General features: G+C 40.6%; 7 protein-coding genes across 11 annotated transcripts; 4 read left to right on the top strand and 3 right to left on the bottom strand.

Annotated features, from left to right (window-relative positions):
- Positions 1-7,977: 7,977 nt before the first annotated feature.
- Positions 7,978-8,457, bottom strand: LOC137278905 (spore coat protein SP65-like). The gene has a single exon (XM_067811405.1). The coding sequence runs from the start codon at positions 8,455-8,457 to the stop codon at positions 7,978-7,980; it is 480 nt and encodes a 159-aa protein (XP_067667506.1).
- An 11,111-nt stretch (positions 8,458-19,568) lies between these two features.
- On the bottom strand, positions 19,569-33,254 carry LOC137278115 (MAM and LDL-receptor class A domain-containing protein 1-like). The gene is made up of 13 exons (XM_067810239.1): positions 33,115-33,254; positions 32,470-32,616; positions 31,112-31,368; positions 29,307-29,388; positions 28,845-28,934; positions 28,597-28,737; positions 28,030-28,286; positions 26,073-26,151; positions 25,615-25,674; positions 23,147-23,287; positions 22,038-22,294; positions 21,653-21,721; positions 19,569-19,704 (listed from the first exon to the last, which is right to left on the bottom strand). Exons 1-13 carry the CDS (start codon positions 33,167-33,169, stop codon positions 19,672-19,674), a joined length of 1,668 nt encoding a protein of 555 aa, XP_067666340.1. The 5' UTR covers positions 33,170-33,254; the 3' UTR covers positions 19,569-19,671.
- Positions 33,255-34,654: 1,400 nt separating this feature from the next.
- LOC137276882 (uncharacterized) lies at positions 34,655-40,758 on the top strand. Its single transcript, XM_067808530.1, has 8 exons — positions 34,655-34,770; positions 35,915-36,061; positions 36,141-36,403; positions 36,832-36,913; positions 37,072-37,323; positions 38,212-38,471; positions 38,713-38,803; positions 39,418-40,758. Exons 1-8 carry the CDS (start codon positions 34,722-34,724, stop codon positions 40,257-40,259), a joined length of 1,986 nt encoding a protein of 661 aa, XP_067664631.1. The 5' UTR covers positions 34,655-34,721; the 3' UTR covers positions 40,260-40,758.
- Positions 40,759-41,266: 508 nt separating this feature from the next.
- Positions 41,267-47,320, top strand: LOC137278118 (ankyrin repeat family A protein 2-like). Of its 5 annotated transcripts, none has more exons than XM_067810253.1 (9): positions 41,268-41,761; positions 42,273-42,469; positions 43,309-43,514; positions 44,303-44,394; positions 44,849-44,915; positions 45,222-45,287; positions 45,581-45,804; positions 46,091-46,238; positions 46,670-46,977. In XM_067810253.1, the coding sequence occupies exons 2-9, from the start codon at positions 42,333-42,335 to the stop codon at positions 46,720-46,722; spliced, it is 993 nt and encodes a 330-aa protein (XP_067666354.1). In that variant the 5' UTR covers positions 41,268-41,761; positions 42,273-42,332; the 3' UTR covers positions 46,723-46,977. The 5 variants fall into 5 exon arrangements, with proteins under 5 accessions (XP_067666358.1, XP_067666354.1, XP_067666353.1 ...); XM_067810254.1 differs by having other exon boundaries at positions 41,279-41,373; XM_067810257.1 differs by lacking the exon at positions 42,273-42,469 and having other exon boundaries at positions 41,267-41,373.
- Positions 47,321-50,193: 2,873 nt separating this feature from the next.
- Positions 50,194-71,634, bottom strand: LOC137278114 (katanin p60 ATPase-containing subunit A-like 2). Its single transcript, XM_067810238.1, has 15 exons — positions 71,517-71,634; positions 69,709-69,779; positions 68,625-68,791; positions 64,901-64,937; positions 64,288-64,582; positions 63,243-63,320; positions 62,766-62,843; positions 61,957-62,055; positions 60,983-61,046; positions 60,430-60,548; positions 59,955-60,052; positions 59,599-59,706; positions 58,766-58,937; positions 58,193-58,295; positions 50,194-51,434 (listed from the first exon to the last, which is right to left on the bottom strand). The coding sequence occupies exons 1-15, from the start codon at positions 71,568-71,570 to the stop codon at positions 51,301-51,303; spliced, it is 1,677 nt and encodes a 558-aa protein (XP_067666339.1). The 5' UTR covers positions 71,571-71,634; the 3' UTR covers positions 50,194-51,300.
- A 182-nt stretch (positions 71,635-71,816) lies between these two features.
- LOC137278113 (uncharacterized) lies at positions 71,817-85,090 on the top strand. Its single transcript, XM_067810237.1, has 2 exons — positions 71,817-71,920; positions 82,842-85,090. Exon 2 carries the CDS (start codon positions 82,893-82,895, stop codon positions 84,651-84,653), a length of 1,761 nt encoding a protein of 586 aa, XP_067666338.1. The 5' UTR covers positions 71,817-71,920; positions 82,842-82,892; the 3' UTR covers positions 84,654-85,090.
- Positions 85,091-114,239: 29,149 nt separating this feature from the next.
- LOC137276881 (orexin/Hypocretin receptor type 1-like) lies at positions 114,240-117,353 on the top strand. Its single transcript, XM_067808529.1, has 2 exons — positions 114,240-114,326; positions 115,012-117,353. Exon 2 carries the CDS (start codon positions 115,034-115,036, stop codon positions 116,027-116,029), a length of 996 nt encoding a protein of 331 aa, XP_067664630.1. The 5' UTR covers positions 114,240-114,326; positions 115,012-115,033; the 3' UTR covers positions 116,030-117,353.
- The last annotated feature ends 1,337 nt before the right edge of the window (positions 117,354-118,690 follow it).

Here is a 118,690-nt window from a genome sequence, read left to right as displayed (position 1 = left end):
AAAATTGCAGGTACATCGCTCTCTGATTCATCAAGCAGTGTGTGAACATGGACACCATCGTCATTATTTCATTATACAAGCATGACCTGCATCAAGACCAGAAACGTAATGCTTGGTATCGGTACTAGTGAAGTCGTTCCTGGTAATTGAACTGTGGGTACGGTCCAATCACCTAACTAACGCGCTTTATATTCATCACCCACAATGGGACTCTTCCTAGGTAGACATTTCGGATATTGTCATGAAGGGGGTTGTAGCTTTTCATTTATTTACTTCACTCATCTACAAAATATCAAGTCACGATCTGGATTTCTTAGAATGTGATCTTAAAGGGAATATGGCTGCTGTCATATTTCTTGTTCCATTTCCATAGTAAGTACATGCTTACTGATTCTCGTGGATATATTCTTGTCATTCGAGGTTATTCAAATACAAATGCACCTCAGAACTACCTCCATTACATATCCATCGGCGGTTGGTTGAGTGTCGGATTCTAGTGTTCTAGTGTTTCTTTGTGTCATAGCATCAATTCAACTATAATGATATTGCATGACGAGGACTAGTATTAGTCAGATAATACTGATTGTAATGCACTTTACCGAACATCAGTAAGTGAGTATCTAAATGGAACACGGTTCATTTAAACAGTGTAGCACTAACCCATGTATGGTTACACCTACTTTATAGAAGTGTTTACCTATCCGGTCATCAGGGCAAATGGATCGAATGGATAATGCCAGGAGAAGGACAGTTCGGTAATTCGATCCCTTGACTTATACAAAATAAGGTTAAAGATGATATATTTACCATTCTCTACCTAAAACACAACTGGTCTGATCGTCATTAGTATAATGTGCCTTAAAGGCATATTCATTCCCTATGCTATCTCACTGAGTTCGAAATATGAAACTAGCTGATAACAGAATTAGACACCAACAATACAAAAAGGGCAATGCTGCAATACAATGGCTGCTATTGTGAGACACAAGAAACAAGACATTATGGTTATAACATGGCTGCGATTGTGAGACACCAATAAATCAAACAAGACACTACAGTGATAACATGGCTGATATTGTAAGACACCAAGACACAAAAGAAGACACTGGAGTTATACCATGGCTGTTACTGTCAGGCACCAAGATACCAAACAAGACACTATGGTTATACCATGGTTGTTACTGTCAGGCACCAAGATACCAAACAAGACACTATGGTTATGCCATAGTTGTTGTGAGGCACCAAGAGACTAAAACATACGCTAAAGGTATAAAACATGTGTCTACGTAAAGCGAGTGTGATGCTCAACAAACATTACAGTATAGAGTTATAGAACACGAGTTTTTGTGATGTATTAAGCAACACATTACACTTACAGAACGATTTTAATGAGAAGGTGCAATGCATTAAACACGGACTGTAGCTACAGAGTTATAGCACGATTGTTTTTTCTCTTTTGACAAAACCAAGATAAGTCTTGTTACATAACAGTTACTGTTATTAGTTAATCTATGTTTCCAATGATGGCAATGCTCCAGTTCCACGGTTCCCTCCCTACGTGTACCTGATATGTGACAGTATCCGCGGTCTGGCACACACGTCGCTGTAGGATATGTCCGTTACAGGAAGCACGTCAGCCCTTCTACAACACTGATGACCATTTAACATTTCCAGAAGACAAATCAATATGTTGTGACCGCATGTCCGTGTGTATGATTGTGCTGTACGTATGTGTGTGTGCGTGTTATATGTTGTGTCTAAAGGCTGTATGGGCAGACATTAACATCACAGTGGTATACAGGCCCTATACTACTCATTACAACCTATGCTCTACCTGATCGCACCGTATAGTACATCATAAACGTAACAAAAAGCAAACAGTAATACCGCCCAGAATCCAGGTTTTGCATCTCGGAATGTAGTCTCTACCCTCTGTGCGTAGTTAACATCTTCGGTTTGTGATTTGATTGTAACGTAAGGTGAATCGTACTGTGCTTGTTTGCTGGTTCCTAAGCTGTTGTGGCGGAGACTGATAAACCCACACTGTCCAGTGCACCGAAGGCTTTCTCTGACGGGGTACTATCTTTCCATCCCTTGATCTGTTTGATGCATATTTCGGCAGATGCTGAGTAACAATGAAGAGATACATTTTTGGGGCGATGTTTAAGTATAGATGCTTATGCCGTGGTCAAGCTAGAGATTGCACCTCGCTAGACAATCTCATCCAGTGGCACGAACCTACTGCTGATTGCAGTGTCATGGTCAATAAGGGGCTATTACGATCATCATCCTGCATGATAATTGGAGATGACAGGGAACAGCACAACAACGGACAGACAGAAAGGAATGACAGCTGTACAATGAACATGAAGGGCAGTGTCTCTCTAGAACAGTACTACCGTCGGTTACGTGAGATGACCATGAACAGCAGTACTACGGCTGGTTAAACAGGATGACTATGCAGCAGCACTATGGTTGATTAAACAGGATGACCATGAACAGCAGTACTATGGTTGATGAAACAGGATGACCATGAACAGCAGTACTATGGTTGATGAAACAGGATGACCATGAACAGCAGCACTATGGTTGATGAAACAGGATGACCATGAACAGCAGTACTATGGTTGATGAAACAGGATGACCATGAACAGCAGTACTATGGTTGATGAAACAGGATGACCATGAACAGCAGTACTATGGTTGATGAAACAGGATGACCATGAACAGCAGCACTATGGTTGATGAAACAGGATGACCATGAACAGCAGTACTATGGTTGATGAAACAGGATGACCATGAACAGCAGTACTATGGTTGATGAAACAGGATGACCATGAACAGCAGTACTATGGTTGATGAAACAGGATGACCATGAACAGCAGCACTATGGTTGATGAAACAGGATGACCATGAACAGCAGTACTATGGTTGATGAAACAGGATGACCATGAACAGCAATACTATGGTTGATGAAACAGGATGACCATGAACAACAGTACTATGGTTGATGAAACAGGATGACCATGAACAGCAGTACTATGGTTGATGAAACAGGATGACCATGAACAACAGCACTATGGTTGATGAAACAGGATGACCATGAACAGCAGTACTATGGTTGATGAAACAGGATGACCATGAACAGCAGTACTATGGTTGATGAAACAGGATGACCATGAACAGCAGTACTATGGTTGATGAAACAGGATGACCATGAACAGCAGTACTACCGTCGGTTACGTGAGATGACCATGAACAGCAGTACTACGGCTGGTTAAACAGGATGACTATGCAGCAGCACTATGGTTGATTAAACAGGATGACCATGAACAGCAGTACTGTGGTTGATGAAACAGGATGACCATGAACAGCAGTACTATGGTTGATGAAACAGGATGACCATGAACAGCAGCACTATGGTTGATGAAACAGGATGACCATGAACAGCAGTACTATGGTTGATGAAACAGGATGACCATGAACAGCAGCACTATGGTTGATGAAACAGGATGACCATGAACAGCAGTACTATGGTTGATGAAACAGGATGACCATGAACAGCAGCACTATGGTTGATGAAACAGGATGACCATGAACAGCAATACTATGGTTGATGAAACAGGATGACCATGAACAGCAGCACTATGGTTGATGAAACAGGATGACCATGAACAGCAGCACTATGGTTGATGAAACAGGATGACCATGAACAGCAGCACTATGGTTGATGAAACAGGATGACCATGAACAGCAGTACTATGGTTGATGAAACAGGATGACCATGAACAGCAGTACTATGGTTGATGAAACAGGATGACCATGAACAGCAGTACTGTGGTTGATGAAACAGGATGACCATGAACAGCAGTACTATGGTTGATGAAACAGGATGACCATGAACAGCAGCACTATGGTTGATGAAACAGGATGACCATGAACAGCAGTACTATGGTTGATGAAACAGGATGACCATGAACAGCAGTACTATGGTTGATGAAACAGGATGACCATGAACAGCAGTACTATGGTTGATTAAACAGGATGACCATGAACAGCAGTACTATGGTTGATGAAACAGGATGACCATGAACAGCAGTACTGTGGTTGATGAAACAGGATGACCATGAACAGCAGTACTATGGTTGATGAAACAGGATGACCATGAACAGCAGCACTATGGTTGATGAAACAGGATGACCATGAACAGCAGTACTATGGTTGATGAAACAGGATTACCATGAACAGCAGTACTATGGTTGATGAAACAGGATGACCATGAACAGCAGTACTATGGTTGATGAAACAGGATGACCATGAACAGCAGTACTATGGTTGATGAAACAGGATGACCATGAACAGCAATACTATGGTTGATGAAACAGGATGACCATGAACAGCAGTACTATGGTTGATGAAACAGGATGACCATGAACAGCAGCACTATGGTTGATGAAACAGGATGACCATGAACAGCAGTACTATGGTTGATGAAACAGGATGACCATGAACAACAGTACTATGGTTGATGAAACAGGATGACCATGAACAGCAGTACTATGGTTGATGAAACAGGATGACCATGAACAGCAATACTATGGTTGATGAAACAGGATGACCATGAACAGCAGTACTATGGTTGATGAAACAGGATGACCATGAACAACAGTACTACCGTTGCTTAAGCAGAATGATCATGAAGAGCAGTACTGCGGTTGGTTAAGTGAGATGACCATGAACAACAGCACTACGGCTGGTTAAACAGGATGACCATGAACAGCAGTACTATGGTTGGTTAAACACGATGACCATGAACAGCAGTACTATGGTTGGTTAAGCAGGATGACCATGAACAGCAGTACTATGGTTGATTAAACAGGATGACCATGAACAGCAGTACTATGGTTGGTTCAACACGATGACCATGAACAGCAGTACTATGGTTGATGAAACAGGATGACCATGAACAGCAGTACTATGGTTGATGAAACAGGATGACCATGAACAGCAGCACTATGGTTGATGAAACAGGATGACCATGAACAGCAGTACTATGGTTGATTAAACAGGATGACCATGAACAGCAGTACTATGGTTGATTAAACAGGATGACCATGAACAGCAGTACTATGGTTGGTTAAACAGGATGACCATGAACAGCAGTACTATGGTTGGTTAAGCAGGATGACCATGAACAGCAGTACTATGGTTGATTAAACAGGATGACCATGAACAGCAGTACTATGGTTGGTTAAACACGATGACATGAACAGCAGTACTATGGTTGATTAAACAGGATGACCATGAACAGCAGCACTACTGTCAATTAAATTAGATGACTTCGAACACGTATTATTATGACTCTTTGACAGAGATTCATTTAAAACATGCTTATACTGTTGCAGAAATTCCGTATAATTTTGGAAAAGGTTTTGTTGCATTTCCTATCCCACGCCGAATAATAAACTGCACTCTCTTTAAGTCATGTGTCATTTGCATCGAGTTGACGGGCACTGGAATCCACACAACACCCACTATAACAGTCCATTAATTTGCTGAAATGCACTTCAGCAGTTTCAGTTCGGTTTCATTTCATTTGTCAGCATTGAGAGAGTTACAACTCAGATGTTTAATGTCAATGGTGTAATGTTGCGCTGAGATTGGCAGATATGCATTACATCGGACTATGTATTGAACAAGATCGGCGTTACCCTGGCTGTGTTTTCATGTCGATTTCTCCTGGCAAATGACACGTTACAGGACAGGTTTCTCAGATTGTTATGTGCACTGTGAAATTGACTCGACATTATGTCAGCACGGTGAATGCTTTGTTTCACTTACAAATTGACATGTATCGACAAGACTGATTACAGGGAATTTCAACCGTCAGCATTTGTATGATACGACGAAAACAGCGTTCTACATGAGGAGTGTCCAACATGCTGAATTCATGAATCGAAAAAGAGACGTGCATACCGTGATGCATACGATGTACAAATATCACAATTACTATGAGACAATATGTATCTGTTCAGCTTGTTCCTATCGTATGAATTATCGTACCCGTATGATATATCGTATCGTTGTATAGCATGTTCTAATGTTTGAATTATTATTCTGAACACATTCTATAAATTGCGTAGTACCAGTAATATGTTACTTCTTGTTCGTGCATGTAATTTACACTCTGCATGGCGTGTTGTAATATTTATTTACCTTTGAGTATGACACTAAACTCTAAGTTCACTATATGCTAAACACGTTATTCTACCTTTGCTCAGTCTTCAGAGGTTTCATTAGTTCCCTCGAGTCGGAAGTCCTGCGCACTTATCACGAAACAGCAGCCCTACCAACCTTCACCCTATGATATTATTATCGGATAGATTCATTGCCGGTAAGTGAGTGTGGCGTAACGCTCTTGCATGATGGCCTGTTTAGCAAGGTAAACCAGCAATTGCCAACAACGTGACTGGGCACTGCAGTTACAGTTATATATGGTCATAATGAGTGACACTATGAAGGCTTTAATTCCAGTATTAACTTGCAGAACATATTTGTCTGCAGTAACCAACATTATGAGATGTTAGCAACATGTCAACTTTGGAGTTGATGAGTAATGATTCAGTAGGTCGGAAAACATGTACTTTACTTACCTTGACGTGAACGCACTGTGCCTGATAATCCGTGTCTAACCTGGCTGGTCCACCAGATGTCCCTAACTCACTGATTCACCTGCACTGATTTACCGACAAAACGCTCCGTCATAGGCGGGTGCAATCTCCTCAGACCACGTCTTTGGGTTGCCTAATCACACTGGAATGGTCCACCGCTGTGTTACCATGTGACAACTTGAAGACGTCTTGCCCCGTGTAACGAAGTGGGTAGTTTATCTTAAGGTGCGTTGAACCGGTCGAAAGTCTATGATAATTTTTCTGAATCGCAGATTTGCGACTAACCATTGCTGATGATAAAGCATGACATGTATTGTCGAAGACCTTCTCGGTACGCGCAATACGGGAACCGAGCGCGCGGTTCAATGGTTGAAAGTAACAATGGAACAGATTGACCTTTCTCCACGAAACTGGCTTCTAACCTCGTGTATTTAGTCATGAGCAGAAGGAGTGTCAAATCATCCACGTCATGTGTTAACAAAGCAGAAGGCACTTGATATATCTGTCCGTCTGCCTGGTTACAAAAACAAAACCTGTACGAGATTGTATTGTTTCTGATATAGTTCGTCATATAGTTCAATGTACATGTATCAATGTACAACTTTTTTCATAAACTGAAAACTATTTGTCACAATACTGCCTGGTATTTCAGGTATCTCATCTTCGAAAATTAGTAAATTTGCTAAGTCAGTAAAATTTACCATAGATGGGGCCACGCGATTGCAAATATATTTATTTCTCAGTGTTCGAGGAAACACATATTTTTTAAAAACTGTTGTAGGGTTGCGTAACGGTTTAAGATCATATGTTTCAACCATTTTCGATTACACAATCAATACATTCAAAATACCTTTTCGTATGCTCATAAAGGCCGAGAAGAGTGTATTCATAATAATGTGTATTACAAATCTGGGACCTAACATGGATTGGCGCACATTGGCGGCCAGACGGCCGAACATGCCTGCCAGCCAGCAGACTACTGGTTCTGTATGCGTCATCATCAACTGCAGTTTCAGCAGTAGGAACTTCCTCTGTCCTAGTTGATTACTGGGGAGTGCAACAGTCCCTGATATGTCAAAAGTAATTCTAACACACTGAGCATAATCACCATGCTGCGTTACTCTGGTGTTGTATTTAGTGCTGGCTATCGTCTAGTCTCTGAAATGAACACATTTTGCAGAAGAAAGTGTTCCAAAATTATAATCATAAAAAGTAATGAAAAGGAGTTCACAGACCTTCTTCAGACCCCAAACTATGGTAATTCAGATTTGCCACATAATGTGTTTCACAGACTATGAGGCTATAGTCATGCCATCTTAGTGAGATGGGCTTGTAGCGTGACATCGATGTGAGATGTGGTTACTCCATGGCATCTGTTGAGGTGGAGTGTAACCATACCATCTGTGTGAGATGGGGTTGTAGCCAGGCCATCTGTGTAAGATGGGGTTGTAGCCAGGCCATCTGTGTGAGATGGGGTTGTAGTCATGCCATCTGTGTGAGATGGGGTTGTAGCCAGGCCATCTGTGTGAGATGGGGTTGTAGCCAGGCCATCTGTGTGAGATGGGGTTGTAGTCATGCCATCTGTGTGAGGTGGGGTTGTGGCCAGGCCATCTGTGTGAGGTGGGGTTGTAGCCAGGCCATCTGTGTAAGATGGGGTTGTAGCCAGGCCATCTGTGTGAGATGGGGTTGTAGTCATGCCATCTGTGTGAGGTGGGGTTGTGGCCAGGCCATCTGTGTGAGATGGGGTTGTAGCCAGGCCAGCTGTGTGAGATGGGGTTGTAGCCATGTCATATGTGTGAGATGGGGTTGTAGCCATGCCATCTGTGTGAGGTGGGATTGTGGCATGCCATTGGTGTGAAATACGGTTGTAGCATGACATTTCTGTGAGATGCTGATGTAGCATGTCATCGGTGTAAAATAAGGTAGTAGCATGACATTTATGTGAGATGCTGTTGTGGCATGACATCTGTGTGAGATGGGCTTGTAGCCATGTCATCTGTGTGAGATGGGGTTGTAGCCATGCCATCAGTGTGAGATGGGCTTGTAGCCATGCATTTTATGGGAGATGGGCTTGTTCCCGTGCCATGTGTGTGACTGTGTGAGATGGGGGTTGTAGCCATGTTATGTGTGTTAGATGAGGGTGTAACATGACATTTGTATCATTATATGCGGAGATTTGAAAGCTCTCTCACCGGGGATATTCGACCATCACAGTCTAGACGAGGCTTTGTCCCAGTAGGAAGTCCCTGTGTTTGTAAATGAGAGACAATCATGCAACAGTATTGTAAATATTCTAACGGTAGATACCTCTAACCACCCCTTGGCCCTTACACCACTTGCTCTCTCTCTCTTTCTCTCTCTCTCTCTCTTTCTCTCTCTCTCTCTCTCTCTCTCTCTCGATCTCTATAGATAGATCTAAATCAGGACAATGTACGTTGAATTATAATTCGTGTACTAAACTGAATCTTCGTGATTGCATTATATGTACAGGCTGAGCGTTTTCAGTCTATATACGTTATTAGTCATAAGTAGTTTGTTAAATTATTAAAGTTAGGCGTATTCGTTTTGACGTCACTTGGTAAATATTGACCATATAAATCATTACATCTAGGACAAATAAAAGCAAAATGGTATTCGTTTTTCTGACCTTTGCAACAGACAGAGCATGTGCTCACATTTCTGTTAATATCACACCATGGTCCTTCATTTAACTGAACTTCATTTAATTTCATACTCAGCTCTAAACTGTGCTAAGTAATTGCGCACTTGATAATCTACAATTTCAGATATTTTTCAGGGTTTAATAAGCTTTTTAATTCTCTAAAAAAATTAAGATCAGATCACCAGTTTTGTTTGAAGCATCTACTAAACGCGTTTTAAGGACGTTGATAAAACGTACACGATTTCCAGCTGTTTGGGGCAGCTAACAGTCAGATCCACACGAAAAGAATAAAATGCGAACTGTAATGTTTAAAACATTCACTAAATGCGTTCTAACGATTCTGTTAAAACGCACACGCGTTTCCAAATGTTTTTGGCAGCTAACATCCAGATGTACACGAAATGAACAAAGAGCGAATTTTTAAGCCCGTGTCTCATGGTAAAGTTACTGAGATTAAGTAACATTTCATATGCTCTCTGTGTTATGCGATCTTTATGCGTTGTTGTTATTTTAATCCAGTTGATAAGACAACGAACAGCTGCATTTAGAAGAATAAGGAAATGGACTCATTTACCACACACCATAGCATTAGGTGTCTGAGATCAAACTGAATTATGACATAATCTTTGTAAATATCTATCATTAAGTTTGAGCAAAGGTATTGGATGGTTACTGGGAAGTATATTTGCATTTCAATACCCCCCTTTATGTTAATTGAAGGTGTTACTATTTTGGTTTGCAGTTGTGCGATCCGTGGCCAGGTTTACTGCAAGTTAGACCAGGAATCTCCTGTAACATACTGCCAATGGGTTTTCACACCCAGAGATCAATTCACCCGCATATGCAATTTAGGTCGGCACAAGATGCCATTACATCTTGCATCGTAATAGACAGACACAGCTGTGCTGGTGGTAAGCATGTGAAACGCCATGTGGAGAAGTCATGATTGTGTATGGCTTTGGTGACTCTCTTCATCCTTTCTTTGTACCTGGTGAAGTAGGATCATGTGGTTTTGAACACAATGAATCTGAGAAAGCTATGGTAAACCTCCTCAGCTTATATAATTACCTCCCCTGAAACCACTAGATGTATGGCAGGATTTGTGAGACAGTGCAATGCCAAAAAGAACACCCAATATAGAAATATGATCCATGTTGGAAATAGTAGGCCAATAATCATTAAGACATGAGACCTATACGGACGCTACGTCAATGTGCTGCTGTGCTGAGTGATTCTTTGACATTTGCAGACTACAAATAGCAACAGACAGGTAATGAAATCTGTATGGCGATATTAAACACTTTAGGCGATCTCCGAAGCGATGCGGTGTTTAATTATAACCATTTGGAGGGTCTTCTCTGAGGTAGACTTGGCTGTCGTCTCATTGCAAGACCTGCGCCTAATGCAAGATTCCCTTGGCCCTTTCACCATCAGCCCCCAGTACATTTCAACGGCTCCATATTAGTGACGGCCATGGTAATTCTGACCTAAATTGGGTCTACCCCGAGAGAGTGAATACAGACCGCTATTTTCCCTTTGATGCATCATGCCATACTATTTTGAATGGCATTTGTAGACAATTGTAATGGCAATACCGAAAAACTGTCACTAATGTCATACTCATGTCATGTGAAAGTAGCGTGGATGTGCATTATTCTCTTTTGTTGTGTTCTAAAACTGTGTGCTTCTGATGATTCTTGCGCGACTGTGTTGGATTCATTTGAGAGACAATCTGCTGAAAATCAGGACCGACTGACATTGATCAGTGTGCGTTCTTGTGCGAATCTGTGTCTACTGTAGGAGCATATTTTCTAAAGTACATATGGTACATGTCTCATACTTCCGCTGATTCAAAACTGTGCCAGTGGCTACGAAAACGGTACCCAACAGTCACTGTGCTTGACAAAATCACCTTTCCAGCAATGCACAGATTATTTTATATATATTTCCGAGAAACGAAGTATACAGACTCAAACATTCATACCAGGGAACACCATCAGTAATAAGACGGACATGACGTTAATTTCACCTTAACGTCCCTGTAAGTACACCCGAGGAAAAATGTAAATTGTTTTAATGAAAAAGAGACTTTGGCTCTCGCATTAAATTATCTTGGTAACGAAATGTCCATGAACACACGGTGAAATAATGACATAACCATCAGAGTCAGCACTTCCTGAACCCAGTTCCGTCCTTTCACCAAGAGATCAAGAGACATTCATAGCTACTAGTTCTCATGTGATAGGAAACTCAGAAAGCTCAGTAAGTTAATCAGTTATATCTCTAACAACACTGCCCAGTGTGCTATAAACCTGACGATAACTGGCTCTCACTGACACTAGTTCCTGCCTTGAATCCTGTGAACAAAATGGCAAGGACAAAATAAAACTGTTATGGAAACATTACCGTAAACTGTTCACCGAGGTCAATAACAGCATCAATTACAAGGAGATTCAGCTGCTGCCGTATTGAGAGATACAGGCACGACATGCCGCAATCCATGCACGTCTCTGCGTGACGACATTTTCCTTAGGAGCTACTTTTGCTATTCGCTGCCTTAAAGAGCGTGTTCTGAGAATTACCGACAAATGTGAGTCATTAATATCCGGTTTGTCCTAACCAAGTACTGCACATCAATTTCTTTGCCCACATTAAGGTGGACTTATTACTTTTATACAACTTTTATGATTATTACCGAATGTGTTATACATTCCTTATTCACAATCGATTCTTTTGACATGATCATTCTGTTGATGAGAGATCCTTTCCAAGTACCTTTAAACAGGCTGTAATTGTTTGAATAATATTATTAACGTATTAAATGGTTATTAGCAAGGCATGTGAGAATAGTACATTACCACTGTAGCAAGTCTGACCTTCCAATCCACAAATAAGACCATCGTTTTTAAGTTGGTGGATAACTTACCTCACAATTTGTTTATCTGTAACTGTTATCAACTAACCTACGCTTGTAAGAGTAATTACACAGTGACCGAACCACGACCATACCCACACCCACCCACGCCTCTTCGAAGTGTATATACCGAAAATAACACTCTACAATCATCTGGTAACATCGATGACGAACATATATAAAATCTTTGAGGTGAAGGCAGGAATTATCCTTGCAAGTTCGTTCCATATGACCATATCTGACAAGATTTAATCATGCATGTTTGCCCATGCCGTTTATTTGTATCCAGGCCCGTGAAGATCCGGACTAGACTAGTTCTTCAGCAACCCATGCTCGCGACAAAAGGCGACTTTGCCTGTCGTCTTAGGCCTTAACGAGATCGGGTGTGCAGGCTCACTGAATTCGTTGAAACATGTCATCGGTTCCCGGTTACGCAGATCAATGTTCATGCTGTTGATCACTGGATTGTTTGATCCAGACTCGATTATTTACAGACCGCCGGCATATAGTGCCATGAGTGCAGCGTAAAACCAATCTCACTCACTAGTTTCATCCTAGTGTTATACTGTATTATTCATGTAGCTGTGTTATATATGCTTAAGTCGGTGGGCCTAATTCAGGTACTGTTCTTTACAATCCAGCCCACAAATCAGCAAGTGTCCCTCTTCCTTTGCTACAGAAGCTGGCGCATTTGAAATCGATACAGCTTTAATCTACTGAACAAAGTCGTGTTTAACAACGGATTGTGGAGTAATTACCTGAAATTTCGATGCCCGTCGAGGTAGCTATGAATCAGACTTTGCGGTAATGTGATTGCGAGATCAGACCCTTTCATTGACACATGCATTAACTACCGGTAGAAGCCAGCCATAAGAAGTTTCGGCCTTTGTTCTGGTAATGAGCTAATTTATCTGTCTTAAGTGGTAAATATTTCAAGAGGACGAAATGGAACCGTCATGTACGCTCATAATGATCTATAATCTAACCATGGTGGTCTGAAGTACGACATTGTGAAACAGTTCGAACACTTCTCATTCTCGTTGGATACTGTCTTGTAAAGTAACATCTAAATGATATCACATATGCATGGCCTAACGATGTGTGATAATATCAGTGTCGTGTGTCTGTGAGATGATATGGAAATATGATGATTACAGTCATGTTTAATGCTTCCCCTGAAAGATAGCAGGTGTGTTTTCAAGGTTCCAACATGTAGGATCTTATTGGAAAAGAATCGATAAATTTGCAAATATCGGTGTGCTTTTCCAATTGTGAGAAATTCACTGTATCGGGTTTGCCCATGTATTTATCTTTGTAAAATCTCTCGAGTGTCATTATGATGAATTTGCTCGTGTGTATGCCTGTCCCCACTGGAGTGTGTTATAGCTACATTGTTTTGATTGTTTAGTATGAAATGTGTCCCGAGACATAGCCTTCACAAAGACTTCATACCCAAATTAGTGAGTGATTGTGAGTGTATGTACTCGTAATATGAGATATGTGTCATTTTGAAAAATATTACCATGCACGTTTTATGTCTGATGAGACTACTGGTTACGAAAGTGCCTATGTACATCTGTCTGCTCAAAATTAGGACTGTTTCTTTGTGGAGAATCTGTCTATGTACATTTGTCTGCTCAAAATTAGGATTGTTTCTTTGTGAAATATACGTCCATGTACCTTTGTTCTCAATTCTCGCCACGATAATTGCAAATCTGTAAGTGCGGTGTTCAGCAACATTCAGTTACTCACTGTTGAAAAAATAGCTTCATATCGACTTTTCACACACCTACCTCCTGTCCACTATACGGAGTGACATTGTGACAGTCACACACCTTCCTCCTGTCCACTATACGGAGTGACATTGTGACAGTCACACACCTACCTCCTGTCCACTATACGGAGTGACATTGTGACAGTCACACACCTACCTCCTGTCCACTATACGGAGTGACACTGTGACAGTCACGCGCCTTCCTCCTGTCCACTATACGGAGTGACATTGTGACAGTCACACACCTTCCTCCTGTCCACTATACGGAGTGACATCGTGACAGTCACACACCTTCATCCTGTCCACTATACGGTGTGACATTGTCACAGTCACACACCTCCCCCGCTGTCCACTATATGGAATGACATTGTGACAGTCAGACACCTACCTCTTGTCCACTATACGGAGTGACATTGTGACAGTCACACACCTTCCTCCTGTCCACTATACGGAGTGACATTGTGACAGTCACGCGCCTTCCTCCTGTCCACTATACGGAGTGACATTATGACAGTCACACACCTTCCTCCTGTCCACTATACGGAGTGACATTGTGACAGTCACACACCTACCTCCTGTCCACTATACGGAGTAACATTGTCACAGTCACACACCTACCTCTTGTCCACTATACGGAGTGACATTGTCACAGTCACACACCTTCATCCTGTCCACTATACGGAGTGACATTGTGACAGTCACGCGCCTTCCTCCTGTCCACTATACGGAGTGACATTATGACAGTCACACACCTTCCTCCTGTCCACTATACGGAGTGACATTGTGACAGTCACACACCTACCTCCTGTCCACTATACGGAGTGACATTGTCACAGTCACACACCTACCTCCTGTCCACTATACGGAGTGACATTATGACAGTCACACACCTACCTCCTGTCCACTATACGGAGTGACATTGTGACAGTCGCACACCTACTTCCTGTCCACTATACGGAGTGACAATGTGACAGTCACACACCTACCTCCTGTCCACTATACGGAGTGACATTGTGACAGTCACACACCTTCCTCCTGTCCACTATACGGAGTGGCATTGTCACAGTCACGAGCCTTCCTCCTGTCCACTATACGGAGTGGCACTGTGACAGTCACACACCTACCTCCTGTCCACTATGCGGAGTGGCACTGTGACAGTCACACACCTACCTCCTGTCCACTATACGGAGTGGCACTGTGACAGTCACGTGCCTTTCCCCGAACTCTCCAGTATGATGAAGAGAAGAGAGTCTCTATAGTTTTGCTTTTTTAACGATTTGGCCATTAGCCTTTCTAGAATGAGTTGTGTCACGTTGTGAACTGACAGCCACCCATCCATGTATTCAGTGAGGGTATGTTTGGTGATGATACATTCTGTGCAGAAATACTGTCAATGATATTTTCACTGACAGACTGATGCATTTCCTCATGTTGATTCACCGATTTTAGGAATATATCGTTGTAATGTAACTGTCGCTAACCTCTATGTCAGAGGGCAAACCTGGCGAAGCGCGTGACGCTGTCGATTGATAGTTCTACTGATTATGAGATGATGATGAAGGACGGGGATGATTTTTATCGCCTTTCCATTTCATTCTACATGTCCAGTATTTGTTTAAGCTGATATATCCAATTACACATAACCACAGATGTCTATATTCACGTATTTATCTTTCTGGCTGAAAGGAAACCATGACATTTTATATATCCAGAGTCGAGCGCAAGAAATTAGCATTTCGATTTATGGCTGCGGATCGCCATTTGGGAGCAATGCCCTATGTCAGTGGTACAACAGGTACCACATTTTAATTTTTCATGATGTGTATACTGACTGGGTTATTATGCGAGAACAATATCGATTGTATGAATTGTACCTCTCAATATCGAATAACGATAAAACGATGACACACTTACCTTGCCCCTGGTCGTTCTCGTAAGCCAGTATTTCTGTTCCAACAATTTAATAAATTCCCAAACTATCACATGTCTTCACTGGTTGCCAGAATACGTCTCAATTTGTCCATCTCGTCCAACCAAATATTGTCGTCTGCTTCGAGAGCCCCCAAAGAAAACTGTCAAAGGAAGCAGACGACATCTGACGAAGGCAGGGCTCCACTATGCGATCGATCGTGGAATGAAAACACTACTTTCAGTGACATGACGTAAACAGCAGGCTATATTGCGCATGTAGTTCTTGGGGAATAACGAAATTTAACAAGGGCACCCGTGCAAGGGGAATCTATTCTCCAGCAGAAAAGTGTGGCTTAATAAGCATGTGACTGGACAACGTCCACTCAGGTAGGAAGGCCAGCGACGGGAAGTTCGCTTAATAACACCAGTTGATGAACGTGGTCATGTGGATTGTGATCATTGGCTATAAAAGAATTCTCCGATGCTACGCCTGTGTTATACAAGGATAGACCTTACGAAATTATTTCCATTAAAATCGTCCCTTCCTAAACAACATTTCATAGCACAGGTTACAAACAAAGCACTACGCCCTTAGCTATCAACTAATTACCACTATCCAAAGGCTGACATTAAGTTTCACCTGTTAAGACTTACTCCCAAGGCACCGCCATGCTTGTTGTTTATAAAATGATTACCAGTATTTTTAGATCTGTGCGCTTATTTAAGCTGGTGATCATTTTATAAATTGTATCAATAAATAAATAAATCATTTTATAAATGACCTGTCTAAATTAAATGATTGGAATCTTGTATCTTGCTGTTTTTCCCGTAGGTATTGTCTGAGCAAAGTCGCCGCTATGTAATTCCCCTTCTTAATATTCACAGGGACTACATTTGAACGTTTTGTAAAAAATTATTCATTGGAATGCGAGGCAAATCTTTTCGTAGTCATCGCTAGATATGGCGGACGACAGATGAAAAGCAGATTTAGAGATGTCTCCCTGTTTCCGTGCATCATGCGTGATGCAATGTTATTCCAGATAACAACCGAATGAGTTGGTATTGGCAGCGGGGTGTACTGCAATACACCTCGCTTGTACACTGGGCGCAATAAAATAATAGATGCGCGCTCAGCCAATCAGACATTTATGTGTGAGGTAAGATAAACATACATGTTGTTTATATGTCACATTAACGTTTGCCTTTGTTTCCGTGGTATATGTGAGTTAAATAGAATATAGTAGTCTGAAAAGTAAAGTAAGTTTGTCACAGTATAATAGCGTACGGCGCGGACATACGAAGACATAACTGAGAAAGGATTATAAACGATGTGCTTATTCCTCACAAGGTGTACAAGAGTGTCTTTCTAAGGGTAATTATTAACAAAAAACGTGTTATTAACGATTAACGTGTGAACACACGTGGCAACATGTTTGATCCTAGCCCAATCAGCATCCAAGTTCGGTCGTTCGCAACCAATTAGTATGGCCAGGGTGGGTTCTGAAGTTAACAAAGGCAGGAAGCAATGGAGCCTACACTAGCCAGCCCTCTGATGAGGTGAATGAGAACATATATCAAAATTAAAATGAAGTTTGGCCACTTCGACCAGCACACCTTTCAACAAGAACTCTCGACTATTTACAGTGAGAGTGCAAAATATATCACCACTATATACGAGAACGCCTACACGACTATGCAAAGGGCTATTCTCACTCGCTTCCTGTATGCCAGTCAGTGATGATTAAATAAAGCAAAACATAGACTATCCCGAAAAAGACGTATACTACCTGTTTCACTTCATTGATGGGGGAATTCCTGTACATGTTCTACAGACTGAAGTGTTCAGCGAAACAAGCACAAGTGACAACTCCACGACACGGCAAATAAGACATTAGCACCAGTGAAACTAACATGAGATGGTGGCAAAATACAGAAGATGCAGTAAAAGATTCAGACACTCAACATTTAGTCCTTAGACACATAACGTAGCTAAGGCAATGCATCTCTAAGACACTGACATTATGTCCAATGGAGTCTGAATCATAGAAAAACAGCTACATTAAATCAAGGCACAGCGAACGTCTGAAGGGAAGCACAGAGATTGAAAATTAACACTCCCAAAGAACAACTTTGTGGGCTCGGAAAACAGACGAGCGGAGGTAAGGGCGAAAGAAAAGCTTCACAATCTGGAACTCCGTCCGTACAAAACAAAAAAAAATAAAAAAATAAATGAGTTTGAACATGAACGTTTGCGATTAAACTTATCTATTAATTCTAATCTCTAGGCAACAATGAAAAAAACTAGAAGGAATATCCTTTGAAATCCTCTTATGCTGATGCCGGAAACTCAACTACAACGTGTCCTACATATGACCATGTCACCAAATACTTACACAGCAGTTACATGACAATACAGAAAACACAGTGCCCAATATATATCCCAGCTAGGACAAACACGGTATTCGCTCCCAAGCCATTGTACCAGATGATATTTCTCAGAAAGAGAGTGAAATAGTATAACTCTGATAATCACTGATGCAGTGGTTATATCTGATGAAAGTACCATTCCATTTTTTCCATCAATTCACATATGTAAATCCCTACTGGAAGGAAAATGGTTTGCATAATATTCATTACGAAATGAGAGGTGCCGGACAATTTTGGTCTGCTGATGGTTGAAGCTTGAAAACGTAATTCTGCAGCATATGTTGAATATACCACTGAGTTCAGGCGTTTACATAGGATGGCTAAAATATCATGCAGGCCGTTTGTAAATGAAGGGGGAAATGAATTAGCAAATGTATGTGAAAAATATATTAATACTTTCATAAAACTGTCAGGAAAAATCGTCAAAATGCATAATAGAGTCATCTCCGTTACTGCGATCAAACGGAACTTACTACTTATGGCATATACAAACTCTAGGGCGCCTACAATGCCGACCCTTCTCAAGCCATACTACCCTGAAATTCTTAATGATCATTCCAAACGTCACATAAGCAAAGTCTCACGGCAACCAAGGACAATAAAGATGATCAAACTGATACAGATGAAAATGAAACAGATGTAGAAAACTATCGCGCAATACTGGAGAAATCACAATACAACCACGGGGGGTGACAAAATAAAAGCCTAGGTCCAGATAACGTATGCAATGCAATGTAAACTTGTTGTTTGAAATCTGCAGCCTTCTAAAGAAATTGTCATTCTATCTAATATTATTTTCAAAGCGGGTATCTTCCAAAGAACTATTAACTTGGAATGGCAATCTCTGTACTAAAAGGTGTAAAAGACAAATCAGATCCAAAATACTCTACGGTAATTATTGTAACATCATCTAATGGGGAATCACTTTAAAAAGTCATTTTACATAGCTTTGAACAATGGTGAGAGATAAATTATCAATCCATCCCAAACCCTCGGATATCAAGGAAATCACCCGTCTTCGTAGAATAGTCACTGAGAGAGCACCTTGTTCACTATGAACACAATGTGACATTTCACTACAGTAAGTGACATCCACATTGTCCCCTGGAAGCCTAGATCATGTAGCTTTACAGAGATTCCAACATGTGGATACTACATACAATTCAACATATAAGACTGTCCTGCTGGAAACCAAACAAAACGTAGGTATATATAGATTTATATTTTATTTCTAAATAACAAAACATATAATCAAAACACAATCATAGCACAGCATTACAACACGTCCAGTTTCAGTGTTCTCTGAAATTTCTCACCCAACAACCAGGTTCGGCTTGTCATCTGTCTGAAATATGAAGACAAGTGTAAGTACCACAATGAGTACCACTCTATAACTGAGTTAGTAAGTTATAGCTGGGTGTACAACCGCCTATATAACCAACAGTATTGACATTTCTCGACAAGCCAGCGTCATGCCTGTCTGACCTCGGTGTCATAATAGGGGCTATTGGAAGTACAATTATGTCCCTTGGACCACACAGGATACTACTAGTACATATTAATTAGTCTTAGTCAGTAAGGACAGTGACACCGCTTCGTATCAAGCTTGGGAAATGTCGAAAATAACTGTGAAAGGAGGGCAGAAATAGTGGGCATTTCTGGATTTCATTGCCAGAAGCACCAGGATACGTTTTCTTCACACAAGTTCCAGCGAGTAAATGTCTGTGGTGGATTACTTGCTGATGATCCGAATCGCTGCTGTACGTAGAAGATAAATAAATAAATGGATTGCATCAGACTCAACTGAGGGGCCTGATTCGGGGTTACAAGTCCCTTGTCTGTGCAATTTAGGGCCGTTAGTCGGTTGTCATTATTAGTGTTTAGTGAAACACTTAGAGGGAACATTGTTATATCTGGGATCAAGCCATTTACCAGCTTTAGTGCGGTAAAAACAGTATGTAGAATTTGAATTAATGGTCAGTATTTCTAGTGGCATTCCAAGTGACTGTTTTACAACAATACTGGACTCACATTTACGTTAGATATTTTGGCTTTTTGCGGTAAACGGTTTCATCTCACTTGTTTCATTTTGGGGTTTGGGGTTTCATTTCTATTTTAGAAACTAACCATGGGACATGGGTAGGGGAGGTAAATCTATATTACCCATAACCACCACTCAGGTTTAATATGGGTCATGGAGATTTACCATTCCTTTCAAACTTTAGGGTTTATGTGTGAGTATTTTTCTAAAACATTTTGATTTGTACATTAGACTTAGTTGCGCAGCCAGTACAATAAGCAAACAATAATCAAGGGCGGGTAATTTGAGATTGCGAAACGGTAATGGATCGAGCAGGTTTACCGCCGAGAAACGTGCCCTGAAGATACAGAGGTAGAGAGGATGCTCTGCTTGCATCAGTTGGCATGTTTCAAACAGGGATGAAAACACTGGAATTCATCACACTATCGTTATTTCATGATGTTTTGAAAGTTCTGTGACCTTTGTTACACACGGCACAGTGGAGAAATGCCAGTTTGAGTCTATATTCCGTCACTATCCCGCGATGGAATGTTGTCATCACACACTACAACAAGGAATTGAGTTTTGTGTCATCTTGGGATTGGATGCTCGGTCACTGAAGTTCAAAGGAAGCCTATTCCCGTTGTGTCCTCAGATTGGGTCATGTAGGCCAAGTCATCTAATGCGCAGGAATTCGCTGTGCAAAGTTCTGTCTGAAACCAACGATTGAGGGTTCGAATCCCGATTCGCTCCGATTATGTTTCCTGGTTTGTCAGCACCATACCTGTGTCTGTTGGTTTTACAATTCAGCAAATGTCCAGAAACGCCATCACTTTGAGATTTCGATTGGTATAAAACTAACATGCAGTGACTGGTATGTCGTTCAGCTTCACCTGGGCTACTCTACACATGCATGACCCGGTGGGTCAGTTGGCACAAGCTATACCTCACCGACCCTGTCGAGATTTCTTTTGACCGATAATATGTGACACACAAAAAACGTAGACGGTTCAGCAGTAGGAAGTGGTGACATAGTTAATCACATCACAATACAAGTACCAGTTGGTCCAGTGTGCCTCGCCATTGAATACAGAGTTTTGCCAGCTCCCACACCTATGATTATTTCTGTGGACACATGATAGCACACTGTCTAGCTACTCGAAATTGTTTGGGAAAATGCTATGCAGTAACTAACAGACTCGTCACTAACAGACTCGTATTCTGTTGACTTGTATAATGTTCCAACTGAAGAACACGATTAGAAACGACATACCTTTAGTTTGACGTCATCAATGGCGAGGTCGCTCCCGTAGTGATGAAGAGCCGTTGCCGCTATTGTCAGCTAGAATGTGATAGAGGATCGCGTGTTTCAAATGTTCATTAATATCGACAAGGGTTCATGATCCTCGGTTTCTGTAAAATGACGGTCGGGAAGCATACAGGAAATGGTAGTTACAGCAAGCTGGATTGAAACCTTCCAGACACCACTCGTTTGTCTGATTACTCGAGCTGTGTCTTTTCCTACAATCTTGACATGTCACTCAGATGTGTCATCTTATATATATTCTGGTGAGAAAAGGCAGTGTATGATATTTTCATAACTGGATTGGAACATCCCATGCACTATGTGTGTGTATGCTGCTATTCAGATGACTTACTCTGTATGTTCCCAGGGGCAGTGCTACTTGTCCTTCTAACCACTCTGGTCCCTGTCTTCCGGCTAGTCTCCACAGTGTGGTCACAGTGCCATCTGCTGCCAGTTTCTGGACACATAGGGATCCAATGTTGGCGCCATTCATGTAATACCAAAAGGTCAAGGATGAAGTTGTTTTGATATCGAGGTCATGTGTCACGAGAACAGCAGTCCAAGTACTGTTCTCGACGAGGCGACCATCAAGAAACATGAAGTAGCCATCTGCAATGTGAAGAGTCATCATCTCATCAACAGTCCAGTGTGTCTATTTGTTATTAAGGGCCAGTGCTTTCCCTGCTACATAAAGGCGGTGAACGTCTAGACCAGAAAATCAAGTGATTTACGTCATGAGCTTCCATCTGCGCAACCTAGATGCAACAGTCAGTTTGCCTGACAGCCTGATTCCGCTCGTCGCCATTTTCGACAAACTCTGGTCCAGTAATACGATGCGTGGCTGAGTAGATTTAGTCTAGTAAGATAATATAAGACATAGTGCGTTCTGTTACGTCGGTGCTGCAAGCAATGTTTCATTTTATCTTTTTTGAACGTATCTGTGAGGGGGATATCTCCCCAAATCCAGATATATATACACACAGAGCTTGTTTTCTGGTTTACTAGCAGTGTCTGTTTGCAGAATTTCACCAGGGCAGATGGTTTCAGTGTTGATATATCGGCCTTTCTCGCATGTGTGTTTGAGCCGTCAATTCACAGTGGATCTAATAAGCACACCCGTATTACACACTCCACCAGGATGATATGGCCATGAGCAATCAGTATCAGGCATGGGTGGAATCAAATTGGACTTAAATAGTGCTTGGTATGCGCAGATGTTCGGCTGACTACCCCCTGACTATCCCGTGCTTCTCCCAAACAAGGTGAGGCTGTATTGATATTATAGTACATGATCAAAAAGGTACAATATTTCATTAAACACATCATCACATGGTAATGTTCACATGATACCTCATTTTAAATCTCGACACAAATTTCAGCCTTGAGGACTTCTTACCATATGCTGATATGGGGTATGGGATGAAAATTGTCATGTAATAACTGCTAAAGTAGTATACACACGTGCAGTGGTATGATCAGCCGTTGGTCCGGAGACAAAGTCTGGCGTCGCACCGGTCCATCGCGTCCAATCCAGGTTGTCTTCCTTGTATTGGGACCATCCGCACATATCCGTCTCAAACGTGCACGTGATGGGCTTGGGTGCTGGAACATACACTAAGTCTGTCACACCTTCTCAGGCTGATTCACCCGAAAACAAAATGAAAACAGTAGTGAGATAAAAACTCAAAAAGTGGAACATGCGTTCATCAATATATTTTACATGTAGTATACGTTACACAGCACGTCTTTCAACTATGTAGTGAAATATATCCCGGTGGAATTCCTGTTTAGCACATGCCCTCAGCTACCATGTTCAGCTGTTCGTCGGAAGAGGTGATAATTGGTCAGAGTCGTTCACAAAGCAACCTTTCCTTAGGTTAACCTTAACTCCCATTTATTACCTTAGTGACTTACGATCACCTAAGTGCTTTGTGAAAGGAGCCCCTGGTTGACGTGGTACGTTCCTCGTACCGGTCACCAGATTGTGTGTTCAAAACTCCACTCTACACAGACCATCGTCTGAAAGCAGGCTTAATGCATATGCTTGGTGAGGTGTTCCTGCATCGCTTTTACAGGAACTTGCATCGGCAAAATGTAAGACAGAGACAACCAAACCTCGGCATTTCCACCACTTTTCATGCAGGACAACGATCACCCATATGATGTACGGGCTTTGATTTAGTGGTCTGTCGCATAGTGCATGACGTCACTTCCTTGTTCGGCAGGTAGCACAAACAGGTATGAAACATCTGGTACGAGCAATCCAACAAGCACAACCACCAGTTCCCAAAGTTCACAAACTGTACAGAATTTGTCACGGAAGAAATCATGTTTGAATTTAGTACAATTTCAGTGTGGAAAGGGAAAGAGGAAGTGTGGTGAAATAAACCACAAGCTTCAATATCTGCATTATGTAACTACATTAACCTTATTTTAGGAAAGGTTTCATATATATTGAACCAGAAAAGAAACGTCGCATTTCAAAACCATGCAAAAGTTTGTTCTTACAAAATGGTGTTTGTATCATGATTATATCGTTTTGTAATTACGAACATCAGCTTGTTTTCTGATGAAAAAGCATATCGACCAAACGCACCTTAAAAGGCAGACGTGGTGAAAGGTTCCGTATGACATTCGTGAAAATGAAAACGCACGTGCATATTGTGACAAACCTAGCAAAGAATGCGAGTTCCAAACTCGCCCGAAATCATGTTTGTTTTGACGCCATGGCACAAGTTACGAGAGATCAAAGGAACCACGTCATCGGATGATTGCCACACTGCCGATCATTTCAATGGTCATGTTAGGACAATCTCAGTAACTTTCAGTAACATCAAGACGTCAGGACTGGTGAGGTTGTGTGCAACCATCTGCAAGATCGCTTGGCTAGAACGGCGGAAACAGCGCGGCAGACCATTGAGACTCACAACAGACCCATCAGTGACGAGAGATTGCGTCGACCTTTCCGCGTAAGAAGCCTCTGCTGTCACAGACCATATCGTAGTCCTGTCCTCACCTCTCACCATCGCCCAAATCGACTTCAGTGGGCAACGAAGCATCGAAATGGGCATTATCGACAATGGAGAAATGTGCCTTATGAAAGCCGATATTGTGTTTCGACAGTCGATGGCAGAGTGAGGGTATGGTGAAGGCATGAGAACTGTTTTCCAATGAGATACTCCTGGTCAAAACAAAATGGTGTGGAGTGCAATCGGTCTTACGATTGCACTCCATTTAGTTTACACCGCATTGTGGTCCAGGCTGAGCAAATGACGTGACCGCTGCTCGCTATATTGACCAAGTCATAAGACCCCCACGTTGTACCACATTTCTGCGATTACAGAAATCAAGGCTCGATAAGGCTTACAAGATAAGGCTCGTGTCGTCACTGTCAGAGCATCATTCGACTTCTTATCCAACAAGGCATCCAAACCCTACAATAACTTGCTCTCAGGATATATCTGATGGAACACATTTGAGACGAGATTCAAAGAAGATTGAATGATCACCAACCAAGGCCGACAACTGCGGCGGCGTATGAATCCAAGAGCCAATGGCCCTCATTAACCGGCTAATTCATTGCATGTACAGTTTATGCAACACTTTCATAAATGCCCATGAAGGCCACACACAATACTCACTTAAGGCTATCTCAATGATACCATTTTGGGTGATATTGTGTGACCTCTAAATCTGATTCCCGAAAATGTGTTAACCATAACTGTCAAGTTTGAGCTCAATCCTCCGTTTTGTTTTTTACTCAGAGTGAATTAAAATGTGTGCTTCAGGAAACCGCTCTCCCTGAGACATTTCTTTCGAGGCAGAATGACAATTTTAGGGGATAGCGCTTAACTCCTGTCGTGATCTCTATAGGGAGACGTTTCATGCATGAAGTGTGGATAGGTTAGTAAATAGTATTTTCAAGATACCTGTTGTAGGTAATGTTGGAGTTGTTGTTGTCGGCGCCGGTGACGTTGTGATGGGAAAGACTGTAACAACCGAACAAAATGTTAGAAAGTACTTCTTATGTTTTCGGACAGCGGAGGAATTAAACATCTAACACTTGCCAACCGGTGTACAAAAGAGGGGATGCCTGTAATTATTTGGTGCAATAACCTAACCGTTTTTTTCCTATTCGTCTCCTTGAGATCAATGATATTTAAATGAACATTTGTTAAAGAGTATATTTAAATTAATTTTATTCAGCGTAATTAGTCGATATTGTCCTATCACGCATTTTTTACAATACACACTCTCCTTTATTCCTTTTGGGTTGGAAACTGGATCATACAAGTGCATTAATCATTATGCGTGTTTGTTACGTGATAGAACATAGCAATGTAAACCAGTTATAGTAAAACAATTGTGTACGTGTGTTGCTTCTTACCTTCAAACACAGAGGCTACGATGTCGTCGATTGCAATGTCACTACCGTAGTGGAGCTTGGCTGTTGCCTCAATCACGACCTTGCACCAGAAACATACAAAACCACGTTAACATAATAGTAAAATACTTGCCATCGAGAAGACATTGTTTCATACAAACACATGAATTACAAATACACCACACTGTGCATCATGAAAAATATACCTATAAAGTTCTATCTTTAGGATGAGGCGTTTTTATCACTGGAAGAAAATCGTTCCACAATAGGTTAGCATATGGCACATTTCAAACTTTTCTGGTGGACTAAAGCTAATGAGGTGACAGTGAGAGAATGGTCAAAATGAAATTCATGCAGTCAGTAACATGTATGTCCACCATGAGCATCGACGCATTCTTGACAGCTGGGCCTCATAGAGCAAATCATGCGTGGAATGCCATTCCATATCTGTGCAGGCACCTGTCGGTGTTCCTGAAGCATGACTTGCGGATTCTCAATCTCATCTTCACTTCGTCAAAGACATATCTGGTGATTTAGCGGGCTGGGAAAGGACGTTAACATTGTTCTGCGCCAAGAACTGCTAAACCATCCTGGCGATGACCAGCTGGAGGATCATTCTGCTGGAGAAACGGTATGACGACTGGATTAACAATTTCGTCTCTGTACCTGAGACCTGTTAAACTTTCACTGATGGCAAGCAAAGGTGTACGTCCAGCACCCCACCCCTAAAACATCACTCCACTGCCAGCAAAACGGTCGACCTCAAGAACACAGTTCCTAACATAAAGGTCACCACGTCGCGGGTAAACATGGTTTCGGCCATCAGAGTAGCGCCGGAGGATTCTGGACACGTCAGTGAAAAGAACATGTCTTCGCTCGCGTGCTCTCCGCCGTAGATGTTGTCTGCACAAATACAGTCGTAGATGTGGGTGACGTGACGTCAAAATATGTTGTCGGGCACGTATCACGTGCGCAGCCACACAGCGTCACTGAATGGTCGTTGACGATATCCTGTTGCCACCAGGGAGTGCTCGGTTGTCAGTGTATAACAGCAGACACTTGAAGTTATTTCCATTGACCTAGAATGTGGCATAAATTATTTTCATGAATTGGGTTTACGATGGATCTCTGTAAAAATTAACAGACAAATTTGAAATCATCTCCGCTCTGTGCACACAATTTCAGTTGTTTTCCGACCATTACTTACATAATGACATCACATTTATCAACTAACGTATGGCTCAACAATGCACAATCCCATAGGTCGCCATGTTGAAAGAGTTCACGGCACAACACATACGTTGATTAAATTATTGCCATTCGATAAAAACGCAACGGAAAACTATATGTGACTGTAGGTAAGCTGATTCCTCAGAAATGTGTTAAATCTGACTTGGATCTTACGAAAATTAAATTCACGAAAATTATTTATGCTACACAAAATTAACATATAAGTCTATGGAAATATCGTCAAGTGTCCGAATACTCTGTAGAAGCAATCTTTGGCGCAGATGGGTTTTTGAATCCAACTATCGTTGCGTGACATGGTTACCGATTGACGGCCACTTCGGGGACGGCCTGGAACGACTGTGTTTTGTTGATGCCGTAATCACAAGCGGCATGTGGTGTTCCTTGGTACGTTAAACTGCGGTGCAACATTGCACTGGGGTGTTCCCTTTACCAACATACCAAGTCAGTGTCACAGAGAAATACCAATCCTCCTAAATTTTCGGTTTCGTTTTTTTTTTGGCCCTTCGACATCTAAACAATGATTTGGAAGAAAATGGTTCGAGGTGTAGGGCCACACCTTTAAAAGCACCAAAAACATACACCTGACAAGGCCATTCTTGGGTTATAGAAAGATCGTATTATAGAGAATTATTAAAATTCGTTTTAAAAATGTAAATAAATGCGTTGATCATATGACAAGTATGTTCTCACAAAGATAATACGCACTCACCCTAAACCTGCCCGGATGAATACTGACGTGACCCTGGTGCCAGTTGGGTCCCTGTCTGCCACTGACCGAGAACAGCTCTGACGAGAGCTGATCCATCCCAACTCGTAAAACCTTGAGAGTGCCAATGCCTGCGCCGTTCATGTGATACCAAAAGGTCATGTTGGAGGGGCTGTAGGCCTCTATGAAGGGCGTGGTCAGGCGAGTATACTCCCCTGGGTGTCTGGAGTCTGCTCCACGCATGTACACATAGTAGCCATCTGCATATATATGGAATGGGAAGGTCTGTGAAATACACTGACCAAGGTGTCTGTGATAAGATAATTGTTTCTTCGGGGTTGAATATTCCAGTATTTATGATGGATGGTTAAACAAATCATTGGTGCTAATGATAAAACCATTTATGCGAAAAAAAGTTATTTAATTGCACATATTACATATGCTAACTTACGGTTTCTGTTTCAGTGAACCCAAAGAATTGCCCTAGCATTTATACACAATGTTCTCCACAGCAAGGTATGTCGCTAGGTTATCAGTACGGATATACTATCTGGTCCATTTAATACTCACTTCCGGTGGTGTGGTCACCTAAAGGCCCGGATGAACGGTCGTCAGACAAACCCTTAATTCTCCTCCAATCATAATTGTCCTGGTTGTCTTGAGTCCAAGCACACGTGTCCTTCTCGAATGAGCAGGAGAGGCTTATTTTGGCTACAGAAAACGAACCGTTTTGTCAGATTATATGTGAAGTATGTTTGTCTGTCTGTGCTTTCAAAGTAATGTTTTCAGTATGACAAAACCTTGTATGCCCAACTTACGTCTTGGTGTTGTTGAAGGTGTGGTGGTAGGTGTTGTGGTCGTGGTAGTTGTTGATGTAGTAGTGGTAGGCCTTGTGATACCTGTCACTTCTGAAATTCATGAATGCATTTATACATCAATTCTTTCTTCGAAGAGCCAGGTGTGGGTTTTTCACAAGTAGAACTGCAACCTCTCAGTGTAAGCGTTAACTCAAGGGTGCCATTTCACGAAGCGCCCAGCAGTAAATACTGTAGAATTATCTATACACTAATATCGCCCAGTGAAGTATAGATCTGATCTAAGCATTCTTCTTTATCTAAGTCCATGGCGACCAATTGAACGTGTATACATGATTTCCGACAAACTGACTTCCCCATTAAGGAAATACATGAGATCGATAACTGATGCCAATCATTGAAATATGCTTGTTGTACAGAGGAGGCACATCCTGATATAAACCCATGAAGAGCTCAGTCACTCGCCTGGAGGTTCATGTGTGACGTGGATGTCGTCAACGGCGATGTCGCTGCCAATGTGGAGTCGCGCTGTTGCTTCCAACTCTACCTGAAAATAACAAATGCATCACATTTCAAATTGAATGCTGATGTCAGTAGTTTTAGATTGCCTCACTAAGTATTGCGAAATAGTTGTATGTTACACTTCAGCAGTCAACGATTATAATGGTAGTGACATTATCATATCACTTGTCCCTTGGCGTATAGTTTCATCCGGTCGGAATATTTTATATGCTGCATATAAACCATCATTAAGTAGGACATATACAAATCCGGGACACATACAAAATAACCTGTTTTAAGCACCACAATCCCCTCACACGTCTGAAACATACCCTATGGATCATACGATTCCATATCTATTTTGGTAGGGGATCATTCCTGATTTTTCACGTTTTAGTGAAAGATTTAGTATTGTTGATTGTCTTCATTTGCGGGGCGGTGGGGTAGTCTAGTGGTTAAAGCGTTCACTCGTCACAACGAAGACCCGTGTTCGATTCCCCACTTGAATAGAACGTGTTAAGCCCATGTCTGGTATCCCCGTCTGTTGTTGAAAATGTTGAAAACGGCGTAAAACCCAAGTCACTTAGACTTTTATCGACAATAATAGGTAACTCTTCGATACAATATTTATTGCCAGTGGTAGAACACAGAGAGAGAGCCATTTTGTTCAGTGTCTTTTGATTCGCCTACTTTGCAACTGGTTAATGATCAGGAACCTAGTCCATGGAGTTCAGGAGATGGTCATCAGAAAGTACGCTTAGCAATCAACACTAATCACTGAGCTGTTCACTGGCGCCAGGCCACCGAGGGTCAAGTTTTTGACCGTTATCTCCGCTTGTTATACCACGTGAACAAATTGGCACATTCTATTCAATGTTGTTTAGATCATTGGAAACATTACAACAGTTAATTGTGTCGGATGAGATATGATTTACAGTCGACATGTATAAGTCACTCTTGCCGTCGTGTCTAGCGGAAATTACGCAAACGTCAACGTACGATAATAGAACAGACTTGAAGATGGTTCTGTAATGATATGGGGAAGAATCAGGATGAATACCAGATCTCCATTGCATATTGTCCATAGAAGTCCTCTGACGGTGTTACCGAGGCACGGAAGTGGTGCCATTAATCGTGCACCGTACTGCTGCACAGCTAGTCTGCCAGTATGATATGAACAGGCAAACTCCGACAGTAAAACATCACCAGAATACAATTGCCAGTCATGAATCCTGAAATTCCCTCAATTGGGCACGTCTTAGATATTATCGGGAGACGTGCACGCCTACATCAGAGGCTCTTTGTCATGTAAAGGGCAACAGTGGGAGTGGACAAGACGTACTCCTTCCAACTATGTCACACGCTATGACCGACTGTTTGACAAATGGTGGGACAAAGTGCTACAAACGTCCCTCAAACGTTCATACAGTGACTACAAATGTGTCATTCTGTTGAGTGTCAGGTTAAACTAGTCCTTCATTGTACTCATTTGTCCTTTCCCTCACTCGATACCAATTCGTATCTCCCCAACCATGTGATAATTATGAATATTCCTCGACTTATTTCGAGAATATATGCTAATGAACACTGATTTGACGAGATTCCAGTAACTTGACAGCATGTCGGCCTCAAGAGGGAAGGAAGGACACCTTGATGCGGATTATGGACGGTTTTTTCATACTGGTGGGCACACAAACACTGGCTGCCTGGCCCACAATACAATGGTCATTATCATGGTAATCTAGGATTAGGTATCTTCTCACGCCTACCTGATACAGGCCAGGGGGCAGTTTGACTTGGGCCTGCTTCCATTCGTTACCTTGACGACCTGTCAACCGCCACAGAAGAGACCGTCCGCCGCTTGCAGGCAGCATCGACACTGACAACGTTCCTATTCCGTTACCGTTCATGTGGTACCAAAACGTGAGTGTTATAACAGACGTTACTCTTAGGAAGGGGCTGACGAGAGTGGCACGTGCGCTGGCGTCACGGGCGTCCTCGCCTCTGATATACACGTACTGCCCTCCTGTGGACGGGGATATATACATGACAAAGGGAAATAAGTATGAGTTAGTGGATCCAGTTAACTGTACCACATCATTACTTCCGTACAAATGGATATTGTGCAATCAGAAAGTGCTGGGGAAAAGTTTCCTTATCAATTATAGCATCAGGCACATTTAAGGAGGGTAGCACTGAACAACGATCCGCTGAGATGGTGTTGAATTGCTTCATCACAGCATTGCAGTTGATGCGCACTTCACTCAGCAGCAAAACATGAACGACAAGCTATCAACATATATTACTGGATTATGTAGTTACAATAAAAATGGAAGGCAGACAAAGAGGCACACAGGTAATTATTTAGAAAGAAAAATATGTAGAAATGTGTACCATTGACCTGAACCTACCATACCATTGTCTTGAACCTACCGTACCATTGTCTTGAACCTACCATACCATTGTCTTGAACCTACCGTACCATTGTCTTGAACCTACCATGCCATTATCTTCAACCTACTATACTATTGTCTTAAACATATCATGCCATAGTCTTGCACATACTATACCATTGTCTGGAATATTCCATACCACCATTGTCTTGTAAATACTACACTATCGTCTTGATAATGCCATTATCTTGTTTAACGAAACCCATTAGAGTCCAGAGAACATCAGATCGTTACATCGCTATGTACATCCGATACTCGTCACACCTTTTATCCGACCAATCAGAACGGCTCTTGCGAGATCACGAAATTGAAAGTCCGAAGGCTTGATATTTTGGAATCCTACAAACTGAGAATGGTTAACAAATGGTATTCCCGACGGCGGTTACAGTGTGTGCAACTGATTCAAGTCCGACTGTCCGTAGTCCGTGGTAGGTATAGCCATCTCAAACTGATAAACAGATCTGCAATTGTTTCTGTATATTTCACAGTTGACATTTATGCACCCGGCTTGATGCTAAATTACAAGACACTAGGTGCCGGGTCAGTGAGGAGATCCCGTTCAAGTAACTGCTTTATATCTTTGCAAAGCAGAAACAACGCCAGCGTTACAATAAGAACTTAAATGAAACTGGGCTGTCACATATAAGGTCAAGTCTGAGGCCCAAATCGCTTACTGCCAGATGTGTGGTCTTGTTTTGGACCGGAAGTGACGTCTGAGGTGGCTCCTTTCCCAATCCTCCAATCAAATTGGTCGCTCCAGCTCTGCTTCCAGCCACAGTAACCGTGATCAAAGTTGCAAGACAGAGCTGTGACTTCATGATCTACAAAATCAGCATAACAGTCTAGCAGTGTCACTACATCCTCCAATGTTGAACAAAGACAACTGAGAAACGTTAACTGTTTATGTCAAGGTGCAGAGTAATGATACAGTAAGACGCATGAGAGTTGGGTAAATGTATTCATATTTATCTATATATCAAAATTCTATCAAAGAACCTTTGCAAAGTATATTTTGATTTGAACTAATAAGTACCAAAGTATGTCTATGTGTAATGGGGGCCATTCGGGACCAACGATTGAAAACACGAGCAAAGACATACGATGACAGGCAATAGATCGAGTCACATCCGCTAACCATCGCATGTCCTGTCTTCGGCCTATACGCATGCATCTGGAACCATTTCTAGGTGGAAACTACGCTTGTGCCTCTTGATTAATTCGAGTTGAATAAAGAGGTGAAGCAAAAGAGTTTAACTGATAATCGAGAAGCCTACCTCATTATCCCTATAACAGGTGAGGTTACCAAGAAGGCTACCTACCTACTATGAACCATATTAGGAACAAGGAAACTGTGACACCGTACAAAGTCATCATCCTTGACAGAATACCTCAAGTAGATATAATATATGCAAGGATCAGACACTAACTGTGTACAAGTAGTATTCAGTCTGGAGTAGACAAGATAGCTACTGCCGATCAAAGTTTACCAGATAAACTGTAGTCCTGATACAAATCACTGTTGTCCCGTTTGTTAAACATTGACTAGGCCCGTGTATTGACATTGATAGGTCGCCAGTATTGTGATATGAAAGGGATGTTAAGTTGCTTGCATGTGGTCAGAATGTTTTATTGCGATATGTTTACATCAATCTGACAAATGTAAACCATGTTTAAGATGAATATCACATTAAGGATCAAGGTCAACCAGTTTGAAGTATTTCATTTACTTCTTTGCCATCTGCAACCATACACAGCCGACAACGACTTCTCACGTTGGAAGGAAAACAAAGGAAGAATTTGGCAAATTCAATTTCTCTTCTTGAAATGAATCCCTGGCTGTTTGTCACGAGTGAGGTTCTTCCGTTTTCCGGTTGCTGTTGAACCTGGGTGTCACGCGTGTTCCACAATTGCATTATCAGTAATATCTATGTAGAGAAATATAATCACCCCGCGTGGGGTATTTTGGAGGGCACAACACGACCAAAGTATGCTACTTAAGTGCCATGCAAGGAATCTACAGACATGACTGTCTGAAGTATGCACGCGAGGTGTCATGCAAGAAAGGCACAGACATGACTGAAGTATGTGTGTGAGGTGTCGTGAAAGCAAAACATCCACATGATTGTTTGAAGTAAGTCAGTGAGATGTCATGCATGCAAGACTTTGATTGTGCCAAGTACGTTAGTGAGGTGTGGTCAGTCATGTCAGTACCGTCTTTACAAGACATCTCACTAACATACGTTAGACAGTCATGACTAACTTTCTTTGCATGACACCTCGCGTACGAATATTCCTCAGACTGTCATTTCTCTACCTGTGATACCTCACTAACATACTTCCTTCCTTGCATGACACCTTACTCGCTGTCATCTCTGTACTTTCTATGCATGATGCCTCTCTAACAGTCTTCAGGCAGTCATGTCTGTTCCCTTCTTGCATGACACCTCGCGTACTTCAAACTGTAATTTCTGTACCTTCCTTGCATGGCATCTTACTCACATACTTCAGACAGTCATGTCTGTACCTTCTTTGTATGACACCACGCGTACATACTTCAGACAGTCATGTCTGTACCTTTCTTACATGACACCTCACTTACGTACTTCAGACAGCCATTGCGTCTTCACCATTATTGATATATCCATTTACTATGCAACCCCATGCCAAAGCATTTACTAGCTCATTAACATGACCTCTGTACTTCACACTGTGCAGGTTATCACAGAAGGGAGAGGTCATGTGACGATGCCGGTACTTCTATGTCAACTTAACTTGAATGTAGACTTGAAGTACAAAGGCGTGCATCGCAGGTCATCCGACGACTGATAAGAGATAAAACAATCGTGACCCTGATATGGTGAGTTTCATGACCTGATAGTCGTGTTACGATCCGCATGGGCAGTAGCACTGGTCATTCACTGGAAAGATGACCCACGTGGTGCTAGTTCTGCTCGGCTTGTGGACGACGATTGTGGGTACGTCTTTACTTTGTACCAACGGTACTATTACGATTCATACCTATTTTGAAGAATTTCATTTGCATTTTTAATATATTCCTTTTCATATTGATTTCGTGCGTGGTGATATATATTAAAATATTCTAAAGGATCTGTGTGAGGTGGACGAATAATTAATAATCAAATTTCAAATATGCTTCAGAGTACATGCACACTTTTACTTACACTTTCCCATCACTTACAAGTGAACAATACGTGGAGACTTTTCACGGCAACCCTCCAGTATGCCATGACTGCCGTGCTGTCCCAGTCTCTAGTTCAGGTATCATGGAAGTTGGTGTATTTATTGCTAGTACCAAGCACTGCGACCTTGTATGTGGCACGGCAGTTTTACCTATGACCGCTTCCACGTTTACGTAACATACCGATTGACGTTTCGACAGTGCGGGAGAATCATTTCTTCCAAAAATCTTCACCAAATCTGACAAATCCCATTTCGGTACCTTCATTTCAACCGATATCTTCATATCAACTGATATCTTCATATCGACATGTAAATATCAATCCCTTCTGCAGTTATTGATCATAGTTTGCAAAACAACATCTCTGTCAACAATATGATGTTTCAATGAATTGTAAATACGGTATATTGGTGTCATTTTCATCAGGGAGTCAGGTGACAAAAGTCATATTGTAATTAAATGCATGTGATAATGTTATCTTTGTTAGATGGTGAGGTAAGATACTCTTTCAATTCTTAAAGAAAAGACATTCTCATGATGTATTTTCTAAATGGGTTTCGTGATTTTACTCAACTAAGCTAAGATCTAACAACTATTGTCTCTCTACTGAAGTATCGACTATGTCTTATGAATAAGTATTGTACCTCTCCGCTAGAATAATATACAATACTTACTGCATGCGTCAGATCTAAACTTTGTAATTATTGTACAATGTCGTTTCAAGCAAAAACGTCACTACATTATTCACAATACACATTCTTAATTGGAAAATAATATTTATAGTTTGTGTTTTGCGTTTTGCATTGTATTCAGTTTGCATACTGTATTCTAAATTCATAAATATAAACAAATCAATACCATAACCTTCGACAATCACAAGAAGGAAATTTTGTATAAACTGCACGTGGTTCTGATGACAGGTGGTGCGCAGTGCCTCATCAGTTGTGACTTTGAAGACGGTCTTTGCGGTTGGTCAGATTTGTCCAACTCGAGCTATGACTGGACAAGACACTCTGGTCCCACGGCAGATTTCACATCTGGACCTGACAATGACCATACATTCAAAGGTAGGATATTACAACGACACCGAAAGCTTCCGGAACACAAGGCTAACAATGATGTTTCACCAGCCTCTTAAACTTGCAGATGGGACTGGTCACTACGTGTATACGAGTGGCCAGAGGGCAGCCAGGTCTTCAGTGGCACAACTAAGAAGTAGTACAGTCATCCTTACATCCAGTGTCAACTTAACGTTTTGGTACCACATGAACGGTAACGGTATCGGCAACGTGTCATTAATCAGAGAGGACAACGATACTGACGACGGTATTGTTTTGTGGTCACGTCATGGGCGACAAGGTTTCAACTGGTTGGAGTCCCACATCACTCTAGACCCAGGGACATTTCAGGTACGGCCCATTATAGACATCGGGGTCTGAAACCCAGAGTTGGCTGGAACACTTTTATAATGTTATATATTAGTTTTCCTGATAAATTAAAAGCTGGGCGTGTTCTGGCCTAAAATGGTCTCATGGTGCAATGAAATGAAAAGAGGGTAGCCTAAATATGTGTTTGTTTGCACGACCTTCTGTTCATTCATATTTTATGGTACTTTACAGGAGTACTTTGAAACAAAGATGACATTAAAACACCATTAAGGAGAATAAATTCAACCTACCTGTATAACTGTGAGAAAGTAATCTATAAAGTGATCAGTGCACTTTCAATAACGTCAAATAACAATAACGGGCTTATATTGAGAACAGCACCTCGCTAGTGGTTCAATGTGCGCTTCCCTGTCACATGTAATTACACAGTCAACTCTTCCACCTCCCAGCTTCAGTTCGAGTCGACTGTATCCCACCCCTACGGCAGCGACATGGCGCTAGACGATATCAGGCTATGGTCAGAACCACATGGTAAGATTGATTATGCCACCATTCTTCTACTCATCAATTAGTCGAGACAAATACACTTCATTTATCTCACATTTCTTTGTTTATACAGAATACCCGTCTAATCATAGTAAGGATGCAACACTTGATGATTCTATGTTGAATTGATTCACTGCCTCTAGTTGCCAGGACAAGATCACCGCCAACTTCAACGACTGAAACTACACAGATGTCAACGCCGGGAATGTCCACGACGACGGTGTTGAACTGCAACGTCCAGGGCCCTGCTGGGTTGCTGATGTCGGGGTCGTGTGACTTCGAGACTAACGGGACATGCGGCTATACGTCCTCTAGGGGGCCTCTACAGTGGGGATTAACACATGGGAAGAAGGGCTACTTATATGTAATACCAGGGGACCACGGCACCGGAACAGGTACTGCAACTCACATTCAAAATACACCTGTTTAGTTTAACCTTTCAAATTCCGGTACAGATGTCACGTCTGCCACGTCAGTAGGTAGCGCCTAAGGTGACGTAATTCCAGCTGCGTCCTGAGTTGTGGCGGTGTTCACAGGTTCGAATCCCAGGTTCAAACCGATAACGGTCATTAAACATCGTCATTCGTGATCCTGCCTTAAGCCAATGTGATACTACACGTTCTGAAAGGCATTAAACGTTGTCCACCACATTAATAATGTGTCATTGCCACTGGAGATTTGACGGCTTTGAGCGACTTCTGTAGCACAAACATATGCGATATTAAAAATGTCAGCATCGTGTTTTATAGTTTGTGGGATTAGAATTAAGACGTAAGCCTGCTGCCATTTGAAATTCGACATAGTCTGACCGTAACTTACATAGGTTCTATTACAATCTGTAGTTCCGATCTGGATCTATGTTCAACATTAACATGAAGGTATGTTAGTACAAATAGACCGCCAGTTTTAGCGAGTTGGCTCTGCGCAACACATGTGGGAGACCACTCACGTTTGTGACCGATGGTCGTGTCTCTGACACCGTTACTAATATCTGATCTACTCATTGTATGTGTTCAGAAATAGAACATGTTGTACACGCTGTTGTACTGACATTGAACGTGCACAATTGGGTTATCGGTGGCCAATATTGCGTGCCTCAATCTTTTCAGAAGCAATCTTACTTCTTTTTCGGTTACATTTGATTACTGAACTGAAGTAGATACCTGATCTTAATCCTTTTTGTCCAATCAGAATCAAGTTGTAGTCGTTGCCATGGTAGAACGTCATCTATATCATATACATTACATGACTTAATTCAACAAACTCTTTATTCCTCTCCCAAGGGAATTACATGTACCTTGCCACTGACAACATCTCAAGCCGAGCCGAGGATATGGCCAGGCTTACGTCGCCAGCCCTCGGACTGAACACATATGTCTGTCTTCAGTTCGCCTATATTATAACATCCGGGGACCCCAACACCCTCACCGTCTACGCAGAGACGTCAGGACAACGGCGTCCAATAGCTTCGGTCACAACTCATGGAATGACGTCTTGGAGAGTGAGAGAAAATATCACGCTGTGTGCTGATGCATCAACTAAGGTACGCAATAATTCTATTCATGAACATGAGATTGCACTGTAGCTATATATGAAACAGGTATATAATGTTGAAAGGAAAGCAAATTTAGGTGTTAAGTTTAAAACATGATGTATAACACATTTTGAGAATGTAGCAAATTAGAAGTAAGTGTTGTTAAGGACATGTACTTTAGAAGATTACAAAACTAATAGCTGTGAAACCAAACCATGGATGTACCGTTTCATGTGTGCTTCTGTTCTAGATTGTATTCGAGGGTACAAAGAAAAGCCATGCATCTTTCATAGGTTTAGATGACATCAACGTAACAAGTGGTGCTTGTGAGTTCATTTCAGGTATGTCTTGAAAAATATCAAGCAATATTACCTTGGCCGGAAACTCAATTATCCTGTGTTTCGTTAGATTTAGTAATACAGTTGCGTTATAATACACGCCAAGAACCCATTCGCCACGATAGTGACGTTACCAGCACCATATAATTCGAGAACTCTAATGAGGTCCATGATTCCTCGTACTATGCAACAATCAAAATGTCTTCACTTCAACACAGCTCTACTTCCTTAATCACGGCACATTACATGATATCATATATAGGTACTCTTACCTGAAAAGGATACCTTCTGGGTACATTTACGAGAAGACTTTAATGTTATGTTTGAGTCAATTCGCAAAAGAAAAACATTCAAGAACAGTGTCAGTTGACACCCCAAGCAAAGGTGTTGCAGAATTGGTCCAGTGCATTATCTTCATAGAGTGCATAATAAATACTCTTGATTGTCGAGGATGTGTGCAATGCTGTGCATTGTATGTGATTAAGTTCCAATCTTTTTTCGCTAATAATTTGTTTTACACTTCTGTTTCTCTTCATGTAAACAAATATTCCTTGAATTCAATACGTTAAGTAGTTCTGCGACTATCCATCTGATTCCCATGTTGTGTCTCTAAATAGGTAACAGCAGCTCTAGCCATACTACCAGTCACCAGTCATCAATCGTAACATCCACAACCTCCTCAGCCAGCACGTGGAGCTCCTCCACGTCCATTGCCCACACAACCATTGCTCCAACAGAGGGTGGTCAAACACTTGTCCCCCAATCTAGTTCGGTGTCATCTTCAGTTGCCTCGACGAGGGGTCAGATAAGTGTCTTGCTATCTCCATCTTCATCACCTTCGAGTCAGGCTCCTCCCACCCAACTGACTGGACACAGTTTTCCATATACTGAAGAAACGTCCCGTGAGACGACCCAAGCTTCTTCTGTTCAACAATCAGAAATGTCATCTTCACCAACAAAGTATTCAGCATCACTAGGAGCAAATGTGTCGGTATCAGACAGCTCTTCCCCAGCAACCTCCTCCACAGAAGGAAACTCTGCGACAACGGAGGAAACTGTTATGGCTGAAATCCGTACGACGTCGTGTCAAGATAACGTTACTACTATTCCCGAGGTGACATCAACAGTAAGTGAACTATCCACTGCATCTGAAAACTCCAGCAACAATAAAGGTTCTAGTGCTCAGACATCTCCGTCAATCACATCCAGGACACCTCTTCCTAGAACCACTACTCCTTTTACCAAAAAGCGCGAGCAGTCCTCCCAAGGTGGACTATCCTACGATGACAAAGTTGTGGTCATCATTGTTGCATGTGGTGCGTTCGTAATCGCTGTTGTTATCATCACGGTATGGAGACTACATGCGAGGCGAAAGTTGCATCTTTCTGACATTCCGAGTACTTTGGACACGAACATTGAGCTGCAAGCAAAGGTATACACACACAATACTCACTTGTAGGACCAGCTGCTTCTTCACTGAACGTTACCGGAATATTGGAACAACACCCACTCGGCCTGTTTATAGACGTGGGGACTAATGGTGATTAATGGTGACAAAAATATGACTATGTCCCAGGTTTGTTTCCTTTTCATCAGTATTATTTTGGTTGTTTCACATCCACCTGAAAGTAGACGAGTCTGGAGCAGGCAAGCCCGTGGTTGACAGTCTGAGCAACGCCCCATGCTGCAGGGGTACAATGAGAGGAGCAGGCAGGCAAGTCGCCCAGATATATATTTGGCCGCCTCTTTCGATAACTATATGTTACTGGGGACAGTTCTAACACGGACCCCCAGGTTACTTGTGGTAGACATTTCCAAGGGAATAAAAACCTCTATGTGCGGGCTGTTCGCTTGAAACTGGCACAGCTGGCACCATTGAACATATTTTCATTTATATTATTTCATGTCTGTTAATCTCACTATAGCAAATCAGTCAAATAAAGAGCACCTAAAGAATGTCACGTCTTTTGTGTACAAGTCGGATGTCAGGTACACATGCACCATTGAACCACAATGGTTTCATATCTAGGTTTTATACAGTTCTCAGTTTAGCGATGGGTGAGTGAGCATGAACATGCCGACAGCTAGAGTTTTGAAAGTACCTCAGGTCCGAATGAAACGGTTCACTCCCATTATGAGAGCCGAAATGGGGTAAATGGGGTAAAATAATGGACTTCTCCAGTCGCCATCTGGATACTCTGCGTATTCCTACATGAAAAATTGTCTAATACTTCCGGTGTATTATTGTTCGTACACTTTTTTCACAACAATACATAATCATAGACAATACCTTACCACTAAACATGTTCTGATGTTCACTGCACAACTTTCATAATCAGAGACAACACCTTACCACGAAACATGGTCTGATATCTACCCCCCACCCCCCACCCCCCACCCCACAAGAACATTCAGTACTGCGACTAACGAATTTTTATTAGCGGACAACAGTTTGAAACATATGAGTAGTCTCCCTTCGTTTATCGCTGCAGCTACCTACTAATGTACGAAAATCGAAAACAGTCACTTGTTATTTTAGTGAGAATGACTTAAACCAAGCATAGTTATAGCAAGTAGGTAACAATTTAGGTGCCAACCGTGTTCCTACCAAGATATCGTCGGTGTATCATGGTAGGAACGCGGTGTTTAGCTGGTTAAACTATTTCCAAGTGGGGTGGCATATCATCATTCAAAATGTAGTGTGGTGTATTTGGTTGTAGGAACACAGTGCCACGGAAAAGTGAAAAAAAACGGCTATTCCGGATCACTGCGACGTACATTAACCCAAGAAACTGTAAATCTCAATGGATTTCTTCACTCAATCTCTCATTTTAAAGCCGAGACAGTGCTCTTTAATGTGATATATTTTGTTTTACTTGATCTCAACAAAACGTTTACTTGCGCGTCTGGAAACGAGGATACCTATCATCGCGTAATTTCTCGTTGGCACGTCAGGAAGAGGTAACTCATTCGAAACAGCCCATCTCAAATAAGAATAGAATCAAGCTGCTTCAAGTTAACAAACCATTGCATGCATATACCTTTCACTTGTAAAAAGCAACAAAAATCTTCTCTACATCTGCCATATTTTTGGAGAAATGAGCAATTTATGGAACCACATGATTAAGTCAGTTCCGGATCACCAGAAAATAGGGATCACCTCAAAACTGTCAACCACCAAAAAAATGTTAAGTACTGTTGAAACAAAGTAATATGTTTCACAATGTTAGTCCAGTTCCTTTTATTCAAAATATACAATCACTCAATGGTCTGTCTTTGATGTTCTTTGCACAAAATAGATACATAAAACGTTTTGGTCTCCATTTCACCAAAACGTAATTTACGCTACAGAACAGTCTGCCAGGTAAAGGGTTATGAATATTGGAAATAACCAACTTGACAATACTTTAGGTTGAACTTGTTTTTTTTTCAAGTCATATTATATATATTTTTATAACTTGGTGCATTTTAGTAAGGTAGGACTCACTACAAGTGCCAAGCAGTCTTGCAGGGTCATTCATGCAAATTCTTGATGTTGGTGACGGCGTGTTTGCTGAACCAGCTGGAGAACCTGTTCCAAGTTTTTCCCCTTTGGCCTGGTGCACCAGGAGAGAAAGGAGGAGGCATGGTCATACCATGTCGTTACGTTATTAACCACGGCAACAGAAAGTGAGCTTTTAAGACTGGGTTATTTTGTCTTGTTGTACTTTACAAGTCAAAGTCGCTTGTAAAAGTCACGACAAAATATTATATATCAATACTGAAGAGATCAGTACCATAAACCATGTATGTATAATCCCAAGAGAATATTTCTAAGCCCCCAATGGTACCTGGAATCATGATTCTGGAATGTGTTGTTGTGGACAGCAAGTGTTAAACCTATCTACCAAGCGGATGCTGTTATCAACTGTAATGTTTGTTAATTATTCGTTTATCAAACATTATGAATATTGTTAATGCATCTATTCAATTAAACGCATGTTACTCTTTAACACTGACCCCTTTTGCCCCAAACGAACATCAATAACTGAACACTGCGTTGTTATGTCACATGATCAGGAATACCCTGAAATGATTCAGAAAGGCCATAATGGCGGAGGCTTTCTTTTGCGATATTTCTTAACTTAATCAGGACTATATAAATTTCACATTTCGGTGTGAGTAACATGAAACATTGCTCAGACAGAAATTGCCCTTCAGATATATTTTTGCGGAGGTGTTTTGCAGTCAGTGTTTCGTTAGTGATGAATTGCATTTCCTGTTGTATTAAATCGGTACGCTTAATGTTTCAGAATTTACGGCGTAACAGTGCGGAAACATTAAGATTATCCCACAGCAGTGCCACTGTGATTGTGTAGTTCATTCCTGCAGTTTTCTAGATCCTTGTTAGGGTATTCATTCATTTCAGTGCATTCAGTATTACTAAGGGTTGGACACTTTGTATTGACCTGTCACATTTTGTATGGTGTTGTATTAACACCTTTGATTCAGTTCTTTGTCATATCCAGGAGAATGGAATCAGAAACAGCCTCTACTTCAAAAATCCAAGAATGTAGTGAAAAGAAGCAGGAAAAAACATCACCAGAGAGAAGCTGGAGAGTCATATCTCCCTTGAAGAGGCTGCCATCCCAGCCTGGCAGCATGAGGCTCTTTTCACCAGTTGATAGTGACCAGGAGCTCAATGACTTGGAAGTTGAAAATGCTTTTGGAGATGGTAAGTGTAATGATTTATTACCATCCTCAAATTTATGGTTTTCGATGGCACACTTTCAGTAAGAACATTTACACGCACATGCAAACTGAGATGTCTAATAGGACATAATGGGGTGGTGCGGTAGCCTAGTGGTTAAAGTGTTTGCTCATCACCCTGAAGGTCCCAGTTAGATTCTTCACATAGGTACATACAATGTGTGAAGCTCATTTCTTTGTCCCCTGTCGGGATATTGTTTGAATATTGCTGAAAGCAGCATAAAACCCCTTCTCACTCACTCACTCATTCGTCATTAACTGATTTCAAGATAAATTTGTGGTGTCAGAAATATTGAGATTTAATGGGTTCCATCAAAGAACTTACTTTTGGCTAATACATTGGATTTTTTGCTTGAAGTATATATGTTGAGTTCTAATTTTGGAGATGTATGCATTGTTTGGTTTCGAAATGTCACATGTAGCTGCACACCGTCAGCATATGTAGCAACATTAAGGATGGGTATGGCAAACTTGACACCAAAGGAGGAAAAGGATACCAGTTGCATGATAATGGTACTTGAATTTTAGTTCCCTTCAAATTCTGTTAAATTTATGACAGTGCTACTAACAAAGAAATACATGAATCAAGTATTCTTTCCATTAATAGAAATTTTTATTATGTTGCTTCTATTTTCATGTTTTAAAAACCAAGGTTAGGCCCTTTTATCAACAACATTGTTCTGTCTGAAATAGTTTACTATGTGATTTTTAACCTTTCTTCATGCTGATTATTTTCCTGTATTTTGTTTGAAGGAGTGGAACCTGACTCAAGCCAGTCACTCTTGTCACCATCCAAAGCAAGGAGATATGAGACTCCAGGAAAACTCAACCTATCACCTTTTAGGGTATGTCAGTATAAGAAAGTATTTAAAGTATACCTTGTCACTGTTTACATGTGCTAATGTAGGTCATACATATATTCGTCCCACACAAAAAGTCAAGAGGTTTAAGTGTTCACTCTTCATGCCTCAGAGGCCTGGGTTCAAATCCCCACATCGGTACAAGATATGAAGCCAATTTCTTCTGCCCCTGACCGTAATGTTGCTAGAATATTGCTTAAAAGGTGCAAAACCATACTTGCTCAGTCACACACTAAAAGTCAAGGCTATTCTGCTAGCTACTTGTGCTCCCCGCCAACTGAAAGTAAAGTCACGGGCTTGCCACATGCTCCTGCTCCTGTCATGTTTCAGGAGTCCTTTGTCAGTTGACTACTGGAGAAACACAAAGAGACAATTTGAGTTCCTTCAAATGCAGATTACAATATGACCAGTGATTAATTACTGTTTTTGACATTTGCAGCCTTCAACGGTGATGACCAACCTCCATCGTGGCAATGTTCAGACTATGACACCCTCCATTGTAGAACGTGAGCCCCAGTATTTTTACCATCGAATTTAATAACTTGAAAAGGGGTGAAATTCTGTTTTGCCTTAGTATATCTCTAATGATAGACAAACAGACAGGTGTTAGAAGCTAGGGAGTATCATCTGGCAGTAGTTAATAATGGTGAATTAGATTAAAATGACACAACAGCAGTGACAATCTACACCACTTTGAAGCTTGTGGATCCAAACTGTAGTTTGAATACTTAATATGAAGCTATAGACAACTCTGTTTAGTCCAACTAAATGTGGGAGATTTTATTGATTACCAAACACAACACACGTTCCAGACATGAGCATCCATCAGATGTCAGCCCAGGGGGAGCTCGTTATGCTGCAGCAGGAAATTCAGGAGGGTGAGACTGACACATGAGTAAATATCCTGTACTAACCCATCGTTTTGGAAAGTCTGTCATATCAGTCAAGGGTTTGAAGTTCAATAACGTTTCAGATCATGTTTTAAGTCATTTGTGGGGGCCAAAGCTAATATTCCTGAGAAATAAAGCTCTTATTCATGTTTAGTATGTTTTCAAATGATGATAGAAAGTACAATATTGACCTGTTTGCCTTGAGGTTGATCCTGATAGTACTCCATGCCTACTTGGATTGGTGTATGTTCCTGTGTGAGATGTTGCTGTTACTGCTGCAGGCTCGGACATCAACAAACTGGATGAACAGGGACTAACCGCACTTCACTGGGCTTGTGCCAATGGTCAGATGCCAACCATGGAATTTCTTGTACAGAGTGGAGCAGACATCAACCTGTCTGGCAACCATGGGGAGAATGCCCTCCTACTGTCCAGCTGCTATGGTTACAAGGAGATTGTAAAGTATTTACTTCAGCTTGGCATGGATGTCAACTGTACAGATGAGGTATGTCAGTTGAAAAGAATCTGTATTGGGAGATGTGACATCATAATTGGGCATTTGGTATCATTCCCCGAGTGGAGATACTCCCTGCATACCCCCGCCGTGATATCGCTGGAATATTGCTAAAAGTGGCGTAAAACCAAACTCACTCACTCCCTGCATACCTTGTCTGTCACAACATTGCCTTTCACTAGCATGTGCATTTGTTCAAATCGTTCATTCCTTAATTTCCATCCAGTCGTTATTTTCTGCTTGACAATACTGTTAAGTGAAGCATTTGACGTTTTAGAGTGGCAGCACTGCCCTGATGTATGCAGCCTATAACAACCACCCAGCCTGCATCACAGCCCTGCTAGAGTATGGGGCAGACATCACTGCCACCAATGAGGACATGCTGACAGCCTTCGATCTCACTATTGGACAGGATCACAAGTTAGGTATGTGCAGTTCATCTGGGCTGTCAGATTTTCATCATGTGTTCACCAAACAAATTTAGTTAAAGTGACACCCATTTAACCAAGCATCAAGTTTGACCACACAGTGATGCTGGGGACCAGTGCTAACTCAGAATTCACAGGACTGGTGGCCAGCTATATACCATTCTATGGCATCAGTTGGACTGCACAGTACTAACTATGGAAACAACACTGAGCACAGTTAATGATGATCTGAGTAATCCATTCAGTTGTAAACTAAATGATCCTGTTCACAAATACATGTAGTTTCTAATCAATATTTATGATCAAGTTAAGAGTGCAGAGGTAAATTCCAGCAGTATGGTATTTGGTACAATACTGACATGGAACTACACTATCTATTGATGTTACACTGTGCTCTACCACTACCAGTTATATCCTCTCTCCTTCAGCTCAACACGCCATAGAGAAGCACATGCTGTCAATGTTCGAGGGACTGACATGACAACACGAGGTGGATACTACACCATGCCCCTTCCATGCTTGTGACTGTGTCCTCCAGTGACTGGCTTGTTGGTGCCAGCCCCTACCCCAAGATACTGGGTCTGTCAGCGCTACATGTATCTTGGCAGAACACAAACACTGCCTTCATCATGTGAAGATGAAGTGTTAGAAGATGATGCTGAATGCTAAAAATAACACACAACAGTTTCTGTGTCATAAGGATTTACTGAAATAAAGTCCTGTCAATATAAACAGATGTATGTAACAATGGAATGTTCCACATATGAAGGACATAGTGAGCTGACAAGCTCCACACAGTGTCTCAAACAGAGTGGCAACAAAATAGCTGACTCATGAAAAAATACTGAACATTTGTTATGCCAGGGGACCTTTTCAGAATGAAACGAAACTCCATCAAGCCAAAACTAATACATTTTCAGTTTGTTCATAATCAGATGAAACTAGTAGCTTCACAATCAACAATGTTTAATTCATCCTATATTTTAGAGATGCTTTAGATTGAAAAAGAATTTTTTCAATACACTGTCCAAACAGACTTGTTAAGTAAGCCTGAACAGTAAAAATTCCAATCGGTCTCTAACTTTCTTGACATCCTTTCTGCTCTAAACCCAGAACAGGTAAGCCGAAAAGGGCGAGAGAGAGAGCGTGCATGTGCGCGAACTCACTTGAGCAGGTTATTTCTGTAATTCCTGTGATGTGTCATCAATTACTAAACCACATTTTGTCCAAGCCCCGTGGAAGTACCTTACCAATTACCATAGACGAATGCAGAGATGTCGTGAAAGCCAACTGACGAGTGCCAGGTATCATATATTTGCCCCAGAAAGTATGATGGGCACTGAGAAAGTTGACCAGTAAACCTACAGAACAAGTATATCATGTAGTAGATCTAACCAGGGATTACAAATGTGAGCAGTGCAAGTATCTGATGAAGCCAGTATATCACATATAACATTTTCTCACCACGTCAAATCATCACAACCCTGATTGTCTAAACAAATGAAAACAAAGCATCCTTAATTTAACACCCCCCTCCCTCCCTCCCCCAGAATCTCACATGAGCAACATGGTGATTGTGACAAGGATGCTTTCACTTCCATACTTAGTTCAATACACTGTAAAACACTCTGATCCTACTGTGGCGATGTACACTGAGTTAACTGCGGCACCTTGCACATTATGAGTTGTTCACTGGTCACGAGAGGGGTGTGGGTTGATGTACCCTCAATGTTGGTTTATATTCCCCACACCCTTAGGCACATCAACCCTAGGCCCTGAGGGACCTATGTACTACGCATTTATCTTAGAAATCACCTCCATGTTAATTCTGAACTGTTCCAAGCATGGGTATTGGATTGTACACTTCAGCCAACCTTTGTGAATCAAACGATTCGAATATTGCATCTTGATGTTTTTTCCTGCAGGGATTGTCCTAATAAAATCAGTGCGGTGTAATTCCCCTTCTTAATATTCACAGGGACTACATTTGAATGTTTTGTCAAAATCTATTTATTGGAATGCGAAGCAAATCTTTTCGTAGTCATCACTAGATTTTGCATGTCACAGAAAAGCAATTTTAGAGTTATCACCCTTCCATCTATTTGTATTCGCAAAAGATTGGTAATTTCCATGCATCATGTGTGATTCATTGTTGTTTGAGATTAAGAAATATTGTACTACCACCATGTAATGAATAAGTTGCCATTAGCAGCAGGGAACATTGCAATGTACCCCATTTGTAAGAGGGCTACACTGAAAATAATAGAAGAGCGCTTTGCCAATCAGAAAACGACATTTAAGTGTGAGGTAAGATAAAATGAAATGTCGGCGCCAGTTTCAGGTACCAGTCGATGATACTGAGCACAGCACCATACCACGCAAAATATCACATTTGGCTTGCACACAATCCCTTCAACCAACATTGTAAATGCTTAAAGTTTCAAATTTACACATATTTCAAAGCCAAATGTCAAACATTAAATAAGACAGCATGCTTTCCATTAGATACATCACCAACTACAACCACACATGTGAAGAAATGCTAGATACAAACTACCCTGTCCGTATAATCCCGGTTGAAGCACATCTGCAGGGCATGTGTGGTCTCTCTCATTAATATAAAGAAGACATGGTGATAAATATCTGCCAGCACAGTGTTCTGTTTTATACTGACAACTATTCATTTGTTCCTGCAATAGTGCTACATTAGTTGTTAAATTACTACTGAAGGATCAAGTGTTCAACAGCATGAGCATCATTCTGTGCAATTGGGATACAAACATTTTTCATCCTATTCAGCAATCCTGACTACCTGATCCTGTCAGTCGTCTCTTATGACAAGTATGTGTGATGAACATTAATTTTAACCTGGATCTTCAAGAGTGGGAGGTTACTGAAGTAGCATCAATGAAAGTTTATCTAGGTTTTGCTTGTCAAGAAAGAGTAAAGAAATTTTACAGTACAATTTGGTTGTTTCCCCAGAGTTACTCTCCCTTTTACCATACATGAGACATGTTATTTGTCGCGCATGCTATAAAATTTCAGTCAGGGAGTGACTGGACTTAACACTAAATAGTACTCCTGGCAAGAAATCAAAGGAAACCAGAATTTCAAACCCACAATCAAAAGTTTCTGCTTTGCCCCATGGCCGTAATTGTGTAGAGCAAATTACAGAGCTTTTAGATGTGCCACTGCAGTGTTTTAGGAAATCAGCACTGAGGTTATTATCACAAATTGTAATGTGCCAAATGGCAGGGACAGTGATCACATTGTCTTCTTATATATCTGAACATATAGGTTTGTTTATGCAGCAGCAGAAAGCTCAGAGTTGTCTAAGGTTATAAAGTTGCAGCAGTACTATTACACTGTCTCAATTAGTCTTTGTGATTGAGTAAATACAGTTTTGATGCATTAGTCCACTCATAAAACACATTTTTAGCAACAAGACAATCCTGATCTGTAGTAAATACTATGATATGTCAAACAATAAACCTTTTTCAGTTGCAAATAAAAGCCCAAAACAATAACATATAGTAACTGCCAGTGTAATGTGTACTACAGTGCCGAAACAGGGCCACGTAATAATAGCATACAAAGTGATTGTCAACAGAGGCACCATGAAGTGAAGAATCTTCGTTTTATGACCCGGTCCAACCACTGCCTAATATAACGTGTAAGGTGAAGGTGGCTCTGAAGGAGCATGTCATCTACCCAGCTGCTGTAGCTAGGATAATGCAACCTGTCAGATAAATCCAAGAATAAATAAACATTTCAACAAGAGTACATACCTTGCACAGAAATTAAAGTTCAAATGTAATTGTGACTTAAACATGTTGAACCCATGAAATTTCTCATGGAACATTTAGCCAAAATATAAAACAAAATGCCTTTATGTATAACAATGAGAAAGTGAAGGGGAAAGAAGATATCCTGCATTGGTGACTTATCAACAGACACTTGTATAACTTTATTATTCATAAAAGAATCTGTGGGTTATAATAAACATACAGCACATAATTCTAACTGTCGTAATAAGTTCAAGTGGTGTTCACTGCATAATACTGAAAATAGACTGCACACATATTTCAACAAACATTCGTCAGCAGTTAATATATAAAACCATGTTCATATGTACATATCACAGAAAGATAAAACTCGACTTGTAAAAATCAACCATCAGCCATGTTATAAGTGCTTGCTGTAACAATCCCTATAACCTCTACTTTCAGAGAAAATAGATTTCAGTCCTCAAAACAAAACATTCACAATGTCACTATCAATCTGACAGACACCTTGTGAAGAGTTTATTTTTAAACATAATGGTTTCATTCTCAAGAGGCACACAATAACATGAACTATGAAAATATATGGCAAAAGTTCCACATGCTGAGATTTACAAATGGTTTAGCGAACATGATCATTCCTCAAGGAACTTTGCAACACAGAGCAATGAGCTGGACGGTATACAAAAACTTCTTCAGGAGTAACACAACAGGAAATTAGAAATGGACTTTGTTCTTAAGGACGGAGATGTTCAGGACGGGTATTTGATATCAAGTAAGGATATGTTGTTTCTAAAACGTCGGAAACTATAGTGAAACCCTGTTGCCCGGACCATCTTGGAAATCCTGCCCTTCTCACATGTCCAACCATGATTCAGTCATCTGAATGTTAGGTGAGCACAACAATATTACTCAGACAGATGCAATTGGTGATAAAAAGGGTTTCACTCATAGTTTGTACAAACTTTGTATTCCTTCACAAATTGGAATATAATACATAAATCGCTTGCTCTTAGGGTTCTCAATCATGCAGCATTTGCAAACAATCTATTCAGTAGAATCACTGTGTGGTATGAGGCAGCAGATATATCTTGGTGTTAAAGTCCGACCATTACTTGGACATCACAGATGCTGCACTCCATGTATGACGTGCCATCTAAACCACACACAAATACACTGTAGTCTTTGTTTCTGACAAATCTACTGAACACGTTATGCTGTAAACGTTATATCACAGTTGGATAGCCAAGAGGGAGCAAGTACTACTATCCACCTTATCATACAGATTCAAATTCCTTCTGCCATGAAAGGAACTTCCCTTTGAGATGTTTAGCCGAGGGCTTGGTGCGTTCTAGTGCAGTCAGGACGTCCCTGGTCAGGATCTTGTCAATATGGACATGTAGTTCCTGGCCTGAAGCAATATACCAACCTGCCATAAGCCACACATCATAAGGAAAACAAAATGTGATTCTATATGTAATAATACTCAATGACATGGGGTAACTGTTCCAGCTCAGCTGCTCAAAGGGGCTTTGATTTTCTCTTGATATTGGATGTCAAACATAAAACTCACAATATATTATCAATCTCAACACCCTAACCTTGGGATCATACAACTCTTGCAGTCATTAGGTGCGCTGAGTTAATGTGACTTTCCCATCTTTGGAAATACCCAACTGAGTGTGCTGGGACACATAGTCCTTTATCCAAGGTTTACTGCATGCTGCTGTTCATGCAGCTTGGTGTTTGCACGTATTCATGTATACAACATACTTCTTACTTGTGTTTTTTTTCAGTAGTAAGGTATATCCAACATAGATTCTGGATCTGAATATTTTTCCCCATAATGGTAACTTTAAATGACATTTTCACTGAGAAAAGCGAAAAAAGAATGTCCTTGTACAAGGCCCCATAAGGTCTTACATCACCATACTGAATACATCCAAATTGACACTGACAAACTGAAAGAAGCCCTAAATATAATATAAGTCTCTTGCCACATGGTACAGTTGGTTCAGCTTGACCTCATCAAGTGATTACTAATGAATTGCATGACCTTGTCACACCTGGTTGGGTCTATTATTGTGAAGGGTTGATTGTCAACATGTCCAAACAGGTGAGACAAGGTCTCCCTTTGACATCTCAGGGTCGAGAAATCGTCAGCAATGTCCAAACTTTCTTTAACAATTAGCTACAGCTTGTTCAATGTTTTTTATTCAGGTTTTTTGGCAGCCGGCAGCCGGCAGCCGGCAGCCGGCAGCCGGCAGCCAGCAGCAGCAGCAGCAGTGAATCGGATTCTTAAAAGTCACATGCAATGTAAAATTCAACTTTGCAGATTCTGATACCTTTCGGTATGCACTTACCGAAACAATTCATCAAAAATGCCAATTCAACCTATAAAGTTGAAAAAAAAAAACGCGATGAAACAGCCCGCAAAATCGAAGTTCAAACGATTCACTAAATTCACTCAAGTACACAAAAAGAAGTTGTTATCCATAAAGAATCTTACTTTCTTGTAACTCGCCATACTTCTTAAATGCCCACCAAACAGATCATCTTTCTGTACACACAATATGCCCTCAGCTTATCAACAAATGAACCAGGCAATGGGAAGCCGTCGTTACACTTGAGTGCACATCCACCCGCTATGACTGGGTTCAGTCTCCCAAGGGCTTCATTTCAAGGGAAGTAAAGCCCAAGTACAAATATTGCACATTTGAATCACGACTGTATGCTTATAATTTTGTTTTTTTGTTTTTTTACAAGCAGCAATGTATATTATATGTCATGAATAAGTGATAATTGTGTTTTAATTATGTTTGATTTTTTGGTTGCATGTGACCTTTAAAGTAACTGACTTTAAGTTGTAAAATTAGTAAACCAAACTAGATAGCTTAAGACTGTAAAACAGTTCAATTAAACCATGAAATGATTGGGGTTTTTTCAGGAGAGTTATTTTCCAGGACAAGTTCTGTAATGAATCCATGTATGTAGTTTCAATAACAACATTCTCTGCTCCCCTATTTAATTTTAATGACTTTCAGTGACGTTAACTTGACCAGTCATTTGTACCATTTGACCTCCTGGGTCATGTGTGTGTAGAGTAGCTCAGGTCAAGCTGAACAAGCTGTACAATTCATTAAAAATAGGAATCGGTAAGAAAATATGTAATTTTCTGAATAAAATTGATATTCTATACTTATCCTGACTTAGGCTTAATTGCTTACTCTCCTCTTCCTGGCGAAGGTTGTGGAACACATGAAATCCCTTGAAGTTCTCTTCTAAAAGAAGTGGATGTAAAATCACACTCACCCAAGTATTACTTCCCTTTTCCCGCGCACATGGTCGGCTGATCGCCATGCTACTTCACTCTCTCCTGTAATCACCCGATACGAGAATGTGAGAATTCAGCATGTCTGTGAGGGGTGGCTGGGAGGGCTTTTGCCATGAGTCAGGATAAGTATAAAATACCAGTTTTATTCAGAAAATTACATATTTTTCCTTATCCTGACTCATGCTTAATTGCTTACAGAATCCAACAGAAACAGTGGTGGGTCAGGCCACGCTGGATTCTGCTGTCAGTTGTAAATTAAGTCCAATACTTTCCCCCTTTAACGGGAACTTGTAACGGTCTTATTCTTCTCGTATGCGTTGTAGATTTGGGGGGGAATCACATCCAGTCGAAAAGAAGGTTTTGTTGACTGATATGTGATGACACTAATAAAGCTAGTGTCCTGTTAGTTTCTGATACAACTAAATATCACGATATAACAATCGAAACTAGTTGCGACCTTTTTTCATGTATAATTATCTTCATAATGAATGCAAGGTCATAATCACTTATGCTAGTCTGTTCAAGATGTGTGCATAGACTTTCTACCAAAATAATCCTCAGAGCATCTGGCTTCCATAAGTCGCGTGCTAAATCGGGTGAGTTAAGTCAGCGTTATCGGGGAACTGTTAGTTGCTGAGCATCGACAAGTGGTCCAAACTGATGAATGCCAGTGACGTCCTCCGTGGCTACGTCTCGCAAATAATGGTTGGCGAATACTGTATTTGACTTCCAAAAACAGCCTTCCATAATAGTAGATAGTGAGCAATTACCATGTAGCACTAATGTAGAGGCTAGAGCTCTGACTTCATGTGGGTTAGAGGCTCGTGGAGGGTGCTTTATATACTCTAAGTATAACAGCTCTGATCAAGACTGAGATAGTGTTGCGGGATGCTTCCTTGGGAGTCTCAGTAGATATAGGGATAAAAAGGCGCTTGAACCGTTGTCTTCTAGACTTGGTCATCCTCGATATCTCCAGGGTATACGTTCCAATAAGTCTCCACTATACCCTGGACGCATCTACGGCTCTGCCACATAAATTTATTACCTCCCTTGACTGTCTTTTGATCCAGTCAGGTGTCTACGCTGGGAAGTTGAGCGAACCAATCACAACTCACTTTCATTTTTTGAATTATCTAACCGATTGTACTTGGCAACAGAAACCATGCAGAGGTTCTCTGGAAGAGGTAGAAGGCGTTCTTGCATATGTTGTTTTAAAGTTTCGGACCTGTCAATTTGTTTGTATGATTTCCCTAAAATCTTGGATGCACTGCGAGCAAACCTTCGCAGTTGCGACCGCTACCTTTCTTGACATTGGCAAGCTCGGTTATAACGGGGGCCTAGCTGATTGGCTACTGTGATAAGGCGGAGCCAGCAAAGGGAGGTAATAAATTTATCGAGCAGAGCTGTAGATGCGTCCAGGGTATAGTGGAGACTTATTGGAACGTATACCCTGGAGATATCGAGGATGAGACTTGGTATGCGCAATGTATATTTTCAATGCTCTCACAGGACATAATGATAAATCCTGTGTATCATGCGGTCCTAGGATTGAAGACAAAGCCACTATACGGCACTGTCTATCCGGTTGACCTGGCAATTGATTCTTTGTTATGAACTCCCATCTTAGACCTAAATGAGCTGTTTCCTGGTGACTTGTCGAAGCTTGTTCGAAAAAAGTCTAGAGCATGAATTTCTGATATTCTTGCCGCTGTAGCCAAGGCAAGTAAAAATAGCGTCTTTTGAGTCAACATTTCAATTGAAGTTCGATCAAGTGGTTCATATACATCACTTGTGAGATGTTGGAGTACAATATTTAGATCCAACATGGAGATCTAAATCTGTGTTGTTGATCTTCCAACTTGAACAAACATAATAAAGCAATGAGCTCTGATACTTTAGTCAGTTTGGTCCTTGTTCCCATGGTGATGACTGTGCTGTGAGCAGCTAAATATGTAGATAATGTAGAACCCTTCAGACCTTTAGACTGATGTAAATAGCATAAATAATCTGTTATTTGAGGATGAGTTGCCTTGTTCCTGGCGTATGTCTCAAACCGTTTCCACTTGTCGTCATAAAGTGTACGAGTGGATTTCCGTAGAGCTAAGGTTACTGCTTTTGCCGCTCTCGCTGAATACCCTCTGTGTTTCAAACAAGTGTTAATACGGTCCATACGTGAAGACGGAATATTGATGGTTGGCATTGTATTTGTTTTGTGTGGGGATGAATGAGAAGATAACTGTAGTGTTGGTTGTCCAGCTGTGTTGCAAACCAATCTCTCGTTGGCCAGTAAGGTGCAACCAAAATCAGTTGTAACCTGTTTGTCTGATTTTCTCGATGACTTTTGGTAACAGTACTGGAGGGGGAAATGCGTACCCGTTTAGTCCTTCCCATGGAATGCTGACAGTGTCTGTTGCCCAGGCTAGGGGGTCTGGTACTAGCGCCACAAAGGTTGTTGTCTGTTGAATATCATTGCAAACAGATCTATTTGCTGTGATCCGAAAGTTTGATTTGTTGAAACGCTTCCCGATGCAGCATCCATTCTGTTGGAGATGGAAATAGGGGACGAGATATGGCGTCTGCCATGACGTTGCAGGCTCCTGGTATGTGACATGCTTTTACTTGAAGATTCAGACTGTCAACTAGGTTGAACAGTTGAAATGTTAGGCAACAGTGATCTTGTTGATCCTTGTTTGTTTATGTAAAACGCTACTGTTGAGTTGTCCGTGTGGATCATTAATAACTTGTTTTTGAATGCTGCCGATCAGTGGTGGATGGCATGAATGACTGCCTTCATTTCCAACTGGTTGATGTGAAGATCTGGGTCCTCTTTGTTCCAGATTCCTGCTGCTACCTTGTTTCCCATATGAGCTCCCCATCCTTGTTAGGATGCATCTACATAAAGGTGGTTGTTGAATACTGGCTCTAACATATAGGTTCCTGGGCAGATATTCGATCAGCGAGTCCACCACATCAGAAAAGGCTTCACACTGTCTGGGAGAGGAATCTGTCCTCTGTTGTTGAGATGAAGATTCAAGAATCATTGTAAGGGACGCAACTGCAGTCTTCTTCTTTTTGGTCATTTCTTGTGCTGACGTGAGGAGGCCTAGTAGACACTGCCATTGTCGAAGTGTTAGTGGAGAGTGTAGAGACTGCACTATCATTTCTTGAATCTTGACCCACCGGTCCTCCGGAACTACAATCTGATTCAACGTAGTGATGAAACGAATCCCGAGGAATTTGATCTCCTGTTGAGGTTACAATTCCGACTTTAGGTGATTTACTAACCAACCCAGTTGTGTTAGTAGCCTGATCGTGAAGTCTAATAGTAGTCTGAGTTGACTTTTCCGTTGATGCGCTTGTATCTAGTCGTCCAGATAAAACGCACTGCGTAAGCCCTTCAGGTGTAGATAATTGATGATGGACTTGGTTATCCTTGTAAACAGCCATGGGGCCGAAGATATTCCAAATGGTAGGACTGTCCATTGACAATGCTGACCGATGAAAAGGAAGAGTAGATATTTTCTGGATTCTCAATGTATTTATATATGCAGGTAGGCTAGATAGTCTGCTGGTCTGATGAGGAGTCTTAACTGAGGAAGATGTACCATCTTGAAATGTTCTGGCTTCCAGAGAAACTTTTTGTTGAATTCCTTCATATTGTAAATGAGACGGAAAACTTGGACTTGCTAGTGTAACGTTGATTTGTTTGTTTAAGGACAGAAGTCAAAGTGTCGATGGATTATATCATCATAACTTCCCTTGAATCTTGAGTAACCAATCTTGCTACCCCTTCAATCCTTCCTTCCTTCGAATACCGTAGGTGCAGACCATGGGGCTTGATACAAGGGCTTTGTGAAGTACTCACTCCATGAGGTGGCAGACAAGAGCACTTGCCTACAAAGTAGATTAATTCCCAAAGTGGTAGAGGCTAAGTGCTCAGATATAAATTGCTGATCCTCCTCTGCATAACAAGTGCCAACAGGATCATCCTCTCGTCCTCGTTTACTGGGCTGCTAAACTTAGCGATGAGAGTCTCGTTGATGGCTCTAGATCGAACTAATCCAAAAAAGGTTCACCTTGTAGTAGTGTCCAGTTGCGCTTATCTTTTGTCTTCCACCCTTAAAATCTATTACGAGCAGGGTTGATGACTTTATAGCCTTTGTCGACGTCCGGCACTCTGATGAATGGCTCCATATTATGAAGAGGGAAATGCATTAAAAGGCTATTGTTGCTGTTGAAACTTGGTTGCGGTCTGTGTAGACAAAGTCTCATGTATCGTAGATACAGGAGGTATCGGCGGAAATGTTAACGTATCAATGTCATCATTTTTCATCATGTATGTGTTGAACTCGTTGGTAACCTTAGATGGGGAAGCCTGGTTTAAACTATCTGTGATCCATGACGAAATTTCCGAGTCCGAAAATAAGGCTTCCTCCTGTGACAATTCATGCTTAATTCAAAATACACAAAGACTGTGAGCAGAACATAAAGGTTTACAAGCCATGAAAATGTATGTGTGGGTCAACCGCCGACAGCCGTAATCTGCACTGAAAAGGTGCCTCCAGCTGCCCTCTTCAGGTGATAGGGGAGAGCGAAGTAGCATGGCAGTCAGCTGACCACGTGCGAGGGTAAAGTGAGGTAATACTTGGGTGAGTGTGATTTTACTTCCGCTTCTTTCAGAAGGGAACTTCAAAGGATTTTAGGTGTTCCACTACCTTCTCCAGGAAGAGGAGAGTAAGCAATTAAGCATGAGTGAGGATAAGGAAAAACTTTTAAACTGTAAGCACAATGATTCTTCCACCTCTCTACCCTTCCTTAGAATCTAAAGACAGCACCTTCTGTGTGGTTGTCGAGAGCTGCAAATATCTTCCTGACAGGCCTCATAGCTGCCTCTTTACACAGCAGCTTGATATCAGATCCGGAATAGCCTTCAGTCATCTGAAAACAATGGCAGATGTGCAACATTTCAAAACTGCAGGGGTACATTGTTATATTCCCAGTGAAAAAAACACACCAAACATTCAAGCCATTTCATAGAAAAAAAATCTGCTGGAGTCACTACATTTTGAACTGGGCCTAAATTTGCTAAATGCTCGTCGCCTTAACAATTCTTAAATAGCCAGGATGTTAAGAAATAGCTTTAGTTTGTAGGGCAAAGAACGTTATGAAAATCTAAGCTCTGAATCCAAATTACTACATGGAATGAAACCTCAAGGTTAAGAAATTCTTATGAAGATTAATACATCCATATGCTCAAAACAAAATAAAATTGATCTGCAGAAGTAGTGTACACACAAAAGGTGATTTTTCCAGGTTAACGAGATCGGATGTATATCCAGTCCCCTAAAACATATACATGTTATGACATGGTTAAAGTAGCAAGAAAAGCATGATGGTTGATGGCTCACGTTTGCTAATTGATCATAGTCTAGATCCGACATTATCTCCACTCCGGAACTATCCTTGGGTACAACTACAGGTGGGAGATGATGCTTGAACATGGCTCTCCTGGCTTCTGTTGTGGGTAGGTCCACTATGATCCGTTTCTCCAACCTCCGCAACATGGCATGGTCCAACTCCCTACACACAAGCATCATTGTCAGTTTTAAACCATAACAAATACACAAATGAAGTAAAGGAGTCAGGTCAAACACTGCACATAATGTCAGTTATAGTTTCATATAGTTGTTGTAATTGACGCAACCGCAGTCTTCTTCTTTTGGTAAGAGAGAAGTCCATGTCAGATTTGACTACTCACAAGTTTGGCACTGACAAACTAAGAATTGCAGTCAGAACAGAAGTTATCACCACATAGTACAGCAAATGGATGTGCCTTAAACATGTGGTGCAACCCTGCCTCAAGCAGCAGTGAATATATCCCATCATGATTTCCTACATCAACATATTAACATGCAAAAAACAATACTATATTTACACTGAAGAAATGAACCATGTCTAAATCACAGATTAGCTATAAATAAGAAAACCTCAACAATAATTATTTACCTCTAAGTACGTGTTACATTTGACCACACCTGAATTTAAACAAAGGTTCCTCACTGAAAAAAGAAACCTCTGGTGTTTCTGTGGTAGCACAATCTGGTATTCCAAATAGTATTCACCCTCATTTTTTCGTTTTTGATCTGATAAATCTGTGTCTTTTTCAAACCATACCACCAAGTAGTGATACATAGAAAAACTGGTATTGAATAACAGCTGAGAATAAAGATGATGTATGTACCATGGCAAGTTGGAGGCAGCCAGAAGAAAGACAAGATCATCTGTCTTAGCCAGTCCATCCATCTGCACAAGTAGCTCTGTCTTCATCCTTCTGCTGCCCTCATGCTCACTGAAACACAGCAGCCTCCTTTAGTTGTAGATGCTGCAACACTTCTGACTGGTAACAACAACTTGGGCTTCATGATCTACAATGTCAAGCTTTGTTTATTGGTGTTATATCTTGTACGTATGGAATGGCATTTCTTACAACAAGAGGGGAACATACACTCCGTAGTCTGTGGCCATTAATGACAGTACTCAGAGTGCTAGCAGAAATGGGAATGGCAGGAGAGCCCTTCCTTCTTCCTATCTCCTCACCTTCCACCGCCCTGTGATCCCCGCTGACTCATGAGGGACTCCAGTTCATCCAGAAATATTGTTGATGGAGCATGGAACCTGGCCAGCTCAAACAACACCTGCAACAGAGACCCAATACTCAAAAATATATATCTCACAAAGTAACATTTGGATTCATGGTCAAATAGAAGCATTGATTTCTGTACCAATAATAATACGGAAGCTTGAGTAAGTGAGCGAATTTAGTTTTACACTGCACCAAGTAATATTCCAGCTATATGGTGGCGGTCTGTAAATAATCAAGTCTGGACCAGCCGATCTCATGTTCGATAGCATGAACACTGTTCTACAAAATTGGGATACAATGACATGTGTCAACCAAGTCAGCAAGCCTGACCACCCGATCCCATTAGTCACCTCTTACAAGCATGGATTACTGAAGATCATTTCTAACCCGGATCTTCACAGGTAACAAAAGATTAAGATTACCACTAACCTTGACTAGCTTTTCAGAGTCTCCTCTCCACTTGCTGACTATGCTGGAGGCAGATATATTGAAGAAGGTTGTGTTGCATTCTGTAGCCACAGCCTTGGCCAGCAGTGTCTTGCCTGTTCCTGCACAACACATAATACCTGTATTATCCACAGTCACAATACACAAACTGTGTACAGACTTCATAGGTCTTGCAACAACAGACAATACACAAGTAGTCAACATTCCAAGACAAAATGGTTTAATATTTACTCAAATACTTTTTGTATTGAATTGTATCTCTTCATGAAATCAATTCATTATTCATGATCACCAGAATCGAATATTCATGAATTTTCAAAGTGGACTGCTTTATTTCAATTTGGGTGTATGAAAAGATATGCAAAGTGGTATGGATCCAAGCCAAGCAGGATACTATTTGCCACCATTATTTATTACTTGTGCGTTGAATCTAAAAATATAATCACTACAACTCAAGTAAAACGTATAAACGTAATACATTTTACTAGAGCCTACAAACTAAGATAGTGTGTCATCCAGCAGGGTTAAAGTGTACCTGGAGGCCCATACAGCAGTAGTCCCTTCCATGGAGACAGAATTCCTCTAAATAACTGGGGATACTAAAAGATGAAGAAGATGGTAATAGACTACAGCCACATAACACAGATCCATACTAAAAATGTATTGGTTCTAAACTACTCAAACAACCATCATGCTATTAACATTTTGTCACTTTCTTTTTGCTAAACACATAACTGCATTCATGTACAGGAAAATACACTGTACAACACGCCTCTCCTAAATGACTTTGGCTTAGGGACCACTCATGATTTATGGCTGTGGGTGGGGGATGTACTTCGATGATGAATTTTATGGACAAGCATTTAAATGCAAGTGACTGCCATCCCCTCCACCTCTCCCTCACTAAAACAATTCCAAAGTTTATGTACAAAGTAAGTGACTCCAATACCCTCCACCTCTCCCTCACTAAAACAATTACAAAGTTTATGTACAAAGTAAGTGACTCGATACCCTCCACCTCTCCCTCACTAAAACAATTCCAAAGTTTATGTACAAAGTAAGCGACTCCCCATGAATGTCATGTACAAAATCGATGACCCCTGCTCCCCACACCCATATTTCTAAGACCTTATTTGTTTGATAATTTTATGTACACAATTGCTGACCCCACCTCTCGTAAAATTGATGACACCTCCTCCCCAAAAACTAAATGGGTGACCCCATAAAAATCAACATCACAACCCCCTCCCACTTCCTATATTTCTTAAGAATATTTGTTCAATAATTTAAGTACATAATTGCTGACCCCTCTAGTAAAATTGATGACCCCTTCCCCCGACCATAGAATTAAATGGGTGACCCCACATAAAATCAACAAACGGTTCCTTAGAAAAAATCATGCCTTTACTTTGGAGACCACACAGCACTTAAACTCACAATAGTACAATGGTAACAATGGTTGCTAATGTAAATGTGGAACATAACATACTGTCTATAGACGTTTCTTACCCTTATGGGATAAACAACAGCTTCTTTAACAAGTCGTTTTGCCTCATCGAGACCTATAATGTCATCCCATTTAACATTGGGATTCTGCAGGTATATGTCCTGCAAAGAGATCAAAGAAAGTCTGTAAAAGTATGGCAAACATTTATATTGATAAATGTATATGTGAATATATACTACAAACAAAAAGTATGGGAACAGTCTTAAATTTGATAGTCAAGTGGTGAGGTCATTTATACTCTAAAGTAAATGCAACTTTTTGTGTGCTTAAACTTTTTCTGAGCAAGTTAAACAACATGTTGGAACATGCAGGTAGGTAACTGATTCAATATTTGTTGAGTTGGATTGAAATGAAATATGAAAAACGGCAGAAAACAAAGGGTGCTGAAACACACCAGGACCGTGTTTGATTCAAAGATAACAGCCGAGTGCATGTGGAAGGCAGACGTGTGAAAACTGAGCACTAGCAGTTGTGAATCAGTTCGCTCGGGTTTAGAGCACAGCATATCAGTTCAGTTTTCTTGTACTTTCAGAACCAGGCCTGTCCTGTACTGTAAAGTAGCCTGAAACCTGTCTCGAAGTCTGTGAATGACAGAGGGAGGCTCCTGAAGATGCCAAGCAACATTCTTTATGGATTTACCATCCTGTAACCATGCAATGGTCCTGCTTCTGTCATGGGCATTTAACGGTTTGCACTGTAGTATGGTGAAGAAGTTGTGAGGCTTCAATTCTGTAGCTTCTTTGAAAGGGACCATTGGACAAGCTGTATGGGAAGTCTGTTGTCCACATGCACTGTGCTGGAGACGACTTACCCTGCTTATAACCTGTGCTAGTTCTCTCATCTCACTGCTGTAACCTACATAGCCTCCCAGAGGCTTCAACAGCCTGTCCTGGAAACAAACATACGATTACAAACAATATCAATGTACCATTGGTCAGATTATGATAAATGCAGAAATGCTATTCAAACTAAATGTAAGCAGCCATCACAAAGTATTTACATATTCATGTGAATTCTCCTCTCACATGTGGCAAACAAACCACTCTGCAACAAGAGGGAAGGGGTCAAGCCTGTTATATGTTTGGTTTTGATATTGACACATTAACAAAAGACTCTTCGTATACCATGTACCTTAAGTGACTTTTTACAGTATTTGAGCATGAGCCTTCATCAGAGTCACTGAATGCATTATCACATTGTCACCCAACAACATTGTCACCCAATAACATTGTCACCCAATAACAATGAATACAAAGTAAATATCCTTTAAGCCTCTTGTTGCACTTACGTTTGAATCAATCCCCTCTTCAACATTGAGCTTTGTGGCATCATTTATCATAGACCGAATATCAATGATTTGTCCTCCCTGAATAAAAGAACAATGATACACTGGAATAAAAATGAATACAACAAAATTTCAACTACATGAAACAGGCTGTAAATAACCAAGTCTGGTCCAGACAATCCAGAGATGGATATTTGGCATAATAATCCATGTCATTTATGTACAAAGCCAAATAATCTACCATATCACTGTTCCTGATAACTGTCTGCAACTGATCAAATATGGACCAGACAATCCAATGATCAATATTATGCACATCAAACTACACAATAGGAAAATCAGTCAAGGAACCAACTTAAATTTTGTATCAAACTAGAGTCATTGTCCTCTTGGAAAATAAAGTCCTTTCTAGGAAAATGCCTGGTAAAACAGGCCACAAGTTGGAATCAACGATGTTGATGTAGGTGTATTAATGTTACCATACACAGCCACAAGCGTTCCTACACCATAAAATGTTGGTGGGTACACACATTGAGGCCAATACTTTTTATGCACTTTTCTCCACAAATAAAGTCTTTTATTTTCACCAATTGCCATCTGTGATTCATCTGGGAAGATAACAGTACACCAATAGCTGTGGATGTGAAATCAAAGTAAACAAGCAGACAACACTTCCATAAGATCGCATGACCAAGTTTGTATCAAGGGGAGGTAAACTCACATTAACAGGCACCCCAAAGATTACCAGTATGCTACGGAACTTGGAATTGACCAAATATAACTGACATAAGTCTGTATATCAATATACAATATACAGACATAGAAATAGAATGTGACATAACTTTCCTACATTTCCAACATTAGAACTGCTCTGTAATCTTTAATAAGCTTATAAAGGTGAGGTAAGAATTCAAATTAACTTTTCTGAACTCGAACTCAAGTGTTCTGTAAAGCCCACCACAATAACATTTGTTACTCTCAAGAAGATAGCATCGCTAAGTTTTCACACAGAAGCATCATTGTTCTCCAAGGAACAAAGTCAACTCACCTTCCCTCTCTGAAATGCCTTATGTGGACTCTCAACTGGTGTATTGTCATGGTTATTCATGCCTGTCACTGTGAGTCCTTGTAAGGCCAAGCCCGCAGTGTCTCCTTTAGCACATGCTCCGTTAGTGTATGGGTGGCCATTTTGTGCTGTTGCAGCTGATGGTGGTTTCTGTGTACCAGACACAGTCCTCCTGGTCTTAGCTGACTGAGGACGGATAGAACCTGATGCTTGGGGAGGGCTGGGCTGACGCTGTCCCTGAGGGATCTTTGGTAAAGATGGGGTTGTGGATTTCACACTGAAACATACAACTCTGAAGTTGTAACATGTTTGATAATCTGATTATAACAGATAATACTTCAGCACTTAGCATTTAGTTGGCTGAAATCTACATGGCCTCCTGCCAAATTCCCTTGTTAAATATATCTTGAAAACAAAGTTCATACATTGGGACTAACACCTACTGATTGGTACCGAAAAATACGTTTGGCACATAAAATAACTTGAACTTGATAAGTCATAGTAGCATAGAAGCAGCTATCTGTCTCAGATATGTTACATTCAAGATTCAAGAAAACACTCAGATGTTCTGGTTGAATAATGGTATGATCATTACCTGTTTGCACGATTAAGCTTTCCTCTTCTTTCTCCAGCTAGATGGAAGAAAAGTGCACACTTCAATGTCAACAGGACAGATAAAGCAAACACACAAAGGAACACAGAAAGGAAACACTTCAGTGTTGGTCTAGTTTTCAGTGAACCAGTTGATCTCTATATTCAATGATAGAAACCATAACCATGTCAAATAGTTCTCCCTGAGTGTAGTATGTAACAGTTTAAACACAACATGTGTACAAGGTCTATTGAACACCATATCAGTTAGCATGATACATTGTAGCAATAACAGGCATTCTGCTGCAGAAATACCATACAACCAGCTAGTGCCTCATCAAACTGCGTCATTACATATGGTTAAAGTTATTAAGATGTATTTCACTGTGTAGCACCCAGACCTATCTTGTATCCATGGAAAACTTTCCGCATGGTAACATACAAATCAGGGTTGCAGTATCAGCATGGATATATATTCATGCAAGCAAGGGAATGAAATGTAAGTATGCAATATTTCAACCATGCCATGTTGGCCTGTTAAACATGGGTTGAAAACAAGTCTGCACCATGTCAACCAATGACTGAAAGTACTGGCAATGACCCACAATATTAAGGTACATTGCCATTCTTTATTTGAGTCATTACTGTACACACACAACCTAACCACCTGCTAACATAGTTTTAGAAGGCTGCTATGACAAGAGTACTGACAAGCATGAGGTACTTAGGCCCTGTTTCGACTCTAGATCCTCATCAGTCATATTACCATGGGTTGTTGCTTAATACTGCACTCAGCAGTATTTCAGCTATATGGAGGTGGCCTGTAAATAATCAATTCTGGACCAGGCAATCCAGTGATCACCTGCGTGAGCATCGATCTACCGAACTGGGATACAGTCGAACAAGTCAAAGAGAGTTACCATCTGATCTCGTTAGTCACCTGAGGCTCTCATGACAAAGTCATCTGAGGCTCTTATGAAATTCAATTCTAACTCAGATCTTCACGGATCGATGCCTATGGGGATCCTATCTAATTTTATGTGTATATCTGTTTCTTTTTGCTGCAAGGGCAAGTCGTGAAGATCAACACTACACACTGTGAAAGAAGTCTTCATTACAGATATTTTCGGAACGTTTCATGATTAAAGTGCTGACTGCTCAAGTGTCAAGTGCACTAAAACATGCAAAAGCCAACCTTTGTGATTGCATTGATGATGGGATATTGCATATAATACAAAAATATTTTGTAGGAATGATTTAACCACACCTGCGTGATGTGTTAGACTAGGGAGATATACACGGCATGAAGGAAGTAATTACAATATCTCATCTTGTATAAGCTAATTAACAATGTTAACTATGACAACCTTTGTGTTTAATGACAAAGTATGCATTAAGCATTTTCCCTCAATCATGCCACCTTGATCACATGCCACCTCCATCACCAAGCATATTTATCGTGTCTCCTCTATCGTCGTGCATATTTCACCTATCACCTCCATCACCAAGCATATTTATCGTGTCTCCTCTATCGTCGTGCATATTTCACCTATCACCTCCATCACCTAATACATTTCAGGTGTGACCGTCAACATCTGGAGTATTTAAGGTGTCACTTTCACCTGGTGTATTTCAGGTATCAACTTCATCATCTAGCATATTTCATATGTTACTTTCATCATCTGATCTATTTCAGGTGTCACCTTCATCATCAGGTGTATTTTAGGTTTCACCTTCATCAATTGGCATATTCCAGGTGTCACCTTCATCATCTAGAATATCTTGTATGTTACCTTTCATCATTTGATGCATTTCAGGTGTCACCTTCATCATCTAGTGTATTTCAGGAGTCTTCTCCATCATATGATGTATTTCATGTGTCACCAACATCTGGTGCATTTCAGGTGTCACCTTCATCATCCAGTGTATTTCAGGTGTCACCTACATCATCCAGTGTATTTCAGGTGTCTGGTGTATTTCATGTGTCACCTTCATCTGGTGTATTTCATGTGTCACCATCATCTGGTGCATTTCAGGCGTCACCATCATCTGGTGTATTTCATGTGTCACCTTCATCATCTTAAGTATTCCAGGTGTCACCTTCATCATTCAGTATATGTCAGGTGTCACCATCATCTGGTGTTTTTCTGGTGTCACCATCATCTGGTGTATTTCATGTGTCACCTTCATTATCTTATGTATTGTAGGTGTCTCTTTCATCATCTTGTGTATTTCAGGTGTCACCTTCATCATCTGGAATATTTCATGTGTCATCGTCATCACCTGGAGTATTCCAGGTGTCACCTTCATTATCTGGTATATTTTAAGGGTCACCTTCATCATCTGGTGCATCTCATGTGTCCTCTTCATCATCCGGTGTATTTCAGGTATCACCTTCACCATCTGGTGTATGTCAGGTGTCACCTTCATCACCTGGTGTATTTCATGTGCAACCTTCATCATCTACATTATTTCAGGCACAACCTCCATCATCTAGTATCTTTCACATCATCACAGTTGTGACGCTTATTTTTCTTTGTTTCCTTCATGTATCATATGTGTTATGAACAATCAACAAACACAACAAAATTACATGCTCAATGACTTAGGCATCAACTTTGTTAGCTATTTTTCACACCAAACTTTAACATGCTAGCTCCTTCACAAATCTTCCTGTACTGTATTAATACCATATCAATTCATGCAAGATTCTGTCAACACTGAACAAGCTGATTATATCATGTTCTATGTGAAGCGAATCACAACAACCATGCTTGGTGAAATATACAAGAAGCAATGTGCAACTGACAACTCTACCTGGGTAGCCTGTGAGGAAGGAAGAAACAAACAAAGTGAGAACATGGGAAGACAAGCATGCAAATAATGATGTTGGGTCAACTATGACCATGTAGCCAACACTCACTGTAGTTCACCTCACAACACTGTATGGCTGGCTACTGGAGCACTTTATACTGATGATGCTTACAACTTTCTGACAATGTGTTTACTTTTTAACAGACTCACTCTGTACAGTGGTTCTAACACATGAAGAAGAAAGCACAAAAACATCTGCCTCATAATTAACTTAAATACATGGACAGCAAGTGTTATTCAGTGTGTGTAGTAACATGTACTTATTGAACAATATGTCAAGAAGGAGATACAATATGAAAGAATGACTTTCTCTGCTAACTTCAATACCTCCCTTTGTGTTGACCACACAGTTAGTTACAACTTGTAGAGAAAAAAAATGATTCTTAAAACACATTTACATAATGACAAGCTTAAGGATACCCCTAAAACCTTGCTATATTAACAGAAAAAGTATGCAATTCAACTATGTCTACTAACCCACACGTTAGTTTGACATAACCACACACTGCAAGGTTCTACACCTTTAACAAACAGTAAGATACGTATAGATTTCTTATAACCTAAATCTTTTCAGTCAACATTCTGAATAATTTAACTCATTTTCTGTGTCCCTACAAGATTACATACACAACATAACCACGTAACCAGCATGGAAACTGTTCTAGCTTCCTATGTCAGTGAGTGTGGACAAGGTCTGACTGACTGCTACCAACATCCATCCCTGAAGGATGATCATTAAGTTCACTTACTGCCAGTATCCACATGATGTAACTGTATGGTGAGCAGTTCAAAGTGTACATGATGTAAGACAGTCAGTTAATGCAAATCTCCACCATAATCATTTTGGAACTTACCACTTTGGGTGAGCTTCTTTGTCACCTTCGGATATCTGGCAAACTTGACAAAGTAGTAGGACTCATACTCCATGAGTATAGTCTCCAGATCAATATTGTCACACACTTCATATCGGCTCAGATCAATGTTTGTTTCCTTCCCTAGTGACTGGGCAGACTCCAAGTATCTGTAAATCAATACTGGGGAATCCATATCAATAACACCCACCATCAAAGAAATCATTCCAAGCTATCTAGTTGATACTGCCGTGTAATATTATGAATCAATACCACTACACCATCGGCAGACATATCCCTTGATACAGTTTGCCTTCTTAACTGCAGTGAAAAATGGGAACATTTTTTATAATCCAGGGATTGACCTTTACCTTCCAATAAACATCTTCTATATTAAGATATTGGAAAAAAGAACCATGCATCTACACATTTCACATTTCAACAGCCTTCCTTATGTTAAAGGTCACATGCAACCAAAAAATCAAACATAATTAAAACACAGTAATCACTTGTTCATGATATATAAAATGCACTGGTGATTATCAAAAGACAAATAAACAAAATTATAAGCATATAATCACAAATCAAAAGTGCAATATTTTGTACACTGGTTTATCTCCCTCGAAATGAAGCAGCCGCGAAACCAAACCCAGTCAGAGCTGGTGGGTGTGCACTCGTGTACAATGATGCTTGTCATTGGCCACTGGTTCATTTGCCGATACATTTAGTCAGCTCTTTGTTTATGACATACAAACCTGACAGGTGTTAATTTCAAATTTTATGTGGTCAGTGATTGAGTCAGTGAGTGAGTTTAGTTTTAGGTCAGTGATTGAAGTTGTGCATTGCATGTTGTGATTAGCAGACAGGCAGACAGGCAGACAGGCAGACAGGCAGACAGACATATAGGTGGCATTTTTGGCATTTTTGATGATTTGTGTTGGTAAGTGCATACTGACAGGTATCAGAATCTGCAAAGTTGCTTATTACGCTGCATGCGACCTTTAATGGAAGACAGGAAACAATACAGCATCCCATTCAGTATGATTAAGGTCTTCAATCACGGTGGCATTTATACAAGATATCTTACCCTTCTTCAGACAGGTAATGCAGGACAAGGATGAGCAGATTCTTCTTCCTTGTATCAGTCTTTACTTCATCCTACAAATGAAAATCATCAGTACTTAGACTCTCTAAGTCTGATTAATTGCTCTAATATATAGAGCAACCACGTCATCTGCATCACTGGGATAATTAGTTCCTACAATGATACAGTCAATACCCTTAACCTAATCAGTGTATAAAATAAGCACTGAATATGAGAACATGTGTTATACACTACCAACAAATACAATCAAAACATGTAAAAGAATGTACAAATGCTTAACTTGTTTAACTCATGATTAATTCCCTAACCTTTAAATATTTTGAGTTTCCGATATTCAAGAATGTTTGAAACTGTCTGGCCTACACAATATCCTGATTTAAACAAAATCAAAATCATGTGGTTTTTGAAACAGACCATCCCTGTTCAAGATCAGGCAGGCATGTATACCCATAAAAAGGGACTGTCTTGTGCACAATTCGTCCTCTACTCATAGACTATCATACTCTAAGCAAGAGGGGGCTATTTTCAAATTTGAAAGCATAGACCATCCCAATCCATGGTCAGGCGAATGAGTGACCCCCGTCTCAGGCAGTCACATGTACCCATAACAAGGGACCATCTTGCATACATGTTACATCATCTGCTGATAGACTATACATGACGTACATGTTAATTCAGTGTAGCATAAATAAATTTCATTAATTTAATTTTGATACAATCCAAGTCCACTTTTGCACATTTGTGAGGAATCATCTTATCTACCATCGTATAATGTCTGTTTAATTTTCAGTACACACTAGAGCAGTATACAGTAGAGTAGAGGACATAACATGCATACAAGATAGTCTCCCATTATGCGTACAAGTGACTGTCTGATAGAGGGTCACTCATTCGCACAACTACCAGATCACAGAGAAATTCTGTCTGTGTCTAAAAGTATTATCTATGTAAAATATTAAACAAAATTTGCTACAGTCATTGACAGATGTTCAAATTATTGGATGGATTGAATGAAAACATAAGAAGAGGAAATTAAATAGCCAAATACTGACAAATATATGCAAAGTTTCGACAAAATTTGACAATATTCGACAGCGAATTTCATCAACGTGCATATTTTTGAGAACCTTACATTTGGTATTTTGTGAAAGTTGATTCATCACGGATTCAAAACATATGTAACAATATATGGTAAGAGGCAAATAATGGGATTGGGTGGTCAGGTTCGTTGACTTGATTGACACAGACCGATACTCATGATGGTGATCAATGGATTGTCTGATCCAGACTTGATTATTTACAGAGGTTTCCATATAGCTGGAATATTGATGAGTGCTGCATAAAACTAAACTCATTTACTCACAACTTTAATCCAGAACGTGAAACTGACAGAGATCAGTATTCCTTTTGAATTTGATCTGATATATCAAATAGATTTCAAAAGACGCAGCTGTTAAAAAACTGGGCAACAAATTACAATGCTGATATTAACATCTTCTTAAAAATGTAATAGTGTAAACAATACTAATGCATAGTTACTGCAATGTTTTACATCATGTTTACATCGCTAAAATCTGGTCTTTATATCAGATGGCGTCACCTTTTTTTAGAAAATATTGGATGTACATCAGAACGGTTAACTAAACTATATTCTGAGTAATGTCACGTTTAAATATAACATAAATAACATTGATTTTATTTGTGCATTTACGTTATCAGTTTTCGTGATTTTTCTTAAAAGCCAATGTAATTAGATAACACTGAGTGCAGGGGGAACATCAGACACTCACTGCTTCTCTAGCTTGATTTGCAGTCCGAATGGCTTGATAACTCAGCTCTGACATATCGCATTCCGGCAAACTATCATAAATGTGTTGCAGATGATTCCGGCGAGTTCTCGTCGCGAAGCTATACAAACATGGCGGCCAGCGAGATTTCGCGAGTACGTTTTCGCGAGATTTGTGCTACTTTATTTTATTTTCTTAACATGGAATGAATCAAGAAATAATTATACATCGGTCTGCGATATGGTGATTATTATACTCATGGAGCTATGGAATAAACTTATAATGAAAATTGTTACGGTTGTTACAGAAACTGAGATTTGATGCGCACCTGCGAAGCGAAGCATCTGTACTGCAACTATAAATATTGCTCGCTCAGTTACGATTAGCTTTTCTTTATTATTTTATAAGTAAGTATGTGTAGTTGTATTATTTCACGTTTTCATTACTTTCCAAAGTGTATTCTCCAAGTTTGTTGTATGAAATCTTATAAACTGATCAGAATACTGACAGAACGTGTGACAAGAAAATTGGTTTTCACGAAAATGTGAAATGGTAACCCTTATTTATGTGAACGGACGCGAAAATGTATATAAAGAACAAAACCAATATCCTATTGATTTAACATAACTTCTGTATTTTACAAGAATGTAGTTTTTTTATTTATATGATAAAAGCAGATGATGTTATGTTTTTAAGATACGAGGGTCTGTCTTGGCAATGGCTCATGGATTCACTACATCTGATGCTCAAGGATATTATTGGCTTTGCAAGTAACTTCTAGACAAACGTTTTGTGAATTGTTCATAATATAAGCTTGGCTCTTGCATTATGGCTCAGTTGATCACATATCATTGTAAACCAACAATATGGATTGTTGTTCGAAAATTGTCAATCAGGGGTAGCAATCAGGAATAATGGGGTAGCATAGTGGTAAGGCATTTACTTGTATAGGTACAGAGTCATGCAAAAAGTATTCGGACGCTTGACCTAATTTCAAAGGGCGTACATGTTGATTTAGTCTCGCATCAATAAATTTCTTGAATTTAATTTTTGTAAGATATAAGTCAAATTTTGCACATTGGCGAGAAATCATCTTACCTACAATCACATTATTTCTGTTCAATTATCCGTTGCTTATTTATCAAATAGCAGTTTAAACAACATATGTACAGTGCCATGAACTCCTTTAACATGTCAGCCTATGGGACAGAACATTGTGGAGCCACACATAAGTTGATAAATGCGATGCAGTTAGTTCTTTAGTGGTCGGAGAATTTAATTGAAATAATGTGCGCAGAACAGAGATGATTTTTAAATATGCCTGTCAAATCTGACAAAGATCCATCCTAAACTCATTTCATGAAAATTATCTTTACTACACTGAAATAACATGTAAGTTTATGGAAATGACGTCAAGTGTCCGAATACTTTTTGCATGACTCTCTATGTTCTCTTGCATGCTTGAGGCCCATTACTGGTGACTCTGCTATGATTTTGTGGGAAGTAATGCTAAAAGTAGGGTAAAACTGAACTCAGTCACTCATAATGTCAATCACAGGATCATTTCATCCAGATGCAATATATAAACAAACCCCAGACATTTGGCTGGAAAATTGCCAAAAGCAGTTGTAACAATTATACCATCTAGCTTATCTTGAATATTGTGGGTCAGAGTTTAAGCCAAGGATGGGAGAAGTTGGGTAGCTAATGGTACTGTAGAACCATTGACAAATCGCAACTGTCAGACAAAAATATCAGTCTTGTGTTATTTTGGCTAAACCAGGTTCCCTAATAATGGAGACCTGCTACCGTAATCAAAATTAAATTCAAACACTTTAATCATGTACACTGTTCTAAATTAAATCTTAAAATGAAGGGGTCCTTGCAGTAATCCCTGTGTAATATTTTACAAATGTTGCGTGTCACTTGATTAAAATAGAAAGCATCAAACCTCATGTACTACTCACTGTCAAATGGTGATAATTAATCCTATTAATGGTCAATAGGGAAAAAGCAGGGCACATCAGAAATTGGATATGTATGACCTCACTGCCTTCTAAACTCCACTGAAATTGTTTGAAAACATGAATGAATTGGCTCTACTGCAGTTGTGAATGTAAGAAAATTACCAAAAACAAATGTGAAAGTTACTATGTCAGGTCAATGAAATGTTCTTTCATTGCAGTTGGTACTTATATTTCATCAGTAACATGACTAATGATACATGTTTTAAGTATTCAGGATTAGTTATATTATGTGGATTATCACGGTCAGTATGTTGTAAACAATTAGCATGTCAAGCTTCTAAAGCTGTTATTCCATTCTATACATATTTCAGAAAACTTGTAAATGTTCCATTTTCTTCAGCTTGTTCTCTTTTAGATGGTAAAATTGCACTGATTTTGTTATATGGGGCACAAAAAATAGTGAAGCAATAGAGAAAGTCCAATCATCTTATTTTAAACGCTTTTTACAAGCTGGGAAGTTTGCTTCAAATGAGGCAATTCTAGGCGATACCGGTGGTTGTCCTCTTTTCATTCTCAGCCAAGTTAAATATTGGTGTAAAGTACCAGTAAAGATGGAATGGCAACAATGCCTTTATCATTGCTATAATTTTTTAAGAACGCTTGATGATAATGGCAAGACCAGTTGTAACTGGGTTTCGAATGTTAGATCTTTGCTGGTTACGTGTAGGTATTAGTTTGTTTTGATTGTGCAAGACTTTGGTGATGAAAAGGTATTTCGATTTTCATTAAAACAAAGATTACAACATATGTATTATCAAAACTAAACTGGCTCAATAGCATTTTGTCTTCATCCTTTTTATGTCATTATGATTCAGTGAAGCCAGCTACAGAACCAGAGAACTATTTATTATTAGAAAATAAGGATTTGATAAGAGCCATCTGTAAATTTAGACTTTCCCTACGCATTTTTAATATCATTTTTTTCAGAAGATATAACAAGACAATATTGATCTAATTAAATGTGCAAACTATATTTTGGGTTTTAGTGAAGATGAATTTCATGTATTATAATAAGTTTATGATAAATCTAAAGATCTGAGCGAGATATATCTTCCACACATTAAACATGTCATGTAATTAAAGTCTCAAAAATTCTCTTTTATACATGCATTTGGAACATTGTTAAAACATATGTTTATTGCTAGATAACTATTTAAATTTGTGCTCATGTGACATTATTGATAGGTTCTGTATTAACTGAAAAATGGGCCATACAGCTGAATATTACCAAATAAAGTGTCTGTCCGTGACTAATGAAACTTCCTTGTGATCCAAGGGTGTACATGAGTTAGCTTTATGGTGTCTATTGTAGAGCATAGTCCTTGTTTAGAAAAATTGTGTTAATAGTTCCAGGGTTATGGATCAACTTAAAGAAAAGATGGCTTGACATTCTGCATATCCAACGTATGAACTCTTAAACATGTTGCCTATTTGTATGTCCATACATATAACCAAGTGGAAGTTTTCAGGGGATCTGCTCAAGTTCCTTTTCACCTTTTGGATCACAGACTTTCACAGTGGTCTGTAGTTTGGCTGATAGATGTAGAATATCAAGCTCTGTCACATTTGCAGTTTGTTAATTTTTCCTTAAGCTTAATTGCTTATCTCCTCCCTGGTGAAGGTAGTGGAATACCTAGAATCCCTTGAAGTTCCCTTCTAAAAGAAGCAGACGTAAAATACACTCACCCACCAGAAGCCTCCCTTTTCCCGCCAAGTTGGTCACATGACTAACCATGCTTGTCACTCTCTCCTCATCGCCCAACAAAGATGGCTGGAGGCACCTGGGGTCCCGGACATGGCAATAAGTCTTCCAAGTATTTCGGTCCTTTAATTAAATTTATGTTGTATGCGGTATTTGGCTTATGTATATGCATCATAATTTGTTAAATTTGTGATTATTGTGTCTTTATTTAGCAAGCATTTCATCAACTGACAGGGTCGTCACAGTCCACAGATAAGTCCTCTTCTTCAAAGTCGTCGCAGAATCAACATACTTTGATGAAGGAATCCTTTGGTGAAGAGATTGTCCCTCTACAGGAACAACATATCTACGATGAGCTACCGTTCATTCTACACAACAAGCAGAATGTCAACTGGCATAGACAACTTTTGTCGTCATCTAGACTGGCCCCGACTGCATAGTCACCACTCCAGAACCCTTTCGAGAGTCGCCAGACAACGCAGACTTCATCAGCAGCCTCAATCGTCATAGCAGACAACTCTACGGCTCAGCCATCACTACACTCAATGCAGCCATTCGACGCAGACGCCTTCATGCAGCAGTTAACTACACACATGATGAGCTTGATGGAGCGGCATTTTGAAGAAGAACAAAGACTGCGATCTTCAACTACGTCAACTGCTGCTCCATGTGAACACTCAGCTAGATCTGCACTCACACCAGAGGATGAAGAGGACACACACACCCGCTCAAGAAGATCATCATTGTAGTCCTTGTCATCCAGTCCGGAGAGAGATCCAACCACGTCAAGAGAGTGCACTCGCACAGGTGAGTGCGCTCGCATGAGTGAGGATGCTCACTTGGGTGAGTGCACTCACAGGTCTACTCATCAGTGCAGAAGATCTTCATCAGTCACCCCAGGTCATCGAAGACATCGTCTTGTTGTCCCCTTCAGACCTGGACTCACATAAGAGGGATCGTCTGCATCCATTGAATGCATCACACTCACGGAAGGATGAAGATAGATACTAGCATTCGTCATCTCCAGAGGTTGCCCTCTTCTCGGACTCGGAAGTCACGTCATGGATCATGAATGGTCTGGACTTATTCTTGCCATCCAAGGACTTCAACGAAGCCAACACTTATAGGATGAAGAATGAGGACATCAACTCGCTAACGTTTCGCAAGTAGCTCCAATATCTACGATTCCTGAGACGTTATCTACGGCATTCAAGTCAGCAACCAAGTTTCAACAACAACACAAGATGCACTTTCTTCAGACTAGCTCAATCTAGAGCCATAATCGAGACTCTCGTCTCCAAGTTCAGCAACCCTGCCAACGAGGGAGAGACAATGATCCTGTCAGCGCTCGTCACACAGAAGAAGGATCAGCAGTTTATGTCCAAACACCTCGCCTCAACTACTGTGGGATTGAATCTACTATGTCTACAAGGTCTGTTGTGCGCCTCATCATGGAATGAGAATTTTAAAAGGCTCCTTGATCAGCGCCTACAATATTTGATGGGAAGATTGAACAGGCAGCAAGGAAGGTTGTCCAAGACTCCAGAAAAGTCAAGATGATCAAGTCCATCGACACCTTGACAACGGTGCTCAAACAGACAAGTCAACGCTGCACTAACAAGTCCAAGTTCTCCAGAGACCAGTGAGCGAGGGATACTTGAAGTCTAATACTCAAGGAGACAAGTCATCTTCTTTTCGTCACCACTACAGAGGAAATAGGCGCTCTCAGACGTTAGGCCGTTTATTCAAGATCATGTTTGGAACAACCGTCTCAAGTGGGTGGACGTCTTCAATTCTACAGGAAGAATTGGGGAATTTTCAACGTCGAATACGTCGTGAAGATGACTTGACCAGTCTACGACGCTGGACATCTTGAGACCCTACCCGCTATGGTGAACTCGCCAGTCAAATGTCTGCACAGGAACGTATTTGTTAGAGCCTGTCTACATCAACCATTAATATGTAGATGTATTACTACAACTTACAAGACTGGGGTGCTTACCTGAACAGCGAGGTTGCATCATTGAAAATATATCTCCAACGTTCCAAGACGAGGAGACAACGATTCAAGCGTCTATTCATCCCTATATCTACTGAGACACCGACAGAAGTATCCCGCAACGCTCTCGCAGTGTGGATCAGAGCTGTTATACTGAGGGCCCATAAAGCAGCAGGATTGGAACCTCTGCGAGCCTCCAACCCACATGAAGTCAGAGCCTTGGCCTCTACACTAGCGCTACACTTGCTTGCTATCAACTATAATCGAGGGCTGCTTTTGGAAGTCAAACACAGTGTTTGCCAATCATTATCTACGAGACATAGTCACGGAGGATGTCGCTGGCATTCATCAGTTTGGTCCTCTTGTATTTGCACAGCAACTAACGGCTCCCCGGAGGCGCTGAGTTAACTCACCCGATTTGTGACGTGACTTAAGGAAGCCAGGCACTCTGCGGAGTATAACGGTGAAGAGTCCATGCACACGTCTTGAAGAGACTAGCCTGAGTGATTATGACCCTGTACTCGAAATGAAGATACTTGTTCATGAAGAAGGGTCGCAACTAGTCTTGACTGGAATATCTTGACATTTACTTACATCAGAAACTAGCAGAACGCTAGTTATATTGGATATCATCACGTTCCAGTCAAAGAAGCCTTCTGCAGGAGACAAGTTTGACTGGATGTGATCCCCCCAGAAACTACAATGAATATTAGAAGAACAGGACGGAATTATTGCAGTTACAAGTTCTTGTTAAGGGGGGAAATTAATGGACGTAATTTTGACAACCAGCAGAATCCAGTATGGCCTTACCCACTGCCGTTTCTGTCTGATTCTGTAAGCAATTAAGCATGAGTCAGGATAAGGAAAAATATGTAATTTTCTGAATAAAATTGATATTTTATACTTATCCTGACTCATGATGAAAGCCCTCCCAGCCACCCCTCACAGACATGCTGAATTCCAAATTCTCGTGTCGGGTGATTTTATAAGGAGAGAGTAGCAAGCATGGTTAGTCATGTGACCGATTTGGCAGGAAAGGGAGGCTACTGGTGGGTGAGTGTATTTTACGGCTTCAAAGGATCTCAGGTATACCACTACCTTCACCAGGGAGGATGAGATAAGCAATTAAGCATGAGTCAGGATTAGAAAATAACATTTTGGGTGAGTCCATAACCCTGAGTCCATGTCAGTTTCCCTTATGTTAGAAGTAGGATCTGCCCAAGGACAGACCTTGTCTACCTTTGAGCTTCTGCTGGTCAGTGTGTCAGCAGGGATATGTCGGCCATTGTTTAATTGCCTAAGGCTATCAGTGGGTGCTGGTTCATGGTAATGGTAAGCAGTTTCATATTCCATGTGTTTCATTGCTAAGATGATATTCCATATGTTTCATTGCTAAGATGATATTCTATGTGTTTCACTGCTAAGATGATATTCCATGTGTTTCAGACTTAGTCTCAAAATTGAGGGTTGGGATTCGTTTCCGGAGCATAACTCAAAGACCGTTCAATATATTTCTGCAAAACTTTGTAGATAATCAGTCAGAACCTAAAGTGGTGCTTTTTGCTGTGTACATGTTTTTGTGATTTATAATTTTCTTGGTTTCCATGGAAACGTTTCGGACTTTGTCTCAAAAGTGAGAGGTGTGTTTTGTTTCTGGAGCACATCTCAAAAACTTCTTAATATCTGTCAGTAAAACTCGAAATTGAGGGATGGGCTTCGTTTCCGGAGCAGAACCGTGATTTATCATTTTCTTGTTTTCCATGGAAACATTTCAGGCTTAGTCTCAGATTAACAGGTGTGTTTCGTTTATGGAGCATAACTCAAAAACTTGCAAATATCTGTCAGTACAACTTTCTAGATATGTGTAGATGGGCTTTGTTTCTTGAGGGGGTGGGGGTGGGGGGATGGGGGAGGTGGTTTGGGTATGTCATCTTCTGATGACTCTTGTCATACTTTTCATTATCATGTCTTTCAAGGTAGCATGTTGACACAAAGTTGGGCAGTTAACTCATGAATACACCAGGGCACAATGGTCTGCCAAGTTTTTGGACAATATTATTGAAAACCATATAGAAACTCCATTTACTGGCACAGTTTCATTGTATTTGCCAGAACTAAGCAGATCTTGTTTTCTAGGCCGGGCGTTTGTTATATATTATTTGACCAGAGATTTAGTTTAACTTAACCATAAAATAAACTGAGAGCACCTTATATCAGACAGACTGCAAGGTTTCAAAAATCCCATCGCCCAACGTCTGGAACAAGGCAGTGTTCATTTCAGGCAATCAAATAATGGTGTGTTCCTTGTCCATTGGCTACTAGATACTCTCTGCTTCTGGTTTCAGACTGCTAATAAACTCCGATTTCATTTCATATCAAATCAAAATTAGGCGACTCAGCTTGTCATAAGAGGTGACTAACGGGATCGGAAGGTCGGATTCGCTGACTTGGTTGACACATGTCAATTACGCAGATCGATGCTCATGTTGTTGAACTCTGGATTGTCTGGTCCAGACTCGATTATTTACAGACCGCCGCCATATAGCTGGAATATTGCTGAGTGCGGCGTAAAACTAAAACTCACCCACTCAAATCAAAATTACATTAAATTTCACAATGGTAATAGGGTAGAGTTATCCGTCTTTGCTATTTATCACCTCTTGTTACTGTAAATCATAAAACTGATGTGTTACAAATTTTATGCAAGTGAATGGGTCTATTCTAAAATGCGTCACAAAATTAATATGAGCTCAGGAATCTCTGTTGATCGTAAAATGTGACACTGTGAATCGTTGATGTTTATTTTCTTTTCACACTTATTATTTACAAAAAAACCTGAACTGAGCTTGTTAAGCAATGAATGGAAATAAACCGACAATGCTTTGACTGCACTACCATGCTTGATCACATGATGTCTTGCTACTGCTTGTCTTATGACAACATTTATGAGTAGGTTCAATGGATATCAGATTAGTGCTATGGAAATTAGTGCTGATTTGTCAGTTAAGTTTATGAGAGATGTCTAATTTGTTGTAATATTCTGTGTTAATAAGATAAATGCTAACCTGAAGACAATAAAGACAACAAGAAGTCTACATTTTCTGTCTTCAGTGGAAATGTGTCATTATAATAATGCAAGAAGAATACAGACTCATTTTAATTTCATGATTTACAGTAAAGAGTGCAGTAAACATTAACGTCAAATACCATGACGATTTATTCTTTCATAATTGCATCTTCCTGATTGTGTCATAGAAATCAGGGCAAGTGTCTTTTAAAAACATTTTGACCCCCTGGACTACACCAGCTTTCATATGAAACAATAGCACTTTTAATATGTTTTTTATGTTTATGACAGTCCAACAAGTCTGTTTTAATATCCTTGAACTACATTATTTTCCTTTCCTCCAAACCCTCATTCTAATGTGAAAACTCAAAACGAAGCATGTCTAAGTTTTTCTCAGAATCTGCCAGCTTTAGGTGACTCCTTTTCCATCTCGATAGTTATTTGTTTTATGAAAGTTGCACTATTTGATGATATGGTAAAAGCATGTAGTGGTTTCTAGGCTTGTCAGCCTCAGACCAGTGCTGATGTAGGTCACCATCACTAGTTTGGCTGTCTTCCTGGAGTTAACATGCCCTGATAGGTCCCAAATGCTGTTCAAAGTGTTGTTGAACTTATATTATGTTACAGTAATTCATCCTTGCGTCATCTTCATCCTTGCGTGACATTTTGAGTACAGGAAAATATTCAGAACTTTGTTGCTGTTTCCTGTAGATAGTCACAGCCGATGTTCTAGAGTGCAGTTTCAATGAAACCAGATCTTTACTTCCTTATAAATTATAATACCTCTTTACGTGATGATCTAACAAGTCATACAACAAATCTAAATGAAGAATGGATGTGTTTTTTAACCATTCTAATTTTGGCTTTCAACTTCATAAACTTGTGGAAACAAATAAGAGAAGACATGAAAGTGTAGGTGTTCCTTTATTCATTCCAGAATTTCACCCACAGTACAGTACCTGGATGAGAATAAAAGAACATTTGTACTTTCATGACTTTCTTTATTTGTTTCCATGAATTTATAAATATTGATTGTGTGCCCAATGTTCATCGTATGTATTAAATTCTCCTCATATACTGATACACTGTTCATTGCTGTCCAACTGAAGAGCTGCATTTTTATGAGTTCAAAATTTCACAGAACACAATGTTCCTTCGATGATATATTGTATAGGTGCAAACCCAGGTTTGCTAAGAAACACCAGTATAGAGTGATCACAGCATAGAAGGTTCCTGGAAACAGAAATCACACACGATGCTTAGAATATTTCACTCATGTTCCTTGAGAATGGTGGATGCACTGTCAGATGTTCATTCACAGAGCTGTTATGTCAGAGAAGACAGAGTAAACACATATGATGTTAATGGGATTATGTTAAGTATGTAGAACAACTTGTGAATAATCTCACATGCTTTCAAACTAATTACGAGGGGCAATAGGGTAGCCTAGTGGTTAAAGTGTTCAGTCATCATGCTGAACACCTGGGTTCAGTCCTTCCCATGGGTACATTATGTGAAGTTTATTTCTGGTGTCCCGTGGTGCAATATTGCTTGATATACTATTGGTAAAAGTAGTGTAAAACCATACTCACAAACTCACTCAAAACAGTTAGGTACCTTCCAACAGTGTCATCACCAAGTCAATTCATTTGCAAGATGGGTGTTACTCTGCAGTCTGTTTTGACTAGCATATTCTGATTTACACAAGTACTGACAGTTTTTACCAATCTGTTATTATTAATGAAGATCCTTAAGGCAAATGTTTTGATATTTTTGTGACTAATGACCATAGTTAAGGTTGCACTTGATATCTATACCGGTGACTGAATTTCACCCTGCATTGGTCTGGCATCATCACCCATCCAAAATATTTAGTGAGACAGGTTGCCTGGGCCTATGGCAGCTTTACTTTGGCATTCAATTCAAAGTTCACTTCTGATTAAAGAACACAAGTGTATCTTTCAGCATGACATAAATAAGGAACCCGGACATACTATAAGACATGAAAAGATGGTGTTTGTTGTCACCCTACCTGGCAGCCGGCTTAAGGGAGATCCCGTAGAACTAGTCAGCTGGGAATTTCATACGTTGTCAAAAGTGCCTGACTCTGGGGGTGTGGGTTCAAATCCCAGATGAAATTCAACTCAAAAAAGTACTGGTACTAGAATTTGTAGTTTACTGAGAAAGTGTAATCCCAAATGTAACATATGTTGCAAAAGAGAGTACCCATGTTAAAACTTCAAGTGGTTTCTGGTGGACAAGCAGTGTGACTGGTAGACATCTGGACCAACACAAGCAGCTATACACATGCTCGCATGCACATTGCTATGAAAATGCAATTATATTGAACATGACACTAAAACCCCTTTCACCTAACCTTTGCGTATGAAGGTTGGACTATCCTTGTATTTCAGTGTATGATGATTTCTTTCTTGAGTCACCACTTGAAAAGAGTAAATCATTCATGGCACCTTTGAATAATAGAGTTTTCCACTGATGTGATGGAGAATTATTTGTATGAACTGTTTTGCAGGGGCAGTTACATGGAAGACGTCAGTGTTTCCTGTGCCCAAGTCTGAGGGAAATGATGGACAATGTACCCATATCACAAGAAGGCATGCTAGCCCAGGATTTGCCCTATGTTGTGCCGTCCTGTTCAGTGAGGCACTCCAAAGTCAGTGGCAGGCAGGAAGGCAGCACTGAAGCTAGTGGTCATGGGACTTCCATGAGTATGAATATTTCCGAAGTGGAACCTCCTTTGAAAAAGGCCAGATACTCTGACATAATAGAGGGGTTTAACCATGCCAGTCATACTCCAGACATGCCAAGTGGTGAGAAATGTCAAAGAGGGGGAGTTCGAGTCACAAAAGCTGGTGTGGTTGGGGTAGAAAACTCTTCTGGCTCAAAATGTACTTTGGAACCACTTAAACTTCAACATCCAGAATCTGATGTGGTCATGGTAACCTGTGCTAGTGATAAAACAGTAAGTGCTGGTGAGGAGAGGGGTAATCAAGAACATGCAAGGACTCAACTGTCAGGGCTATGTCATAGTCCTTCAATGATTGCTCAACAATCTGACCATGGGGATTCTTCCATGTCATACCCTAATGGATGTGAGAGCTCTGATACCACTGATGTTTCAGATGAAGACATAACAGATGCATCCAACCTGGTGTTGTCAGTTATCAAGACTAAGGTAGATATTCAAACAATGAAGTTGTGTTTGCAGCATAATGCAGAGTCACGTTGCAACCGCCTTTCAACAGCTGCTCCATCAGTTCAAGAGGATGTAACTGATGCATGCTCATCGGTAGATGGCAGTTTGAATTTAGGAAGTCTAGATATACAACCATCTACCTCTTCTGAATCTATCTCAGGACACTGTATTAATAGTATGACAGATGTAGAGGAGCCTTCTGCTGGAGCAACCCAAGGTCAGTCAGCGCAGAGTCTATTACCTAGAAGAAGTCCACAGAGTAGAAACACCTGTATTTGTAACAATGTTCATTGTCACATGTGTAATGTGCGGAGACAAACACAGCTTTTCAATCCACCAAATGTTCCTGATAGTCCAGATCAAGGTGCTGGTCATCTTGAACATTGGCAAGACCAACACACAGCCAAGGCTATTGTTGATAATGCTATAAACAGAACTATTGAAGAAATGGTCATAGCTCCAGATCCACCAAATGTCCACCTGAGAAGAGCAGATTTTGAAAATGAAGGTGTTCTCCTAGCTATCCGAGATCAAGGTCTGTCTGTCAGAAATCAGCAGCCTATTCAGACTTTGCACGATCGACTAGAACCTGTTATCAATCAGCTAACTCAGGCCTCTGAACTTGTCTTTGCTAGGAATATTGAACAATCTAGAATGACCCCAACAACTGAACGACAATCAGAAGATACATCATTCCAGAATTCTATGGTGCACAATCACATAACACCACAATCGTCTTCTTTACTTGGTCCTGTGTTAGATACAGATGAAGACTGTCCACATGATTATAATGGAGGCTGTAACTCAGATATCAAGTTGAGAGCTTCAGTTGAGGAAAAACAGGAGTCTCCTGTCTCCAGTCTAATCAATGCTGACACTGTAGCGTATGGCCCTGGAGCTGAGAACAGCATTATCACTGAAAAACCAATTCATTCCCGTGTTACATCTATAGCCAAGGATTCCAGAGAAGATGCTGGTTGCATTCAGATGGACCAAGTGAACACTGAGGCTGATGTCCCCAGTGAATTGTTTGGAGAGATGCCTTCAAATGAAACTCTCATTGATTTTGCTGTAGATGCCACTATTGCGACATCTGGTTTGATAGCAAAACAGAATGAAAACTTTTGATCTGAACATTTTCGGACTTACTACATGTGTTTCTTGCATGACACATACTCTGATTACAGCACATGTTTGACTTAGATTCCATTCAGTCACTGCCTTCAACAAAACCAACTTGACCTTGGATTGCTTGATGTGTTTTGAATATTTCAGTTAGGAAATGTATCTGAAGATCATGCCTCCTCTGACTTTGTGTATATTTGATTCTAGAAATATTTTGACACTATATTGATCTCTCTTACTGTCAAATTCTCAGTTCTTACACTCTGCATATAGTGCCTTTAGTGATGTTACCAAAGTTTTGTAAGGTTGCTTTTGACAGGTTTCAAGTTGCTGGTAGAAAGTATCTGTGCCTATGTCAACATATGCATGGTGTTAACGTCCAACGTTGTTATTTGTATGCTCACAAATTGTGTGTTTACGGACATTAAAATATGCAGGAATATTTTTTTGTGATGTTGTTATGTATGTGTCAGAGAACACACATAGGACATGTTCAAATTCATTACCAGGATGTAGATGGACTTGAAAATGGAAACAGTTGTTTTGGAAGGAAGTTGTGCAGTCACTGTGTTGCCTCCATCTTCAGCTATTTTCTCATGAGGTGTAAATCAAAACATGTTTGAAGTGTTTACTGTCACAAGGGTGCTAACACTGTCATGTTATAAAGTAATACATGTAGTTTAATTGAATGTGAGATTTCCTAATGCTGTGTCTGATCTGTTCCATCATGGGTAGCTCAAATCAAAGGTCACTTAAAATGTGCAAATCTATTAGGAGGCAACTTAATGATTCAGAGACTGAACCAGGTGATGTTGCCTGTCATCTTGACCTGTTCTTATGGATTGTCTGTTCCAGTCTGGATTATTAATAGACTGTCATCATATTAGTGGGATATTTGGGGTTGGGGTGGTGGGAGGAGTGCAAACCCAAAAATATCCTGATGGGTTTTCAGTTAGTCTGCCATTCTAGATGTTATCTGCCAATGAGTGACAGGACTGCAATGGTTCAAGGCAAAGGTTAACCTTGGAATTTACTAACTGCATATGCATGTGCCTTATATCCAACAACCCTTTTCATTATATATTTTGATGACTATAGTGATCGTCTGATAGCATGTTGGAAATTTCAAATTTTTCATATGTGCAGAAAATAAAACCTTCAACATGATGATATCAGCCTCAAATACGTGTACAGCCCAGACCTTGCACAGTCTACCTGAACTTTTAACCCACTCACATGCTTGTTTCTGTGGAAACACACCTGACTAATCAAGTGGGAAATTCAAATCTGGATATAAAAAAGAGAAATACATTTTGTATGTTTTGTAGACTGTCTGCATCTGTACACGAACATTCTTCTTGTATGCTATGTCGTATTTTCATCATGAACCGTAAGACAATTTTGTGATGTTTCATGCACTCTGCTTGAATATTGCATTGCTTTGCATCGAAAGACAGCTTTGACAAAGCAAGCAGGTCACAACCCACTTGTGCACTGGTTTGAAGCAAGGTCTTTAAGGAATCTTTAATAAATACACAATATCAACTACAGTCCATTTGAGTCAAAATCTCCCCAATGACTCTAACTCAAAAACAAATAATCCAAAATGACTCAACTTACGTCAAAGTAAAAATGAAAACACAACTCTGCCAAATTTTGTTATGATTTTTGTCAACAAAATACAAAGTTATTTAACAAACCAGCATTATTTTCATTCGATATTGCAAGATGTGTGTGTAGTAACAGCCAGGTAAACGGGAGGCGTAGGCAAATTTTGTCACGTGACGGTTTATCCCACAGAATGAGCGATTGATTCATCTGACACACTCTGGTTCAGGTGAAATTAAGTTTTAGTTTTGGTATTTTCCACGCACATGGATATCCAGGATGCATCTGTATAGTCTGCTATTTACACATAAACAACATCATCAACATGTGTGATAAGTGAAGTGTCTCATATACAAGACACAACGGGAAAGACGTCAGTATGTAAAGGGAGATCACTGTAATGTTTTTAATGATGTCTTTCAAATCTTATTTTTTTATGTTATAAATAGTACTTTTGTATTCAATGATGAAATTTAAGACGGTAATTAATTTCTGCTCAAACATCAGTTGGAAAGAGCGTGAGGTTTATTATAGTGGAATACCAAAAAGAAGTTTTCTTTACATCTGTCATTAAAATGACATGATTAAAAGTATTAGTGTAACTGACTATTCAAGGAAACATTTGCAGTTCTCAAATCTCAGGAAAATTTGAAGGTTTATTTGCATCTGACATATTTTAATCTTGATAAACCTTTAAACCATGTTTACAAATATACATTTGGAAGGATAGGAAGCATCAGAGAATCGTTGAATATAATATGTTTTCAACAAAATTTCCTTGTTTGTCTTATCGGAAATATTTTTGTCACATGGGTTCAGTTCTTTAAAAACAGTAATGTCCGAGTGCTTCTGGTACATGTAGTGCTATAATTTATTCTTATTTGAAGTAGTTCTTGTCTAAAAAAGCACGTGGGTGACAAATCGCTACAAGGCATGCCACGGCATAACGCGAGTTGGTCACGAATGACTGCTGATTTTTAACATTAACTAAACATTTCATAATCAATACACTTTACATGATAAAGGATTCATCAAAATGGATGTAACACTCACCGGAGGAGGGATTGATGTTGATGCTATTCCATGTTTATTTCTTGCAGTGCCTGCTACTAGATACAGTGCTGAAGTACCAGTGCTTCTAGGAACAAACGTCTTAAACTGTTTATTGAATACCTGCAGGAATTAACATGGAGACAAGTTTTTACAGAAGGCCTCATTGCGGACTCCATGGTATTTTAACCTACAGGACTATTGTTCTAGGAGAAAAAGAACAAGTGGAGACCTGGACTGGTGAGGAGCGCTGAGGAGAAGAATGTCCTGATCCCTGCTAATAGTAGAGTTGGAGTGAAGGGTCAGTTAACCAAGGGACTGAAGACACCTAGACTATGTGCCTCTCTTCAACCCACGTCCCAAGTCTCCATTTCTTCTGATGTTGAAATACTAGCTCCAACCGTCATCACTTATGATAAGGACGGTCCTGATGTAACTGAAGTCCATGTCACCACCCTGTACCATAGTTATACCTCCCCGAACGTTACTTTGTGAACTTCTGCCAGTAACCATACAAGAAGCATCACGTGGACAACCTTTAGATGAGGAGGCTCCGACTGAACAATTGGAAATAGAGAAAGAGAATTTGACGTCTCAGGAGACAGAGCAAGGCCTTGATGTTATCCTGAGGTTCAAAGATATTTTTTCCAAACATGAAGAGGACCTTGGCCACTCCTAAGCTGTTCGACACAGCATTGAATTAACAGATTACCATCCTTTCAAACGAGACATCGTCAAATACCACCAGCCATGTCTGATGAGGTTCGAAGTCACTTACAACAGCTGTTGTCTGCCAGAGTCATCTGAAGATCTTTGTGCATCTTTGGGCATCTAATGTCTTCTTAGCAAAAAGAAAAATGGAACTCACGAGGATGTGTATATATGCTTATGCCCTACCACTTATCGAGGAGCTGTTAGACTGTTTAGGAGGTATGACCTATTTCTCAGTTCTGGACATGAAGAGCGGATACCACCAGGTTGAGATCGAGGAGAGCCATGAGGAAAGAACTGCTTTACTGGTGAACTTTTGGGCTTCTTCGAATATAACAGAATGCCATTTGGACTCTCCAATGCCCCAGCAACATATCAGCGTCTTATGGAACAGTGTCTAGAAGGTCTCCATCTGAAGATTTGCCTCGTCTACCTTGATGACCTCATCATCTTTTCCAAGACTCATGAGGAACATATTCAACATCTGGAGATGGTTTTCCAGCGACTTCAATAATGTCTCAAGCTTGCTCCGAAAAAGTGCAAGTTTTTCAAACGCCCAGTAAGATATGTTGGATATATCGTTTATGCTGATGGTACAGAGGCAGACCCAGAGAAGGTGGACAAGATAAAAAAAAACTGGCCTACACCATCAACATCTGAGGAAGTTAGGAAGTTTCTCGGATTTGCTGGTTATTACCGTAAATTTGTGAAGAATTTTTCCAGCATTGCAAGACCTCTGTCTGACTTGATGCCAAAGACTGTCAAAAGATCAAGGAAGCAAACCTCAAAAGACTAATGGTTTCGAGTTTGGTCAGGACCAGAAGTGAGCCTTTGATAGAATGAAGACATGCCTTTCTTTGCCTCCAGTTCTGGGGTATGCTGACTGCACAAAGCCCTTTGAACTTCACACAGATACAAGCACACACGGTTTGGGAGCAGTACTCTGTCAGCACCTGGATGGCCACCAACGGGTAATTGCATATGCAAGTAGAGGATTGAAGCCTTCTGAACGAAACTACTCCGCCCATAAACTGGAAGTTTTGTGCTTAAAGTGCTCAATTTCTGAAACTAGAGCTTGTGTGCATGGACTTTCTCACTCTAGAACCATCAAAAGGAGGACTGCAACATGTTCTAGTAGTGACTGACCAGTTCACCCGTTATGCCCAGGCATACCCAACCAAAAACATCACGGCCAAGACGACTGCTGAAGCTTTCTTTAACTATTATGGAACATTATGGAATGCCTAAGCGCTTCCACACGGATCAAGGAGCCAACTTCACTTCAAGCTAATGCAGGAGTTATGTCAGCTACTGAAGATCAACAAGTCACGAACTACACCATACCACCCTATGGGGAATGGAATGTGTGAACGCTCCAACATGACTCTCTGCAACATGTATTTACAAAACCCAACATCTCTATACACATCTATTTTTCTCGGATGACTGGATCTGATGGAAACTGATGGAAACTGGTGCAAACTATTGTCAGTTTCAAGTCCTGGTTTGTACTTGGTCGAATGACATTTCCAGCCACGGAGTAGTTCACCATCTCTACTGAGATGATTTTTGATTGGATCGAATGCAAAGTCAGTGAACATGTATTTACAAAACCCAACGTCTCTATATAACGATACCAGGACACTTTGCAATATGCCAGGTCAAAAGTCGACTACGTGTTCGGTGTGGGATTATACATGGCTCCGAGTGACATGCGTCTGAGAATCAATAAAATAACGGGCTACAAGAATGAAATAATCATCGCCACGGCCAATCAAAAATTGGGTGTTAACACCGACGTCAACGTCTCCCACGTACAACTATCCACAACTGGTGAAACGGGTATAGTGGCATCACCACCAGAGCCAAAGATTAAAAAAGGCATCTAATCAACAGTACATCGACCGTAAAGCATCGTTAGTTGTCGGAGGGGTTGTGGTTGGCTTGTGCCTCATTTGGCTAAAAATTCCTTAGTGGGAGGAACCCCACACCTTCCTAGCTGCAACGTACACCAGTCCATCCAAGGCGACGATGAATGCCCACAGATCTTGACCAAGCCACGTGACAGTTTTACCCAGCTTGCTGAGCAGCCGCGATACAATACTTCCTAGTATACCAGGAAGGGCTTCTGCGGCCTTACCAGCGCGTTTAGCCAGGGTCCCTCCGAGCGATTTCAGATGCTTTTTTATCTAGTCTCTGATGTCAACTCCTGGCGTGGGGTTTGAGGGAACCCGACTGGGGGAAGGAACCCCCTCCAGTAACAGATACTACAATAGTTGATATGATGAAGCCCAATGCTGTTAGAACGCTGGCAATGGTGATACCTTGCTCACGGAACAATATTCGGATCCTGTCGGCCAACGTGGTTTCCTCGTTCAGTATTCTATCGATTGTCCCCTGAATGCGGCTGATCTGGGAGCAAAGCTGTTCATGATTCGAGGAAGCAGATTCCAATCATGTACGTCTCTCGTCCTCGTCTTCCGTTTCGCTAAGTTTGTTTTTTTTCACTAGCGATGTGCTCGTCGAGTTTGTCCAGTTTTCCCATGTTGTTCACGAGTTCTCCACATATATGTTTTAAGGCTTCGTCTAGGCTGTACAGTTCCCTCCTTCGAAATTTAAACCCCGGCAACGCCTTGTCTGAGTAACTACCCAACAGTTTCTCGATGCTGTCCGACGCTTCTGTAGCATGATGTGTAATGTCACCCCTACTACTACTCAGTTCGGATCTGGTAGCTTGCAAATCTTGGACGACCTTTGGAAGAATCTTAGGTTTTGCACCACCATAATCCTACATGTTTAGTTTTTCACGGATAAATTTGGTACCATGGCGACTGACTAGAGTTGACAAGGCAAGTGGTTTTCTAGTGCGCCTGTTATTGATGTCAATCTCCGGGTTATCCTTAAGACGTAGAATGCCCTTATCGCCTATGGTAAACTTCGAACAGTCTCGACCCTGATGCTCGACGTAGGTTTTTCCGCTTTTTAATCCATCGTAATAATCGTCTACTTTTGTTTTCAATAGTTGATTGTTCAATGATCAACTAGTAAACGAAGTATCTTCATCATAATCAACATCAGTAGAGTTTTTGACAAAATCATCATGTTATGCCCTACTATAGACATGAACAAGAATTACAAGGATAGATTTTGGGTGATGACGGACCAGGGGGCGCGCCTAACAAGTTGTCACAACCAATTTAAAGGAAAACGGACGTTGTTCATCCTGGACGAATGCAGCGCTAATAGAGAGATAACGAAAATATGAGACATGCTCTCGTATTTAGCGTTTTCAGGCCGACACACAAATCACAGCATCTGGGTGCTGACACAAAAATTCAACTCGATTTTGAAAGATTTGAGAGAGCAGACTTGATGGGTGACATTATTTCACTTCAAGGACAGGGATTCGTTCGAGGAGTGTTTGAGAGAGAACAATGTGATGAGTAAACCAGAACGGGAACGTGTGAAGAAACAGCTCGCTGAAACTAAACATGCCAAGATCGTGTTGAAAACCGACCAACCAGTGGATTACCAAGTAATAGTTTAGTAATTTTTAGTAATGTTTTAGTAATTTTTAGTAATGTTTTAGTAAATTTTAGTAATGTTTTTGTAATTTCGGTTTTTGAAGTTCTAGTCGTGTGTAACCTAACCTTTATCTCTCTGTGTTTAGTGTGTGTTGGATATTATTTTTAAAAAATCAAAACAAGACTACTTTATTATAAAATGGAATGCGATGAATTACTGGAACAGATGTTAGTTTCAGAGGACAACAAGCAGCGAGACAGACTGATAACACTAGTTGTGGGTGGTAAGGTAAAACAATATTTAAGCGATAACATAACTGATGTAAAATTCAGAAAATGTCAGATGAGGAAATTATACGCTAGGCAATAAGGCACAACTCAGGGCTCAGATGACAAAAGTGATAGGTTCTACTATCACCCAGATTTACACAGGCATAGCGTCGGACCTTTTACCAATCCCACCGGAACGTCGTCTCTATTTGTGGGAGGACTTAGAGAAGGACCCATTTATCGATAATGCCTTGAGCTATATCAGTTGTGCTTTATATAAAAATATGGTATGTATCTAGCCCCGATGACAGAAGCGATCATCACGGCAAAGCATTGTAAATTTAATAAAACAAATAATAACATATTGGCATGACATTTGGACTTGACAAAGGTAATACTCTTCATTTGAAACGTGGCAAGGTGACCGATGATGGATTGGTCAGGTTACAAGGGGGAGGAGTTATTGAGCGTCTTGTGGAAGATCAAGCCTACACCTATCTTGGAATGCAAATTTGAGACAAGCTCCAGAATGCTCAGATTCAAGAAAAACTTCGGGCCGAGTATAAATCTTGTTTAAAGAAAATCTGGAGTTCAAAGCTAAATGCACGAAACAAGGTCAAAGCCTCTAACACTTTTGCTGTGCCAGTCATCTTGGAGCAGTTGATTGGACCAAACAAGACATCCAAAGTCTTGGCCAGGCCAAGTCTGACCAGAAGGATCATGTCTGATAACAGAGCACACCACCCTCGTTCCTCTCTTAATCCTTTATACATCCAAGTCAATTCTGGAGGTCGGGGTCTGATTACTGTGGAAGCTCTTCATGACAGAATGTTATTGTGTACTTTTGCACATATATATTTATCGGATGATCCTCTGGTGATGCACGTCAAGACTCACGATGAAAGCAAGGAATTCCACAGCTATTTTAAGCGTACCAAGGCTGTTGGACACAATCTGAAATTTGAAGTTGATTTTGCTGATGGCAATGTACTGCTGTATGGACGAGGCAGTGTTCCTGGGAGAAGTCCCATCCGCTGTCTAGGCTGCATGTAGAGGGGGTGAGGGCCCTGAGCTGATGATGAGCTTTACCAGCCTGACTGTGCCAGGATCACCCGAGCCTTCTCTGCAGCATTCTATCCTAATCTGTAAAACATAATAATGTTATACAAGATGGATGCTGCCCAGGAAGAGATAACAAGATTCCAGAGCCGAGTTTTGTGGACAGCCGGCTGCAAACCCAGAAGCCAGTGGCGCATGTCACCAAGAAGTAGAACGAAAACAGAGTTGAAGCTGGTAGAAAGAACGCCTTAGCCAGGCACAAGAGCAAATAATTACACATTGTGGGTGACCGTAGCTGGTGTAGTAGCCACTGCTGCTGTTTCATTATATATGTTATTTAAACCAAAGTGGGAGCCACACCCCCAACCACAGCCATTGCTCCCAGTAATCGACCCTCATGTTATGTTATAATTAAAATTATATTGCCATTAATATATAATGTCTGAGGGAAAAACATTCGGGGGCTTGGTGGTAGCTGTTGTGCGATGTGTGTAATTCCTCGGATACTCTAAGTCCACTTCGAGTAAATAACTACTGGGGGTATCCCCCACACCCCCAGTGTTTATCACAGATTGAAAATTACACTCAGGCACCCATTCGAATCCACCCATGGGTAGGTATTGACTCATAGCCTAGCCGTACAGGTTGTTGGCATACTCGGTAGCTTTGGCGTAACGTTTTGATACCATAGAAATACCCACCTGTACCCTTTCTTGATAAACAGATGCATATCGTAATCGGTGAATAATTCTAACTTCCCACCTGTTGTCTTGAGTATGGCATCCCACGAGAGCCCAGAACTCGAGTAATACCATGCCAGGTCCAACCTGTATTGTTGAGAGCACATCTTTCTGAATATCTTGAAAACATCAGGAAAAAACAACAAGGCTGTTTTCAAATATAAATCATGGTAATCATCCAGATTCTTACAACCCAGTTTTTCCCATACGTTTTTTGCGTGTTTGTAATCGTCTTTGGAGACAGACGCGTCGGTCAGCTTGCTATAGAAGCAATCAATGGGAGGTAACTGTGTCTCATTAAACTTAGACCGGTCATCCATACTATTTCTACGGGTAGATACGCTTACGTAGCTCTAGTTTTCTCTTTAGTTATAGCTAAGTCGTTATTAGCCTTTACCAAACTGTCTAGAGACGACAACAGAAACTGAACACCATAAATGAGTCTCAACCCATTTAGCGAAAAGGATATATATCTTTCCATTGTTCCATTGTTTGGGATACAAGATATGTTGCCTTCTACCTTTGAAATAACTTGCATAATCAAATGTGAATCATACCCGTGCAGATTGTGAAACACAACCGGGATATGAATAAGTTTAGGATTTATCCTTACCTTCAAGTGAACAGTAGGGACAGTAATTGTGTGTTATTAATAATAGTGGCATTTAACAAGGGAAATGACAATAGGGAAATGTAAGCCAGGAATTAATCCAGGACTAATTTGATTTAATAATAATGATTGTTATCCTTTTCACAGGCTTTCAAAACACTCATTTATTTCAACGAAACACTCTCGGTTTCTAGGGTTATTGTTGGATTATTGGCTAGACAAGTTAAAAGATTAATTACAAAAATGCCATAGAATTTTAAAGCATGTGCATTTTATTCTGTGCGACTAAAACAAATGATTCAGCTTCCTGTTGGATTAAGTCATACACAGGCAAGACGACATGCGATATCACTTCCTCACCTCCAAATTTTAAGGCCAGAAAGCGATGGCCCTAATCAGCCACCATACTCCCAACATTCGTCTTGAAATGTTTGCAAAGCGTAGTGGACAAAACTATCTATATCCTCGCGTTGATGCACAACCAAAATGAATAGTTTTTTCCACTACGATTGTAGCTGATAAGTACTTATAGTCTTCCAGTGCCTTACATAGTACATTAACAATCATAGGTTTGAGGACTCTGATATCTATTCTTTCACCGACATTCGTGTGCCAACGGTGAAGGCCATCCCGGGACTCAATTTTCATGAACATCTGCCAACGGCGTTCGACTCATGTAGTTCAGAGAATAGGAAATTGCTACCGGAAAATGCCGGGGCGTTTACTACCGCCCCGCCGACCATCATAGCCTGTTAAAGAGAAGTGATTATTTTTCCTAATCTGATTCGGCTCCATGATACTATTCATAATCCACCCAGTAACTGTAATCAGTATTACTTTCCACCCTTGAATCCAACTTTTATACCTGATGTGACCTGGACAACATGTGCTCTTGAGTGAGAGTGTATGTGTGTGTGACACCTTGATGCCATGAAGCCTGAACCAGTGAATTAAACTAATGAAACCAGAACCAGCATTTACTATTTTTCATGATCCTGCGAGTCGGATATCTGGATATTTTGAACTTTGTGAAATATTGGAATTATGGCTAGTAACAGAGAGAAAAGGGAGAGAAGGCCACCAACCTATCTTCAGGAGTACGTGTGTGGGACTTTGTCTATTCTTAACACTAAGGATGTAAATAAGGGCAAAAGTGTTCATACTGGGACAATGGAAGAAGAATTAGGAGCTGTAGGAGGACTCAGTCTTATGTCATAGAAGTCTACTAGAGTGTCTAGAAAATCTCATTCTTCACATCGATCTGGAAGTTCAAATGTGAGTAAATACTCTTCCAGCAGTCTTTCCAGCAGACTGTTATAAGCAGTCAGGAATGCAAACTACAAAGCTTGAGAAATTCAGGAAACATGCTGAATTAGAGGAGTTGAAATGTAGACAGAGTGAAGATAGACACTTAGATATTTCGACAGCTAAAGTAGAAGATGAAGCTTTGAGTCACAAAAGTAGGCAGAGGAAGATATAATTCATGCAAGAATTCAGGCACAGCTGCAAGAAAGGAAAGCTTTGAAGGAAAGAGAGCGTTTTCAGATGGAAGTCTCCCGTAGGAGGCCGTTACGTAAAGTAGGGAGGCAGTTAGCAGAAGTAGAACTGGTTGATCAGTTGCTAGATCATAACTCTGCCATTGTTACGCCTAAAACTGAGCTCTCTTTGTCTCACAAGTCCTTGCCAGACCCTCACGCTGCAGTGTCTACATCTGTACTTCCAGATAAAGAATTGAGTGATGAGATCACCCCTCTGCATGGAACGCAGACTGAAGTAGTTGACAAATACATTCATAATCCTGACAATTTGCCATCTAATTCCGGTTTGCCTCCTCAAGTCAGACATGTGACATACTTCCCAAGGTTTGACTCCAATACTCAACAAAGTTTCCAGTCTCACCAAGAGCCATGACCTCCTAATGAACCATACATGACAGAACGATTGGTTGCCTCATCCTATGGAATCCTCCAGCCTACACTTCCGTCGTTTGCTAATGGTAAGGAGAGAGTCTTTGCTATCCTCAAGATGGCCTTCTTTTACAGTATTGTAGATAGCCACGTCCAACTGTCAGAACAGTATAAGTTTCAAGTGTTGCTGAATAGACTGGGTGGTTCTCCAAAACGCCTTGCTGAGGCTTTCTCGTATGACATGAAGCGAGCGCTAGTGCTATGCAAGCTCTTAAAGAAACATATGGTCAGCCAAGACAGTTGGTCCAAAGTGAATTAGCCATGATCATGAATCTTCTTACAGTGAGATACAATGACTTTGGTACATTTGAAAATCTCGCACTTTCTGTGCATACATTGGTTGGAATGCTTCGGTGCCTTGAGGGAGACAATGGTTTTGAACTAAGATGTGGGTCACATGTAGATCGTCTTTTGAGTAAACTGCCACAAACCAACCGGCATGGGTTTATTGAGTATTGCCTGAACAAACGCATCTTGAGTTTGGATGAAGACAGGACTTACAATCATCTTCACTTCTCGGACTGGTTGAAGCTGAAAGCTCGGGCCAAGAAAATTGCTCATAAGGCAGCCAGTGTGTATCAAGCCCCAAAGCCTATACAAGATATATCGATTCCAGTAGTGTAGAAGAGTTCATCACAAATGCCTACCTCAGTCTTCAACTCGAATAACTCTAAGTCAGGTCAACTGGAAAGCAATAACAGTTATGGAGCAAGAGGGAATCAACGAACAGGATACTGTGCTTATTGCAACAAACAGCATCACATCAGCACATGGTCAGAATTCAATAAACTGTACGTAAGTGGAGGTGTCAACTGGAAGAGAAAAGCACAGATGCTGGAACTGTGGACGAACTCATACCGCTAAACAGTGTAACCTAAAGAAGTTGTGCATGAAATGTAACAAACTTGACCTCACCATACTACATTATGCAAATGTTCACATCAGGAAGAGTTTCCAGCACACCAAAGTCAAGCAACCGTTTCTGGATCAGCCAACCAATCCAGCAAGCATCATGCTGAAAATAGTGCCATTCTCCATGGTCCTACCTGCAGTTTTCAGACTTTTGCTATATTAGACGATGGGCCCATGAGGACAATGAGTATTTCGTCTACAGCAAATCAACTTGGGTTATTGAAGAAACCAGCCAGTATTCTCCTGTTTAGAATCAGACGTGGAAATTTCGACTGCCATGGCCATTCTGTGAATTTTGACATTTCCCCGCTTGATCATCCAAGTGAGAGATTCACAATTCGAGATGCGTTTACTTCTGACCACATTGCCCTGTCTGAATAATGATGTTGATTCCCTTCAGAGAAAGTACCCTCATCTCCAAGGTCCAGCTGTTCCTGCCATACACAATGTATGTCCAACCATTCGAACTGGCTCTGATAATGCCAACATCATAGTACCAGTTGAGCCAAATCAAGTTTTGCACTCCAGGCAGTTGCAGTGTGTACGAAGTTTGGAAGGGCAGTACAGGGACCCTCTCAGTTGCCAGTCAATAACGCCCAGACTACTTGTTTTCTCTCAAACCTGCAAAGGGACGATGAGAAATTGATGCATCATGTTGAGAATCTGTGGAAAATGGACATAATACCCTATTTAAGCAAACAGGTGACTAGGTCAAAAGAGGACAAACAGGCCTTGTCTATCTTGGATAGTGGCACTGTCAAGTTGACAATTAAGGACGAGATTCACTATGCCACTCCATTACTTCGACGGAATACCGCTGCTACCCTTCATGAAAGCAAAGAAGCTGTGATGCCAAGCCTGAAACGAACTCAAAACACCATTTGAGCAAACCAGAATTGTTCTCAACTCACAACAATGAGATTCAGAAACTTGTCAATTCCAATTACGTCAGAGCGATCAGTGAGGACGATGCAAATAGGTCTGAGGAATCCTGGTTCATTCCGCATCATATTGTGGAGCATAAGGGGAAACCTTGTCTTGTTTTCAGTTGTTCTTATGAGTATCAGGGAGAAAATCTCAACAACCAACTGCTACCAGGCCCCATCATTGGATCTTCTCTGTTAGGTGTGTTGTTGAGATTCCGAAGAAATAAGATTGCTATCTCAGGTGACATAAAAGCAATGTTTCACCAAGTACGACTCCTGTTTAAAGATCAGCCGTTACTGAGATTCATTTGGCGATACATGAATACTGACGTTGAACCTACCCTATACCGGTGGCAAGTTTTGCCATTCGGTACCACTTGCAGTCCATGTTGTGCAACATATGCCCTGCAGAAGCACAATAATAATCACATCACAAGAACAATTACCATAAGTCGCCAGGTGTGTGAAGGAAGCCCTTTATGTACACAACTGTCTTGACAGTTTAACAGATCCAGTAAAAGCAAAAGAACTGGTCACAAATCTTAAACAAGTTTTACAGGAAGGTGGATTCAGTGGACATCCAACGTACCTGAAGTGTTACCTGGCTTGTCTGTTGAGGCTAAATCAACCTCTTTTGAACTCTGGTCAACCCTGAATCAGGACAGTGCAGATGAAGCGGCTCTTGGCCTCTGTTGGAAGTGTGACTATGATTTACTGTCCTACAAATACCGATTTGTCTCCTATGACACACTGAATATGAAAGCTGTATATCAAGCACTTGCCACCCAATATGATCCCCTTGGATACCTGACACCATTCACTGCCCGTGCCAAGGTGTTGATTCAAAACATGTGGAAATCCAGGAGAACCTGGGAAGATGAGATCAGCAACAGAGAACTTAGAGAACGATTCACACAGTGGGAATCGGAGCTTTGCAGAATCTCTGAAGTTCACATTGCCATACTGTTATGTACCTCTTGATTTTGATACTACTGAAACCTACCAGCAACTTCACACAGACAGACAGACGGTTTGTTCAGTATTTTAGGCCAAACGACCCACAGTACAGTTACAAGGGTTTTTTTTCAAAATTTGCATACATATCACGTTTTACCTCTAAAAATAAACACATTTTTCAGAAAACGTGCGTCGAGATAATAACATCTTTATTCTTAGAATTTAATAGATTTTTTCATAGAATGTTGATCCTTATTTCCTGTACATAAGTGCTGAAGATATTTATTTCGCAGGTCTCGGTAGTGCTTGCACTCAAATAACACATGATATTCATCCTCGACCTGATTGCTAATACATTTTACACATAAAATTTCATTTGGATTTACATTTTCACATTTACATTCAGACTGTACACGGAAATCATACAAGGAGATTTTATGAGTTTACAGAAAGCTCTTCTCAAAGATTTGTGATGTAATACAGTGAAATATTTTTCTGGCTCTAGTAACGATTTTACAAAAGCAGAATGGGAAAGATATGTAGATGAATGTACATAAGCATGCCAATCTTGGAAAAATATGTCTATTAGTCTTTGTTTGAAAATTAAATTAAACAGCTTTTTATCACAGACATCCTGTGATATCCAAACATAAGAAAACCCACACTTAAAAAGAATATTTCTGATATCAGACACCCAGCTGTTCTTACCTTTATCATCTAGTTGTTTTAACATGCGATAACATTGATATTGGTATCTATAAGCATCCATACGTAATAACTTTATCCAATAGTTGACTGCTCATAATTGTGTTGAAAGAAAGATAGAATATCTGCCTGTATCGCCAAGAAGTGCTCTGTTGGAAGCGTATTAACCGACACATAAGTATTTTGTTTTGAAATATGAAGTTTGTATTTTTTGAGTCATTGTATTTTAGATTTCAGAACCATATAATAGAATGGATGCAATCTTATTATCAAAGATAGAAGAAAGCACATTAAATGATATTTGGATGCTTGGAGTGCTAATTGCTAATATGCAACAGACCATGCTATTCTAGAAGATATCACCAATCATACGTACTTAAAATATGAAACTACCTCCATAGATGTATTACAATATGTCCATTTTTCAGATCTTTTATCACCATTTCCAAAAACAATCACATTTGATTTATCTAAGTTCACCGTTAAGCTGCATTTGGTACAACAAGACTGTAATACATTTAATTGTTTCTGTAGGCCCCTAACTGAAGAAGAAAACAAAGCAGATTCATCTGCAAAAAGAAGAAGCATTATATCTATAATTTCCTGAGAAACAAATACGCCATGATCACATTCATTATACATTTCAGATACAAGTTCATTGATGAAAAATGTAAATAACACTGGGTTAAGGACACATCCTTGTCTAACACCACTTGAAGTTGTAAAAAAATCAGTAATACCTTTGTCTGTCCTGATACATGCTTTGACTGATGCATACATATTCTTTTATACAATTGCTATTTTCCTTTAAGCCTTTATAAATCAATAAATACAGCATTTATGTCCTATCCACATAATCAAACGCCTTTTTAAAGTCAATGAATGAGCAGTAGAAACGCCCCTATGGTCTGCTTAGGTATTTAGTAGATAGAGCTTGAAGAACAAATATATTGTCTACTACTGAATAGTTAGGTCGAAATCCTGCTTGGGATTCTGATAATAAATCATTTACATCAAGCCATATAATGATACGTTTTTCAAGTATAGCAGAAAATAGTTTACTGGTAACATTTAATATCAATATATCCCTATAATTGTTAGGTTCCAGTTTGTTTTCAGACTTATAAAGAGAAATTATCATACCTATATTCCATGCATTTGGAAATACACCAGTATCTAGAATCTTATTAAACGGTAGTTTAAGATACGGAATTATAAACTGACTTATACTCTTCAGGAATTCAGGTGACATTCCATCCATACCAGGAGCTTTACCAACCTTAAGTTCATTCAGTGCTTGTTCAATCTCATGTTCACTGATTTCACCTGACAAGAGTTGATCCCTAAAAGGAAAGTCATTACAATCTGCGCACGAGTGAGAATCTAAATATTACTTAAACTTAAACTTAACCTTTGCTTTGAGGCCATGTATGTTCCATGTACATATTTTGATCATTTCATTTTTCGTTGTTTTACTGCAGAGAGTATGTAGGTCTGCTTCAGTATCCTGAGAGATCAATGTATCAGTTCCTGAGGTAGAAACATGTACAGGTAACTGAGTAGAAATAGTTCTATGGTAATCCTGTTCTCTGGTGTTACAAGTACTTGCATTCTGAGAGTCTTTTGAATATTCAAAACTTGTTTTGGATGAACTGGAGTCCTGGCCGGAATCCTATTTTGGACAGATAGATTCTACGTCAGCTTCTGTGAGATGCGACCGATTTGCTTTTTGAGAAACCAATCCACGCCTCTGGCCTACTTGTCTAATGACGTTCATCTCATTGTCGAACATATAGACAGCACCATCTATTACCAGCTTGTCATAGTTCATGTTGGCCATTTTGCCATCATTTCTTGCAGCCTTCATGAAGGGGAAGAGTTGGGATCTAGCTCCACGCACTCTCTAGGAGGAGGCAGGTGAAAAATCTGATGTCGTAGCCTCCCAAGCACTGATTTGGTTTGACACTATTTTCAGTTAGTAAGATGTCTTGGGCTCATGGAAAGGCCTGTAATACTCTTAGATTGTGGTATCAGTTTTTCACAGGCCATTTTATGTGATGGGGGTCTGTGAGCATTTTCATGACATTTGGTTTGCTGCCCGACAACATCTCAAAGTAAATCATGGATAGTTTTACTACTATCAATCTGATCACTTTCAATTTGACTTTTGTGTATTGGTAAAGGATGTATATTTTTTTTTACATATTTTGCTTTTGAAAATAATCAAAATGGCCGCCATTTTGCCCGCCATCTTGAATTGTCGTGTGTTGAGATTTGAACAAGGTCAAAGGTAACTGAAGCCCGACACGTAAAACCAGAGATAAAAAACCTTTTTTGAGAAAAAAAAACACTCTGGAACCGTGTTCCCTCAACGTATGCAACGGTACCTATTCTACTGGAGGGTTTACAGTAGTAGACACGCACAGTACATTGTCACAAAATGTACGAACAGTAAAACATCCACATCCACATCCACATCCACATCCACATTCACATCCACATCCACATCCACATCCTGCTCCAGAAGAATCCTTGATCCACTTCTGTCCATGGAAGGTCTTCTAGGCAGTCGTCCTGCCTCTGGGGGACTTCAGGTCCATTTCCGCCCCCAGGACGATGGTATCCTTGCTCCTAATAGTATAGTGACTATATTTTACATTATTGGTACTTACTGTGTCTATAAATGAAAGTTATATGCATACACGTGAAAAAATCTCAAACATGAAACTACAGTTGTAACTTTGCAGTAGACGTCATGGTAAACAAGGTTGCATTGCATTTTATGTTTTTTTCAAAGGAGTGTTTGAAAGAAACAGTTGCTTGCATAAGCGACGGTTCTACTAAAAAAGGGCAAAGAACATTCTACATAATTCATGCTTCCCACACAGATTATGACAACGTCGGTGTACTTCTTACACCGCTTTTAGAAATATACCAGCTATATCACGGTGAGCAACAACAAATATATGCTTCACACATCATTTCCCATATGGGAAATCGAATTAGGGTTGTTTGGAGCGTCATGAGCAAACGCTTTAATCATTAACAAAATTTAATCTAAACATTAAATTGAAATATTGAAATACTTTACCAGCAGGTGGCGGCGCAGTCGCCCAGTACACTGACTCTCAAAGTGACCATCCGGGACTTGGTTTGTCTCGAGCTACCTACTGAAGGACGGAATGGTGGGTTAACACTAAGTTATGCCATCTATAGATAGCATCGTACAGGGCATGCACGAAGGGGGCCCTATCTACTCTACCACCTAAATCTACCAGTCAAGTGCAGTCAGCATTGGGCCTACTGGGGATGCTGAAAAGACTCGGGCCCAGAGTGTGCCACCCCTAAACTAGCTGGGTTGCTGTAACAACCATCCTGACTGCACAATCAGGCCCTAACACCGAATTACTCAATGTACAGTCGGCGAGGGGCTACGCGGAGAGCGGATGTACTATGGAGCCACCATGAGACAAAAGCACATCCCATCGGTCCCTCGGAAATCCAGTGTACTAAAGTCCAGGTGGTAGGGTTTAGAGGGACACAACACCAAATCCAGAAAGTGCCAGGGTTCCAGCATCTGAAAGAAATGAGTCATAAATAAGCATCAGGAATCACATTTCTTGCGTATGTAGATTGGCTTAACAACAGCGAGTAAGTGTGGTTTTATGCCGCTTTGGCAATATTCCAACGACGGGCCTCAGAAATGGACGTGAGAGATAATATTTAAGTGGGGACTCGAACACTGACACTGAACGTGGCGTGCCATCACTTGAACAACTAGGATACACTACCACTCCGTTTAAATGCAGACACCAGTATTAACCATTCCCATCTATACCTAAATGGCTGTATACTATAAGAGAATGAGTGTGCACTGTATATTAAACATACATTCATGAAGACGCATATTTTCTTCAAAATATATTTGGAAACACTTGCCTGTCTGGTCCTCTGTCGCCCTTCCGAAGAATACTTGAAGTTGTCCTACCTCTGCAGGATCTCAAGTCTTTCTGTCCCCACGACGAATATTTCACATGATTGTGAGTCGGTGCTCAGACTCCAAGCGGGCTTTTGTCGCACTTACAATGAGGAGCTGGAAACAACAAAGGGCAAACCAACGGTTCATTCGCACGACGTCGACCCATCGAGTCGTATACAAACAAACCACGATAACGGCAGGTCGCCTTCCTGCGAATGCAACTGGTAGCCAATTATGTTAAACAATAGACGGCCAGTGTGTGTTTAGCGATTTAATCCCCCGTGTTTGGGGGATCGTATAAAAAATAAACCAACTAAGATATCGGTTGATGGGCATTTCATTATTAGCAATAAGTAAATGTACAAATGTGGAATTCAAAAGGACATTACTGAAGTTTAACAACATGCCAGGCAGCATCAGCGTAGTGTAGGACATCAATGTCTCCCCTCTGTCTTTCAAGTCACTGAGTCATCTCTGGACGTCCTGGTACTTCTTCTTCTTGGGAGGGAGGCGTTGACCAGCAGCATATTGGACCAGCAGGATCTCATTCTTTTTTTTGTTCTCCTATCAGGAATCGGATCAATTCAAATATATTTGGATGTGCCTTGGCAATAATCTTTTTAAGGCGACCATGCCACCCCTCCAGATGGTTATTGGTGCGGGGCCCTTCGGTGTCGTGGTGGTTCCATACTGGTGGTGCCTGGTCTCTTTCAATCCACTGGGTGGTGACGTAATCGGCTAATTGCTCACACCTTCGGTCTTGGGGCATATCTGCTAGTGTCTGCAGCCATACATCGTCGATCTAACAAATAAAATACATATTAATTATTTGCATATTAATTCGCATTAGGCACGAGTTTACAAAAGAAAATTCTTGTAAAACGTTTCACGTACTAGTAAACCTAAACATTGAAAATAAATGAATATTGAAAAGTATGCTTACATCGGCTAATGGAACCAAAGGCAGCACTGCACAATGTCGAACGAATCGGCTGATTTCAGGATTGTGGCTGTAATCTACCTGGAGACCGAACTGTTAGGCTTTCCTCCACACACACTGCGTGAAATGAAAGAAACAGCCTTTCCATGTAGAGCCAGGGAAGACAGACATCACTGAATTCTTGGATGCTACCTCAAAGTCCACATGCACCACTACATATAGACACCACAGCCACCGACACAACATGGGACGCAACACAGCCACCACTAATTACGACACAACTACACCCACCACTCCACCACTGGAACACCCAAACCACATCTATTACTGTATGCATGTCATCATCAAGATATGGTGCTATGGTGGACACTGAATTGTTTTAGCCCATCATGTTTAGTAGTGGGTTTGTTCATCCTTTCCTTGTGCAAACTAGTTCTAAAGATGCGTTGTGATGCGACATGCATCCCAGAAAGACCAAGTAGGATAATACATTTTGAATGAATGAAATCTCTCGATATGGATGAATTTGACGTTAAAGGAATATGCATTTGAAACAACAATATTGACACCTAGGTGATTTACAGAGTACATATGATATACTCCCAAGTTTGAGATATTCTAAAAACAACAACAGTATAACTTTAAACACATGACACGTTTTATTGATAACAGTGCTTCTTTTTTATTCTTCTTTCGACGTTTCAGAGCTAATTCTTGCTCCTAGTCAGCTATTTTTTCCAGATGACAATATGTTATATTTACTAGCCAGTGTTTAGAATACCTCTTGGCTACATGTTTAGCTGCATGTTCTTTTGTTGAATCAGCTGTCACGTAGATACAAGTCATGGTGTGGATGCATCTTCCAGTCATCGTACATTGTAGGTTAAACATCTGTGGATTTAGATCTGGTTTTTATGGAATCCGAGAAGGGACACTGTGGCGTTGTCGCCCTCTCAAAAACAAGCAAAATGAGGCAAAAATTAACCAAAGCGCGACAATGCGACAACGCGACATTTCGCCCATTTGTCGCATTGTCGCGATTTGAATAACATTGAATAATATTCTCTGTTCCCCTAAAGTGCGACAGGCGACATAGCAACAATTGTGAAGGTCATAATATGTCGCGTTGTCGCATTGTCGCATTGTCACCATTGTCATTGTCACTAAATTTACTAAAACGCGACACGCGACATATTGAAATGTCGCATTGTCGCGTTGTCGCCCTTTTCGACATGCGTAGAAAGTCAATTATAGTACGCATGCGCAGTAAAAGTTCAACTCTATTTCACACTTTAATGGTCTTTTTGCTACTTCCAATGGTTTTTAAAATGAAGTAGTGCTCGAAATGGCAGCTGGGCTGCTTATCTTGAACTTAATGCAAATCTTCATTGTTGGTTTGAAAATTATTTTATATATAAATGTATTTAGCCAATGAAGTGTGTTTTAGCAGCAAGACAATTATCTGCGCAACTTTTCATCGTAATCACGGCAAACGGTTGCCTTGTCATTGAAGGCGGGGCAATTTGCTGTGCAGATTAATGTCTCTTAGTCACCCCAGATAGCTATTATCGTAAGTTCGAATCCCAACACCATACACATTAATCACTTTGGACATTTCGATGACAGGTTGTGATGACAGGTTGTGAAAAACTGAAATATTGTTAAAATTCAAGCCACATCGGCAGATAGCTGTATGGCGTTTTCCCGACCTAAACTGTCTTTGAGGTGTCGGGTGGTTAAGTGATACTTCATTCTACTTGGTATCCATCCACTGCTGGCTGAACAGAGGCAAATCTCGAACACATTCTTCGTCGTCGGACAGGACTGTACCATGAAACTGTCAGGAGCCACATTATGGAACATAGTGACTCATTTGAGGACATCACCTGATGATTGCACATTTATGGATTAAATCTTGTTTTGAATAATCGTACATTGCCTATGTGTGTATTAAAATCTGGTTGCGGACAATAGAACATATAAATTAATACATGTTTTATATAATTGTATCAAATGCCGATTTATTCCCTTTAACTTTTAAGATATTCTTGTGAAATTCCGATGTTTTAATGACCTTTCTTGTTTCGGGGAAGGGCATATTCGGTAGACTGGATCAACTGCACAAAATGAGGACATAATAACGTAGGACTTCGCTAAACGTGAGAATCCTTGAGAATGGCTTTGAAACTAACATTTTGGGGGATTGAACCTACTCTAATTGTCAAAACGCTTCACTCACTCACTCACTCGATCACTCAATCACTCAATCACTCACCCAGCTATTATGGACGTTGGGATTTGATGGCTGCGTTGTATGCGTATACATTCTCTGACATTGTCTGATATTACACTGAAGTGTTTTGACCTGTCTCCGAAGTGTGTTAATAAGACGCTGTCAGGTGTAATGAAGATATGATTTGGGACAGTGACGAACGGAATTGCCATAGTTCAAACGTAATGGGGATGTGTGCAGACATAATATAGTTTGCCATCAGTTGCAACACGTTTGCACACAGATTCCACCTGGTCAACTCCGTTCTCAGACAGACGAAACTCGACCGCATTGTGTTCTTAGTTACTTTGGTATTCCGTGCAAATATTCTCAAATCCAAATGAATTGTTCTTAAGAAGTTTGTAGTACATTTCTACTCGGTTCTGAAAGAGCTCAATAGATTCCTATCAAGTTCTACTCGTTCTGTAATTAAGTGGGTCTCACACAGGTCTTACTATGCCAACACTGTGTGCATTACGATATGACACGGTAGGGTATACAGACATGCGTTTTTAAGATGTTGTCCATTTGGGATAAAAAAAATTCTGCCTGTGAAACATGAACAAATGTGCAGCTGTCAACATGCTGAATGCTTATTTGCTGGAGTTTTTATTCGAAGCAGAACAACTGGTAGAGCAAGAAAGGAGGAAACGAACAAGAACTTGTTGGGTGAGAAACTGGTTTTAACCTGAGAGGGGAACAGTTGTGGAACATTTCATCAACTGACGCAGGATCTCCGCCTTGATGATCATGAGTCCTACAATTTCTTGAGAATCACCCCACTCAGATTTGCTGAAATTCTCGAATGCATCATCCCTTCATTAAATAAGATGTCTTTCTTGGTCAACTCTCATTTATCTGTGGAGGCATGGTGATGTCGATGTTCCCATCTTGAAACTGACAACGGAAATAGAATGGGCTGGGTACTTACAGAAATCAAACCAGGACATGTCTGCTATTACCACTGCACACGCTAGAATCAGAGTGAGAATGTAGTGCGAACGGGAAGAGGTGTCTGAATACGAGCTGGTTGTGTTCAGAAAGAGTTAGAGCTGGGTAGTGCACGTTAAGAAAGTGGTAGGTCTAATCCAGAACGGATATAAACTGACTAAAGACAGGTTTGACCTGCTGTTGAACTGTTGTTCACATGGGGTGAAGGCGCATTTCTTCCCTGTTTATACGTGATATCATCTGTCTTGGGGATTGGGCACAGATGAGATAGACATACTGACAGCTATTTATGATCAAACGAGCATTGTAATATATATAGTCATTACACCTTCTATCCCGTTCAATCTCTTTTTACAGTTATTGTTAAGACATGTCAGGACGTCCTAAGAACTACAAATGTACCTTGGCGTGCCCAAGTCCTACCAACAGGTAGCATGGCCGGACCAACAGAACTCCACCGTTCGTTCGTATGTGCGACAAGACTGGACTTGTTGAGGGGACCGCTGATTTGTCACAATGTCTTGGTAGTGGTGTGTTTTTACCAACAATCTTGACTTCTTGTGCCACTGACGATCACCTTTGATTCGCTCCCCTACTTCGACCGACTCTTGCCTGGCATACCTGTCCCAAACAGCATCAGCTCTAATGCAGTCAGTTCTATTCCGAATTTATGTCAATGCATCAGCCAAGTCTCCAAATTTTGAAGCAATTCCCTTTCGGCACATTTGCAATTTTGTCATGCCATTAACTATATGAAGAGCCAGTATTCTCTCCTCTGCTAGTAGGCAATGAAGGACCAAACACTCCCGTTTGAAGTTCCTCTTACAAACCGCATTTGATGTTTTTTCTTGATGTTCCATCTGAATGAGCCATTGTAAAAGGAACACTAGAAATATCAATGTGCTAATCAGGATTGATGGGAAAATCCATTCAGTCTTACAAATGAATGGCGTGTCATGTCTGTATCTTATGAACATTGCAAGTGGAGTTGTTGTCGCAAAGGATATAATTCACAGCTTCGAGCATGTTGTTTACATCTTGTGGACAGGTTTCTAATGCAGTGTATGTACCAAATAATCTAGTAATGCTTGTAGATGAAGTATTGACATAAACTCCCACCAACATCCACCAGTCTAAAACGTCTTCTTGAGCGAGTTAACCACAATGTGCTTGTGTGGATACAACTAATCATGAAGGTTCCTTCACCAGTTGGCCCTGGTTGGAGCATTTGTGATGGTCAGCTTATCCCTTTTCTGATGTCGAGAGATCCTGCTCCTCGTGGATTGGTTGAACTGACGCCGAGTAGATGCAAAAGGTCAGCATGCCAGCAGAGAGATCTATGTCAATGCAGATGAAGTGATTTATTGTGCACAGAGACATGTCTTTTTGTATGGCAGGTGATTGTTACCAGAACAGCTTTGGCTTGTAGATGACTCCAATTCTGACATGATGTAACATATGATATGAAAGAAATTGAAGAGAAGAGTTAATTGTTTGCTTCTGAATGTATCAAAAGTGATTAAGGGTTATGACAGACCACTTTGAATAGCTACAACAATGCCGAAGTTATCATTTCTCAATCAAGGGAGCCCTATCAACATTAAAAGAGTGTCATATCAATACGTTTATGCATAGAAAGTAACCTGTAAAACATTATAGGGGGAAGCTGTACCCTGATTCCCCGACCCTGTACGGCGAGAGCTTACACGCGGTTATCGGCCTTGAAGCATAGTTTTCTAGCACTTTGGATGATGTTATTTCATCAAATATTTTAGACAAATGACGCTTTCATAAGCCATACCATTGAAATGTTGTTCTTTTTCGATACTGTATAAAATATTTGACATCAAATGAAGTGTTTGTTTACATATCAGTACAAACTTAGTCCTCTGCTATGTATAAGTAGTAAAACTACAATGGCGACCATCTTGGCAGCTATTTTGAATTCTGGGTAATATGAAACAATTCCATATAACGTGCTGTCACTCTAGAAGTAAACAGGAAACAAAAACAACTGATTCTAGTTACAAGAATAATGTAAACTTTCAATAAAGAAATCACCACCACACATTTCCCTTTTCATGGGCCTAAGACAGCATACTAACTGAAAATTGTGTCAAACCAAATCAGTGCTTGGAAGACTACGAAATCCTATTTCTAGGCCCCTTTTGAAATTCTCCTCCAGGACGAAAAGTCTTCCGAGACTCTGAGGTCCTTGGTACCCTTGAGATTCTTTTTGGCACCATCCAGAACAGCACATTTATCTTTATAGAAAGTGAATCTGACAATGATAAGCTGACTTCCACACTTTGAATAGAGATTGTGAGCTCGCTCAATGGAAAGAGATGAAGCATTATCTAGATGAAGTGAAACTTCCATAAAATCTCTAACACACTGTTCACTCTCACCCTACTTCTCTCCTCGTTTATCAGGTAAATCATGGAATATTAAGTCTGACCTTCGAAACTGCGCCTCGAGTTTTTCTGCCTTGGCTTCGAGATCAGAGAGTTTGGTTTTCAATGACATGTTTTCCTCTCGGAGGACAGAGATTTTTTTCATTATAGTCTTGGGCAAACTTGTAAAACTTGTCGTTCACTTGAGTGATGTGATGTATCCAGGCCAGCGTTAAAGCAAGGTCACTCAGTGTTGTGGTATTGGGGTCAGGGGTTATACACTGCCCAGACACATTTTGAACTGATAAACGCGTTTGAATTCTGTCTGATGCTGATTTAGGAGGCCCTGGATTTGCCTCAACATCTCCAGCAACAAGTAGGAGTGTCATAGACAGAAGAATCAGACGCAAACACAAACGTGTCCCGTATGGTATTATTGCGGGGTGCATGACATGGCCTAGCCGACTTCGTGGATTGAAACATTCAATTTTCACCCTCCATTCATCAATATCAACCGCCATATTCGGATCGAGATTTGTGTGTATGTTAAGAAAGGCTATTCACCAGATTGGTGACTGTGTGTACCGCTGGGGATCTTGCACTGAGGTGAAAATCTCACAGCCAAATCACAACAGCTGCCATGATCTTGATCACGCAGCAACTTCATGTATTCTGTGATGCGTCAGAACGAGGTTACGGCTCGGTAGCCTACCTCAAAACTGTGAACCAAAATGATGATGCCTGTGTAAGCTTTGTAGCTGCACGGAGTTGTGTTGCCCCTATGAAGCAGATCTCAATGCCAAGATTGGAGCTGTGTGCAGCACTAACCGGACGCCAACTTGCTGATATCTTAAGCAAGGACCTGAACTTACCTACTAGTGGCACCAACCTTTGGAGTGATTCTACAACAGTTCTCAATTGGTTACAGTCTGACTGATACCGATGCAAAGTGTATGTTAGTACTCGTGTTATAGTGTCTACTTCAGGACAGCCATGTCCAAATATTTCTACTGACCAAAAACTATGTGACCAGGCTATATGATATTTAGTTATTATTATTCAATCTGCAATCTTGATCTTTATCACTACCGCAGAGCACATTGCTTTGTCAGCTACCTTGCTCCTCTTTGTCACTTCCATTAATTACTGTATATGACATTTATGGCCTTTATTGGTCATCACATCAGCTGTAGAAGGAAGTGCTATTAGCTTCTCTATCTGTCCATTGTTGAATTTTTGCCTGTCTATGGATGTTAAAAACTATACATATGTATGCTCACATCTATACTGTACGTGAGAGATGAGAAGTGAGATGTAAGTTTGGAGACCGGCATTCCGACTGTCTTTGTGGGGACGACCGCGAGCAGGATTATGCCGCTTGCAGGAAAGGCCCTGGGGTTGAGCTGGAAGTCCGCTCACCTCATTCATGTATACTCGTTTGTCATGTCTTGTGAAACCAACTAAAGAAGTTTGAACTAAACTATGCCTTCGTCTTCATCAACGTATTCATTTGTGTCCGTCAACGTAATGTTCATGTATGTAATCCTCCAGTCATCCTATCCATGAGCCTATCCGAAGTCGACGCACCAACCATATATGAACCCGTTGACACTCGTGTCAGTAAGATCCAGTCACTGACTTGAGAGAAGCTACGAGCGAGACCAAAGTTGCCCAAAATGGCAGATTTGCCCATGGCAAGACTTCGTTTACATAAACCAGCCTTTTACTCCTCTGGAGTTGACTGTTTTGATGTGGATAAAATTGTGTCGACGACAGGAGAAAAGGTGGGGAATAATTTTTAAATCTATGATGACTAGGTCAGTATATCTCGATCTCCTGGAAGGTATGGACTCTGTTGCTTTCTTGATGGCAGTGAGAAGATCCATAGCACATCATGGTAAACCATATGAACTACTCTCGGACTGTGGCACAAACGTAAAAGGTGGATAGAGTGAACTTCACGATGCATTTACTATCATGAATCCGGAAATAACCAGCCAGTTATCCTCATAGAGAATGCGATTTTGGTACAACCCACCATATGCCCAGATTTCGGAGGACTGTGGGAGCGAGAGATAAGGTAGGTGCACAGGGGCTGTCTGCAACATTAGGGGAGCAAACTGTCACAGAACACGTGCTTAGGACTGTTCTTGTTGAAATTGCCTCCATCCTGAACTCAAAACCTCTGGGCTATGTGTCAAGTGATATAGCTGATGTTGACCCTGTTACCCCTAATTCGCTATTGCTTGGAAGACGTGATGCATCACTCCCTCAGGTAGTTTAGATTGAGGGAAGAAGCGCTGGAGGCATAGTCAGATACCCGCTGACCAGATCTGGAAAATCTTCATACGTAGATATCTGCCACCACTACAGTCTCGTGGTAAATGGCAGAAAGATCAGGAGAGTGTAAAAGAGGGTGATGTAGTTATGATCATGGACCCCCAACAGATACGTGCCAAGTGGTTGATCGGACGAGTCACTGATGTGTTCAGTGGTTCAGACAAGAAAGTGCGCTCTGCCAGTGTAAGAGTTGGGAAACAAGACTATCAGAGACCAGTATCCAGATTGGTGAAGCTGCCAGATCTGGACAACGAGTGATCAAAATGTTGATATAAATGTTGAGTATAAATGTTCTGATGACCTCATCTAATGTCAAGATGACATGTGACTGTTTTATGTGACTGTTAAGAGTTTTTGAGCATGCTTCTAGAATCAGCTCAGAGACAAAAATGCTGAAATTTTCAGTGTCTTTAATCCAAACAAAAGACTTTGGATATATCTTAAGAATTTCTTCATTTATAAATTATTTCAAATTTTGTAACCAAATTTGGGGGCGGCTGTTAGAGAAAAGTGTTTTTTTTTTCCTAATCCGATTCCGCTCCATGATACCCTTTCATAATCCACCCAGTAACTGTAATCAGTATTACTTTCCACCCTTGAATCCAACTTTTATACCTGTTGCCATGTGACCTGGACAACATGTGCTCTTGAGTGAGAGTATATGTGTGTGTGACACATTGGTGCCATGAAGTCTGAACCAGTGAATTAAACTAATGAAACCAGAACCAGCATTTACTATTTTTCATAGCCATCTTGTAATATATATAGTTACTTTAAAATATTTTCCGGTATGATACCTTGTTTAATGAGGACGTCCTTAAGAAAGATGTGTGATGAAGCATCGACGGATCCACTGGGGGTCGGGTGTGTGTGCATTTCAAACTGCTGATGGAAGCTGTCTCCCAGAAGCAAACACTGAAAGTACAGTTTGAGCCACATGTCATTAATTCATCTGCATGGGTTGGTTACAAAGTTCAATTAGCCTTCTGCTACTGTGGTACGAAGAAGGTTATCAGAGATGGCTACGTATTGGTTATGCTTTTCTCTGGTATGTCCTCAGAAATGTCCATTACACATTTGTCAGTCATTTGATCAGAATATTCAGGGAAACCAATAAAGTAATGGATCGCACACGTCCTGGACGGCAGAGGTTGACGTCAGATCGTGAAGACCGGACACTGCTGACGCTCATAAACATAATGAAACGTTTGAATTGTACACCTCGCCCAGTCTGTCGACTGAAAGTGTATCGTCCAAATCGTGGTTTGCCTGGACTGTTTTCCGCCTATTAGATCTCGATATTCGTAACTCACTTTACTGGTGGGCAAAGTATTTAACCACGACGTCGTGAAAAGCTAACAAGCCTGGAAACAGCCTCCGAAATAACACTAAAACCTAAACTTCCAAAACATTACCATTATCCCCGACATAAATACATTGCCATCAAATATCCATACCCTGTTTTATTCATTTTGTCATAGTCATGCATCTGTGCATTTTCAGCCAGTTCACGATAATTGAGGAAGGAAAACAGTGCTTACTTGATAAACAGTGAAACACAATGTACACAGAGGGTACTGCGAATTGCGCCACTAGACGAGGCGATTACTGATAGCTTTAACAACGGTTGTGATCACAGACACGTCTGCCATATATGTAAGCACATTTCGGCCGGCATTGCGAATGCCCGATCAGAAGGTGGCCGGGTAAACTCCTGCTTGTCGAGAGGCGATGAACTATTTGGTTTAGCTCTGCGCTTCAGGTAATCCTCCTCCATTTCGTTATAACACAATGAAGTTACGATACATTGGATAATCGCGGGTGGACACTGATGTCTTCCTTTTACTTGCTATATCGTTGAGATTGAAAGCTTACCGCTAACAGATGGATTCAGGTCGGTTCATCCACCGTACATTATGTCCACGTACGATTCGTACACCGTGTGCAGTCAGTTCGTCCAGAGTTTGCAGTCAGGTCGTCTACCGAAACTTTCTGAATATTGACGGTTGAATTGTTTTAACAGTGACATATAGATAGATGTATTGAGTTCCTTGCAATGGAGGGGCCGGCAAACAAGCAAATTTTGCCCATATTAAACTTCACACATGAGAATGCATATTGATCGTGACATTGTCATTGATGTGAAGAAATAGAATTAGGGTGAAAAAAGTAAACTCAAACTCCTCCAGTTATTTATTAAGTTAAGTATTTATTTACTATCTCTCAGATCGAGTGGACGAACAGTCTGCTCGTCATTCTTGGCGGTGGACGAAATCGACGATCGTCTTCGGTGGACGAATGTGTTTGGTGGACGAATGGTCTTTGAACGAAATGTATGGTGGAAGAACCGACGGGACATCTGACAAATCGGAGTCCGTTTAAAACTACGAGAAGGCATGTTCATACACTAGAACATTTTCTGACTGATAGATAAAACTGTTTTGCAGAGGCGTGGAGGAAGCAGCCACTATGACCAACCACACTCCCACCGGTGTTCATCCTGAGCCCGTCGGCCACTACATCCACTGGCCTATACTGCTGTATTTTATTGTGATCTTCATTTGTGGCTTGTCCGGGAACACGCTGATACTGTATGCATATCGTTACCGGATGAAGGAAACTATATTTGGCTTTTTTGTTCAAATACTTGCAACTGTTGACATGACAACAGTTATGATATCACTTCCTGGCTCGTTTGTGTTCCGATATTTCTCTGCAACTTTGGACTTAGTACAGATGTGCAAGTTTCTTATATTCATGAATCACTTGAACTCCCTCGTGTCAGGTCTTTTGTTGTCAGTAATCGCCTTTCAGCGCTACAGATTGGTGTGTCGCCCACACGGTAAACAGATAACAAAGGCTCTGGCTAGGAAACTGTGCCTCTCTGGGATGTGTCTGGCATTTTGTCTAAGTCTTCCGATCATATTTATCGTTGGAGTGTCCAAGAGCCCTACTTTAGTTGGTAACCAAACCTACGGCTTGCCAACCTGTGACTACGAAGAACGCCGAAAAAAGAAAGGAGAGTCCATAGTATATGCTGTGCTTGTGGACGCAGAATTTGCTGGAATCGCTGCCTTTCTCGTCGTAGTCTACTCCCTGATTGGAAAAGACTTATATAAAAGGTTGAGAGCAAACAACAACGAAAACGCCTATCACGTGAAGAAAACTACGAAAGTGTTTTTCATGTTAACAGTTGTGTTTTTGGTGTCAGTGGCACCCTTAATGATGATATCCACGATCTTCAGTGTATTCCCTGACCCTCCTAACTTCTCGGAGATTACACTCACCTTGTTCGACTTCGGCGTGTACCTCCCTCACGTCAACTGTGTCGCTAACCCTGTCATTTACAGCTTCACATCCAAACAGTTTCGCACTGAATGTCTGTCCCTGTGTACTACCTGTCGCAATTCCAAGACCCGGACTGAGGCTTCATCCGATTCCAGAACAGCAACCACATCTTTGTAACATCCGGGATAAGAACCATCTTTGAATGCGTGAGCAGTCGTGTTAGAATTGGTCTTCAGCAGTGGCGACTGAGATGGTCACGTTTCGCTGATTGGGTTGGCACATGTCATCGTATCCCATTTGGGTATCGTGGTGTTCATCTTGACTGTCTGGCTCAGACTCGATCATTTACATACCGTCGCCATGCAACTAGAATATTGCTAAGTGTGTCATTCAGCAGTGAAAAGCCAGTGGGTATGCAACATTACAACTGTTCGTCAGCAACATATACCAGTTGATTCAGGCATCATTTGGACTGGGTTCTCAGGCACACTGTCTTATTTGTTTGTTTGTCAGTGTACACAGCGATGTGGTTGTTTGCTTGGCAGTGTACACAGTGATGTGGTTGTTTGCTTGTCAGTGTACAGAGTGATGTGGTTGTTTGCTTGTCAGTGTACACAGTGATGTGGTTGTTTGTTTGTCAGTGTACAGAGTGATGTGGTTGTTTGCTTGGCAGTGTACACAGTGATGTAGTTGTTTGCTTGGCAGTGTACAAAGTGACGTGGTTGTTTGCTTGTCAGTGTACAGAGTGATGTGGTTGTTTGCTTGGCAGTGTACAAAGTGATGTGGTTGTTTGCTGGCAATGTACAAGGAGTGGTGACATGGCTTAATGCTCACAACATCCTTCACTGGATTGTCTGGATCAGAATCCGTTATTTATAGCCCATTTCACGTAGCTGAAATTTCGCCGAGTTTGTTGTGAACTATCAAGCGAACACAATTTCTGCTTATTTTTTGTTCCAGTGTATAATTGTTATGTTTGTATTCAGGGAAGACAATCACTGAGCAACAAAACACAACCATGAAGCATCCGGGATAGTATCCTTCTTGTGATGTGGTTTTGCCCATTGTAGCCAATGTGCATTATCTCGAGTCCACGAGAAAAAAATAACAGTTCTGTCGTTGTTTTCGTTATTTCCAACAGCGTTCTGCTGTCCGTTTTTACTGTACTTCAGTTATGCAGTTGAGAGATTAGTTTCACTTTCGCTGTTTCGATATGTTTCAACAAACTTATGTTCAGTTACTGAAAGTGTTTGCCTTGAGGTATTTTTCAAGAAGGTCGAGAAATCACTTCGAACATTAATTTTGACAAATCGTATACATGCAAATTACATGTCACACACCAAACATCTTTTAAAAGCGAATACATTCCAAATAACTATGGTTGTAAGGAAGTGCAAATGGCGATGCACTCTCAAAACATTCAATAATATCATGTCAATATTGATTGACTCCGATAAATCTCATAAATATTTTTAATCGCAAATAAAAAAAGTGAAGATCCCCTACTTTTGTTGAAGAGTATATATCCATTGTTAGATTCAATTTAACAAACGTCAAGCTTATAAGTAAGTTATTTCTTTGATGCCATTATATCGTACGGAAGTACGGAAGCGTATTAGGGTCACGGTGAAGATTTTCCCCTACGTAGGACATACTATCCCCTACATATATAACATATAGTGGGTGTTTCAAGTGAGAATGAAGATTTTATGGATATCAACTTCTTTATGAGAGAACACAACGTTTCGGAGTTAATGCTTACTCCTTCATCAGGGCTGATGAAGGAGTAAGCATTAACTCCGAAACGTTGTGTTCTCTCATAAAGAAGTTGATATCCATAAAATCTTCATTCTTATGTATTTACACTTCTAAATGACATTCAAAGACTTGTTTCAAGTGAGTCTAGACTTTTGATGGGTAGTATCTCCTCCTACGTAGGAGATACTAATTCCTACGTACGACATACTATCTCCTACGTAGGACTTAGTATCTCATACGTAGGAGGAGATACTACCCATCAAAAGTCTGGACTCACTTGAAACACTCACTATATATTACTAGTATTTATGCATATATGGTTACAACGAAGACGAATTTCTCCACCAACTTGGGGGAAACAGCTTCAAACCTTATGCCGAAAAATTGCACGAGGATGATTCATCAAATTGCCGAAAAGCATGTGCAAATATCGTGCGTGTGAACTGCTGCGTTTTGGTGTAGTTTTAATAAGAATTTGCCATTTTTCACCGAGTTTAATCATTTGTTGAACGCATGACAATAATCTTGTCATCGTTACGAATTTATTATACATCAGTTCATTTGTAAACAGTACTTTTAAACAGTATGGAATATTTTGCAAAATCTAGTTTAGTATGCGGCTACATTTACAGTAATGAGCCTAAACTTTTGATGGGTAGTATATTTGAACACAAGAGTCTAATGGTGAGGGAAACAGCAGACTCTTAGAGTAAGTGAAACACATGATAGTAGACTCCAATGGTAAATATAACACATAACCGTAGACTCTAAACGTAAATGAAACACATAGCTGTAAATTCTAAAAAGTGACTGAAACAGTCAAAAAGGAAATGGTTTCCGTGTTTGGGGGAACTAAATTGACAATTTCAGCTTAATGTCTGTTAACATATATCGAGAGTCCTATAAGTATATAAAAGCCTAACGCAGATGATAATAAGTCCTACGTAGGAGATAATAAGTCCTACGTAGATGGTAATAAGTCCTACGTAGGATATAGTAAGTCCTACATAAGAGATAGTAAGTCCTACGTACGAGATAATAAGTCCTACGTAGGAGATAATAAGTCCTACGTAGATGGTA

This window comes from Haliotis asinina, chromosome 3 (genome assembly GCF_037392515.1).
Source record: "Haliotis asinina isolate JCU_RB_2024 chromosome 3, JCU_Hal_asi_v2, whole genome shotgun sequence".
NCBI classification, from domain to species: Eukaryota; Metazoa; Mollusca; class Gastropoda; order Lepetellida; family Haliotidae; genus Haliotis; species Haliotis asinina.
The sequence above is the reverse complement of the archived record's forward strand: the minus strand, read 5'-3'. Positions and strand labels throughout refer to the sequence as shown.

What these genes read in the sequence shown, in the direction of transcription:
- LOC137278905 (XM_067811405.1), bottom strand. Translation starts at nt 8,457, where the DNA reads ATGGCTACAACCCCATCTCACACAGCTGGCCTGGCTACAACCCCATCT.
- LOC137278115 (XM_067810239.1), bottom strand. Translation starts at nt 33,169, where the DNA reads ATGATGACTTTGTACGGTGTCACAGTTTCCTTGTTCCTAATATGGTTC. An exon ending in CGTAGCCTCTGTGTTTGAAG is followed by an intron (nt 25,675 to 26,072) that starts GTAAGAAGCAAC and finishes CGGTTGTTACAG; the next exon opens with TCTTTCCCATCACAACGTCA. An exon ending in TTGATGACGTCAAACTAAAG is followed by an intron (nt 19,705 to 21,652) that starts GTATGTCGTTTC and finishes TTCATATTTCAG; the next exon opens with ACAGATGACAAGCCGAACCT.
- LOC137276882 (XM_067808530.1), top strand. Translation starts at nt 34,722, where the DNA reads ATGACCCACGTGGTGCTAGTTCTGCTCGGCTTGTGGACGACGATTGTG. An exon ending in CTTGTGGACGACGATTGTGG is followed by an intron (nt 34,771 to 35,914) that starts GTACGTCTTTAC and finishes TTCTGATGACAG; the next exon opens with GTGGTGCGCAGTGCCTCATC. An exon ending in GGACCACGGCACCGGAACAG is followed by an intron (nt 37,324 to 38,211) that starts GTACTGCAACTC and finishes TCCTCTCCCAAG; the next exon opens with GGAATTACATGTACCTTGCC.
- LOC137278118 (XM_067810252.1), top strand. Translation starts at nt 42,333, where the DNA reads ATGTTGGTGACGGCGTGTTTGCTGAACCAGCTGGAGAACCTGTTCCAA. An exon ending in TGAAAATGCTTTTGGAGATG is followed by an intron (nt 43,515 to 44,302) that starts GTAAGTGTAATG and finishes TTTTGTTTGAAG; the next exon opens with GAGTGGAACCTGACTCAAGC. An exon ending in TGGACAGGATCACAAGTTAG is followed by an intron (nt 46,239 to 46,669) that starts GTATGTGCAGTT and finishes TCTCTCCTTCAG; the next exon opens with CTCAACACGCCATAGAGAAG.
- LOC137278114 (XM_067810238.1), bottom strand. Translation starts at nt 71,570, where the DNA reads ATGTCAGAGCTGAGTTATCAAGCCATTCGGACTGCAAATCAAGCTAGA. An exon ending in CAAATCAAGCTAGAGAAGCA is followed by an intron (nt 69,780 to 71,516) that starts GTGAGTGTCTGA and finishes TTTCATTTGTAG; the next exon opens with GATGAAGTAAAGACTGATAC. An exon ending in AAAGAAGCTCACCCAAAGTG is followed by an intron (nt 64,938 to 68,624) that starts GTAAGTTCCAAA and finishes TCTTCCATCTAG; the next exon opens with CTGGAGAAAGAAGAGGAAAG.
- LOC137278113 (XM_067810237.1), top strand. Translation starts at nt 82,893, where the DNA reads ATGATGGACAATGTACCCATATCACAAGAAGGCATGCTAGCCCAGGAT.
- LOC137276881 (XM_067808529.1), top strand. Translation starts at nt 115,034, where the DNA reads ATGACCAACCACACTCCCACCGGTGTTCATCCTGAGCCCGTCGGCCAC.